Source organism: Microtus oregoni, unplaced genomic scaffold (genome assembly GCF_018167655.1).
Source record: "Microtus oregoni isolate MIOR12 unplaced genomic scaffold, Mior012 000058F_ref0000040, whole genome shotgun sequence".
NCBI classification, from domain to species: Eukaryota; Metazoa; Chordata; class Mammalia; order Rodentia; family Cricetidae; genus Microtus; species Microtus oregoni.
Window position 1 is genome coordinate 1925015 of NW_024543834.1, and position 143052 is coordinate 2068066.

General features: G+C 48.5%; 2 protein-coding genes across 4 annotated transcripts; one reads left to right on the forward strand and one right to left on the reverse strand.

Moving 5' to 3' along the window:
* Positions 1-21540: 21540 nt before the first annotated feature.
* LOC121438914 (protein GREB1) lies at positions 21541-89756 on the forward strand. 3 transcript variants are annotated; one of them, XM_041639415.1, is made up of 32 exons: positions 21541-21697; positions 25866-25985; positions 27658-27834; positions 36208-36390; positions 37517-37660; positions 39766-39894; positions 43468-43581; positions 43935-44078; positions 46489-46674; positions 50088-50438; positions 51635-51763; positions 52495-52623; positions 53350-53547; positions 54652-54832; positions 56438-56633; positions 57806-57942; positions 59232-59571; positions 60657-60772; positions 62467-62663; positions 63567-63671; positions 64696-65321; positions 69030-69132; positions 70855-71013; positions 72353-72495; positions 76200-76361; positions 78555-78759; positions 79455-79629; positions 80544-80762; positions 83270-83405; positions 86331-86531; positions 87485-87623; positions 88693-89756. In XM_041639415.1, exons 1-32 carry the CDS (start codon positions 21541-21543, stop codon positions 88854-88856), a joined length of 5865 nt encoding a protein of 1954 aa, XP_041495349.1. In that variant the 3' UTR covers positions 88857-89756. The 3 variants fall into 3 exon arrangements, with proteins under 3 accessions (XP_041495349.1, XP_041495350.1, XP_041495351.1); XM_041639416.1 differs by having other exon boundaries at positions 63582-63671; XM_041639417.1 differs by having other exon boundaries at positions 53434-53547.
* An 8659-nt stretch (positions 89757-98415) lies between these two features.
* LOC121438907 (neurotensin receptor type 2-like) lies at positions 98416-106139 on the reverse strand. Its single transcript, XM_041639407.1, is given in 5 exon segments — positions 98416-98750; positions 98752-98920; positions 100521-100611; positions 102122-102395; positions 105499-106139. Coding segments are annotated over 5 exon segments (1374 nt in total). The 5' UTR covers positions 106123-106139; the 3' UTR covers positions 98416-98534.
* Positions 106140-143052: the final 36913 nt, after the last annotated feature.

Genomic DNA, 143052 nt, shown 5'->3' on the forward strand with positions numbered 1-143052 from the left:
CGCCCCCAAAGGACAGAGAGCCGAAAAGTATAAGAGTGAAATAAACAACAACCAACAGCAGGGCCCTGAGTCTTCTGTGCCACAATCATCTCCCGTGACTGTGTATTCATTTTATAAAAAACTGTGAACGCGACCAGAGAGATTGCCCAGTGGTTAGAGCACTGGCTGCTCTTTCAGAGGACCAGGGTTTGGTTCCCAGCACCCGCATGGAGACTTACAGTCACCTATGATTCCAGTTCCAGGGGCTCTAATGCTTTCCTCTGCACTCTGCATGCATGAAGCATGCATGTGGTGCACATACATACATACATGTAGGCAAAATACACAAATAGAAAAAAATTAAAAAATTCATGTGATCATATGCATAAGCAAAACAAGTAGAGTTAGAGAACACAGATTAGAAAGAAAAAAAACATGCCTGTAATCTTGCTTCCCTAAACACCCCTGTTCACATCTTATTGTATTTCCTTCCAGCTTTTCTGTATCTCAATGGAGGAGAAAGCATGGTAGTACTTGGAAGCGGGAACATCAGGTGTTTAAGGTCAATTTTGCCACATGGTGAGTTTGAGGCCAGCCTGGGCTAATGAGACATGTGTCTAAAAACAAATAAATAAATACAATTTTATAAAGCGCTAAAGACGTGAATGCCGTGGCTTCCCTCCCGAAGTGTGTGCTCTCCGCTATGACTATTTCATGCATTTGAATGCACCCCCTTAAATGCGGAGAAGCCAGCTTTGGTAATGAGCTAACACTAGCAAGAATAACGTGGAAAATGTTAATTGTTATTATTATTTTGTGGGAAGTTTTGGCAAGGATCTGATATTCAGGGTTATTAATTCTTTTCCTATTTTTTCTCCCCTTATAGCCTGCCTCTAGGAGAACCTTCTCAGAAATACTCATGGTACTTGTGTGTGTCCCTTGTTGGGTGGGGGGTAAGATCTCTTGCAAGTAATTCTGTTAGTAAGAGAAAAGAAATTTAACGAGGCAGTGTTGGTGCATGTCTTTATTTCCAGCACTCAGGAGACCGGGGCAGGCAGATCTCTGAGTTCGAGGCCAGCCTCGTCTACACAGTGAGTTCCAGGACAGCCAGGACTGTTACACAGAGAAACCCTGTCTCAAAAACCTTAAAGAAAAAACAAGAAAGAAAGAATTAAAGAAAGAACAAAAAAAGAAAAAAAAGGAAGAAAATTCTGTTATTTAAGAAGTGTGTCCGTGTCCCTGAAAATTACAGTCATGGTCAACTGTAGCCAGAAACACAGAAGTGTTCATGGTTTCCTTGACTGGGACCTGCATCTCAAGGGCAGAGTTCCTAACGTTATTGCTTTGAGCAAAAGCCGCGGAATACTTATCTCTTCATAAGCTTTTAGTTTTTGTTGGAAGATCCACCACAAACTGTATGGCGGGGGATGAAGGTGGGGTGGGGGGTGGGGGTGGGGGTGTCGCAGGAAACAACAACAAAACAAAGCTGTGGCAGCTGGGTCATTCTGACCTAGAACGGCCAGGAATGCTTCTAAGCTTCTAATTGCAGCGGCTTGCAGTGATGAGTTGATTCAGCCAGCCCTTGCTCCCTCGGTGGTGAGAGTTCCTAATCCGACTCCATTGTTTCACAGCCAGGGATACATGCCAGAACCTGTCTGGATCTGTAAGAGGAGGCAGTCAGTCCACCTTCTCGGCAGTGAGTTGTGAGCCTGCTTTCCATGTGAGTTGGTGCAGAGGGTGTCCTGCGTAGCGAGCTGGAGAGCTGGTGGGAGAAGGGTGTGGCTTAGTCATCTCAGGACACACAGCTTCCTCCCAGGTGGCCTTTGCTGAGCATCTATGACACGCCAGGCTTTGTCGAAGGCTCCTTAGGGTCTTGCTCTCTTTCAGAACTTTGCAACTCACCGATCTTCTAAGGGTGTTTTAGGGCTCATGTTGACGAGGAGATGATGAAGATTCTGGGAGCTGTCACTTATCCCCATTATATAGCCGGTACCCCTAAATGTTTGAACAAGTGATTGAGAAATGAATTCCAATGCCAGGGGAAGAAAAAGACTGACTGAAATGGACCCAAAGAATGGGTCCCAACAATTGCAAGGTTTCCTAAACTCCCAATGATCCACCCCTCCCACACTCAGTTCTCAAGTTCTAGGTTCAAAGGAGATGGGGTGGAGGATTCAATAGGTGAGCAGGCCAGTAACACAAGACAGATGAGGAAATGTGTTTGTGGCCCATGGAGAGATTTATAATTTTCCTTTTAAACAAGTGGCCAGGGACTGGAGAGATGGCTCAGTGGTCAAGAGCAATGACTTCTCTTGCTGAAGACCCCAGTTTGATTCCCAGCACCCATATAGTGGCTCACAAGTATCTGTACCTACAGTTCCAGGGGATCCAACCCCTTCTTCTGGCCTCCATGGGCACCAGGCAGATGTACAGAGTGCACAGACACACATGTAGGCAAAATGCTCACACACTTTATAAAATGAATAAACCTTTCAGGAAAGGACAAACACTGACGGCAACCACTACTAAGTACGTCATCTTACTTAATCCCTGTAGAGGCACCCAAGAGAGAATCGCTCACTCCATGTTCTGCCAAGGAGGCTGGAGGTCAGAGAGGCACTGGGTCTGCCATGGGTCACAAGGTATCAGCGGGGGAGGAGGCTGGGATTGGAACCCAAGCACAGATGTTCCAAAGCTTCACTGGAGACTCTACTTTCCTGTAAACCAATGCTGGAGACGGTTTTTCACGGCGAGGTTTGACTTTATTTTGTATTCAGTGGAGGAAAGAGACCAAATGACATGGAGTGTCAGAACTTTCTTTTGTAGAACCTAATCTCCAAGTGTTGGTCCTACCCCAAGAAGAGATTCAGAGGGCCAAGCAGATGGGGAAAGTTTCTGGGTTAGATTTGTGTGTGGGGGGTGGAATGCGTATGGAGACATTTTTAAAACCAACCCCAGCATGCTCTGCATTTTGATCCATTCCTTGCTCTTCACATAGACACTTAAATCAGAAACCTAAGTTATTTTTTTGTTTGTTTTTTTCTGAGGGTTTCGTGTCTTTCAGGCTGGCTTTGAACTCACTCTGTAGCATCAAAGATGACCCTGAACTTCTCACCTTCCTGCCTCTACCTCTAGGGTACTGGGATTATAGGCACATAAGCATATTTGGTTTATATGTGCTGGGGCTTGTGCCCAGGGCATTGTGCATGCCAGGAGAGCAAGAATGCAGATATACTTCCTTATGCTGAGAGAGGGGTAAAAAGAATACAGATATATAGTCATTTGTGCTATAATACAACGTGTGTGTTCATCGGGATGGTGTTAAAGACCCAGTGCTCAAACACTTTAAAAAGTGGTACACTTTAAAAAGAGATAAAATCCTAATAAAAAGGTCACATGTCTTACACATGTGCAAATAGTTCAGAAATATATATACCCTGCAATAAATACAGAATGATAACCTTGAAGGGCACAGGTACTTCGTACTGGCTGGAGTACCTGGTGGGTACTGAAGTGTGTGGATGCGTGCATGGTTTTTCTGTGTTCCTATGTAGCCCAATCCAGCCAGATGCCATTTAGATCCACTTGCCTTAGTATGTCTTGGAGGGGACACCACACCTAAGCATACACACATGCAACTTGAGAGGTGCTCCCTTTGCTCCAAACATGTCAATATGGTCTTGCAAATCAGAAGTTCTGGAGCAATCATGGCAGCAGGCCTGACTGTGTGGGGGACACTGAATAAGACCTAAAAGTCTTGCTGACCTTGAGTGTGAAAAGTGGAGGACTTTGTCCCCCGCCTCTCCCGTGTGCTACCTTGTCTACACTGAGTTCTCCCACAGGGTCCCAGATGAGCTGTCCCACCTCTTCTGGGTCCCTCCGAAAATATTTCTGGCAGTCCTTTGATGCAAGGGTTGTGTAGGAAGCAGAATCTGACCCCTGATCCCTCTGAAGACTAACTGTAAGTTTTGTTACAGTTGTAAATTCTTGCTGTGTCCTGGGTTTTCTGATTCCACAGAGTCTCTGGGCGTTTCTTTTGTGTTTCTTTCCCTCAGAGTGCTGGGCAACTGTTGTAGTTATTAGTGGTTAGCAACGAGGGCAGTTGCTTTGGGGACCCAGGACAGAATCTGCTAGTATTTGGGAGGCCTTTGGGGGTGGGTTTGTTCCCAGGGGTTGCCTGGATTGGCCAGATGACCCTGCTGAGCGTTTGTGGTGGTGGTGGGGGGGATGTAGTTTCCTGGAAGTTTGGCATGTGGCCTTAGTTTAGGAGTGGGTTCCAGATACCTGGTAGATTGTTTTAGAGAGTCCCACTCCTGAAAGCCCACTTGCTGCAGGCAGGCTGGGGTACCTCAGTGTGCTTCACCCACTGAAGCAAAATGTGAACTCCCTGGCTTCTGGAAGTTCAGTAAACCTGAAATTCTCTCACTATCTGTCTGTTTTCCTTAAAATTTATGGCTCAAAGTAACTCCACCCATTTAAACCTTAAAAACAAACATAATTATATACATATATATACACATACATATATACATACACATACATATACATATAAGCATACACACACACATATATATATGTATATATATATATATATTTTTTTTTTTTTTCTTGGCATGGTGGTCCATGACTCTGTGAGTTCTACATAGTAAGTTCCAGGCCAGTCAGGGCTGCTGAGTGAGATCCTGTCTCAAAAAGAATTTATTGTAATTCATCAGTGTGTGTGTGTGTGTGTGTGTGTGTGTGTGTGTGTTGGAGGGCTTTGCACATATGCAGCAGCCACATGAAAAGTCAGCAGGCAATTTGCAGAACCTACCATGTGGGACCCGGGGATTGAACTCAGGTCATGAGGCCTGGCAGCAATCGCCTTTACCTCCTGAGCTATCCTGTAGGCACCAAAACTAGAATTTTTAAAAAAGTGATGATTTCAGGTCAGGAGTGGTGTGTGTGGAGGTAGAAATTTGTTGTCGTGATAAGTTTCTATTTGTCCATCTCTTCCAGTTCGCTGCATTTCTGGAGAAAAAAGGACGCCTCTCTCTGCTTTTGGATCCTGGCGCGTTGCCCATAGGATGTCAGTGGATCGAGTTATATATAAATGAAAGGTAAACAATGCATTCGTGGATTAAAATGCATTGAATGAGGTCTTGGTGCTTTTATCCTAGACATTCTGAAATTCGTGAACTCAAGGGAAGCGGCCAAACACAGTTGAACTAGAAGGGAAAATTAGGGCCCTAATTATATGTTTCCCCACGAAAGGCTGCATCAGGTTTGGGGTACACCGTTTACTTTGTCTTCTTAACTTCCTGGCTGTGTCCAATAAATTTGTAGGCTTTCAATAGTTTGCCTAAGTGTGGGTCTTTGAAGTGTTCATCTGTTTTGCTGTAACTCTGAGCTCCTTATCCTCCCTTTCTCCTTTCCCTTCTCCTTCTCTTTCTTTCCTAATGAAAGGGCAGTCATTTCAAGTAAGTTCCTCCGAGTATCCTCCAAATACCCTTTGTTGTGGGAGGCTGTAGCTCAGGGGCCAAGGACTTACACATGTCTATGTATATATATATATACATATTTTCCCCCAAGACAGGGCTTCTCTGTTTAACAGTCCTGGCCATCTTAGGACATTCTTTCTTTGTAGATCAGGTTGACCTTGAACTCACAGAGATCCACCTGCCTCTGACTTCTGAGTTCTGGGATTAAAAGCATACACCACCACCACTCAGTGCACAGATATTTTTTTTAATATTTTTTATGGTTTATTTAACTTTATTTTATTTGCATTGGTGTGAAGGTGTCAGATCCTCTGCAACTGGATCTTCAGACAGTTGTGAGCTGCCATGTGGGTGCTGGGAATTGAACCCGGGTCCCCTGGAAGAGCAATCAGTACTCTTAACCACTGAGCCAGCCCTCCAGCCCCGCACAGATATTTTTTATTTTCCCAGACAGACGTGTGATGGCATGGATGGACACATCTATACTCTGTTCTCTTGCAGATCCCTCCATGTTAGGGGAGACAGCCAAGCATACAGACTGATTGTTCTGAGAAATCGGTGTAATCGTGCAGCCTACACTGGGAGCAATAGGGCTGTGAAGGATGAAGGGAGCTAGGAGGATTCTGTTCAGGGCTGGAAGCAGGTTCACCACACTGTGGAAGAGATGCTTGGCTGGGTATTGAAGAATCAATAGGAGTTCGTGTCATGAGTAGTGAGGAAAGGGCTTTACAGCAGAGGGGAACACACAGCTAGGCGGGTGTGTGTGTGCACGCGCGCGCGTGCGTGAGCGTGTCTCCCATCTTCAGGCAGCATCTGATGGATGCTGGGAGGTGGTAGCTCCCAAAGCGATCTGGAAACCGCTCAGGGACACGTTTTGCGAAACTCAAGGCGTATTTACTTGTTGATGGCGGTTATCACAGTCTCTGGAGCATTTTGTTGAATAAACAGAGACTTCCTCCCTGTCTCTGGAAGGTCATCACTTCCAGTCTTGGTGGTTAGGAGGGAAAAACAAGAGCTGATGTGGTCGCAGCTGGTGTGACGGCTGTGCCTGTGACCTTAGTGTTCTGTTTATGTTGAAGGGGCTTTTCTGGGCAGGACAGCACATGCCACAGAGAAGGGAGGGACCGAGATTTAAAGCCGGAGGACAAGCCACACCACACTCTCAGCAACACTGCCTGATGGGGAGGGGAAGGCTCTCTCTTGCCATCCTCCTGCAGGAGACCCCCCCCCCCCCAGTCCCCTGAACCATGCCTGTCACAGGTCTATTTGACAGTGAGGGAAAAGCACAGCTATCTCAAAGTCCCATCATTCAGACCTAAAGAAGACAAAACCTGCTTTGCTAAGTTTTTTCTTAAACTTAGACCAGTTTAAAAAGTTAACAGATTGGGGTGAACGTGAGAGACACCTGAAGGCGCTTGAGGCGGCTGCAGTGCGGTTTCCGTCAGTCCCTTTCTGATTGTTGCATATTCACAGGCAGAGCGCCTAGCCACGACCGACCGCTGTGGCTGTGACCCTGTGGTGTCCCCTGTGTTACTATGCCAGGAACTGCTGCAGGTACTCCGTGCACAGGGACTTACTGAATCCACGTAGTCCCCTCCAAAAGGGCGGGTTTTTTCATTCTGCTTTCCAGATTTGGGAAACTGAGGTGTAATGGTGACTTGCTCACGGTTGAACATCGAGTAAGGAAGGGTAGAAACCCAGCCCTGGACCTGGAGCACATGGCATACAAACTGATGGTTAATTGTGCCGGTGTTACAGTGAGCAGAACATATTTTAGTGTGTGTCTAAACACATACATAATAATTGAAAGCATACACTATACAGCTATGGAAATTTTACATCATATATAATCTATATCTATATATATAGATTATATATGCAAACATATTATATATAATATATATTATATCTATCTGTGACCCATGCGTGTGTAGATGCTCACCAAGGTCAAAAGAGGGCTTTGGATTCCCTGGAACTATGGCAGTTGAAAGCTACTGTGTGGTCTTGAGAATTGAACCTGGGTCCTCTGTAAGAGCAGCAAGTGCTATTAACCACTAATCCACCTCTCCAGTCCCACAGTAGCAGTGTTAAATCTTTTTTGTTTCCCTCTCTCCCTTCTTCTCTCCTTTCCTCCCTCTCTCCTTTCCTTCCTTGCATTCTTGTATGGGGACTGAACTCGTGGCTTTTAGGCAAGCTCTCCATCCTCAGCCTGTAAATCATTCTCTTGCTGAATGTTACAGCCTAAGAGGGTCTGTGTTATTTGAAATGCCTTCGTGTGTAGCTTTCATCATATGTGGGTGTTGTAGGTTACCTTATGTATTCCTCCTCCTTGTACGTTTCTTTAGCTACCACTTTTCACAATTACCAACAGTGCTCTGACAGAAAGGCCACAGGTGCATCCTGTATGTGATGATCCTTCTCCATCCTCCCCTGAAGAAGAGCCAAAGCCCCAGGAAGTTACTTCAGGGTTCCTGAACATTGTCAATCTGGACCACCAGGGGGCGCTGATCCCCAGTCGCCAGAGAGTGTGTGACTGTGGTCTGGACCCCACCTTTCCTAGGAGCCGCTGCTTAGGCAGGGGTGGGGGTAATGGGGGTATAAAGGTGGGTGGTGGGTGCCTTAATTCCATCCTGTGGTGCCTGGTACTTTTGGGAGTGACACTCAGAAACATCTAGGAACTGTTTTTCCTGACTTGAGCAATAACAAGAATAATTCTACCCTTTAGACTTTGTCATAGAGGTAAGTGGTGTTGAAATTCTCAAGTTGTATTCAAGTAAGTCACCATCATAGGGAAATAAAGATTAAAATTATCTACCGCAAATAGAGTTGTCTCTCACTTCCCTTCTTCCCTATTTTAGTTAGGATTTGCTCGAGAGTGCTGAATTCATAAAAGAAATATATAGAATGTATAGAGGGCTCTGGATTCCAGCTGGGGTTTTGTCAAAGATTTGTATTGCAGTAGAAACAAATGCTGCAAACGACAGAGTTGAAATCTGCCCTTAGGGCCAGGAGGTGGCTCACTGGATAAAGGCACTTACAGTACAAGCCTGGCGACCTGAGCTCGGATGTGAAACCTATGTGGTTTGTCTCCAGACCGCCACACATATGTGCACATGTATACAGCCACGCCTGCACAAAATTAAATAAAAATAAAATCTATGCCTCTCGCGGATCTCAAGGGAGCTCCAGGTGCAGGCGTGTTCAGGAGGTGGTGACTTTGAGGGACACGGGTTGCCTCTGGTTCACACCGGGCTGTGTGCACTGCACTGTCCGCTCACTGCCTCGCACAGCGCAGCTCGGGTCACCACCCTTTGCTTTCCGCACAAGCGTGCTTGGTTTTGTACTCCCAAGTACAGAAACTTCCACATTGTTGAAAAAGGACCAGTTGGACCGCCTGCGGGTAGAAAGCAGCGTTGTTATGTACCTGCGGGAGAGCACTGTGACCCGTGAGCTCTTCAGTTCTGAGAACGTTGACCCAGCGGGAGCGGGGCAGATGGAGCTCCTGGAACAGCCACTGCCAATTCTCTTTTCTTTTCTGTGGGGAGGGGTGGCAGCCGTGGTGTGGTTGCGGATACTAGTTCCGATACCATCCAGCATCAGGGCTCTGGAGCTGTGGTGTCAGGTCGACACCCCCCCTCCTCCCCCCAGGCTCCCTGCTGTGCACCAGGGTGGAACTGAGCCGCCCCACACCCTCCGGTCCTGCATCCTGTTCTCTAACGCAGATCAAAGGCGTGGGTTGAGGGAGGCAGGGAGCCACTGAGAGCTTCCCGCCCTTATGGGGATTTGCAACCTGCCCTTAGCTTGTTGGTTTAGGGGCTGCCTGCCTTGACCAGCTTTCTGTAAGGTATGGTGGATTGGACTTTGGGGTTGAAGAGGTCTGGTCGCCTTTGCTTATTTATGACAGTATTGGCTGGGATAGCTTATTAGCTGCAGAATATTAGCCTTTTGTAAGATGCAAGATCTATAACCAAAGGGAAGCTCACTTAATTATGTCCTTGGTGCTGTTTGCTGTGGTACCTAAGGAGGACGTAGGTGATATGTTTCGCACAAGGTGGTTACAAAAGCCACAGTTGCTGCTATTACAAAGGGCAGACTAAGGAAGCTTCAGAAACTTCTCTTTGGAGTCTACTTTGCTGACTCTGGAGAGGGGGCTTCCCAAGTGACATCTCCTCCGACTTTGTGCTTCTAGCCAGAGCCAGAAAGCAAAGCAGACCTCTTTGTCATTCTTTTGGAGAGCACTCGAAGATCTCCAAATAATCACCCCGAACCTTCTGAGAACAGACGTCTGCAGAAGGTGCAGCGAGGCAGGGGAGTTTCCTCACAGGCTGGGCAGGCTCAGGGGATGAGGGGCGTGTAGCTTGGTCACCAGCTACCTTCCCAGTCCCCCACCTTCATTCCTCCACAACACCTGTGGAGTTCATAGTTCCTGCAAGACAGATCAGGGAATCTCCATTCGAATGCCTGCGTTTCCTGCCTGGGAGCCACCAAAGAGTTTATGGGATGCAATTCTGCGGTTTAGTGCTTTTATTGCCATACCATATATTCAGGGCTTGCTACTGCTCTCGTGTGGGAGCCACCAAGCCTGGGGGGATGCCTGGGAGGGAAGAGCATGTCATATTCAGAAGGCATCGCTTTGTTCTGTCCTGTTCTAAATTCTGGGCTCAGAGAGTTCTTATTCCCGAGCCTGACGGTTTGAGTTTGACCCACCAGACCCACATGGTAGAAGGAGCAAACCAATTTCTGTGTTGCATAAGCAGGCATGTGAGTATGTATGTGTTCACAGACATGCTTGCCCATGTTCACAAACTTCAGGCTCATTGGACACAGACCGTCCTATCAGTGTGTATAGGATTGTTCTACTGAGAATTTGTTCAAAAGTTGGAAGGTAGAGTCAGAGTTCATGCTAGCTAGTGTAGGGCGATGTAGTGAGACTTTGGGTGGCTTGTGGGCCCTGTGGCTGCCTCTGTCACTCTCATCTATGGTCCTGGAAGGTAGACCCAGATTCTGGGGGATATGTCTCCAGAAAGAGCTAGAACTTAGAGGGAGGCCCGAGGAGTGCTCAGGCTGCATTCAGAACAGACAGGGCAGGTGGAAGGTTGAGAGGAGGGGCCAGTGTGGAGCCGTGCTTTCTTCTCAAGATGTGGGGAGATGAGACAGTGGTGGGGGTGATGGGACCGGGCCCCTTGAAGCCCCGTGAAGGGAGCTTTGCAGGCTCGGGTGAGGACCTGAGGGGTCGGAAAGGCCTGGTTTGTTGGCACTCACGCCAGCCTTGTGCTGCTTCTGAGATTTTCTGCATGCGGAGACCACTGCTGGCTTCTCACTGTTTTCAGAGATGGAAGCCAGCCGGGCCTCCCCACCGCCTTACCCAGGGTGAAGTCTTCATGCTCTCCACACTCCTCTCCATTTCTCTATGCCACCTCACTAGGCTTCCCTGACTTCCTCTGTGGCTCCACGGGGCTCAGTATGAAGGCTGGAGCTGTGCCAGGAGGCCTTGCCAGGCTAAGCCTAGATAGAACTTTCTGCTCCCTTTCCCTTTCTCTTGAAGGTGGCTTCTGCCCACCCCTTCCAGAGGCAGCACACACCGACAACTGACTGCCTGTACTGCCTACACAATGGAGGGATGTTTCAGGGCAGAATTGCGACCTGTCCATGTTTTCTTAGCTCGAGGTGGGAATGAGATACTTCTGCCATGCAGTAGGCTTAGACCATGGAAGCACTGGACTCTTGAGTCAAACTGTGATCTTGGGGGAGGGCATCAGATCTCATTGCAGATGGCTGTGAGCCACCTGGTAGCTGGGAATTGAACTCAGGACCTCTGGAAGAGCAGCCAGTGTTCTTAACCGCTGACCCATCTCTCTAGCCCAGGCTTTGAGACTCTTGAAGTCAGTTGTACTATCTCTAGGAGCCTGGGGTGGTCTGGGTGGTGCAGAAAGGACCCTTCTCCTTAGGAAACTATTTCAGGCTCAGAGGGAGAGGGGGACAGAAGTGAGGGGATGGGGACAGGAAACATTTTGCTGCTTTCTGCAGCTGTTTGTTGGGGAGCTGGTAGACATGGATAGGTCTCTGTGGTTTTTGGGAGAATAAACTCAGGTCCGTGTGGAGATGCAGGCAGTTTACTGGGGTGGGGGAGCAGTGTCAACTTCTGGCTGAGGCCTTAGCTTAGGGAAGGAACAGTGGCCGAGCAAGCTGTGCTCTGGCGGGAGAAATGACAGGTACACAGCTTGATCCCTGTTTCTCATAGGAAAATTCCTCTCGGCTACAACTGGAGCCAAGAGCAGGAAGGTCTTTAGTAAATACCCGAGGGAGAAAAGCCAGCTGGAAGACATTTTAGATTGTAACGGGGGAGAGAGGAGGACCCTGGGGACCCAAATTATAACCCCAACTGTGCTTATCTGTCGTGGGCTGCTTCTGAGCATTGTTAGACAATCTCACACTCCATCCTCCAGGCCTCACTGTCTGCCCCCTTCGCTCCTGCCGCCTTTGAGTGGCTGGTGTCTAGTAGCCCAGTACCCTGGGACATAAAAAGAACAAATACAAGTATCTATTCATGTGTGTGTCTACAGCATATTTACTGACTCATATAGTTAACACACGGGCTAAAGTGTCATTTTATAGTTAGACTATAAAACATACATTTTATGCTCTAAAATTTTATACTGTAAAATGGTGATCTGGCTCAGTTGGTAAAGCGCTTGCTATGGAAGTGTGAAGACCTGAGTTTGGATGCCCGGGACCCACTTAAAAAGCTGGGTGCTATGCCACCCTCTGTCATCCTGGCACTGAGGAGGCAGAGACAAGAGAATCTCTGTAGCTCAATAGTCTGCTGGTCTTGCTGAATTGTTGGGCTTCAGATTGGGGGAGAGACCCTGATTCAAAACAAAGATGGAGCGTGAGAGAGGAAGACACTCAACACCGAGTGCTGGCCTCTGCAGTTGTACTCAAGGCATGCATTGCATATCCAATTTGGATATGCTAGAAAGTGATGGATGTGACTAAATAAGATGGTTAAACTGATTTTATGTGTTTGTGCATCTTTTGTCGTCGTGATGGATAGGTTCTGCGCTGAGGACCATGTGTGCTCTCTCTGGAGGTTCCAGCAGCAGAGTAGGGCCTTATTCTCTGAATAGTTGCAGGATTTTCTTGTCACTCAATGAAGAGGTTGCTCACCCAGGGGCTACCTAGCTTTGTTGTGCATGCTTGCTTAGGTTCTTTAGACCAGTGTCCTAGCAGGTGTACCCCACCTTTTGACATAGTGACATGATATTGTCATCTACAGAGTTTGTGCTGCAGAACCACACTGAGTTCTAGAAAAGACAACAAACGTCTCACAGTGGTTTAAGTAAGTCTACAGTCTGTTCTGGGTCACATCCGTAGCTCTCACTGGTTGCACATAGCCCACGGGCTGCGGATTTTAACACTAGAAGTTGGATGGAATGTCATAGCCTTCTATGAAATCGGGCGGTGTCGTGTCACTACTAGAAAAGGTCCTAGAAGGAAATGGTTGTGCATAGATTTAGCCACGAACACGAAGGTGCCTGAAACGCTTCTGGTCTCCATTTAAACTAGTGAGGGTTCATTTTCCCAGAGGAGACATGTGATGGCGTGCATGTGCAGGCAGAGACCGGCTTGAGAGAGTTCATTTTGCTCCTTCCACCATATTGGGTTCCAGGGAGCAGATTCAGATCATCAGGCTTAGTGGCAAACACTTTGACCTGCTGAGCCCTCTTGCTGGCCCAAGGAACCATTTCTTACTTGCGGGTGGGGATTTACCTCTTTATTTCCATAGGATCCCTTGTACCACAGCGTTTCACTTGTCCAGACCATCTTTTCATTTTTACTGCAGAGTATGAGCATTTAGCTTTCTTATATATCCCGTAGCAATTATTCATCAACACACACCCTGAACACACACACACACACACACACACACACACACACACACACACACGTATCCAACACCCTATCAAATATATACGCATCAACATGTATACATATACTTGAATTCACGCATCCAATACACAGTGACACGCACATATCCAGACAGACTACCAGACTCACACATGTACAAAGCAGGTGCTCACTCCTCCCTTTCCTTCACCTTGTAAACTGGGTGAGTCCATACTTCCCACAGACCTGTGGTCTGTGAAAACCAACACTTCCATCTGTTCATCGCCTTTCCCTGCAAGTACTGTTTCTTGTCTAGACTTTAAATTCTTGTGAATCCTAGTCTCATATTTTGGTAGAGCTGGAAAAACTTCCATTGAGATGTAATACATCACACAGTCCAGCCTGTCACCTTGGGACATCCTTTCCAGAGCCCTGTTGTCCCCTGCTGCCACACGACTCTATTTCTGTTGTTGTTGGCGCCTGTGAGCCCCTTTACTGTCGCATGGTTGGGTTTCCTTTTTGGAGGTTCCGTGTGGCACATTTGCTTGTGACCTCCAATTTCTAGTAGCTTCTAGAAGGCTTGAACTTCTAAAAATGTATTCTCGCTTCTTTTCTTTGGAACTTGAGTTTGATTGGGTATAAAAGTCTAGGTAGGAAAGTTCCCGTGGAATTCCAGGGAATTCTGTTATTATTTCAAGTGTCCAGTGTTACTGCTGGGACATCAGAGCCGTAATGGTCTCTTCACATCTAGACCATGACTCTTTTTCTCATTGGCAATCTCCTAATATTTCGTGGTCATACACCTCGGTTTGTATCTTTTTTATTTTATCATGCTGGGTACTCCTAAGGTCCTTTCAATCTAGAATCTTCTAGGTGATTCCTTGAGGGCCATCCCTCTCTCTTTCCTCTGCTCCTCCTCCTGAAACTCCTAGGGAGCTCACAGATTAGTGTCAAATTTTCTTCCTTTTTCCTCCCCACCTCAAAGAGCATCATCTAGCATGTCAACAGGATAAAGACACTAAAAGAAAACACGCAAGTATTTTCCTTTGGTATTGGCATCTGCCAGAACCTTTCTCAAAGGTCTTGGTCATCTTTTTTGAAGTGTGTGTCTGGTGGGGGGGGGGTGGCATGGAGGTTGATTAAGTGTATGAATATTCTTAGTGACTTTATGAAATGTTTTATAGTAACTGTGGCCAGGTGTACTTCTTTTTCCTCTCATCTTGGAAAAAATATGACAGGACAATGACATGGTGAATTTAATGTTATTATTGTTTCAGTATGTAATAATTAAATAATTTAAATGTTCTTATCTTTTCTATTCCTTGATTCCTTCCTTCCTTCCTTCCTTCCTTCTTTTTTTTTCTTTTGTTTTTGTTTTTTTTTTTGGACAAATAGCTCTGGCTGTTTGGAAATCTCTCTGTAGACCAGGGTGGCGTTGAATTCACTACTTCTACCTTCTGAGTGCTCGGATTAAAGGCATGTGCCACCATTGCCTGTCCCTGTCCTTTGATTTCTTAGCTTCAACTTTGTTTTAAGGCTCTTCTTTTAGAGCTTGGATTTCCATACTTAAGCAATCTAGAAGAGTTCACTCCTGGTTTCTGCATATACATGTTTCGCAGCATTCTCCTCTTGTGTTAAGTATAGTGTTCCCTCGAGAATGCTAACTGTGGGGGATTTACTCTTTCTGACGTTTTCTTCTTTGTCCTTTGGCTGTTACTTTTGTCTTGAGCTTTGAGGATAAAGGATTTCTCAACAGCCTTTGTGATGGCCTGCCCATTTCTCTCTCTCTCCATCTCATCTAGACTGCTGTATCGTTTATCATTTACCATGTGGGATCTGAAATTCAAATTCGTTAAACACGCGAATGCTCCAATTTAGCTAGAAATGAACGGCCCTGCTGCAGGTACTCTGCCAAGCATTTCCAGACACTACTGCTTTTATACTGGTTAGTGACTGATCTGCTCGTCCAAGCCTTCACTTTCGAGCTGAGCTTGTGAGGCAAGGTCTTTGCTTTGTCCCAGCTGATGAGGATAGTGTTCTGATGTGACTGCTACCCTGCCTGACAGAGTTTCCGGCTGGGAGGGCCTTTTGACGCCTCCATGAGGCACTGAGCAGAGATTATAAATTGCATTTATTTACTGTGTGTGTGCACACATGTGTATATGCACATATATGTGCCTGTGTGCATGTATGTACCATGGTACTCACATGGGCAGAGGACAACTTGTGGGAGTTGGTTCTCTCCTTCCACCATGTGACTCAAGTCATCAGGTTTACAGACAGTGCCTTTTCCCACTGAGCCATCTGGCCTGCCCCATTGAGCAGTTTTTAATGCTAGTGTTTGATTTTGAGGTAGGCTCTTTGGTCTGAACCTTTGGTTCTCACGGTCAAGTGGAGGATTCTGACAAGGTCCACATGCTTTCCTCAGGCCACCCCAACCCTTCCTCAGCTGGCAGGGGAGACATCATGGCCATGATCTGTCTATAAGGAAAGTGTCCACACAGCTAGATTGTGGTCCAGTAGAGAAAACAAAAAAGGCCCTGACATTCAGTGACACCCTTCATGTTGCTCTTCCAGTTTTATCTACCAGGGTGTCCTCATTACTGTGATGTCAACAGCGCCTGCAGATAGGAGTGGTGTACATTTTCTCTATTGCTATCCGCTTGTAGATAGGAAAACTTCAGTATTTGCCTAGGGTTGTAAGATAAAGTTTTCTTTCTTTTTAATTTATTTTATTTTATGTGGGTGGGTATTTTGCCTGCAGGTATGTCTGTGCACCACATGGGTGCCTGAGGCTAGAAGAGGGTATTAGATCCCCTAGAACTGGAATGATAGACGGTCCTGAGCTGCCTTGTGGGCGCTAGAGATCAAACCCGGGTCCCCTAGAAGAGCGGCCAGTGCTCCTAACCACTGAGTCATCCCCGTCTTTTTTCCTTTTTTCTAAATATTTATTTCTATTTATTATTATCATTGGTGTGTGTTTGTATGATGTACATGTGCATGCATATGTGTGTGCAGTGACATGGGTATGGAATTCTCTCTTCCACCTTGGAGTTTGGGGAGTGAACTTAAGTCTTCAGGCTTGTCTGGTAAGCACTTTCACCTGGGGATCATCTTGCCATTCCAGCCCTTTAAAATGAAGAATTTATATAATATATATATATATATATATATATATATATATATATATATATATAAATATATATTTATAAAGGTCAAATAGGATCTAGGGACTAACTGGCATTTCACTTAGAAGATGCACAAATGTTGGTTTTTTGAGACAGGGCTTCTCTGTGTATCCATGCTGTACTGGAACTCGTTCTATGGACCAGGCTGGTGGTGAACTCAGCACTATTTATAAATGTCTTTAAAATCTTGTGCACAGGAAAATCTAGCAGGACAAACGTCAACAGAAACCGTGTCTCAGCAATGGGATGCAGGAACTCTTTCATCCCAGTGAACATTCACTACAGTTTAAACTTTCTGTGGCATTTTATGTACTTTAAAAAGCAGAATTAAAATGTAACATTGAGCAGTTGTGTCCCTAGCATAAGAACGAAAGCTATGAATTCGCAAAAAACCATTATCAATCAATCAATCAATCTATCTATCTATTTATTTATTTATTGAGCAAAGTTCCACTATGTAGCCCTGGCTGTCCTGGAGTTCACTGTGTAGGCCAGGTTGACCTTGAACTCACAGAGATCCACCTGCCTCTGCCTCCTGAAGTGCTAGGGTTTAAAGCTTAAGTCACTGGCACCTGATCCAAAATTTTAAAAATATACATATTTTTTATAGTTACACACATATATGTATGAACACACACATATATGTATATGATACTCCTTGATCAAATTCCGTTATCTTCTCTAAACTTCTCCTCTCCCTAAAGTCTTTCTTCTTCCCAAGTTCTCTCCTACTTTTGTGTGTGTGTGTGTGTGTGTGTGTGTGTGTGTGTGTGTGTGTGTGCGAGAGAGAGAGAGAGAGAGAGAGAGAGAGAGAGAGAGTGGCTCACTGCATGAAATCATGGTTGTCTGCATAAACATGGGTGTGGGGTTATTTGCTGAGTGGGGGCAGTGTACCAGTGATTACATCACTGTAGAATGTGACTTAAGTGACCGACCTTAGTCTTCGACTCCATTAGACCTCTGAAAAGCAGTGGAATTTGCTGTCTTGCTTGAGAACATGTCCTTATGTGTGTGTGTGTGCACATGCCGTGTATACATAGACATTAGAGGACAACTCACGGGAGCTGGTTTTCTCTTTCCACCACGTGGGTCCTGGGACTAGTTCGAGTGGCTTAGTGGCTATCCTCGTTACCCACTGGGCTATCTTGCTGGCCCCCTGAGAACATTTTTATGTTTGTCATGTAGTAAAAGCAGCTGATTGGTTTTACTTCCACACCATTGATCAGATGGATCCATTATTTATGAGCCACGAATCCAGATGTTTTGTGCTTGAATTAGTTTGATGTGCTTGATGAGAACCATTATTCTGGTCGGAATTGAATGCCACAAATGTTGCTGTTTGCCTTGCTCTCCAGTGTCCCGTGTCTCTGCTAAACATGCAGAGGTTTGTGTTGTTCTAGCAATAAGCGTCGCCGTGTAAGGACAATGTGACGCTTCGGTTTATGCATGCCTGTCTTGAAGTTTGTTATCAAGTTATGTCCTTCATTCAGAGGAGCTTCCTTTCTATGTTAAAGACTTAGAACAAAGCAAAAATTAATTTTAGAAAAAATTTTAATATGCCCGTTTAATATATACGTTCAAACATGTATGACATATCTATTGATTATATTCACCCTATCTCCCCCTCCCAAGGCTGCAATTTCTTGAATGTAAGAACTCTCCTTAGCTGGTGCCCTTTTCCCTCCCATTTCTATTCTTTCGACAAGGGCTCCAGCAGGCTTTGCGCCTCCAGTGTTAATTCATAGCCAGTAAAATAAGCAATGGAATGCCCATCCCCAGGCTACCATTCCTTGGGAGTAGGGAAAAAGCCTGGAGGCTGGAGCATGGCCCCTGAGGAAGATCTATCTTCTCTTCCCTTTGGCTGGTCTTCTCACCCTAGGTATCAATCGGCCTGGGCTGCTGAGTTTCTGAGCTCTGGGTGCCAGTCTGGCGCCCCCCCCCCCCCCCAGGCAAATGGATAGGGTTGTGGGCAGGTATGGGTTGCAAGGCTTTGAGTCCGTGTGCTACTAGGAAGCTCCCCCTGTGTGCTTGACACTGTTCAGACAAGGATGCTGCACAAGCAGGAGGCGTTGGGGATGTTATTGATGGTGGCAGCTTAGGTGGGCCGCCTTGACTTGAGAACTACATCAGCCCCCCTCCCCCAAGGATGAACCAATCTTCTCATGAATATCTCAAAGTCTGAGACAGGTAAAAATGTAACGACAACAAACCAAAGCAGCTGGTGGACAGGAGGCCAAGACCCCGTCAGCCGTCTTTCGGGGTGTCAGTTTCTGACCTCTCCACTCCGGAGCACTTTCCCTTTGTTGGGGTGTGGTCATTTCCTTGGCTGCAGCAAGCTGGGGAGGGGCCTGTGGGCGGTAATTATTGCGGCAGGCAGGAAGTGGTTAATAGGTTCCTTTGACTGAGCTGGAAGAGGAGGGTTGTTGCCCCCTGCAATAAAGGCGGGGAAAACCACACACAACACCATTCATTTCCCTCTCAGGTGGGCACTGGGACTTCTTCAATCCCATAGTGACGTCTTAGAGGCTTATCTGCCACCACGGAGCAAGGAACAAGAGAATGTACTGCGTATGTCTTAAGACCAAAAATAAGGGTCAGATTTTGCTGAGCTGTGGTGCCGAAGTTCCAACTATTGTGTGTGTGTGTTTATAGAGGTAAGCCAGGAACTGCTCTCCACAGCTGCGCTCTTGCTCCTGGCATCCGGTGTTATTCTGTGGGTTCTAAATGATTTTCAAGTTTCACAGTATATGAGACAAGAAACACTCCAGGACATACATACAAGAAAGGAATGACTTGACCTTTTCTTTACATCCCTCAAACATGTGCAGTCTCTTCTGTGTGCAGTATTCATGTAAACTCCTCAGGCGACGGTCAGAAAGAGACCTTTAAGATGGCTAAAAAGTAGAGCGTCTAAAGACTAGCCTTGATTAGAATTTAGTTAGCAGTGTAAGACACCTCCCCCAACCATTTTGATTATTTAGAAATTAAACACTCTTTGATAAGCATTGGAGCAAAGACAGAGGGAACCAAAACGGAGGACATAAGCTGTCCAGGAAAAAAAATGAGAAGCTGGACTTAGTGGTGCCTGCCTGTCATCCCAGCCATCAGGAAGGGGAGGCAAGGGGATAGAGAGTTCAAGGTCATCCTTGGTTGCATAGCAAGCTTGAGGGGAGCCTGGGCTACTCGAGACCTTGTATCTGTGTGTGTGTGTGTGTGTGTGTGTGTGTGTGTGTGTGTGTTTGTGTGTATTGAAAGGGAGGGAGGGAGAAGAGATTGGCTGACTGAATTTATGGTTAATTTACATGCCAAAGCAAAGACATGGCCAAAGGACAGTGTGGTCTTACATGTCCCTATTGTTGAAGTCACATGAGCAAGTAATTATTTTAGAGGAATCGGGAGGAATGCGACAGATGAAATGGAAGGAACTGGGAAGAAGAACTATAAACCCAAAGCTAACATTATTGCAAGAGCCAAGGAATAGAAACCATCAGGATTGTGTTGGGCATTGAATGCTTGCTCTTGGAAAGGACCAATGAGAGAAATTTAACTCTGAGCAAAAAGCAGAGAACTGTATGGGCAAGCACCTGGGTTTCCAACCAGCGAGATGCCGTGCAAGTATTGAAGTGATTTTAAAAGCCTGTGGAAGAGGGCTGAGGGACGTGTGTGTGTCAAGGGAAGTAATTATGATTGTAACTGTGGATACAGTCTTCGTCCTTCCCACCCAAAGTTCTGAAGGGAATTTAGTTTGCAAAAAGAGATCAAAATATCACAGTGGCAGGGCTGGTCCAGGAGTCAGTGATAGAATTCTTAGCTGTCGAGAGGCTGTGAGTTTGATCCTTAAGACAGCAAACAAAACCCAAACGAATCCCAATGGCAGCCCTGCTGTTTCATGACATGGTGTATTTGGATCCTAGAGTTACTGTGCTAAGTGGAAGAAGCTGTGGGCAGAAGGTTTTCTGTCTGGTGCTTCCATTCATACAGCAGATAGAACAAGGAAATCTGCAGCGACAGAAAAGATACTCATTATTGCAGGGTTTGGAGTGACAGCCTAAAGACTTCTCTCTGGGGATGATGGACATGCCAGGCCAGTCATGCCACAGTTGCACAAAAATGGTGACTACTAAAAACCTATGAGTTGTCTACTTCACTGTGCAAATTAGTTATTAAGTTGTTATCGATAAAATGAGGATGATTGTCGTGGCGTGGGATGCTGGGGTTGTTGTGTGTTACTTATATGACAGAGACTTTTAATAAGCTAAAGTATAGTCTAAAGCAGCAGTTCTCAGCCTTGCTAGTGCTGCTAATGCCCTAAACAGTTCCTCATGTTGTGGGGACCTCCAACCGTACAATTATTTCATTGCTACTTCATACCTGTGATTTTGCTACTGTTATGAATCACAGTGTAAATATATCTGTGTTTTCCGATGGTTTTAGGCAGCCCTGGGGGAAGGTCATTGGACCCCAAAGGGGTTGCAGTGCACAGGTTGAGAATCCTTAGGAACCCTTTGGACTCTAAAGGGAGCATTTTAACATCCCGCCTTTTACCAGGAGCAGACGCGATGGAATCTGCTAACCCTGCCTTTGGGTGTGTGTGCCTCCTCTAATCCTAAAGCCTGGGCTTGTGCTCTGATGCTGTCCTATGTGGATGGCCATTTGTGGAAAAGGTTATGTCATTTACCCGGGACCCGAGGAAGCAGGATCCCATCTCTGGGAAAATCAGGAAAGCCTGAGAAGCTCTTTCTGGTGGAATATTTGTCAAGGCAGGCGGTGGGCTCTGTGAGTGCAGAATCAATGGGGGTTGTTACTTATATAACTTCCTGTAATTGCCTGGCAGTAGCTGCGGAGAGCCGCCCTCTCCTGTCTGGGGCTGAGTGGAGGCTGCAACCCTTTTCTTCTCGCTGCTCCATTTACCTCCACGTCGGGCTTTGTGTGGAGGCAGCCCTTCTCGGAAGAACTGAGATGCCATTTTAACCAGAAGCCTCCGTCCTCTTCTTTGTGCTGTGGAGATGGGCAATTCCTATGCTGGACAGCTAAAGAGTACGCGGTTTGAAGAGGTCCTCCACAACTCCATCGAGGCTTCCCTGCGCTCCAATACCCTGGTGCCCCGGCCCATCTTCTCCCAGCTGTATTTGGAGGCTGAGCAGCAGCTGTCCTCCTTAGAAGGTAAGAGCCACGCCGTTCTTCATGTCGGTGCATGTGTGTTTGATTATGAGCAGCGTAAGCCTGGCGTTCTTTCTCTCTGTCTCTCTTTTTTCTCCATTCAGGAAATCTAGAGTCTATCAAAGAGGAATGCAAGTTGCACACAGATTTTTATTTGTTTAAAAGTAAGTTCAGGCCAGAGAATACAACAAAAAATACTAATCTCGGACTCGTAGGAGGCGGGGAGAGTGTGGTGTGCTAGACCCTCCTGAAATTGTTATTTGTGCTCTGATTTGATGGCATTTGAGCTTTGGTGAGAAAGGGTTTTTAATATGTTTGGCCCTCAGCTGTGTATTTCCTCTTCTTTTCCACCTGTGAGTCACGGTCTTATCTTTGCAAAATAGTTGAGAGGTTGAGTCTCTGTGTGGCAACAGGTGCAAGAACCCTCTAGAAACTTAAAAAAAAAATAAAGAGTAAGCTTTATGAATTTTGCATGTACCAAAAGTTAAAATACAGGTATGAGGATGACCTGGGAATTTCCTTTATCTGAAAGATAAAGTGTTTGAGTGTAAATGGTTAAGAGCACTGACTGCTCTTCCAGATGACCCGGGTTCGATTCCCAGCACCCACATGGCAGCTCACAGCTGTAACTTCAGGATCCAATACTCACACACAGACATACATGCAAGGGAAACACCAGTGCACAGAAAATAAAGATAAACAAGTAAAAAGTGTGCAAGTGTATGTTTTCATGTCAAGTAAGTCTGCCGCAATCTTCAGGATGGAACTGTTTTAGAATTTTTCTTTTGTTTGTAAGTTCATGCTTTTTGCTTAAAATTGCACACAAACATCAGTAGTTTCTGAAGTAGGAAAGGTCTCGTTTTTAATTTAAAAAACAAAACAAAACAAATGGTTGAACAAGAAAGAAAAAAATGTCCACCAGGTTTGCACTGCATTTGGCTCCTTGGGCTGTGTGTGGTGCCTACCTAGTGTCTGGAAGCCTGCAAGCCCTTATTTTGCGGAGTGGATAGTGTGAGTCATTCTGGCTTCCTTAGTAAATTAACCTTGCCAATGGCACAGATGAAGGCCTAGCCAATCTGGGTCTAGGTCTAAGAGAAACTAGATTTGCCCAGCACTATCAATTAGGAAAACATGAAATTCTCTGATAGTTATTAAGAGAGTGCCAATATTTTCTGGCGTTGTGCCAGTGTAACTTCTCCAGGAGACAAGAAGTTATTAGAGACTCTTTAACGGGTCCCAGTTTTGACCAGCCAAAAGACTTCCGTGAACTAGGCATTTCAGGGTCATCCTTAATTGATTCCTGGGTCGACAAGCCTTGCCAATGATAATTTAAAACCAGCAGTCATGATGATAATTTAGAATACTCGAGTAATGCCCTAAAATCTACGGTCTGCTTATTTGCCAACGCTGAAGCCTGCGGTGATTTGGAGATGTATTTTCAGCACTGGCTGTATGCTCTGGACTAGGACAAGCCGAGGTGGGAATAGGAGTGGGGAGGTGGGGGTGGAGGAGGGGGGAATGAGAGCACAGCTGCTCACACGGGAACTGAGAACAGCAGAAACTCCTTGGGGGCTCCCCAGTTGCCTTCTCCCACTGTTGAGGATCTCCCTAGGCTGCCCACCTTCTAGTTGGGAGGTCACATTTTCTCGGGGTCTCCTTGACTGGATGGACACTTGGTATTTCCCAATGATCCCCACCTGACCCCAGCCCTGCCTTTGCTGGCCCAGACCCAGGAATTCTGTGTGCTTGTGTATGCTTTAACTCTGAGCTTTATCTCTGTCCCCAGAGAGAGAGTGGCTCAGGAATTTGATTCCTCCGGGTTCTGAGTGTTCCACGCTCCTTGCCAGCTGACGGTGGGACTGCTCAGCCTTTGAGTTCCTGTGCCAACTTGGCCCAGCCCCTCGCACTTCTCCTTTCTTCTCAGCAAACAATCCAGAACCATCTCCTGGATTTTGTTTGTCCAGTGCAGAAGTCAGCCTGAGGGGTCAGTGGGAGAGGGAGACCTTTGGGTTTGTTAAATGTCACCATAAACCAAGCACTAAGCTCGGGCTATATCTTCTGCTTCATAAACCTTGGAGCAGGCAGGCATTTGGGGGCCCCATTTTGTTTTGTCTGTCTGTCGGGGTCTCTTATCTGATGGCAGGCCTTCCTCAGATAATACCATTGTTGATGATGCTTATGACCAGGGTGCTGGGACACTAAACTCCCGGGGATCTGGTAACTTTTTATGTATTTGTGGGGGTAATTTAGCAGGGACCTTATTATAGCTTTGTTCTTTGAATTGGGGCTCTTACCCACTACCCACGTTAGGGAAAATCCTTTTGCACAGTATTGACATTTTAAGAGAAAGACCAATAAAACAGATGGCTGCATCAGCTGTAGGGATCATAAATTTACTATTTAAACAGAATGCCGGTAAATTCCTATAGTCCTACCTGCTCAGAATGCCTGTGAGGTGTGTCTCATGGCAAGAGAAGTGACTTGCTTGTAAACACCAGAGTGAATAGCCTCATGTGCCTGCTGTCAGGGGCACAATGGGGGTCCTTCAATTTGTGGTTTTTATTACTGTGCTAACTCCTCAACCCTGATGGTTTTGTCTAAGGCCACTTTAAGACTCTAACCCTGCCAGGAGATCTCCGTAAACACGTCTGTTTAGTCTGCTCAGAGGGCTTCTGCTGGCTGAGGAGTCCATCAAAGTCCGGAAAGCCTGCCACAGGCCTTTGACCTTTAACCCTGCCTTCAGTTTGAGCCCTTTGAGGCATAAGACCCTCTTCTCTTGTTTCTTTCTAAGTGTGTCGGAATGTCTGTCTGTTGGGCTCCGCAGAATGACGCACAGCCTGGTCCCCTTGAACTCAGGGCCGATCCGCGGCTCCAGCTCTGCAGAAGTTTGTTTTAGCTGTTGGGGATCTTGCAGGAATGTCCAGTCCAAGGCCAGTGTCGGTGCCGTTCTCTGGGTTCCGGCAGAGCTAGATCAGAGCCCCATGTGGACTGTGCCATCTGCTCTGGTGCTGGTGCCTGGAGTCTGGCGGGGCTCTGAGACCTGCTCGAGGGGCCAAATTGTGCCTACCTTAAGCCCAGGAAGGCACCAAGGGGCTGAGCTGCTGGGCTCATTTCTTCCACCCTGGGTGTTCATCTTGTGTTATCTTTCCATGATTTTCCTGCCACTTGGTATTTGTCTTCTGCACCCACAAGGTCCAGGGCACCAAGGAGGGTTGAGAGTTGTAAGTTCCTCCTCAAGATCTTGGCCCCAGTCAGGTTATGGTCCCAGTAGCTTGTACAGTTAAATCACAGGTAGAAAACTGGATGCCACTTGGAAGTGCCACATTTTCTAGAACATCACAGCTCGCAGCAACCTAGGGCTTACCTTGTAACCAACTCATTTTGCACAGAGACGTTAACTGACTGCCCTGTGGCCACACAGGTAGCAGCAATCTAAGTACTGAAACTTGGCTTGCTAGAGTTGGAGTGTGCACATACGTGTGTATGTGTGTGTGTGTGCTTGTGTGTTTGTATTTCCAGCAATGAATATATGCATTCTTTGGATGAACACTAATGTATAGCTCAGCATCTCCCTTATGCAAAATTGAGGCAGTGCATGCTACTTTAGTTTGCCAGAACACCAGGGGCCCCTGCAGGCTCACAGGGGCTGTTGAACCACCGTGGGTCAGTGACCAACCCCCCTCCCAACCCCAGGTTTCTTATTTGTAATAGGAACGTCGTGTTTCAATGTCTCACAGAAATGCTTTTGGAATGCTTACTGTGTCGTGTTCGGTCCTTGTCTAGATACTGTATCCACAACAACCCCCCCCCCCCCCCCCCCGCCACACACCTGGGCAGACCTAGGCAGCTGCTGTGGCTAGGAGAGAAGTGAACTTGTGCCAGAGTTTGTGTGCGCCTTGGGGAGGAGTCACCGTCCCTGAGAGACCTTCGGCATTTCCGTCCAGTACAGAAGGATCAGAATGCCCAACTTCCGAGTGTCCCTAAGGACCAATGAGCGACAGAGCAGAGAGTTCATCCTAGAGGGATGCAGGGCTCCTTTGTTTGATGAGTTCCCCAGGCCCCGGACCTCGATGAGCTTATAGCTCCAGGTAGAGGGAAAGGCTCTGGAGGAGACTCCCCAGGCACCACTGCAGCTTCCTTACAAACCAACCCTCTTCTCTCCCATGCCCAGGTGGTGGACGAGCGGACAACGAGGAAGAAGAGGATGAGGGAGAAGGGGGCTTAGAACCCAGTAGTCCCTCGAATGCCTACCAGCTGCCCCCTCCTCCTGAAGGCTGTTGCACCACAGATGGTAAGAGACTGAACCCCCACTCAGGACCTGCAGCTCGGTTGTAACCCTCCTTGTCCCCTGAGATGTGAACTGGGCCTGTGTCCACACACAGGCTACAGGAGGCTGAGAGTCAGCCACTCGGCCACTCCAGGCAGCCTCATCAGTAAGAATGGCATGGGGTCCGATAGTCATTGTTTTGGGTCCATTGTTTGGAAATCAGAATTTATTTTCCTTATTCGAGTTGACTATGCTATTTACTTGATTTGGGATGGGTTAGGAATGACCTTTTATGCCTGTCGATTCTTGTCTGTGAAGCGAAGGTATCTGCATTGTCTGGGAATCGGAGCAGTTTGTGGTGACAAGGAGCAGAGGCAAGGCATGCTGGGTACAGCAACGTCTCAGCACAGTCGTGCATCTGAGGAGGCCTGTGGGTTCACATTTTGGACCCTGTTACGACCAGTCCATCACTACCATAGTAATCAGCCATTAATTTATTGAACCTGTGTTCTGGAAGTTCAGAGATTAGAGATGAGAACTTGTGGGCGCTATCTGGGGAGACAGATGCTTTGTGTCCCCTTTATGGGTGGTAAGCTTGACAGCACGGGAGCTGAGGGCAACTCCAAAGGCAGGCAAGGTTTCAGAGATGCTCCCTGGAGAAGTGAGTCCTTCCTCTGGGTTTTAGAGGATTGGGAGGTCTTAGATAGGAGGCTATCAAGGTTTAGGGAGGCCTGGAAACCGCAGAGGAAGCAGTGTTGCAAAGGCTTATGGGGTGAGATGCATATTGGGGGAGCTGCAGGTGGCTGAACAGGACATTCATGCAGGGCTTGCGAGTAGTGACAGCATGAGACTGGAAGACGATCAGGGTCGTTGCCAATGCCATCTGCACTCTGAGGCCTGAACTTGACCTCTGCCCTTGACCCCGAGTGCCAGCCGATGTTACTGGGACAAAGAAGTCAGTACAGCTGTGAGACAGTCCCCAGAGGGGGATGGATGGTGAGAATGGTGAAGGGTGGCAGGGTCCCACGGTTGGCTCCTGGGATGCAGTGTGGATCTTGCCTCTCTCTCTTGGTTGACAGTGCAGAAAGCCTGGGATCTTAGCTCATCTCTAGCTCGAACAGCAGTTCTCAACCTGGGGGTCAAAATGACTTTTCATCGGGGTTACCTAAGACCATTGGGAAAACACAGATATTTATATTAGCAAAATTACAGTTATGGGGTAGCAGTGAAAATAATTTAATCGCTGAGGAGAGTTAAAGGTTTGCAGTGTCAGGGAGATTGAGAGCCACGAGCTAGAACAAGACTGTGAAGAAAGCCTCATGAACCCCGGCCATTTCCCTCTAGTTTCCCTTTTCTCCGATACTTCTGGGGACTTATTTTCCACATAGGAAATACATTTAAAAGTTTACAATACAAAGGTCCAAAGGGTGTAGATGGACCTCAAGTTCCCACAGGGGAAGCTGAGGAGGCCCTGCTCTGGCCCTCCTTCTGAAGGTAGCCATTCTGCAGCCCCATAAAGCATAGTATGTAAAAGATGAGACAACCCTTAACCTCTGATGATTTTGTCTCGTCTCAGATGTAGTTAACATCAAACTCTAACCCAGAGGTAAGGTGGTGTTTGGTGCTCCTGTAACCCCCAGGCCCTTGGTTTTGGGATGTTTCAGGACAGTGTGTGAGCCCTGTCTACCCTTTCTAGGCTTCTGCCAGGCTGGGAAGGATCTTCGTCTTGTCTCCATTTCCCAAGAACCCATCGAGGTCCCTGCAGGCTTTCTCCTCGTTGGGGCCAAGTCTCCCAGCCTGCCCGACCACCTCCTGGTGTGTGCAGTGGACAAGAGGTTCTTGCCCGATGACAATGGCCACAATGCCCTGCTTGGTGAGTTCTCGCTTACATTCCTTTGTGGCTATCTGCTTGGTAGTGGGGCCAGACAAGGAGACCTTAGCTGCTGGAGACAGACTGCTTTAATGTTTGATGTCCTACACCTGTTTGTTTGTTGTATGTTTCTTTATGGAATGGAAGAAAAAATGGGAATTATTTAAAAATATGACTGGTTGGGATGAGGGAGATGTTGGGTTGGTAAAGTGTTATCATGTACCAAGTTTGATCTTTAGCAGCCATGCAAAATTTCAGGTATGATGGCCGTGTTTATCGTAATCCCACTTCCTGGGCAGACAGTTGACCTGAGTTATCAAGCCCAAGGATATTTCAAAAAAACAGCTTAGGAATGACAGCTGTGGTTGACTGCTGGCCTTCAGACACACACACACACACACACACACACACACACACACACACACACTCACATGCCTACACATATAAATTTTTAAAAAAATGACTGGTTGCTTCCCTCTAGAAAGCTCACCACTTAATATTGTTATTGTTTTTCTTTTTCTTTCTTTTCTTTTTCTTTCTTCTTCTTTTTTTTAGTAGTTTGCTATTCAAACCTTTGTTTGCCTGTTGGGATGAGAAAGGGCTTGTAAACCCTGGGCCAGGTACTTTCAGAAACTAGCAGGCAGGGGACAGGAGAGTGAGGCTATGTGTGTGTGTGTGTGTGTGTGTGTGTGTGTGTGTGTGTCTGCCTGTCTGTCTGTCCCTGCTACAGGGTGGTCACATCTGAGGGATTGCCAGACCTTCTAGACGTCTTCTGCTTTGATTTACTGCTCCCCCTGGAGAGGTGGTGTCTGTCACAATTTTGTAGGGGAGCTTAGACTTGTTCATGAACTTGTTTTAAGTCCTGAGAATAAAGAAGACATCAGGGGTCCAAGTTCACGCCTTTCAGTCTCCAAGTTCTCCTCTTACACACTGTGCTTTTGCGGTGATCAGGTATCAGTCAGGGTCGCTTTCCCTCCTGGCTGTGGGAACCTGCCCACTGTCTTTCGCGTCATCGCTGGCCTGCTAAGATCCTGATGACTCATTGTGACGTTGAGGCCGTGCCTGACCTTCTCTCACTCAGAAGACATTATTATGGTCTTACTGTGTACCACACTCCCTTCCTGTGTGGCAACATCAAGGAAGAGGCCAGCTAGGATGGAGAGGCCAGAAGTCTGAATAGGGTTGATTTGTTGTTTACGCACAAACCGCCATGTGGCCTCTCATACCCCCTCCATTCATGCAGCAGAGAGGGATTTGAATACATGCTATGACTTTGGGCAGTTTGTTTTTGGATTTAGCCAGTTACCTCTTTGGAGAACTGGGTAGCGGATGACTTGGCAGTGATCCATTTCCATGTGGAGTCTTGCCACTGTACAAGAGAGGATTCCTGGTCCAAACTCGTCTGTATTCTCCATGGGTTTCAGTCCTTTAAATATCCAGTTTTGTTCCCTTATGTCCCAGAACTGGGTGGGAAAACTCACTGCAGAGGAAGGGCTTCAGGGACTGGGATGGGAAAGAGTGGGAATCGGGAAGAAAAGGAATTATTCCTGTTCCCAGACTGTGTGTGTGTGTGTGTGTGTGTGTGTTGGGGGCAGGGGTCACACTGTGTGTAAACTATCAGAGAAGGCAGATGAATGCTCCCAGGAGGGGGCAGCATGTCTTGGGGGAAGTGGTTCCTAAGGCAGGTCTGCACACTTATTGAGATCTGCTCTTTAAGAATAATCCTGGAAAATTAGCCAAGAAGGCAGCCGAAGCCCTACAGCTGTGCTGAGCTTTCTCCCTGGGTTCATGGGGTTTGCTCACTGGGTGTATGTAGTACCCGTATTAACTGTGGTGCCTCATGCAGCTGTCTTTTGATCTGTGGGTGGGGTGGGATGAGATGGGATGGGACGAGAGAGGGGGGCTTGTCTGAATTCCACCCCTTTGTGACTATAAGGGAATTGGTGGAGCAGTAAATCAGGGAGGTTCTGCCTCTTGAGCCCCGGAGACAGGAATCTCCCAGCTCTTTCTGCTCCAATTCTTTAGAGTCTGGCCCCTCCTAGAGTGCCCAGGAAGGAACGTTGTTAATTGCTGGCAGAAAGCCCTCCAGAACGAGGAACAAGGGCTGCCTGGAAATAGCCTGTGCTTTCTCTTTTGAACGAAAGTTTATGCTCTCAGCTTGGACACTTAACACTGTTTAGGTTTTCCTGCTATTAACCCGGGTGGCTGCCTAGGACAAGGTGGTCTCCTCAGCTCCTGCAGTAACCAGATTCAGCCTAATTTAGTGATCCATAAAACTGGACCTGTGGCTCATCCCCTGGGGAAGCAGAGCCTTTAGGAATATTGTTCTAGCAACTTTGAAGCTGTTTTGGGGATTTTGTCTGCGAAAATGGGAAGGTTACAGCTGTAGGCGTGTTCTTCAGCTTTGGGTGCGGTTGCCAATCATTAATCTAAGTTGGTCAGTCCCTTAGCCATCAGAGAAGAATAGGTCTCTCTTCCTAGCATTCTCATTTCTTAGGAGAAAATGAGCTTGTGGTTTAGCTGGCAGGCAAGTTATCTACACATTGATGGAATGTGTAAGGTCAAGGTGAAGGCTGGTGTTTAGGTACACCTGGAAGTCACAGACAAACAGACAAACAGCTTGGTCTGTGGGGCCTGTGGGGTCTGTAGCATCAATAGAAAATAACCACACCAGCAAATCTTATACCTCATCTTATGGGGGCACTGCACCCTCAGAAAGTGACCAGGGTGTTACCACGGACCGTTGGTGATGGGAGAGTGTTTTAGTGGCAGCCAGGTTCTGACAAGTTAGTAAAAATATTCTAGCTGGAAAATAGTAATAACGGTGGTCAATGAGACACACAAATAGTAAATCTTATTTACTGAAGGCTCATGTGCCTGGAACTATCCCAGAGAGGTTGAAATAACAAATGAAGTAGAGACACCGTAACCTACCGTTCATAGGTGACATTCAGAGGGTCCCCCACGCAGCAGCTAGGAGTACTTTAACCCAGGTGATGTAGTACTGGTTTAGGGAACCATGGTATGGACACTCGGAGAGATGTGTGAAGGTGGCCCCATGCTGTGTGACTCCTCTCTTTTCTCCCTGCCAGGCTGATCTGGAATCAAATTCCACCTGCCACGTGCTTCTTCTGAAATTATTTCCACATGTATCTGTCTCTATAAGACAAGGACAATTTTTTGGAAAGCCAGTGTCATTATCCTATCTAAAAAGTTTAAGCAGTCTTTAATATTGTTACGTACTCGGCAGTGAGTTCAGACTTCACTATTTTTTTAAAGTTGGTTTATTAAATTCAAGACCCAATCCAAGTTCTCTTAAAGTGCTTGGCCGATTCATTTCTTCTCTTTTGCATTTTTAATATGTATGTATGTTTCTAGACATAGTCTCATGTATTCCAGATTGGCTTCAAACATACTACATAGCCTCCACAGCCGATGACCTTGAACTTCTGGTCCTCCTCTCCCATTGCCCCGTAGCTGGGATACAGGTGCGCAGCCCTATGCCTGGTTTTAATGTAAGGTTGGGCTCAAACCCAATGCTTCATACACAGCGAGCAGAGACTTCACCTTGTGAGGTACAGCCTCAGCTCTTGCCTTTTGACAATGATGTGTCCCTTTGTTTTCAACCCTTCCAAGATATACTTTTAAGAAATATTGGTGGTGTCATGAATGGGCAAATAGGGGCTGCAGAGAAGGCTCCGTAATTAAGAGAGCTTGCTGTTCTTCCAGAGGACCTGAGTTCAGTTCCTAGTACCCACTGCAGGGTCAGGAGATGCAGTATCCTCTAATGGTCTGTGTGGGTACCTGAACACATAAGACACCCCCCCTACACATACATGTATGCATACACATAAACAAAAACAAGAAATAAATCTTCAAAAGGTAAGGCAGTTATTGTGTTTTAGGAAACTTTCTTGGGGGTGCCACGTATAACTGATTTTTATCAAAGAGGAAACCAAGGCAGGCGTGAGTTTTGAGCTGAATACAGGACTTAAGATAACTGTGATGTTCTGACAGGAACTTCAGCCCTCCACATTGTACCCCGATAGGCCTGTGTCTCATCTGGTGTCCAACTGACTCAGCTTCGCATGAATCTTCCACCCAAGTAGGGTGTTTCTGCACAGGGCTGAGATTTGTCTCGAACTTCGAGGAGGAACTCAGAAATTGTTGCCCCCGCCTTTGCTGTCAGAGGTGTTCACATCCACAAACAGGAATGTGACAATGGATGCGAGGTTTGCGGCTGCTCATAGCCCCCCTCCCCCCACCGTGGGGCTATCCAAGAGCTCTTCTTGGATGGTGGTTCATTAGGAAAAGTCAGATGTTATGGCTTCCAGCCCATTCGTGAGGGTTGGGAGATGGAGTCCCTCTCTCTGCAAAGGAAGGAATCCCGGAAACAAGTCTAGACATCCCCTCCCCGCCCTGCCTCCCCTCCCCCCAGAGTTATAACACTGTGTGCTTAGACACCACCCACCACGTCCAAAGGAACACATGGTGAGAGCTTCCAGGAAGAATCATGTCACTTTAGACCTGGAAGGCAATTATGGCTTTTATTTCTGTCTTCTGTGACTGGGCAAGCCAGAGCAGAGAACAGAACAGAGACCAGAAGAGAACAGAACCCAGGACAGTTACTTCTTATCTCTTGCCACCTGCACTCTCCTCTCTCCCACTTAGTCCAAAAGGAAGGAGAGAGGACACCATGCTCTGAGTCTGGGACGGTTAGATAACTAGGAGACACCTTAACCCTGTAGTGTCCCCGTGGGAAGGTTTTGTGCAGATGATTGACACATCAGAGTGAGGAAAGCGAGGCTCAGTACCTCCCAACACCCCAGGCCATGGTGCCTTGATCCCCTCACCTGCAAGCTGGAGACTTTACAGATTGTTGTACAGGGTTCATGGGATTCAAATGGGGCGGTGGGCATTGGTAACATGAAAGGCTTTGCACACACAACTTACCGTGCTGCGGCTGTGCAACAAGTATTAGCTCCCATCACGTTTGCAGACAGTGAAGATGAAGCTCAGAGACAAGTCATAGCCTGCCTGATAGACACGCGTCAGGACCTGACCCCAGTCCTGCTGACTCTGGGTTCTTGTTTACTTGCTGCCGGAGAGGTGGTCAGGGGCCACTTGCCCATAGGAGGGCATGCTTCATTCACACGGTGGCCTGCAAGTGCAGTATCCATGCGGGCATGTGATCCTTACATAGATGGTCCTCTAGTTGCCACAGTAGATCCAAGGGGGTGATTCTGGGGTGCTGAGTTGGTTAGAGGAGGGATTATTTGTGCTGACCACTTTTGGTGGTGTGGTAGCTGAAGAACCGTCCCTTCCTTTCTGGCCTCTGTGCCCAGCAGGAGTCTGAATCATGAGTCCAGAGATCTCATTTTCTGATGAGTTTGTTGTTTTTTAGACTTCTAAGTCCTGAGGTCAATTCCCAAAATGAATGAATGGCTCCATGTTGTAATCTTTCTTGAAAGTGTCTGTTGCCCTTTAAGGAATTTCCTGAAGTTTTAGGATGACATCATCTGCACCAACTAGGTCCTGTGCTCTCACCCTGGCTTCTTTGCTCATCCCCCAGCTGCCTCTCCTGACAGCTATGTCCCCCTTGGAACAGCTGTGTCCTCAGCTGGAAGGTTTTACTATTGCAAGGGACCAGTCTGCCTGCTGGACCCATCTGTCCACTATGCGACTAGGCCAGGAGTCACCAGAGACTGCTCCGCAGGGCTGTAGCCACTTCCCTGCTGGGCATGGTTGCTGACCCCATGACCTTGAAGTTCCTATGCCTTGCTCAGCATCTTTTCTCTACTCAGGCTTAGAATTTCTTTCAGGAACCCCAGACATTTTTGTCGTGTTGTATTCTTAGGTGCCAGTGGGCTGTGTGTGTTCCTAGGTTGGAGGCCAGTGAAGAAGTAGAAGTGTTTATTATTAATTAATCGGTTAATCATCCTTCTCTTTCTTACCCTCTTGGCCATGGAATCACATGGTGCTCTCAGTCAGACACATATGTGTACACAGATACAGCCCGACATGTATGCAGTCACACCAGAGCGTGGCCATTTGGGAGGACAAGGCATGCATCTGCCTGACGCTGAGCAGTTCCCAGGACTCAGAGAAAGTTGCACGTAGGAGCCTGGGGAAGTGTCCATCCCCAATCTCCCCTCTTGAGACTAGGATCTGAGTAATGAGGAAGGGCTGGACCTGGGTATGGGGGTTGTGGAGAAGAAACTGAGGCAGGGGCAGGGCAGGGGTAGTTGGAGTAGGTGGGTTAAGAGGCACCTCTTTTCAGTGAGGAGAAGATGAAGCTAGGGATGGATGGAAGATTCCACAGCCTTTGGTGCCTGTGGGTTCTGAACTTCATTCTTGGGTTGCGGTTAAATCCCACTCTTTGTGTCTCTGTTTCTGCGGATTGCACAAGAACGCTCTGCTTCCCACCGTGACCGTGGGGTCAGTTAAGCAGAGTGAGTGCCCTGTACACTTGACAATGAACGGTACAACGTCCTGGTACTGTGTGCACATCGGCTTCCCCAAGTCCCACTCAGCATCACCCATGTCCATGCTGCCTTACTTGTTCACACCGTTGTGGCCTGGGTACCTGTTCACACCAGTGTGGTATGAGTACCTGTTCACACTGGTGTGGCATGAGTACCTGTTCACACCGGTGTGGCCTGGGTACCTGTTCACACTGGTGTGGCCTGGGTACCTGTTCACACCAGTGTGGCATGAGTACCTGTTCACACTGGTGTGGCCTGAGTTGGTTCTGAATGCCTATGTCACCTGTGCCTATCGCATCCCAGCCAAAGTCTTTCCTTGTTTCTAAGGCCTTTTATAGAATATTAAAATGCTCAAGACATGTGCAGATTGGAGATTTTGAGCAGTGTGGAGTCTTCTCTGGGGTAATGTCTTTAACTTTCAAGTCACCTACTGGACTTCTTCCGAATATGAGCCAGAATTCCCAGGGACAGCCTGTGTATGAGCAGTGCTTATGCAGAGACATGTGGCTTTTATGGCCTCACACCAAATGAGCCCTTCAGGCAGAGGGCTCAATAAAGGAAGTGAATGTGGCTCTGCCTCAGGACCTCCCTTGACCCAGGACGTTGGACTCCTAGGAACCAGGCCTGCTATTGGCAGAGCAAGGTTGTCGTGGGATGGCTGACACTCAGGAGCAGTGGTCAGGTGGAGAGGCCACCTTGTTAGGTCTCTCTTGTACTAACCAAGGCCTGTGGCTGGTTCCGTTGGAGGGGCTTTGTGTTTTGTAGAGACCCCCCCAAATGCACGCTCTGCGTGTCCATGGCTCATACGAGGAGCTTTCTCATCCCCTCTCAGATGGCTATCTAGAGCTGCAAACTGGCAGAGAGGCCTGTCTAGCCTATCGCAGCAGGAGGATGCTCTGCCCTGATACAGCCATGTTTTTGAATGGCATCTCCACTCTGCTGGCTGCTAAACTTTGGGTCTCACTCCCAGGGTCCCCACTATGCATCTGGTATTTTTTGATCTGCCTGACTGGCTGAGCTGGCCTTTAAAGTGAGCTCCACGCATGGCTCTTTATCTGTTGCTTCTCAGCACTGGGTTTTATTATGACATTTTCCTGGATGCTTGTGTTTGTGTTTCGCTCATGTTTGCCCAAGCCACCCTTCCTAGTCCCCTTCCTATCCCCCTCATTAGTTACCTTCCTCCTCTGAATGTTACCTTTTTATTATATATCCAAAGCAATGTATATAATGTGTATAAATATATATATCATATATTTCACATATACTTATAAAGATCCTGATTTGAATATCATAAAAATATTTAATATTTATCTTTCTTTCCCCATTATCCTCGCTTATTCCTCTCTCCACCTCTTTTGAAGCCCCATGTATACATACATATATATATATATATATATATATATATATACCCACCCACCACACATACACACACATATATGTTTAAAATACAGGCTCTGCATATGAGAGAAAAACAGTATTGCTTGTCTTTCTGAGTCTGTCTGGCTTGTTTCACTTAACATAATGATCTCTAACTCCATTTTTTCCCCCTCAAATGATACAATTGTGTTCTTCATTGTGGCTGAATAAAATTCCACTGTGCGTGTGTGTTTGTAGACTACATTCATGTACATGGAATTTTTAACACACACACACTGCCCCAAGAGGGTGAAATCTCCCACACTTGGCCAGACTCACATCTGTGGCTCAGTCCCTCTGTTCCCGTTTCAGTGAAGGCAGTCTTGACTCCTCAGCCTGATTACCATGCCGATGGCAGTCTCTGGGTGACTGCTGGTATGGGGGTGCAAACGTCAGAGTCCTGATGAACTGTGGCTGTTGGAAGGGAAGTTGAAAGGGAAGCAGAGAGGCTCATGGCTTGCTCCCTCCTGCCCAGGTTTCTCTGGGAACTGTGTTGGCTGTGGGAAGAAAGGCTTCTGCTACTTCACCGAATTCTCCAACCACATCAACCTGAAGCTGAGCACACAGCCCAAGAAACAGAAGCACCTCAAGTACTATCTGGTCCGGAATGCACAGGGGGCACTGACCAAAGGACCGTTGATTTGCTGGAAAGGCTCAGGTGAGGGGGGGGGGCGGGCTTGAATCTGGAGGGGTGGGAGTGGGGAGCTGGGAGTGCACCCCCAGTGAGCATTGTAGGGCTAGGAGGGGAGGGGTCAGGGACTTCTGTACAGTGGTACAGGCTGTAGCAGGAGAGCAAGCCCTTGGCTCTGAAGATGAAGCTGACCTTCCCTGTGGGTCCAGTTCTCTATCCTGCTCACAGGCTAGAGCCGCTGCTGGGAAAGGACTTATATATAAAAGAGGATGGTGTAGGAGAGGAGGGAGATGCTGAGTGGTCCTGTGTCTTGGGGGATTACCATCACCTCATGTCTCCTTGGATGTTAAGCACAGGGCTCAGATTGCATAAAGTGTCTTTCTTTCTTTCTTTCTTTCTTTCTTTCTTTCTTTCCTTCTTGTTTGTTGTTTTTTTTTCTTCGAGACAGGGTTTCTCTGTAGCTTTGGAGCCTGTCCTGGAACTAGCTCTTGTAGATCACAGAGTTGTAGAATTCACAGAGATCCTCCTGCCTCTGCCTCCCAAGTGTTGGGATTAAAGGCATGTTCCACCACCGCCTGGCTAAAGAGTATTTCTTGTTCCCCCCACTGGACACTCTTATTCTGTCTGCGGATAGAGTCACCCTTTGGCAGGGAACCGTTTATGGAACAAGGCACCTCTGCCCTGTAACACACTGAAACAGATTAGCATGGCACTGACATTCTTTATAGACTCATGTGCCCCACGGTTCTGTAGACAATTCCACTCTAGGAAGTCATTCTGTAGTCACTGGGTAAGGGCCAAGTAGATTTCATTACTACGCTCTTCTTTCTTCTTCTTCCTTTTCTTCCTGGTCACCATCATATCCTCCTCCTCCTTCTCTTCCTCCTCCTCCTCCTCCTCATCATCATCATTTCTTCCTCCTTCTCCTCCTCCTTCTCCTCCTTTCTCTATTTTCTCCTCCTTCTCCTTCTTCTTCTTTGGTTTTTTGAGAGTGGTTTTTTGGTGTAGCACTGGCTGTCTTAGAACCAGCTCTTGTAGACCAGGCCTCGAACTCACAGAGATCTACCAGCTTCTGCCTCCCGAGTGCTGGGATTAAAGGCGTGTGCTGCCACTACCACCACCAAACTTCATGTGTCCTTCTTGCCTCTGTTAGAGTTCAGAAGCCGGCAGAACTCCACCAACACCTGTCCCAGTTCTCTGTTTCCACCGCTGGAGAGTTCGGGGTCTCTGGCTGCCTTCCCCAGTGATCCTGTTCCTGGGACAAACCCCAACATCCCAATGGGAGCTCAACAGGCAGGTGAGACTACTGAGTGGTGTCCCAGGTGCTAAAGCCAGGCCCCTGGAGTTGGCATTCTTCAAAATATATAAAGGTCACACTTTGAGTGTTGTTGCTCGATGCCATCTTGTAAGTTTTACTTGGTGTGTTGTTGTCCTAGGTCATTTTGAGTTTGTGAGTTTTAGCAAAGTGTACACATCGTCCTTCATTTGGAAAACTTGCCTGCTCTCCTATTGGATAAGGAATGTGATTTCCCCCAGTGTTGGGATCCTGCTTCAGAGTCATTCTACCCCCACTCCCACCCCCCAGTCACAGCACAGGGTTCAGGGGATGACAAGTATCAGGTCAACATTCCAAGGGGATTTCTAGGAGGGGTGGAGGTTAGATTCCTGTCCTTTATCCCATGTTGGGTGTGCCTACCCTGGGCATGTATCTTACTCACTAAAGCTTGCTGCGTCCTGTGAGCCAATGGGGTGTTTGGAAAATTGAAGTTCCATGGGGGCTGAGGCTTGCCCAGGACCTCACAGGGAGGAGTTGGGGGAGGCAAATTTGTATACCAGGTATTTCTCTTTCACATGCCTGGCCCTGAGCCACACAGACGAAGCCTGTAAGTGTGGTTGCTGTTGTCTGGAGACATCGGCCTTCCTGAGGACTCTGGAAGGCCATTGGTGGTTTTCATCCTTCCTGTCCAGAGAGTCAGTGTGGCACATTGCCCTGGCAGTGAAGCCAGTGTCCTGGGCTCTGCAGAGCCATCAATCACTCTCGCTGGGACACGCTGTCCTTCAGGGGCTCTAGGCTCCTTTTCACAAGCTGGCCTCTGTCCTCTCCCTCCAACAGTGTCCTGACTCTTCTCTTCCTTTGCCGCTGTGGACTGGGGACCCCGCTGTTTTGTGGCTAAGCACCCGGTGTAGACACCAGCGCTGCTATCCTTCGCCGAATGGTGCAATTCACTCAATTCCTGGAACTTAACTCTGTTTGCCCGTGTGTAGACCTGGGGTGTGGGGTGTCCTTTTCAGTCTAGTTCACAGGGTAAATAAGAATTAAATGAGGTTATAGTAACGGCAGCCCCTTAAGGGACTTGTTCCATGCCCTGGATGTCTGCCCACCTGCATCCTTCACACAGTGGCTCTGCCTCTTGCCGTCATGACTCCCATTTATGGAGGGGGCATTGAAATTTGGAGAGATACAGTATGTGTTTCAGGTCACATAACTTGTAAGTAATGGGACTGTGGTTCAGATACAGGCTGGACAGTCCCAGAATCACATTCCAACTGTCACACGGGCCACCGCTTTGACAGGGAAGTTTCATGAAAACCTTCCTACGATTCCAGCCAACGTAGGCCTCCTTATGGGACCAGAGTCCATGGTTGCCCCCAGAATTATTCTCAAGACTTAAGGAACCTGAACCCTATAAGTATCCCAGATTTTGTCATCAACCAACCTGCCAGGCTTCCCTGCAGTGTTTTGATATAAAACTGAATTCTAGAGGTGGAGGAAGGTAGGAAGCAAACAGAATCGACCATCTCAGATATGGGGCTGCAGGTTAGGAAATTCAGCCTCCCATGCACCCCAAACCTTCCCTTACCCACACTAGACCCTCTTGAGTGAAAACAGAAGGTTCATGGTATTTGTGTGCTCATGTTCATATGTATCTGTCTGTTCCCATGCTCATGTGTGAGCAGGAATATTTATATCTTTCTGAATGTGTGTACATGTATTTGTGTATATCGGCCCCTTGTACATTTGGGTATTTATTAAGTATGTTTCTGTGCACTTCTATGTCTATGCAGGGGGCATGAATATGTTCCTGTATGCGTACCTGTGCATATGTGTACAAGCATGTGAAATCAGGAATGAGTTTGCATTCATATGTGCACATTTATGTCCACATGGGAAAGAACGTGCACACGGGTGTACATGTTTCTAGATACATACATGCATGTGTGTGGGTTTAGGAGTATGTGCACAAATGTGCACATGTGAATGCTCATGTATCTTTGTCTGCATGTGGCAGAATCACCCTGTCAGAAACCTGCTTTCCTGATAGAACGCATCAGAGCTAGTTTATCTGCCTGGTTCCGGTGCAGCCTGTGTTCTGACCACTTTCCCATGCTTTCTGCTTTCAGGTCCGGCCTCTGATCACCCCTCAGTGACCACAGCAACAGGTCCCACTGTCTTCAATGGCAAAGACTCCCCCAAACAGCCACAGCTGGCTAAGAGTAGCCTGTCTGCCGTGCCTCGTCCCTCAGCCTTAGGTAGTGCTGCTGGTCCTGGAGGTGCTAGGGCCCTTCTTTACTCTGGACCTGGGCCAGAGGGGATATGGGTACAGGACTGGGGACATGGAGGCTCCAGAGTCTAATGTGTTGGTGAGCATCAGGGCGGATGTCACATGTCCTCAGATCTGTGACTGGGCCATGCTATGGGAGAGTCATGTGTGCTGAGGGGCAGAGAGGGTTTTGTGCTGGTGGCAGGTAGCCTCTCTTGATGCAGGTTTTGGGAAGATTGGGAGTGGTGTAGGAAGGTGGATGTTGGGACAGATAAATACGAATCCAGAGCCCAGCTCTGTTTTGTAAGGCAATGGATCTTGCAGCCTTTCAGCGGTCCCTCCTTGGGTATAGGTCTTGCAGCCTTTTTCAGTGGTCCCTTCTTGGGGGTAAGAATGGCTCTCTGAGGACAGGATGAGGATCCCCAACTGCTGTGCACATCTGCGAGCTCACTGGCTATTGGTATCCGTGTCAGCCCGCCACAGGAACTTGTCTGCCCATTTAACACCTGGAGGAGGTGATGGGGGGAGGGTGGCAGGCGTGATAATTGAGTTTTGGAGGGAGGGAGGGAGGGGCAAGGAGACTTGGGGATTGCATTCAAACTCCCAGTCTCATGCTCTCCTAAGAATGTTCTGGAAAGTCTCGTCTGCTCTCCTTCCCTTCCTGCCTTGTCACCCGGCCCCCATGCCCCATGCCCACCTAAACTGGAACCTAGGGTCTGAGACATTAAATTGGAAAGGTCCTTAGAGAATGTCCATCCTGGGGATGGAGTTGTAGCTCATGGATAGAGTGTGTTTTCCTGGGTTTTATTTTCAACATCGCGGAAGAGAGGCAGGTCCAGAAAGGCACCCTGGGCTGGAATACAACTCCATTGTAGCAGAAGGTTTCTCTGGCCCAAAGCCGTCGGCTGCAGAGCCATTTGCTGAAGGAGCAGCCCTCATGAATCTAAGACTCTCCAGTCTTGACTGGCTTTCATGTTCTGGAATTTTTATCATTCCTCAGCCTCCCCTCAAGACTCCCGCCTTCCTCCTGTGGCTGTTCCTTCTTCAGAACGGGTGCAGGGCAGCCACAAGGTTGAAGAGTGGCCCCTGGCCATAAGGACAGGAAGCCCCTTGCTGTCCATAGCTTCTTCCGTGAGCTTAGCTCTGTGGACATGTAGTCTTCACCTCATACAACAACACAGCAGATGCCCTCAGCCTGGGGCCCTGGGACCTTGGTTTTGGGCAGGTGGCCTACAGAGCGTTGGATTCAGGATTGGACTAGAACCTTCCAAGCCTACTTTGTGGAGGTGTGTGGGGAATGGAGATCTTTAAGCTTCCTCCTGGGATCTCAAAGGCCTTCTAGAATTTAGCTCGTTGACTGTCATTCTTCTTTTAACTGTTCACTTCCACGGGGGCTTCACCATGAAGTCCACACTCCACCCAGTCTCTCGGTGCTCACCCTGCCTGTTAGGTGACTTTCTAGAGCTCAACTCAGACCATCACTCTCCTCTCCCACATTGCTCCCCTCTCCCTCGGGGGGGGGGGTCCAGCCACCCACTCTAATCTTTAACTTTTGAAAGTCCCTTGCAGTCCCTAGCATCTGGCTGTGGTAGAACCCGGCAGAGGGAAGGACTGAGTCAGAGATGCTGGTTGACCTGGGTTGCCTCAGAGTTGAGCACAGGCATGTGTTAGAGCAACCAAGACTTCGCTGTCAGTGTTGGAAACTGCTTCCAACTAAGTTAGGCCTGCCACTAGCCGCTCTCAGTGAAACACTGCCTCTAGTGGAGGATGGGAAATAGGAGCTTTGTCTCAGATGAGGGGCTGGTGCTCCCAGATGGAGGGGACAGGTAGCTAAAAGTCCTGCAGACTCCTCAGAAAATGCCAGGTAGGGTTATCTCTGGAGACAGAAATAATTGGCTCACGCTGACATCAGTGACATCAGTGGCTGTTCCTGGTGATGTTTTGAGATCACTAACTGGCTTAGAGCCCGGTAGAGACGTTTCTGGTCTCAGTTCCTGCATCCTCAGTTCCAGCCCTACCCTCCTGTAGTTGGGGACCACACCCTAGAGGAACCGGGTTCTGTCTCTGAGAGCTCTTCCTCTGCTCCTGGGGCCAGTGTTAGACGAGCTGGTGTAGAGATGACAGTCCCCCCCTGCCTTTGAGGGCAAAGAAGCCTGCAGGTTTGAAAGCTCTCTGTAAAGTCAAGGACTTCATGTCTTTTTACCTCTGTGTCTGTTTGGATTTGGTTTTCTTCCACTTTGGTCAATCTAAGGGTAGGAAGTTATCTGAGGTTCCTTCCAGAAGACTCAACAGCAGTCATTCTCAAAGTGCTGCTGCTGTAGAATAACCGGGGCGCTCGTGACAAGGTGCATGCTCTTCCTGTCACTTCAGGGGCCCCGAGTGGTGGCTCTAGGCAGAGCCAGGTCTGTGTGTATTCTCTGCCTAGGCTGAGGGAGACATCACCCTCGGCCCTGAGGGCTCCAGTCTGTGGGTTCTCATCACCCAGAAGCCCCAGGTATCAGGAGGCCTCATTCCTCACATGCTGAGCTCCTTGAGGTCCTCGGAACAGGCTTGTGTTCAGACAGACAGGTTTTCATTTGCTTGTCTGTGTTTAAAGGCAGGCTCTCACTGTGTATCCCTGGCTGGTCTAAACTTGCTGTGTAGACCAGGCTAGCCTTGAGCTCGACAGAAATCTGCCTGTTTCTGCCTTCCAGGTGCTGGGATTAAAGGCTTGTACCTCCCCACTGCCGTCCCGCTTGGCTAGGTAGTTTTAGAAGTTGTTCAGACGTGTTTAAAGTACAACAGGGTTGAGATAGGACCTCTGGACAGCTGAACACTTGTGTCCAGAGTTTAAAGAAAATAGGCTAGCCAAGTCTTGGTACTAATTTATGAACAGTTTTCCGTCACAAGCCTGTTGACATCAGAGTGGGCAGGAATGACTCACAAGCAGCAGTGGGTCCAGCTTCTGCTCTTGATTTTTGATGAAATTAGCTTTCCAACTTGGGTGGGAGTGTGAAATTAGCTTTCCATTTGGGCGAGGGTGGGGTTGGAGGGCAGGAAGGGGTGTGCATGTGGATCAGTACTGCCTTCAAGTGGCAAAACTGTGCTGGTGCATTGAACCTTTGCTGGGCTGGTAATGCTGATACTGGCAGGAGAGGCAGTTTGCGGAGCCCGAACTCCTAAGTGTTTCATTTAAGTATTTTACATGCATCTCTCTTCCTCTGGTTACGCCACTTTCTCAGTAGATTTTTTTACTATTATTTTGACTGTTTTAACAACCAAGGAGCTCAGACCTAAAGAGATGTAGCTTAAACACAACTTTGGAGTGAAACATTTATAAAAATTGACAGGATGTCTCCTTCTGTCTAGATCCATAGAGCTGAAATTTTAAAAAAAAATTACCAAGGGTTGGGAGTTGTAGCTCAGTGGGAGGACATCTGCCTAACACGTACAAGGTCCTGGATTTGAGCCCCAGCTCTGTCAACGTCACAAAACAAAAAAGTTCTGCTCTCCAGATCATGGGAGAGTTTTATTGACACCAGTTCCCAATGGTGGCCTAACCCATGCTCTGAATATTGTCTAGGTATCTTGCCAAACTCTGGGCCCCCAAAAAAACGACACAAAGGTTGGTCCCCAGAGTCTAAATCAACCACGGATGGTGGCTTCCCTCAGAGTGGTGGCAACAGAACTAAGCAAGGTAAGTGGCTAGGGTCTTGCTCAAACCCCAGAGTTGGGTGCCTTGGCCTGCGAGTAGCATGTGTGCATGCGTGCATGTGTGCATGTGTGCACGCAGATGAGTGAGGAGGTTCTGGGCAGCCGACCCTGGCGTAGCAGAGAGACAAGCGACCTCTTTACCATGCTGTGGCCTGTGTCGAAAAAGACTATGTCTCTTGGTGGGGAGAGGTGGGGCTGGGTGAGCCCACAGTCTTATGAGTGGGGAGATGGGTCAGGCGGTAGTTTTTGTACATGTCGGGTTTTGGGATGTCGGGTTGGCTGGGGAAAGATCGCCCCTTTTTCTGTGTTTTACTGATGTGCTGGTTGTGTTCCTAGAAGGTACCTGCGTACCCTGTGTGCCACAGCCTGGCTTGGTGGGACCGGCTTCGGTCACCTTCCCAGTGGTGGCATCCGGTGAGCCAGTGTCTGTCCCGGACAACTTGCTGAAGATCTGCAAGGCCAAACCGGTGATATTTAAAGGCAAGTACAGCTGTGCCCACAGCTGGGCAGGCAGGGAAGCCTGCAAGGAATCCCACACCAAACTGTGACCTCGTCTCAGTCCAGCTCCAAAGGAATCCCCCTGAGCCAACTCAAGAGTTCTTCAGGGCAAGAGAGTGGGCCCAGTCTCTAGACTGCTGAGAATGGCAGAGCGTATCCGTTTGCCCCAGCAGACATGTCGCGACTCCATCCTCTGCTCCTTCCCTTCATTCTCTGTTTCACAGAACCCGGGCTTTAGTTACCCAGCTAGTGCAGAGCACCAAGGCCTGGTAGGGAATGGACAAAGCCCCCCATGGCTTGTTCCCTTTTCATCCAAAGCCATAACCTCTGACTTTGGGCCGAGACAGACATGGTCACTGCTACAGAAGCCTTGAGTAAGATTTGATTTGGTCTCCTCTGTGGTGGCTCGTGTGTGTTGCCTGGAGGTGCCTTGTGCCTCAACTGAAGAAATCCTTTGGCGGTAGCCAGAGACTTTTAAACGGGAAACTGTGTGCAGGGTAAGCTGGCAGTGCCTGAGGAGAGACGTGCTCAGGACCTTATAGATCCAGTTCCTTGATTGGCCATTTGGCATCCTGCTTGTGAGAAGAGAGGTCGGGGAGATGGCAGGAAAATGGCAGAAAAAGTACTGGCATGGTAGAAGGGCTTCAGGGCCCCATGGAAGAACCAAAGGTCAGATCTGCATCCTCTTTTCTGAAGCATGTGAGAAAGGCTGAGAATACAGAATTGGGACAGGTAGCAAGACTCGGAGGTGGACACCAGCATCCGCACTGACCAAGACCCTCACAGAGGGAACCCTGCACACCCGCATCTCACACTGAGCCATCCCAGAGGACAGGTCCTCTGCTCAGGTGTGCTCACTGCCCTACGCCCGCCACTCCCAGGCTTCCAGGTCCAGCCAGCGGCTCTGTAGCATGGCTGTCATCTGGTTCTCAGGGCAGCTCGCGGGGCCCCTTGCGTGACAAGCATGATATCCCTTACTTTAAGGTAACCGCATTGCCCCTTGTAAGCCAGCACATTTGTGGGCAGTGCTGTCTCCTTGTGGTCCCTGGTCCCCTACCCTAGCGTCTTGAGAGAAGTGAGCAGAGATGTGAACTCACAGGTCTGAATCTGGAGCTGCTGGTGGGACCAGCACGTGTCTTGGCAAATCGGTCCTACTCAAGTACGAGAAACAGTTTTTCTCAAGACCTGGCCCACGGAGCCCTACATGACGCCTATGCATAGCTACGCATGGGGAGATTTGGTGTCATTTTGGTGACAAAGGGAACATTCGTTCACATCATGCTCTCACCGTTTGGCATCTCCCCATTGTGCAAAGGCTTTGAGAAGGTCAAGTTCTTGCTTAGGGTCATGCAGCTAACGATGGTAAAGAGGGATCAGAACCTTGCTCAGGCCATCCTACCCCAGGACCTGCCGTCTGAAGGAGTCTAGGTCCACTCCAGCATTACTCAGTGCCGTTCGCTTTCTGGAGTCATTGGGTCTAGACACCGAGCTGTTTGGTTAACTCTGCTCACTATAGGACCTGGTGTGTGTGTGTGTGTGTGTGTGTGTGTGTGTGTGTGTGTGTGTGTATGTGTATGTGTGTGTGTGTGTATGTGTGTGTATGTGTGTGTATGTGTGTGTATGTGTGTGTGTATGTGTGTGTGTGTGTATGTGTGTAAGGCTTGGCCTTGGGGAAGACAAGGTCTGGTCAACAGTCCCCACTGCTGTGTGCACCTTGTCGTTTCAAGGACATTGCTGTTTGGTTTCGGGTAAACTTCTTTTGTTTGGCCTTGAACTTGATCAACTGCAAAATAAGGGACTGGACAAAATGAGCAAGGAAATGCCCTACCACCAGCTGGATATGAGTGATGACATTTTAATCCTAGGTCCCAGAAGGCAGAGCAGGTGTACTAGGTCATCAAGGACCATAGGAGGTCTGAGATTTCTCAGAAACGGGACCTAAGAACTCCCCTGGCTCTTAGGGGATCCAACAGTGGTACCCGACCCAGGCTGAGTACAAGGCATGAGTAATAAAACCCTAGATATTGGGGTTCAATCTGAAGGTCCGAAAAGCAAAACAGCCAGCCACTGATTCTTGCCTCTACCTCAGTCTGAAATGGCGATCCTGCCTCTAGGAGTCTCAGAATGATAGTGTGAGCGAGAGCTGTCTCCTCCCGTCTTATATTCCTCTCTAGGGCTGGGATTAAAGTCATACACCACTGCCACCTGATTTCTATGGCAAACTAGCGTGGTTACTGGAATTAAAGGTGTGCGTCACCACTGCCTGGTCTGTATGGCTGACCAGTGGAACTGTTTTACTCTCTGATCTTCAGGCAAGCTTTATTTATTAAAGTACAAATGAAATATCACTCCCTAAGACCAGTTGCCAAGCGGCTGCTTTCTTCTTCCCTAGGCCACGGGAACTTCCCCTACCTCTGCGGAAACCTGAATGATGTGGTCATCAGTCCCCTACTGTATACTTGCTACCAGAACTCCCAGTCGCTGTCCAGGGCCTACGAGCAGCACGGTGCCTCCACCATGCAGCCCATATCCGAGGAGACGCAACTGTTGCTGACCGTCTACTACCTCGTCCAGCTGGGTGAGCCTGGGTCCAGCTGTGTGCTAGGGATGGATCTTACCAGGAGGGCCAGCTAGACTAAGGAGGCCAGAGAGGGATCTGAAGACCAGGTTAGCCCTAACCTTTCCAGGGAGGGGGTCCACAAACAGTAGGGTGTAACCAATAGGGGTGATTCAGAGACCAGTCACTCACCTGCCCGTCTAAGTGCAAAAACGTGGGCCATATTCAGGCAACACACTGACCTTCATCTGCTGAGCCAGACCCAAAGGCACAGGTGATAAAGCCAACATTGTGCCCTCAGAGAGAGTCAGCTTAACCAGAGAAGAGAAGCAAGAGGCAGGAGAGAACTTAATGGGGTGTGGGCATGTGGGGTCCACTTAGGGACATCAAGAAAGTCCTCTGAGTAGAGACTTAACCGCCAGAAGGAACAGCCTTGGGAAGAGCTGAGAAGAGAGTACAGGTCGGGCTGGGTGTGGGAGGGAGCCCTGATTGGGGTATGGGTGGGTGGGAGCACAGTTGGGGAGGCTGACTGTGGGTAGGAGGGATCACGGTGAGCTGTGGGTGTGTGTGTAGCAAAAAAGTGAGCGGTGGGAAGTAGTGAAAAAATTGTTGGCTACTTCTAGTTGCGTTGCTCTCAAGGCCACCTGCCCTCTGGAGAGATAGCTCTTGAATCACACAGAGGCTGAGGCGAAAGGTAGAAATTTAGGGAATGTGAGCTTGAGGATAGTCTGTGTGGAAGTGTCCAGCCAGCTGTGACCCACTGTGAGCAGCTGTGGATGGGCAGTGAGGAGCTCAGGCTTGACCCTGGATACCCAGGTAGTCAGTGGGTGAGAAGGATCAGGACGGAACCAGTGAAGGTTGTGGAAGGCAGACCCAGCATCAGGTTTCTCTGAGGCTCCTTCCCAAGACCCATGTGAACCGATCGATTGGCACAGATCCACCCAGGATCCAGCCCCACCCTGTCTTTGTCACCTTCCTCCCCATCACAAACCTCTGGCCTCTTGGTCTCCAGGTCTGTGGGAAACGTGTACCAAACCACATCTCCTTGTTCCCTGGAGCTCACCGATGGTTTCTAGTCCTGCCCGATTAACATTTATCCCCAGGTCTGGTGGCTGCCAGCCTACCACTCCCACCTTCCCACTCTGCCCCAGTTGCTACTTCCTGTGCAGTGTTATCATGCCGGAGCATCGTGGACTTGTAGCTTCCATTTGAAGCGCTCTGGTCTAGGACATCCATGAACCTTGCCCCTTCTTGCCATTTGAGTTTTGACCCATACACTATCTCCTCAAAGGAACCTTGTTGCTACACCTGGGACAGCTCCCCACATCAGAGCTCCCTGGCCTGTATCTAGTTTCCTTTGTTTCTAGAGCAACGTCACTCCAGGAGCAACTACGGCTGCTGTGTCTCCATGAGCACCTCCTCCAGGTTGGGATGTGTGCTATAGGACCAAGAACATCAGTCTGTTGCTTTATGTGTGAGTGCAGCCTCTGCAGGGCCAGTTTGGTGCTCACTAAGGGTGTGTGTGTGTGTGTGTGTGTGTGTGTGTGTGTGTGTGTGTGTGTGATTAGGTTGATACAGAGGCCACTGAAGGAAACGGTGTCAAAGTCACAGACTTGAGCACCCATCAGTGTTGCTAGGGACACTGGTAATTGATTGTGGGTTGGCCATGTGGAAGGCTGGCTGCCTTGATGAAGGACAAAAGTCGTATAAAAGCAGGTCAGAGAGAATGGAGACCAGGATACAAATGTAGGAAGTCTAGCCCACCTCTAAGGGAGCTCTGCCTGGAGTGATGCTTTTAGAGAGATAAGGGCTCAAGGGAGAGTTCTTAGAGACAAGGGGTATAACAGCCAACCTGCCAATTCTAATTTGATCACACGCTTCAAATAACTAGCCATAATCTGGAGGCATCTAATAATAATAAAATAAACGGGGCTGATGGGTGGGCCAAGGAGATAAAGGTGCTTGCTTTCAAGCCTGAAGATGAGTTTGATACCTGGAAACTACATGGTTGAAAGAGAGACCTGACTCCTGCCTCTTGCATTTTGACCTGCTCCCATGTTCTACAGCACACACAAGAAATAAGTGGAAAAATAAGTGAAACTCTAAGCCCACCTAATCACACTCTGGCACAGCCCTAAGTGGCTGCTGCAAGCTACCTTTTACAGACTGGGGAGTTGTGATAGGCTTGGCCAACCTTTTGACATTTGTCACCCAGCATTGCCACCTAAAGAATTCATACTTGAGAACGGTGAATTCAGAGTTTTTCAAACGGCAAAAGTACCTTGGTGTTTTAAGAAAGTTTACGTTCGTGATGGGCTGAGCTCATAGCTGTCCTGTGGGCAGGGCAGCGAAGGTCCCATAGCTGGGGAAAGCCGGCTGGACGTCTGAGAACCCCCCCTCCAGCTCCTCAAAGGCAATGTTCAGCTAGAGCACCCAGATAATTTACAAAAGAAAATACACGGACTTTTGAAAGATGTCCGATCTCAGTAGTCGCTGAAGAGAGACACATGAGCAATGGAACACGTCATTTTTCTCAGTACACAAGAGATGGTACTCATTGATGCTAAGAGTGCTGGCTAGAACTGTCACACCCATCACGCTGGGGGAAAGCTGACTTTTGGGAATTCAAGCCCAGGCTTTCAATTCCCCTGATAAACACCACAGCCAAAACAACATGGGGGAAGAAAGGGTTTATTTCAGCTTATAGTTTCATGTTACAGGACAGGAACTGATGGAAAGGCCATGGAGGAGTGCTGCTTACTGGCTTGCTCAGTTGGCTTTCCTGCACCATCCAGGGTCACTTGCTTAGAGGTAGCACCACCCACGACGGGCAGAGTCTTCCCACATTAGCCATCAAGGAATCGCAAGCACGTTTGCCTGGCAGTCAGGGCCAGTCTGGGGGTCCTATTTTCTCAGTAGAGGTTTCTTCTTCCCAGAGGACTCTCGCTTGTGTCAAGTTGAAATAAAACTATCCAGCATGCCTAGGAAGTAACACAGTATACCTAAAGGCATGCACTTCAGATGTACCTACAGAGGAATTCCTTGAAGAAATACAGAAATCTGCAGTAGCAACCAGGATGACCAAATGCCACCCCCCAAGAGAATAATTTACACACCCATCGGTAGAGCTGTGCAGGGAGACCATAAGATATGGGAACCTGATTGTAGGGTTGATGGTAAAGAATCACGTTGAGTACCCACAATCCTAATGGTAGATGGAGAGAGAGTATTTTGTTTTTCTTTGTGGTTCTTTCGAGATGGCAGGTTGCTGGCTGACTTCATTTTATGTTCTCCTCTGTTCTCCAATCACTATTTCAGGCTGTGTGGTTTTAAGCATGCCCACGTCGTCTCAGCTGCCCATGGCATTGGTGGCAAGCTGCCCGTGCCCCTGACGAGCAGGCAATGATGTCATCTCTCGCCACCGTGTCTTGCAGCTGCTGATCAGGTGCCGCTGATGGAGGACCTGGAGCAGATCTTCCTGCGCTCCTGGCGTGAATCACATCTGACAGAGATCAGGCAGTACCAGCAGGCGCCTCCACAGCCCTTCCCACCAGCCCCCAACACTGCAGTCCCCGTGACTTCTGCACAGCTGCCCTGGCTGGCAGGACTGGCTGCCAGCTCTTGCAATGACAGCGTGCATGTCATTGAGTGCACTTACTCCCTGGCCGAGGGTCTCTCTGAAATGTTCCGGCTGCTCATCGAGGGTAAACTCTCTAAGACCAACTACGTGGTCATCATCTGTGCCTGCAGGAATGCCGCCATCGACTCCTGCATTGCCGTCACTGGTGAGTCCTGGCCAATGGGAAAGCCATGCTATGGATAGGTTACCCAGCCTCTCACCTTGGTGGCCCCCCTTTTGTTTTGGGGGCTTTATATTGCAGGACAGTTAGTACCTTAGCCCATGTTGGTGGCTTTAGAAGGGAGTCTTGGTCTCAGCTGCTCATCCCTGGAAACATGCGTAGTTACAGACATTCCGGCCGTCAGTAGCTAAGTTAGCAATGACCATTTGGCCTCTGGAGAGACTGGGCCCAGCTTTGCAGTCTGAATTGCCCTGTTTATACAAATTGGCTCTAAGAAATCCTCTCACATCTCCACCATTCTGGCCCCCAGTTATTTAGGGATCAGACTGAGATAAGAAACAATGATCCACTTTGTGGGTTAAAGTATTAAAATTTCCCGGAATGCCTACTGTGTGCGGCCATTGCTCCTGTGGCTGAGATTCAGGATGAAATGATGGTGGGAGTTTCCTTGGTAAAGTAAGCACCAAGCACACAGGCTCTGGGTGGCTTTTTTCTGTTTTGATTGAATTTATTTAGTTTTATGTGCATTGGTGTTTTGCCTGCATGTATGTCTGAGTGAGATGTCAGATCCCCTGGAACTGGAGTTGGAGACAGTTGTGAGCCATTGCCATGTGGGTGCTGGGAATTGAACCCAGGTCCTCTGGAAGAGCACCCAGTGGTCTTGACCATTGAGCTATCTCTGCCGCCCCTTTGTGGGAACCTTTAAGGTTCCCAAATGGTATATATTTTCAACCTGAAGTTTTTGTATGCCTTTTAATTAAAAGCACACCTTGTTCCTATGCAGCCTCTCAATGGCCACTTAAACCTAAACTTATTGTTCTTTATGAATTATTAATTATCTTTCTGAGTTTGAGTCTCACCATCTTTAATAAGCCCATTCCTCTGGATGTGTGTGTCTGGCACTGTTGCCTGTGTTCTGTGAGGCCAACACAGCTGTTAGCCACTGGGGACCAATGAGGATGGTAGGTCTGGATGGTAGGGGACTTGTCTGTGCCCCACAGCTGGCACAGGCAGAGGCAGGCCCCGGGGGGTTCTCTAAGTGCTTTTGACCATCTCAGTCCTTTGTTTTATTCCCCTCAGCCAGGATGTTGCAGGGGTAGGTCAGGCAGGAACCTTGTTGTCTAAGAACTCACAGTGATTATATACTGAGGACCCAGCGACGGTTACCTTTTGTCTTCCAGGGAAATACCAAGCCCGGATTCTCTCCGAAAGCCTCCTCAGCCCTGCGGAATACCAGAGAGAAGTCCACTATGAGCTGGTCACGGGCAAAGTGGACTCCCTGGGAGCCTTCTTTAGCAGCCTCTGCCCAGGTAAGCCCATGAGAGGCAGGTGCAAGTGTGCACACTGAGAAGAAGCACATTTGTGGGGCAGGGAGATTGCTGGGGTGCCCTCATGCCTGGGATGGGCTGCAGCCGAGCCTCTCTGCCGGAGCCCCCACTCCTGTGCACTGACGCCGCTCCTGCCTCCTTCCTATTGCAGCTTTTTGGCTGTCTGTCCGTCTTCCTGCTCTGGTTGTAGAGGTCCAGGGTCAGAGAAGAGTTTTGTGCTCTCTGTCTGTCAGTCAGTTGTCAGTCTGTCTGTATCTTTATTTTTGAGACCTAGGCCTCAGATGTGTAGCACACCCACCTCATCTTCTCAGGTGCTAGGATTACACTGGGCCCTAGCACACGGCTCTCCCTGTGTTTAGAACCCTTTTTTCCCCTCTCTCTGTGGTCTATTCAGCCACTCAGATTCCCTTCCTCTCTACAGCTTCTGGTCCCTCAGGACTCATTTAATGCACTCCAGAAAAGTTCTAGGGACCAATCTTTGCCTGAAAAGGCACAAAGTCCCTCCGCCTCTGACCTCAAGTAGTCTATTTTTGTTTTCTCCCACCACCCATGAAGCCATGGTAGGATCCCCCTCATGGATACGGTTCTGCATAGAAGCCCACGCCTTCTCCACACATTACTTCAGGCCAAGACCAGACACAGTAGCTGGTCCAGAGAGGTCTGCCGAATTTCTCTGAAATGCAAAACCCACTTCTGTTCTCTGTTTTGGGCAGAGGGTGACATTGACATTTTGCTGGACAAATTTCACCAGGAAAATCAAGGCCATGTCTCGTCCTCATTCACTGCTTCCTCTATCAAGAAAACAGCCGCGCTGGATGCCAGTGGGGTTCCCGTGTGCACAAGTGAGTGGCGGGGAGGGTCACAGACCTACACAGTGAGTGGCAGAGGGAGAGGATGTATTGGGCACCCTAGAGACAGAGGGAGTGGCTGCTGCATCGGGAAGGCTGGCTCCACTGTGCGTGGGTGTGCGCAGTGAGTGTAGGCTGGAGTGTGCGCAGGCGCGGACAGAGAGGCGCAAAGCGGGTGGTCAGACTCAGGTGTGTTCAGCACCTAAGGTGAAAACCTGCAGGGATGGGTCTGGAGTCTGCAGCATCTGTCCGGAAGTTGTGAGACTTTAAAGTTCCCGTGGTGCACCTAGAAGGCTTAAAATAGCCCTACTTGATGTGAGGTCGCCCACTCCTGACATTCCTTTCACGCCGATTTCTTTTCTCTCAGTGCACTGTTGTAGTAGCTCATTCAGAGGAGGGTTTAAGGAGCTGTGACCATTTCTCTCCTGAAATGGGTTCTCATGGAGCACGGTGCCCCTTCCCAACTCTAGCGTCGGCAGGCAGAGTTTACCACTACTTTTGTTGCCCGAGTGCTTGCTTCAGACTTTTGAGGAAGGAGGAGGCCCGTGAGACTGCTCCAGGGTCTGGCAGAGAGCGTGCACGCCCTTGATGACTATGAGTGCCTCTCTTCTCTATATGGCTGTGTGTGCTAGGCCTCCCTTCCTGTGAGTCTCTCTAGCTGAGGGTGGTAGCTGCCTGCTTGCTGTGCTCATCGGGGATCCCTCGGGGCTCTGGCTGCAGGTTACCGTCTGGAGCCACGGGGCATCCGGCCCTTTCAGCTGGCGGTGGCACAGAAGCTCCTCTCGCACGTATGCTCAATCGCAGATTCCAGCACCCAAAATCTGGACTTGGGGTCCTTCGAGAAGGTGGACTTTCTCATTTGCATTCCACCATCAGAAGTGACCTATCAGCAGACCGTGTTCCATGTCTGGCATTCAGGTAGGGGGGCCTTTCAAGGAGGAGGTGTGAGGTCTGAGGGAGGAGCTTTGAGGCCCAGGGGTGAAGCTTTGAGGCATGGGGGAGGAGGTGTGAGGCCTGAGGAAGGATCTTTAAAGCCTGGAGGAGGAGCTTTGGGTTCAGGGGAGGAGCTTTGAGGCTGAGGGGAGGAGCTTTAAAGCTTTGGGTTCAGGGGCGGAGCTTTGAAGCCCAAGGGAAGAGCATTGCTCTATCCATTTGGTTGTCTTAGTCACTGTTCTGTTGCTGTGAAGAGATGCCACAACCATGGCAACTCTCACAAAGAAAACATTTAATTGGGGTGGCCTACAGTTTCAGAGGTTTAGTCCATTATCATCATGGTGGGAAGCATGGCGGCATGCAGGCAGACATGGTGCTGGGGAAAGGAGCTGAGAGTGGAGGAGCTACATCTTGATCCTGCAGGCAACAGGAAGTGGTTTGAGACCCTGGGTGTGGCTTCAGCATAGAGGAGACCTCAAAACCTTTCCCCCACAGTGACACATTTTCTCTAACGAGGCCACACCTACTCTAACAAGGCTGCACTTCCTAATAGTACTGCTCCCTGTTATCTTTTGGGGGTCAATTACACTCAAACTACCACTCACAAGAATGTTGTTGCCATACTTCGCTGTGTGGTAGATGGAGCAAGTATCATTGCCGTCCATTTATTAGAGACCATAAAATATGTCCAAAGGCAGTGATTTTTTCTCAAGACTAAAGATAGAACCAGTTGGCCTTTTGCTCTTTCTGTGACTGGCTGCTGTTAATGGGCATTCATATAGCGTATCTTACCTCCTCAGTGGCCTGACATCGGGCCTGTGACTTGAACCTGAGATGGTTTTGTTAGGAGCTTGGGCCTTTCCCATCTCTTAATCTTGCCTCTTTGAGAGCTGCTGATTTAGGTGCTCGCTTGCTGGCACCCCTATGTGGGGACACTATACGCACAGGTAGACCTTTGCTCAGCTCTCTGGGCCCATGTTATCTCCACTGCATGTGTTCCTGCTGCTGCTCTCTCCAATCAGGGCTGGCCCAAGTTGTGTTGGTGGTGAGTGAACCCAGGAGCTCCTGAGGTGTTCTGCTGTGTTGCAGGGGTTCTGCTGGAGCTGGGCCTGGAAAAAGAGCCTGTGACCAAGCAGAGGGCGGAGCAGCACGTTCTGAAACTAGACACGGAGGCCCAGGCAAGATTTAAGGCCTTTCTGCAAAACTCCTTCCAGAACCCACACACGCTCTTTGTCCTCATCCACGACCACGCCCACTGGGATCTAGTGAGGTCAGGCCTCCTGGTCTGTGACGGTGACTTGTTTCTCCTTGGGGATGAGGGCGCCAGTCTTGAGCAAGTCCTGGGAGTTGGTGTTTATGAGCAGAGGCTGTGGGCAGTTTTCAGTATCGTAGGGCGTGGCATCTCTGAGGTCCCTCGGTACAATCTCTAAGAGGTGAGGGCTGGGTGCCACAGAAAGGGGGAGCATCGGGTGCAGTGGGGAGCCAGATTGGAGGTGTTGGTGGGAGAACCAGGCTTGGAGCCATGACTCCTGAGTACAGAGTGAGGCTGTTGGGTGAAGCCCCCTCTGCTGGAACTCTGTCCTGCTCAGGACCATGAGTGATGGCTGGGTTGGCCCCTCCTGAAGGACAGGACTTTGAATCTCACCCTAGATGTGTGTGAGGTTGGTCACTTGGAGATTGCTGGGAGCAATCCCTCCAGAGGTTGGCCTTAGAGCTGACCAGCTAGATGCTGCCTCTGGTGGAGGTGAGAAAGTTTGTTCCTGGACCAGGTCAGAGAACGAGACTTTGATTGGCACCGACTGTAGCTGTTTAAGCTTGCCAGGACCAGAACGGGTTTACAAATATAGAGTCTGCACATGGGTTTGGAGTTACGGAGCATCCCGCAATGGTAGAAGCCGTTTTCTTTTGGTTCTTCATTTTGTCTCAGGTAGCTGCCTGGCAACTAGAAGATGAAGCACTGATTAGATTTAGGAGAGTGCCAGCCATTATCTTACAAAGAAAATGTGGGCTGGGCCTGGCTGCTAAAACCCCAAGATCCAGAATGGTTCTCATTCCTTTAATGTTGTCTTCTGAACAAATGTAGAATTTGCTCTTTTATATTATCTTTGTTTTTTTATTATTTATTTATTTATTAAAGATTTCTGTCTCCTCCCCGCCACCGCCTCCCATTTCCTTCCCCCTCCCCTTATATTATCTTTGAATCATCTCTAGTCAGTAGGACTTCATTTGATCTTGTAGGTTTTGTTATTATTATTACTACTACTACTATTATTTAATTTGAGGCGAGGCCTGGTCTCATGTAGCCTAAGCTGCCCTGAACGTAGTATATCACCAAGGATGCTGCATTTCCTATCATCCTACCTCCACTTGCCAAGTGCTGAGGTCCCAAGTGTGCACCACCATACCCTGTTTTATGTGGTGCTGAGAATTGAAATCAGGGCTCTGTGCATGCTGGGCAAGCAAGCCAACACCCTCTGCCAAGTTAGGAGGACATGAGGAGGCTCATCTGGCCCCCGAGTCTCCTTCCTTCCTCATTCACATCCCCATCAGTTTTTTTGTTTTTTTGGTTTTTTGGCTGAGAATAAGATTGGGTATGAATCATTGTTCTAGAGTAGACACACGGTGTCACGCAAGGAATCCACCGTAGTTTCTTTCCTGATAGTTTTCCTGTGTGTACTGAACGCTAATTGAGCCCCTGGCAGATCCCAGCTCTTATCGCCTCTTGTTTTTCTAGCCATGGACAGGGCTATAAGCTTCAATTATAGGTGAAATTGGGGAACCAAGTTAGACGCTTAATCAGGTGCCTTACCCTTGTAAGATCATCATACAGAGTTAGTGATTCCGTTTAACGTTACTCTTCTCTTCTCTCTCTCAGCAGTGCTGTTCATAACATCTATTCTCAAAGTGACCCCTCTGTGGGATTAGTGGACAGATTGCTCAACTGCAGGGAGGTGAAAGAAGCGCCCAACATCGTGACCCTTCACGTGACCTCTTTCCCGTACGCACTACAGACCCAGCACACCCTCATCAGCCCCTACAATGAGATCCACTGGCCCGTCTCCTATAGTAACGTGAGTGATGCTGGGCCGCAGTCTAACCTGTCTGCTTAGATTCTGAGATGCTGAGCTGTCAAAGGTCCTGTCCAGCTGGGAATGAGTGGGCTCCAGATCCTTGGATGTTTGGTTTGGCCTGGGGTTAGGTTTCTTGGCTTTTTGGAAAAATATCGGAAGCCTATCCCTGGGTGGTCCCATCTTAAATGTATAGGCAATATAGTTGGTTTGATATCTTCCCGGGGAACTGAAGTCCTGGGTCTCAGAAAAACATTCTGAGTGATTGTCCTCCTGACACCAGATGAAGATGCTGAAGATGGAGCCCTGGGATGGGTAGAGGTTTGGGCTCCCCATGGATGGCTTGGTGTGCAGCCACATTCAAAGCATCTTCAGACCGAACTCACCCCCTCCCCCGGGAGATTTGTTTCAGACACCACCTGTCCTCATTTATGAAAGTAGAACCCCCACAGATCTGGTGATTTGAGAATTCTGCACGGCTGGGTTCCAGCTGGGTAGGAATAAGCACCCTAGCATTCTGTATGTCTTCAGAATGCTTCAGCCATCCCAGGAGCTTCTAAGAATATGGATGTCTGGCTTCCATCCCATGACATCAGAATCAATATATCTGTGGTATTTACCATGGGCCCTACTCTGAGTGCTCTATAGCCATGAATTTATGCAAAAGGACCAGAGGATGTTCTGATTTACATATGGAAAAATGAGAAGATGAGGGTGAGCCAGTTGCATAGGACCACTCTTGAGGGGCTGACCCCGGGACAGGCTCCCCTTAGCCCTGGTGTTTAGCCACTTCGCTATTTGAGAGCAGAGCTCACACCTTTACATTTTGGACAACCTCTCCTGGCTTTGCTCAGCTCAGGTTGAAGGAGTTTCTGCACTAATTTGGAAATCATTTTATGTGGATCTAAGATTCATTTGATGAGTTTGAGTTTATCCCTTCATCGCCCCCAACCGTGAAGGTCTTGGGGCCAAATGAATGGGAAGCTTGACTAGTGGGAACACGCCATCTTTGTTATTTGCTCTAGGCCCAGAATGAGGACTGGAAAGTACCACCCACAGAACCACAGGATCAACACTGTTCAAAATGCCAGTCACACAGTCCAGAGGCCTGGCCTGAGACCCCTAACCTGCCCTGTGAATGTGACATCTGAGTGACCGATGCTCTTGTGTTTTAGGGTGTGGACCTGTATCATGAAAATAAGAAATACTTTGGGCTCTCTGAGTTTATTGACTCCACCCTGTCAGGGCACAGCCTCCCCTTGCTCCGATATGACAGCTCCTTTGAGGCCATGGTCACTGCCTTAGGAAAAAGGTATGTTTCTCCTCAAAGTTACTAGACACACTTGGTTGCATCAAGTGTAAGTGGAAAGTGGGAGTCTTTGAATGTTCCAGGGAGCTCCAGGAAGGGTATTCACTTCCCTCCTTCCCTGGGTGTCTCAGTCCCTCCATCTTCTGCATTTGAAGCACCTTGGGTTAGTGGCACTTCTGTCACACGGCTTCTTGAGAACACTGTAAACGTCACCTGCGATGTCTGTTTCATTCCTGTTGACCTGGACTTTTATTCTGGGATACAGTTAAGTCACCAAGAAGCAGTTAAAGACTTCTGGGTCTTTGCTTTAAGCTTTTTAGACAGCTGAAGAATGGTAGTTCATCTCATGCTCCATACCTCATCGCCCACAAGTAAAGCAAAGCCCTTGAAAGGTTTTGACAATACGCCACAATTTGCGGCGTTTCCAAGTGGATTGTGAGGATAGTGACTATTTTAACCACGTGTGAGCTTCAGCAAGGAAAGTGTTTGTGGTGCACACGTAAGGGCCTGAGTTTGGATCCCCAGCACCCACGTAAAACGCCTGGAAGATCAGTGCGCCCTTGTACTTCTACTAGTGTGGGGAAGTACAAGAAAATCGTCACTGAGATCTGCTGCCTAACCAATCTGGCCTATCGGGGAGTTCTAGGTTTAAGGAGAGGCCCTGTGGCAGAGAAGTCCGGGTAGTGTGAGGGAGCTGGCTCCATCATAGCTACAATCAAGAAGCAGAGAGAGAGGGGAAGAAGAAGATGGAGGAGGAGGATAAGGAGGAGGAGGAGGAGGAGGAGGAAGAGAGGAGGGGGGGAAATGCTGCTTTCCCCTTTTTAACTGAATCTGCAACTCAAGCCTGTGGGTTGGTGCCACCCCCATTCAGGATGCCTCTTTTCTCTCACCTAAACCTTTGTGAAAACATGCTCATAGACAAGCACGCTCATAGACATATGGAGGGCTGTATCTCTGGGATGACTTTAAATCTTGTTGAGTTGATAATGAAGATTGACCATCACTCCTGGCTTCTGGGATGAAGTGCCTGAGCTAATGACAAACTAGGTAGGCATGTCTCTCATGCCTCGTACTGGAAAGTGCACAGGTCATAGCAGCTACAACAAGCCTATGCTTTTGTCTCCCTCCCAACTGGGCAAAACCAAGGCATTTGTGTATTGGTTTCAGAAGTCCCCAGCAGCTAACCCTTACAGGTTTCCATCACGTCTGTAACTTGGGAGTTGCCTGTGTCTTGGGTGGCAAGCATGGCCGGTCCTGGGGTCATGGGCATGGTCTCTTTGTGTTCCTTGTAGGTTCCCCCGCCTGCACAGCGCGGTGATCAGGACCTTTGTTCTTGTACAGCACTATGCAGCCGCCATGATGGCTGTGAGCGGCCTCCCGCAGATGAAGAACCATACTTCAGTGGAGACGCTGGAGATCACCCAGAACCTCCTCAACTCTCCAAAGCAATGCCCCTGTGGCCACGGGCTCATGGTCCTGCTGCGCGTTCCCTGTTCGCCCCTGGCAGCTGTGGCCTATGAGCGGCTGGCCCATGTGCGGGCACGGTTGGCTCTGGAGGAACACTTTGAGATCATCCTGGGCCACCCCAGCTCCAGCATCACTGTGGGCAAGCACTTTGTAAAGCAGCTCAAGGTAGGTTTTGTGCTCGGGGGCAGAGGGCTATCCACCAAAGGATGGCAAGAGGGGGTGTGGCAACAGGCCTTTGGCACCTGCCCTTCCCACCCCTCTACCTCCTCTGCTGCTTTCCTACGTCCCTGTGTCCCCCAGCACAGCCTGCAGTACCAGTCCTCTGATAGGAAGCATGTGCTTTCTTTCTCTTCCTAAGGCACCTTTCTCTTCCTTTGCTTTAGCTGATGCTTATTCTCTGATAATTCAGCTCAACTACTTTCCCTTTTAGGAGAGGCATCGTATTCCATACTTGGAGGCCTCTATTCCTGTCCCAGTGGTAAAGAAGGGATATATCTAGGTCCCTCAAAGCTGAGTACCCTTGTAGGCTCTTATTAAGATATACAGGTGACAGAAAATGTAAAAGGGGCAGAGAAAATTGATTGAAAGAATAAGTGGAAAGCCTAGAGGAAGGACATAGTATCACTGAAGAAACCAGGGAGAGATGTCAGGGAAGCTGGAGCCACCCACTGTCTTCAAGAGTATCAGCCACAGGGTATCCTCACACACCCGTCCCCTGCTGTGGGAGATAGACAGGAACAGAACAGCCGAGGGCACAGTGACTCAAGACATGCTTATATGCAGAATAAAATCCTTCCCTTGTATTACAAGATGGGTTGTGAGGGCCGCCAACTAGTGGACAGACCTCAGGATGTTCTAGAGCCAGGATGGTTAGGAAGTGGCCAGTGTTAAGTATGGATTGCACATTGCATGTCTAGTTAGTATGTCTTTTATACTGTTTATTGTGTATGTGCATGTACACATGTCGCGGAATGCATGTAGAGGCCAGAAGATAACTTTTGAGAGTTGCTTCTTCCCTTCCACTGAGTGGGTTCTGGGGATTGAACTCAGGTCCTAAGACTCGGTGGCTTTTACAACTGAGCCGTCTCACTAGCGCCAGTTAGTGCATTTAATCCACAGTGTGGTGCCGTTGGGTCCTCTCAGACAGGAAAAACCTGAGCTTCGCTGAAGCTCGGTAACAGCCCCAGGAAGTAGCAACCCTGAGAGTCAGGCCTCACTTCTGCAGCTTGCCTTCCTTCTCCCATCTGCAGATGTGGCAGAAGATCGAGGATGCGGAATGGAGGCCCCAGACCTACTTGGAGTTAGAGGGCTTGCCCTGTATCCTCATTTTCAGTGGGATGGACCCTCATGGGGAGTCGCTGCCACGGTAAGTTGGGAATCAGAGCCCCTGAGGTCCTGAGGGATGGGGAGGGGAGGAGGACACCCCAGCCCCAGGTGTCCTAGTCGGCATGGATGCTATATTTGGGCTGGTTTTCCAGGGTGAGGTATCTGAGGTGTGAGCAGTATTAGCCATTTCTCAGAGGATACCATTGTGTGGGGGTAGAGGTTTGGAAAATCTGCAGTTCAGACTGAGGGGAAATGAACTCAGCTGGGGAGGTGTCTCTGTTGAAGACAGTGCCATGTAGGATGATGACCAGAGCTGGAGCCAGTGTCACTGGTACCTGGACCATTGTGGGATCTGGTGTAGGAGGGGCTCATGATGCCATTCAGAGGGAGTAGGTTGTTAATTACAAAGAGTAGATGCCACCTTTCTCAGTTACTGTTCTATTGCTGCCAAGAGACACTATGACCAAAGCAACATATAGAAGAAAGCGATTAATTAGGGGCATGCTTACACTTTCAGAGAGCTAACCCTTGATGGCCATGTGGGAAGTGTGGCAACAGGCAGGCAGGCATGGCGCTGAGCAGTAGCTGAGAGCTTTATCTGATCTGTAAGTTGGAGGCAGAGAGTGAGTGAGACTGAGCCTGGCCCAATCCCCAGTGACACATCTCCTCCAGTGAGCCACACCTCCTGATCTTTCTTAAAGAGTCCACCACTGGGAAAGAAACCTTTAAGTGTATGAGCCTCAGGGCGCCGTATTAAACCACCACATTTCCCTACCTGTGTGTTTCTGCAGTCACCACAGACACATGTCCATTGAGTGACTCCCTGGGATCTTTAGCTACACACAGGCACTTGGGATGGAAAGTCACTTGCCCTCCTACAAGGCGTGACTACACAGAAGTGACTGAGTCCACTGCTGTCATGTTCCAAGCTTCCTTCACAACACGGGGCACATTAAGTGTGGATCGCTCAACTGAATATCTAGTTAGCAATTCAGTCTACAACAGTACCTGTAGGTACTTAGGAATATTCAGCCTTATTTTTTTTTACTGAGACAGTTTCCTCTGTGTAGCCCTGGTTGTCCTGGAACTCGCTCTGTAGACCAGGCTGTCCTCGAACACATAGAGATCCACCTGTCTCTGCTTCCCGAGCACTGGGATTAAAGGCATACGCCATCACTGCCTGGCTCAGCCTCATCTTTTTTTTTTTTTAATTATTTATTTATTATGTATACAATATTCTTCCTGCAAGCCAGAAGAGGGCACCAGACCTCATTACAGATGGTTGTGAGCCACCATGTGGTTGCTGGGAATTGAACTCAGGACCCTTGGAAGAGCAGGCAATGCTCTTAACCACTGAGCCATCTCTCCAGCCCCTCAGCCTCATCTTTTAAATGGGAAAAAATCCCAGAGCCTCTAAGAAGCTACACACCTCGTCAGTTTCCAGCCCTGGGAAACAGCGATGCTGAGGTTCAGCTCTCACTTTCACCCAATCTGAAAATGTGTAGTATCCCGATTACATGCCCCACGGGAGTAGATCCCTGGTAGGTGCCCTCAGAGACATAGCACAAACCTGACTTTGGTGCTCTGCGTTCGCAGTGGGGTTCTCCATGCATCTGAGGCCCGTGGGCTACGGTCTCACGAGGAAGGCAGGTGTGGCACCATGGCTCTGTCCGCTAGCAATAGAGCCTCCTGGCGGAAGGCATGCGACAGATGAAAACCTTCTGTTCTCCCCAGGTCTCTGAGATACTGTGACCTGCGTCTAATCAATTCCTCCTGCCTGGTGAGGACAGCCCTGGAACAGGAACTGGGCCTAGCTGCCTACTTTGTGAGCAATGATGTCTCCTTGGAAAAGGGGGCCAAGAACGAGGTCTTGGAGAGTGATGGGGAGAAGTTAAGCAGTACGGATGAAGATGAGGAGGCAGGGGTGGAAGGTGAGGGGGCTGACTGCACCTCTGTTCTGTCCTCTCACCCTCCTGGACTATCCTTTAAATGTCAACCACTCAGATTCTGCCTTTCTTTCCTTCTCTGTCATTCTGGTGTGGGGAGATGGGAATTCCTGTAGGTTCTTCTAAGATCTAGAATTCTTAAAGAATAGGAAGGAAATGGTGATGTCTTAGGGTTCAAGTTTATGGTTTTGTTTTCAGTGCAGGTAGATTCACTCCCTGGTCCCCTTTGTTGGAAATCCGCTCACCCGGTATTAAACTGAACATCAGTGAAGTTTATGAGGCCAGGCCAGCACCATTTGTAGACTCCAAGAGTCTGATGCCATATTTTTAATATGACACACAAATAAGAGCAATGTCTGGCTGTGGTCCATAGTACAACAGGAAAGTAGAAACTAATAATATATATATGCCGTCCATTGGGGGGTAGAGAGGGTAAAGAGAGAATTCCTCTTATTTCTCTGTCTACTGACTGGGTAACACAAGGCAAGAGTGCCATAGCCTGGTTGCAGCTTATCCTGTGAGGTAGCAAGGCCTGCTCACCAGGATCTTCTGTGTGGCAGCTAATTTTAGCATGACTTTGACCATGGCATTAAATGTTGTTTGTCTATGGTATGGCTAGACTCACTGGCCTGTCCTGACCCATCCCATTCTAGTCTCCTAATTCCTTTGTGAGCTTATTCTAGTTAGGGAGGTCTGTGCATGCACGTGTGCATGTGTGTGTGTGCGTGTGTGTGCGTGCGTGTGTGTGCGTGCGTGTAAGGTACAGGACTTAAATGGCAGCAGGTGGATGAAGGATCGAGAGAAGAAACAGGCAAAGAGGCGTGATGTCTTCACGACTTCTGAATGCCGGCTGTGAGGTCAGGGATGGTGATTCCTCTGTGTCCTCAGGGTGTTTTGATGCAGGCTCTACCTCAGAGAAGAGGAGCCCCGTGAAGAGGGAGCGCTCCCACTCCCATGACTCAGCATCGTCCTCCCTCTCTTCCAAAGCATCTGGTGAGTACACACTTGGGACAACACACACGGGGCTGCCTCCCAGTTCAGAAACTGGGAAGAACATCCAGGGCCGTGCTGATCCTGGGCTTCTGGTCAGGACCCAGGGCCATGCTGTTCCTGACTTCTGGTCAGGACATGGAGAACAGACCCACAAGAATAGCCTAGAACTGAAGTTGACATCTGAGACCTTGAAGCCAGGATAGGACTTTCAGGTCCAGCTGTTGCTACTGGGAGGAGAGGACTAGTCTACCCCTGGCTGCAGTGTAGGTCATAGTGCCCTGGCATGTGGTGGTGCCACTTTTGATGACCCTTCATGGACCTCTGCCTGAGGAGAGCAGGAGTCTTGACCAGATAAGTGAAACTAGGAGGGTTCATGGGAGAAGCAATATCAAGAGCCCATGATGCCTGTACCCAGGAGGAGAGACTGTGAAAAAGTCTCCTGTGGGCACCAACCCCAAGGGGGCCTTGGTCTCTGGGCTCTGCCAAGACCCCATGGCCAGAAAATAGCATTACCTGTCTTAAAGTGTGCATCAAACTGGGCATTCATTATAATCTGGGAGTTGGAAGTCCTTCACCCGTCTCACACGTAGGATAGATTTAGGACAGTTGTTCACCAAAGGTTCCAGAGAACCTTGGTGGAAATTGTGTTCCTGGGAAGGGAATAGTCCAGGTTGAGAAGCTCAAGGGAATACAAGCTTGTGTGGGATTCTGTGCAGCCTCGCTGAGCTTGTGGTCACGTGTGTGGAGAGCTCAGGGCCCATCAGGAAATTGGGTTTACAACCCAGGAGTGAGAGCAGGCCCTGTGGGTGTGGTCTACCCCACAGATACACATGCCCTTTTAGCATCAGCCTGGCACTCTGTGACTGAAGGAAGGTCTGGTTTGTGGAGGAGAGATTGGCCAAATGTATGCCTACCAACTTTGCCTTAAACTGTCCCAGCATTCCTGGGGCAGGTACAGGAGCAGCTGTGAATCTGTGCCTGGTTGTTCCCAGGGCACGTCTGACTATATTCCCCTCTCTTGCAGGCTCAGTGCTCTATGGTGAGTCCCTGGCTCAGCTCTCAGGACCTCCACTGGGAGAGCCTGCCAGGTCACCTCTACCCTGTGGCCCTGCAGAAGAGGGCAGGACCCCTGGGGAGATACCACGGCTCCGAGTAAGTCAGGGACCTACGGTTGTCAGCAGACACAGCCCTGGGCTGGCCCCACAACCCGATTCCAGCCTCAGGACTGGCCAGAGGAGCCTGCAGGTGCCAGCCGCCCCATCCTCCCAGCTGTCCTCCTCCTCGGGCTCATCGTCCACGTGTGCCGTGCCCACTGCCAATGTACTAGTCCTCCAGGCCTCGCAGTGCTCCATGGCCAAGGCCTGCCGGCAGCCACCCATCGTCTTCCTGCCCAAGCTTGTGTACGACATGCTCATATCCACAGACAGCAGCGGCCTGCCCAAGTCTGCCTCCCTCCTGCCTTCCCCTTCTGTCATGTGGACCAGCTCCTTCCGGCCCCTGCTCAGCAAGATGATGACGTCAACTGAACAGTCCCTCTACTACCGGCAGTGGACAGTACCCAGGCCTAGCCACATGGACTATGGCAACCGAGCTGAGGGCCGTGTGGACAGCTTCCACCCCCGCAGGCTGCTGCTCAGTGGGCCACCTCAGGTGAGTGCCATGCCTGCTGCCCCTGGACGGGCCAGGCTTCCAGAGTCGCCTTTGGTTTTGCTACCCAAATGTCTGCTTGTTCACTTTGTGCTCCTTCTATGGGTGGCCTCACTTCCTTTCTGTCAGCGCGATAGGATACCCTGACAGAGGGTTTGGTTTTGCTCAGCATTCCAGGTTGTAGTTCATCATAGCAGGGAAGTCAAAATGGCAAGAGCGTCAAGGCAGCGAGTCCTATCCCACCCACAGTCACGAGCATAGACATGTGTGCACGCGTGCCTAGTGCTCGGCTCGATGTCGCCACTCTTCAGCAATTCAGGACCCAGACCCAGGGAATCATGACGCCCTCTTCAGGCTGTGCCTTCCAGTATCAAATAACATACTTAGGGCTGGGCAGTGGTGGCACACACCTTTAATCCCAGTACTCGGGAGGCAGAGGCAGGTGAATCCCTGTAACATGAGGGCCAGGCTCGTTGGGGTTTCTGTCCCTCCCAGTCCCTCAGCCATTTAGTCCCAGAGAAAAACACACAGCGACCTCCATAAGTTATAAAACTTATTGGCCCATTAGCTCAGGCTTCTTGTTAACTCTTGTAGCTTATATTAACCCATTGTTCTTATCTACATTAGCCACATGGCTCGGTACCTTTCTTAGCCAGGCAGATTATATCTTGCTTCTCCAGAGTCTGGGCAGGAGTGGGAGGAATGGGCTTCCTCTTTTCCAGCATTCTCCTGTTCTCATTGCCCCGCTTCTACTTCCTGTCTAGTTGACCTGCCTATACTTCCTGCCTGGCCAATCAGCGTTTTACTAAAATACATGATTGACAGAATACAGACAATTCTCCTGCACCAAATCTCTGTGAGTTCGAGGCCAGCCTGATCTACAAGAGCTAGTTCTAGGACAGCTAGGACTGTTACACAGGGAAACTCTGTCTCAAAAAACTTTAAAAAAAGAAATACATAGGATAATCCCTCACAGGTGCAGACACAGGCCAACCTGATCTAGACAACCTTCATTAAGACTCTCTTCCCAACCAAGTGTGATGGCGCACACTTTTAATCCCAGCACTGGGAAGCAGAGGCAGTAGCTCGATCTGATTCGTGAGTTCAAGGTCAGCCTGGTCTACATAGTGAGTTCCAGGACAATCAGGGCTACCACCTAGTGAGACTTTGTCTTCAACAACAACAGCAAAAGACTCTTCCCAGTGTAGTGTCAAGTTGACAGCTAAAATTAGCCATCACAGTGAAGACTCTTTCTGATGACCCGGAGTAGGCAGGTGGATGTGAAGGGTGGTTTCGTCTTCCATCCCTTGCTAGGTTCCTAGTTTTCTTTTCTATGTGTGCGGAGTATAGGGATGGCGTCTGGATAGGAATGTCTTGTAATTTCAGGCAGAGTCCTACCTTCACCCTTGTGGACAGTCTTTGAATATTTCTTCAATGGGAAACGAAGTGACAGTTTGCATTGGAGAGTTTTGGTGGACAGTTAATGGGGCTCAGGGGGCTTTGTTTCCTGGATTCCGCTCATTCTCAGCTCACCATGTATCCAGCCTAGACCACTTTTCTTGACAAATCCACAAGGATCAGAACTGGGAGATGAGTCAGTTGGTGAGGTGTTCACTGTGTAAACACAATGTTCATGCCTTCAGCACCCACTGAAAAGCTGGGTGTGGCCTACACACTTATCCCAGTGCAAGGGAGACACAAACAGGAGGCTCCCTGGAGCTCACTGGCCAGCTAGGAGAGCTGCATTAGTGAGCTCCCGGTTCAGTAAGAGACTGTGTTAAAAAAAATAAGATGGGGGGGAGTTGGAGGAGGGGCCGCTTGTTGGTTCCCAGCTGCCTGGCTAGCTTAGACCCTAAATGATCACACAGAAACTGTATTAGTTAAATCACTGCTTGGCCCATTAGATCTAGCTTCTTATTGGTTAACTCTTACATTTTAATTTGACCCATTTCTATTAATCTGTGTATCGCCACGTGACTGTGACTTACTGGTTAAAGTTCCAGCGTCTGTCTCTGGCACGGCTGCATGGTGTTTCTGACTCTGTCCTTCTTTCTCCTAGCATTCAGTTCTGTCATCCCCGCCTACCTAAGTTCTGCCCTGCTATAGGTCCAAAGCAGTTTCTTTATTCATTAATGGTAATCACAGCATATAGAGGGAAATCCCACATCAGGGGGGCAATTGAGGAAGACCTCAATATTGACCTCTTGTCTTCATGCACGCTTGCACACTCACACATACACAGACACACTCACACACAGAACCCCAAGGGTCTGGGTGTCGCCTGTGGTGGGCATGGGAGGAGGAGGGTGGCATGTTCTTTACAACTGGTTAAAGACTGAGAGGAGACCCGGGGTCCAAGTGCCTGGAACCACATTTTGTTCAAATGTCTCCTGATTTGATCTTGCCTGTGTAGAGGTGTAGGTGCTTAGAGAATTGCCTTGCTCCCAGGAGAGCACAGTGACGGCTCTGTATGTCTCATGATCATGTATCATGTTCTGTCTTCCCACAAGCAAGCTCATCTCCAGGGATCCATCCTGAGAAATGTAAATGCACAAAATGCATGTAAGATCACTCGTGGTAGTATTGTTTATAATGATGGAAAATGACCCAGAATGAAAGTCCCCTGGCTAACTGTTTAGCTGACTACACACATATGGGGATAAACGTATCCTAGAATTCAGCCACAAACATTTTAAGAGGTCTCTTTGTTTCGCCAATGAGATTTCTTTAAGAAACCTAACTTGTAATCAACATGACCCCCCACATAATGTCATATTAATTAGCAAAGAAACCATTGTATGTGTGAGTATGTCTTGAGGGATCTTGGAAAGGCTAGCTCCTAACACACTGTCTTTAGCGGGGAGGCAGGATCAGTGGCAGTCTACTTTCTTCTCAATCTGTATTTTTTCCCTCATTGTCGAAAATGACTATACATTACTTTTTCTAATTTAAAAGAATCATAAAAATGCAGTTGGAGTGGTGGATCTCTTGGCATCGTCATACAAGCATAAGGACCTGAGTTCGGTGCCCCAGCACCCACATAAAAATCCAAGCATGGGGTTTCCTACTTGTAATCACAGTACTGGGGAGATGGAGACAGGAGGGTGCCTGGGCCAGCATCGCTCAATTAGCAAGTTCTAGGTCAATGAAGAGACTCTACATCAAAAAACAAGGTGGGTGGGGGATGAAGAATGGCGCCCAAGGTTGACCTCTGTGCCTTTACATACACACGCACACACACACACACACACACACACACACACATATGCATACATTAACACACATAAATGTTTTCTAAGAGCCCCCACATGTCCGCACTCACACAGAGCTGGATCTTACAGCCGTAGCGCTTTTACTCATTTAATAGATGAGAAACAGGGTACTGGATTATTAATAAAATAAACACATTGCAATGTGTCCATGGATCATTGGTCCTTTTTCAGTAATTCTATTTTAAATTTGTGTGTGTATGCTCATATATGTGTGTATATTTGTGTATGTATGTGCTCATACATGTGAGTGTATGTATGTTTGTGCATGTATGTTCATGTATATACATGCACGTGTGTGTATGTATTCATTCATGTATTGTATGCTTGTGCTTGCTTGTGTGAGTATGGGTATGTTTGTGTGTGTGTATGTTCATGTATATGTTTGTGTGAGCACACACACCCTTCCTGCCCCTGGGCTCTGATTCCAGTGTCTTCACAGATAGGGAAGACGGGCGCCTACCTGCAGTTCCTTAGTATCTTATCCAGGATGCTGATTCGACTGACAGAAGTGGATGTTTACGATGAAGAAGAGATCAATACCAGTGAGTTGTGTTTTGTGAGCCCTGGGCTTGGGCAAGTACTCACCAACCTTTGTCAGTGGCCTGGTGACTCTATCTCTCCCTTTCAGGATGGGCTCTCAGGTTCACAGTTTGACTTGTCCCAAGGGCCTTTTCTTTCTTGTTGTCTGTTTTCCTCAATGATACAGCCAAGATCTTCATAGGGATAGAGTTGCTAACGCGAAAGCAATTCATGCCTATTGAGTACTTTCTGTGCGTCAAGTACTGTGATAGATACCATTCCCATTTGATCTTCAGTACAGCCCTGTGAGCTGGGATATCAGCCTCTCATGTGGGAAGCCCAGCTGGACAGCACCAAAGCAGGAACTGAGCAGCATTGGCCTGTGGCCTGGAGAATGTGGAGTTCTTCATCAGGGAAGGTCCCCCACAACTCAGGCAACTAAATACCTAGGACAGCATCTGGGGGGTGGAGAAGAATTATATTCAACTGGGAGAAGGAGGTATCTGGGTTTGCTGTTTACTGGATAGATTTGTTTGGAGTAAGGCATGTGTCTCTCTGCGTATGCCCTGTGCTAACTGTAAAGCCTACTCTGTTTCCTCCTCACATCCTGCCCAGCAGTTCATGGTCTTGGCCTGGTGAGTGAATCTGTGCCCTTGTGTAAGGGGAATTGACTGCCATGCAGAGGTCACCAGCTACCTACTCTGGCATCAGAGCAACTCCTGCGAGCACTTTCCGAGGTTGAACTTGATCAAGAGAAGCTTTGAACCCAAGACTCCCATCCAGCCCTCTGCTGTTCCGTGGCCTTGTGGTTTCTGTGGTTTCCTCACAGCAGGAGCTTGAATCTCTGTCATCTTGCTTTCTTGGATAGATCAGTGATAAAGACAGGATTTGAATGCACTTTGTCAAATCTGAAAGGCCAAATTCTAACTATTCTATGGGTTCAGGTTTTTTTATTTTTTTCTTGCAAAGCAGGAATAACTTCTGTATCACAAGATATGGAATTCCTATTAAAGCTCTAGTAAGCTCTGCTCTCCTTCCTCCTTGGATACATGTCCACTGCCTGGATATAGGATATAGACTTAAATAAGCATCTATAACTTTCTCTATATTACACATATTGACCATCATACATGATATCAATATATCATGCAATTGGAGTTGGGTGCACTAGAATTTTTGACTGGCTGTTCAGGCAGTGAAACTTGATGAGCAACAGAAGGCTATACCTAGCTTAGTGTCAGAGGCTGCTGGCAAGTATAAGATGTGATTTATGCTGTGAGTGTCACTGACCTCTGCAGTACTCTTTAGTGTGAAGCGACAGCAGCTGAGTTACTATGGCTGGGGTGACTTAGATGATAGAATAAGGAAGAAACCTACACAGGCACCACAAGGACAAGGAGCTGGAGCTGTGCATGAAGTAGGTGTTGCTGGAAGGCAGCGTGAGCTCAGGGCTTAGGACTCTGGAGGGTTGGAAGCCAGTATGCAAGGGCAGAGAGCAGACCTGTGTCTACAGGACACAGAGCGAAGGCTGTTCACTTGGGTGGGGACAAATCTCAGTGCATGACCTCGTTCTGTTTGAGCCATCCTGAAGTATGACTATGTCAGCGGCTTTCTAGATACAGTAGGGATCCCCAGGAAGCCATAGATGAACGGTGATTCAGCTCCATGCACCATCCTTGGGCACAGTTAAAGAGCACATCCTCACATCTGTTTCTCATGCATCCATTTTTCTACCAATCCCATAGGCCTCCCAGAGGAATCGGATTGGCATTACCTCCAGCTCACTGACCCCTGGCCAGACCTAGAGCTCTTCAAGAAGATGCCTTTTGATTACATCATTCATGACCCGAAGTATGAAGATGCCAGTCTGATTTGTTCACATCACCAGAGCATCAAGAGTGAAGGTCAGGGACTGGGGCGACAGCTCATTCCATAACATGCTTGCTGTCCACACATGAAGACCTGAGCTTACATCCTCAGCATCCATGTAAAAAGATGAGCATAGGAATACACATCTGTAGGTGGGGGAATCCGTAGAGACAGGTGGATCTCAGGGGCTTGCTGACCAGCCAGTATAGCCAATCGATGAGCTCCAGATTCAGCCAAGAACTTATCTCAAAATATAAAATGGAAAAAAAAAAAAAAAAGCTCTTGAGGAAGACATCTGGTCGACCTCTAGTTTCCAAATGTACCCTTGTGGGTATGTGGATACATAGCGCGCTCTCTCTCTCTCTCTCTCTCTCTCTCACACACACACACACACACACACACACACACACACACACACACGTACATGAGGGAGGGCAGACTTTGCCAGTGAAGTAAGATGTCTTACTTCACTCTTGCTCAAAGTACATAGGCTCAGTTGCATCTTATGTATTAATAAATGTCAGCTGGGTTGGGATGCATCCTGTTAGGGTTGCTCTTTGGTAGTAAGTGAGTGATTTGCCAGAACCTGGTTTAGCACTGAGACTGCCCCTTGCCAGTAGAAGGAAAGAACTACCACAAAGCCCATAGACTTATGGGCAGGTTCTGTTGAAGGCTTGGTTAATGGAAGGATTTCTATTTATGAATTTGTCCCCAAATGGGTGCATATGTTCCTTTGTCCTCAGCCTCTTTTTTTCTCCCCAGGGACGCTGACTTCTGTGGTCTGTGAGGACAGCCTCAATCAACCCTGCTGGCAGTGACCTGTGGGACTATTAGTGTAGCCTGAGAAAATTTGATAAATGTCATGTTAGGGCAAACAGTTTACCTATAACCCGAGTGTGGTAGTGTGCATCTGTAATCCCAGCACGTTGTAGACTGGGGCAGGAGGATCTAGAGTTGGGGGTTAGCCTGGCTTACGTAGTGAGACCTTGTCTCCAAAGAGATAAAAGGTACTTGCTGGCCTGATTCCCTGTCATTGATGGGGGGGGGGGGGTCCCTTTCCATAGATAGCCCTAATGAAGGACCAGTGTTACAGTCTTACTCCTACCAGGTTCCTTGAAGAAACTGGGTACCATACATGCTGTTAATTTATTTCCTAGTCATGGAAACCTTCCCTCAAAGTGTTTATGAAGCGTTTTTAGGTCCACAGGTATGATGCCATGCAGTCCGTGTTCTCCCCTATTAGAATCCCCATTGAGATGCTGACCTCCTATGACCAGGGCCTAGGGACACGAGAAACAATCTTCAGGGCTGGTACATTTGGGTGGGGTGTCTGCTCTGGGCTGAGGCCGCTTAACTCATGGAATATCTTTGCAGACAGAGGGACTTCCCGGAAGCCGGAGGACCTGTATGTGCGGCGTCAGACAGCACGTATGAGACTATCCAAGTATGCAGCATACAACACATATCACCACTGTGAGCAGTGCCACCAGTACATGGGCTTCCACCCCCACTACCAGGTAGGCTTCAGGCACTGGCTGGCTCTCTGGCTGCTCCCAGCAGCTCCTGCTGGTGCCACATCACAGCCCATGTGTCTGTTTCCCTGTGGCCCCTCGATAATGTTCTAGGGTAGGAGAAGAGAGTTCCAAAAGCCCTTGTTTCATGGGTTGCATGTCTGCCAGGCGGCCCTCATAGGTTATGACATATTGTTGACTCTACAGAACAGTCCCTGTGGTCATCCAGATATTAGTGGCTAAGACTAAGGGTGTCATTCCTATCTTCAGGCTCTAGAGAATTCAAAAGTTACTTCAATGCGAGGGACACTCGCTGAGCGCTTACTAGAAGGACCTGAGAATGCAGATGCAAATAAACCTTGTTTCCATCCTTAGGGTTCATGATATGGAAGGGAAGTGAGCAAGATTTCAGAACAGCTTGAGGCAGGAAGGAGAATGATATGGTTGTGGCACAGAAATCAGATAGATACGGAAGGAGTCTGAATTATTGGGCACCCACTGCATGCCAGCCTCTTACTCATGTCTCTCTTATGTACCAGCTCTTCCTGTTATGAATGAAGAGATGGATTAAACTCCCTGGCCATGGCTCTGGCTGTCTCAGGCTGGCTGATCATCAGGGCACTGTGTTACAAACTACACCTGTAGTTCATTCAGGGTTCCCCTGCTGGAAAAGCATCCTATCTAGGCTCTTGGTGGATTCCCACAGGAGCCTTGTCATCGTCAGCTTACAAATGAGCATCGGTTGAGCATCCCTCATTGGGACATCCGAAGTCATCACTAACACGACGCTCAACACAGTTTTCAGAGCCTTTGGGATTTGAGACTGTGAATGCCCAGCTAGAAAAGTCCTTAGAAATGTCACAAGGTCTGAAAAAAGAATCCTAAATCTGTAGAATCCTTGGAGTCAAGCATTTCAGATCCGGGATAATCGACCTTTGCAATTCAGGTAGAGAAGGGACTTTTGAAGGGTCAGTAGGAATTTGCTGAGGAACCAAAACCAGCGAAAGGAATAGCATGTCCCAAAGGGGGAGTGCAGAGTCTGGGGATGAGAACTGATCTCGGTTGACTGTGGCCAGAACACAGAATGGAAGATGTGGGTGTCCGGAAGAGGCAGCAGCAGGGTGGGTGGAGAGAGGGTCACAGAAGGCCCTGGGCACCCAGAAGCAGGTGGGCTTCTTCAGAGAACTTGATAGGAAAGGTTCCAGTGTGGATGGGCTCCCCCAGCTACGTAGCTATTAATAGACACGTAGACTCTAGTAGTTTAGATTTAAGAGTTTCATCTTAATTCAGACCCAAGCAGGGAGGCAGGAGGACTTGGAGGGCTGGAGTGGACGGGAACCAGGCACATCTGCTCATGACAGGGAACTGAAGGCTGTGGTCCTGCTGGAAATGCCCAAGACAAGGACTTGATTGGCCTTTGTCTTGTTTATGAAGGGAAATGGCATCCAGCGACTTTAATATAGACTGGCCTTTGGCTTGTCCGTCCCAGGCATAGCAGCTGCCGTTTGTAGCACTTTTCTATAGATGACATTGGAAAGTATTTTAACTAGGTCAAAATAGTAAACACTACTCCTGCCCCATAAATTAAGGCCAATTTCTCTACCCTGAACATGGGGGTTTTGTTTCAAGAATTCAAAACAAAACAAAAAGTAAACTATTTCCTTTTTGTTTTTTTAAAATAAGTCCTGACATATCACTGGCTTTTATTTTATATTTTTTCACCACCAGGATATAGTTTATTATGACAGGAAGGGTTTATATTTTCTTTACATTGACTGCTGTAGCATCTATTACATGCTAAACTGTTGAAGGCATTCAAAATTGTAACCATGTATTCCAAAACGATCCTCTAAACTTGTTATCTAGCATGTTTCCAACTTAATATATTGGGAATCTTCCTACCTAAATATACTATAGTTTTCTAGAAAACAAATGTCTACATTTCTCTAAATGTAGAAAATTCACAAAATGACAAAATATAAAACCAATTTCTCCATGTTTGTATGCTCATTGACAACTAGACTGTCACATGCCTGTGGCAAAACTGTTTTCTTGACTTTTGAAATGGGATGGACTGGAAAGGACTCATGAGTTGTAAGCACTACTCAGAACCTTAGCTTCCAACAGTGGACTGTTACTCTATACAGGAGAAACAGTGTTTCTCCTTCTCTTCATTAGTGGAAGCCCAGAGCACATGAGGCAGGAAGCAGAAACTTCTGGGTTTAGGTGATGGGGATGCTCCAGGCCTGTGTTCATGAGGTGCACAGATCTGGGGATAGTCAAATAAGAGCATGCTTGGGGCAAGGGGACCTGGATCCTGTCTGGTGAGGGATGCAGGAGCACCAGCCGGCTGCTGGCATCTGATTCTGGCCCCAAAAGAAACTCTGCTCCTCCTCTCCTTTTACCTCGCTAGAGTCCTCTTTTATTATTATTTTAAATTCATCTTCTCATGACTACCTTTACTGCCTAGCCCCGCAGGTCTAATCCCCTTGCTTTCCAGAAGGCTCTATGGCTCGGGCAGAGCCCTAGCAGGAACAGAAGGAAGCGTGTGCTGGTGTGGCAGCTGCTACCTCCCTCTGCAGCTCCTGTGTAGCTCAGATGAGGGCAGGAAAGGCAGAGCTCAGCAGGATCCGAGAGGCCACCTAACCAGGAACAGAGCTAGGACTAGGGGTCACTCCCGGAAAGGAGGACACACAAACATGCGTGTAGGAGGACACACAGACAGTCACGTGGGGTAGGAGGACAGTGAGGTTAGCCTAGGGGACGGGAGTGAACCTGTGACCTCTGGATCCATACAGACCTCTGTGTCCATAGTATCCATGCCTCCTAGCAATGCCATCCTCCCCAGGATTGTTAGTGAGAACACAAAGGGGACAGAATGGCACCTAACACAAGGCTGAGTGTATTACGACATTCAAGGTTGTGTGGCTATTATTGTTCTGCTGTATGCCAGCTCTCATGACACCTGCAACAGAAAATGCCCTCTTAGAATGAAAACTAAAAACTGGGCTTCATAGCACAGGCTTATCCTAGTGACGGAAGTGACCAAGGCAGGAGAATCCCAAGTTCAAGGCCTACCAGGACAACTTAGACACTAACTCAAAAAGCTGAAGATGGCTTAGGGATGTAGTTTAGTGGTAACTATTTGTCTAATAGGTGTGAGACCTAGGTTTAATACACAGTAGTTTAAAAGAAGGATCTGGGGTGCACTGACCAATCAGCAGCTTGCTAACTTTGCAAATTCCAGGCCAATGAAAGAGCTTGTCTCAAAAATAAGTGTAGACAGTGCTGGAAGAAAGACACCCAAGGCTGTCCTATGGTCTCGCGTGTGTGCGCATGCGTGCGTATACCCCCCCCCCCCCACACACACACCATGAGATCTTCATGAATGCCTTGTTTTCTGACCCAGGATGGCCTCTAGGTCAAATCTCAGGGCAGAAAGGCTTAGTAATAGAAGCTACAGGACTGGGTAAGCACGATTGGGATTCAGGATGAAGCTAGCTCTAGCCCCGTGAGGGTGGCCTTGGTTGTGCTCACCCAACAGCCAGATCTGAGCACCTTAGGATCTCTGCTGTGATACTCTTACACTGTCGGGCAGGGGTGGGTGTGAGCTGGGTGTCATCATGGCCAGGCGGGGCCCGGGTTCTTTGGGGACGTAAGTCGGCCATCGGACTCTGATGATAAGCTCTGTCCTTTCCCTCACACCCCAGCTCTATGAGTCCACCCTGCACGCCTTTGCCTTCTCTTACTCCATGCTAGGAGAGGAGATCCAACTCCACTTCATCATCCCCAAGTCCAAGGAGCACCACTTTGTGTTCAGCCAACCTGGAGGTCAACTGGAGAGCATGCGTTTGCCCCTCGTCACAGACAAGGTACTGCCTGTGGATCCCTGAGTTGGGGGTGTAGACACATAGGAGCCCGGCTAGTCAAGGGTGTTTGGAGCAGGTTATACAAACACAATGGTGACTGAACCTGAAGGACGCTGGTGAAGGTGTGGGCTTGGAAGTCACTTACACTGGGGTCTTGTTGTAGCGCTTGTTAATTATGCCAGTTGTCCCTTAACAGTGCTGAGCCCCACTTTCCTTACTTGCAAGGGTGGGCAGTAACAGTTCATTTTAAAAAGCATTCTGATGGGCTGGAGATGGGGCCCAGTTGTTAGAGTTCTTGCCTAACACACACAAAGCCCTGGATTCCCCAGCACCGCACGAACTGAGTGTGGTGACTTGTTCTCTGATCCTGACACTGGGGGGAAGTAGAGGTAGGAAGATCAGGGATTTCAAGGCTGTGTAGGCATTCAAGTCCAGCCTGGGCTATATGAGATCTCATGACAGCAACAGCCACAACTTTTGCTGTAAGCGTCACTTAGAATAATCAACACGAGGTAACTGCAGCACCTGGAACACACCACACACCCGTGAAATGTTCACTCCCCCCCCCCACTTGTTAATGCTCTGTCATGGAATGTTTGGCTAGGCTGAGGTAGGAGAAATAGGAGAAAGATCCCAAGACTCCTTTAGGTCCTGTCCCCAATGTCCACAAAGACTAACTCGTAGTCAGTGTGTTTTCTGTCTTGTCTTCTGTCTACATGCCATTTGGGGGAGACTGATCCCCAGTATCTCACCATTTCTCCTCTTGTCCTCACTGTCTCTCCCCTTATAGATGACCCATATAGGGTTCCTTACTTCCATGTCTACCTGACAGCCTCAGGGTTGACTGGATGTGATTTACCAGCCCTCATCAGCAGACAGGAGTGGATGACATTGCTCCTCCTCCTTGGGAGCACCAGCTGTCAGTCAAGCTGGACTCGGCCTTGCTTACCTAGCAGTCTGTTGACAATGAAGCAGATCTCTGTACAGCACCAGAGAGGTCTCAGTTACTTAGATGCCTGGGGACCCTGGAATCTGGTGGTGTCGTGGCCCTTTTGTAGGTGTACCAGGAGAGGTTGTTCATACTCAGTTCACTTTCCCAGCCTCCCAATGATAGCCCACAAACATTGGTTGTGTATGTAGTGGGTGCTTTGAGGAATTCATAGGCAACACAAGCCCCAGCTCAGTCACAGGTTCTCATCAAGCAAAGAACCAAAGGAAGAGTTATGGGCGTGAGGCATTACCACTTACAAATACTGATATCTAGGCTATGTAGGATGTCCATGACCAGAGTGAAGGGAGTGACTGGACATACAGGAATAACATCTGCCAAGACCAGATTCCAGTATGTGAGAGTGATGGATTTGTGTAGGTGGAAGTTTCAGTCCCAGCCAGTCCACAGCCATTCAGTTTCAAAGAAACACACACAAGCTTATATTAATTATAAACTGTTTGGCCTATTAGCTCAGGCTTATTATTAACTAGCTCTTTCAACTTTAACCCGTAATTCTTGTCTATGTTTAGCCACATGGCTTGGTACCTTTTCTCAGTGAGGCATTCGCATCTTGCTTCCTCTACATCTGCCTTTCCTCTTCCCTGAATTCTCTTTGTCTGGTTGCCCTGCCTATACTTCCTGCCTGGCTACTGGCCAATCTGTATTTTATCAAATTGTTATGTGACAAATATTTACAGTGTACAAGAGCATTATTTCCCAGATTCCAGTATGAGACGGTGATGGATTTGGTTAGTTGGTGGATGCCGATTAGGTTATTGCATAACACCCAGGCTTCTCATTCCAAGGCCTGATGATAAGTGGCACTTTGATGGATGCTGCTCTGAATTTGATCAAGCTCACTCTTGTGTCTGGGTTAGCTGTCATTGGCTTATAGTAGCCAGCCAGAGGGCATATGTCTAGAGTGGCCTCACAGAGCTCTACTTCTCTGCCTTGTAAAGCCCTGAGCACCATCAGGCTAGCCCAGACTTAATTGTGGGCACATTCTGAAAGGGTACACTCTGCAAGGCCATGCTCTGAAGGGGGACAGCATCATTTCCCCCACATCTTACTGGCTATGGCTAATCACAGTGCTCTCTCTAAGGTCAGAAACGACGGTATCTTTCCACGGAAGATGTAAGATGGGGCAAAGATTCCTTATGCCTTCATTTACGTATGCCCTCCCTCACTGTCCCACTACTTTGCAGAACCACGAACACATCAAGAGCCCAACCTTCACTCCGACGACGGGCCGCCATGAGCATGGACTCTTTAATCTGTACCATGCGATGGATGGGGCTAACCATCTGCATGTGCTGGTGGTCAAGGAGTACGAAATGGCCATTTATAAGAAATACTGGCCCAATCACATCATGCTTGTACTCCCAAGCATCTTCAACAGTGCTGGAGTTGGTAGGTGACTTTGACATATATGACCAGGTATGCTTTTTGTGAATGAAGACTCAGGAGAATGCTTTACAAAAGGAAAGCACTGAACGGTTGACATTACATTCTTTGCTTGAGGAATGGAAAAAGCTGCTCTGATGTGTTTGATTGTGTGTGTGCACTTGCTAGTGAACATGCATGTGTGGAGGTCAGAGGACAACCTTGGGGTCATTTCCCCAAAGGAGTCCACCTTGGTTTTTGAAACTAGGTCTCTTGTTGCCTAGGACACAATGGTTTGACAAAGTTGGTTGGGTGTGTGTGCCCCAGATATCTGTTGGTCTCTGTCTTCCCAGTGCTGGAATTATACACACAGACCACTATACCCAGCTTTATAAAATCCGTGGATCCTGGGGCTCAAATACAGGTCTTTGTGCTTGCAAGACAAGTTCTTTACCAACTGAGATATCTTCTAGCCCGTGTTAGGATTTTCTTATAAATAACCCTTAAACAATTGTTTGATTATTTATTTAACTTATTTTCTCAGCTGTTAAAAAAAGAATACATGTATGTATAAACTATAGAGGGGTCTTTCCTTGCTGGTGGTCAGTGGTCATTGGAGGGGGGATATGTAGTATTGGTTCCGGTGTGTCTGGTGTGGGCTCTCTGTCTTGGCCGTGAGGATGCAAGATTGAACACTGAGTCAGGTCACTTGGCCACCACAGGGGCTGCCCACTTCCTGATCAAAGAGCTGTGCTACCACAACCTAGAGCTGGAGAGGAACCGGCAGGAGGAGCTGGGGGTCAAGCCCCAGGACATCTGGCCATTCATTGTCATTTCTGATGATTCCTGTGTGATGTGGAACGTGGCCGATGTGGACTGTGCAGGAGAACGGAGCAGGTGAGGTGGTCTGGGTGAACCATGCCGGACAGTGATGGGCAGTCCCCTCTCAGCCTGGAGGACCATAGTGTGCCTCTCATGACAGAAAGCCAGGGTTGTGGATGTAGCAGAAGTGGACCCATTGTCCAAGTCCTGATTCTTTTGATTTAAAAAAAATCATTAATGAGATATATGATACAGAATGCAAAGACTGGGAAGGTGGCTCAGCGGTGAGGAATACTTGGCTGCAGAATCGTGAGGATGGAATTCAGATCCTAGAACACACATAACAAGACCCATTTAGCAAATGTCTTTAACTCCTCCTCTAAGGGCTCATATGCTTCCACGCATGCACACGTATATGCATGCAAACACATACAGACACATACATACATGCACATGTACATAAAATCTTTAAAAATGAAAAAGACATATATACTTAGTGTGATACATACATACATACAAAATCAAAGTATAACATGTATACAATTTTTTTCACACATCAAACATACCCATTAGCTGACCCCCTCCCACTGCCATCAATAAATGGACATTGTTCATCTCCCAAGATGCTCCTTGTGTTGGCTCTAGCCCTGATCCTCCCAGAACCCTTCCCTCTTGGCATTAATTTTTGCTCATGTCTTTAGGCATGCAGCTAAAACTTTGGGGGTTCTAGGTTTCTCATTTTGAAGGGTGTCAATCTCCAGGTTAGCGTTCATTGTAGAGATGGACCACACCATTGTCTGTATGTAGGCTCCATACGTGGGACATAATTATATTCTGCACCTCAAAGTCAGAATAAATATGAAGTATGTTTCAGGATGCCCGCTGCCTTGTGATTGGATAGCTCTAGGTTCCATATCAGACCTGTCCAGCACACCCCACGCAGTTAGGAAGCCATGCAGTAGCTGACTTGGCATCTCTCCTCCAAACAGGGAGTTTTCCTGGTCTGAGAGGAATGTCTCTCTGAAGTATGTCATGCAGCACATTGAGGCCTCCCCCAACATCACACACTATGCACTAATCGGCATGAGGAAGTGGACCAGCAAGACAAGGGGCCGAGAGGTGCAAGAGCCTTTCTCCCGATGTCACGTGCACGACTTCATCATCCTCAATGTGGATTTGACCCAGAATGTGCAGTACAACCAGAACCGGTGAGCACTGGGTCCTGGGTGGGAGCTGGCCTCAGTACCCATAGCCCTGAGCCCTGTACAGGATGCACATTCTCCTCTGTTCTACCTGCGCTGTGGCCAAAAACAATGCAACAGAAGCAACTTGAGGGATGAAAGGCTTATTTGACGGGGAATTTGACAGTTAAGTCCAGCGGGAGGGGAAGGCATGGTGGCAGGGGTGTGAGGCAGCCAGTCACATCTCCATTGTCAGGCCACTCAGAGAGATGAATGAAGATGCTCAGCTCCCTTTCTCCTTTGTGCGTAGTATGGTACCCCAGCCCACGAATGGTGCTGCCCACATACAGGGTGGATCCTCCCATCCCAATGAACCCACTCTAGAAATTCCCCCAGAGACACACCCGTGTTGATTCTAAAGCCTGTCAGATTGACAGTCAGTATTACTCCCCACAGCTGCAGAAGCAGCGGCTCTGCCCACAGCACTGGGGGTCCTAGTGTGCCATATAATTGTCCCGAATTCTGATGGAATCATTCAACTCCACCCCTTCACGGATGCCTTCCCTAGTGAGCTACCTTGTGCTGGGTGTTCCCTCCCTTTAGGCTTCCTCGACAAATAAGTCACATTTTAGTCATGTTACCCTCTGTCTTAGTCACTGCTCTGGTGCTGTGAAGAGACACCATGGCCACAGCCACTCTCTTAAAGGTAAACGTTTCATTGGGCCTGGCTTACAGTTTCAGAGGTGTGGTCCATTATCAACATGGCAGTCCATGGCAGCATGCGGGCTGACCTGGCGCTGGAGGGGTTGTTGGGAGTTCTATATCTAGATCCTCAGGCAGGAGAGAGAGAGAGAGAGAGAGAGAGAGAGAGAGAGAGAGAGAGAGAGACTGGGCCTGGCTTGAACATTTGAAACCCTAAAGCTTAAGCTCCAGTGACACACTTCCTCCAACAAGGCCACACCCACTCCAACAAGGCCACACCTCCTAATCCCTCTCAGGTTGTGCTACTCCCTAGTGACCAAGCATTCAAATCCTTGAGCCTATGGGGGGCATTCTTATGCAAACCACCACACCATCAAAGAAAACTGTAGAGTGATTTGAATGAGTTGCTTTCCAACCACAGAAGTCTGTGGCCACTTGGGGGTGTGAGGTTGGAAGCCAGGTTGGCTTCCTGCTGGAGCCCAGAGTCCCCCATTTACTTGCCCTGCAGAACAGGCAATGATTTCTCTCTGAACCTATTTGCCTTAGCTATAAAAGAATACCCAATATTTTTTACACTCTGGGCTGTGGCTGTTTCTTTTTTTTAACAGTTTAGTGGAGGCCCTGGGAACGTAGCTTGCCTAGCACATTTGAAGGCCTGGATTTGGTCCCCAGCAGCACATAAATTATATACGTCCCTAGCCCTTGGGAGGTGAAGGCAGGAGGACCAGAAATTTGAGGTCATCCTTGGTACATAGTAAATTCAAAGTGAGCCTGGGTTTCATGAGACCCTGTCTCAAAAAACAACAAACAAATCAACGTACAGCAGAATTGCATCTGTGTGGTATCCCTCTATGGTGTCTGCACTCACATCCAAGTCCCTGTGTAGCTGGTGTTCCGGGCACACACAGCCTTTCTGGGTCCAGTGCTACTATTTCTTGCCTTCCACTTTGCCTCTCATTCCCCACCAGAATGAGACTTTGAGGCAGGAGTGAGGTCCAGTTCAGCCTCATGGCAGTGTAGGGGGTGCAGGGACAAGTTCATTTTTCTTGCTGGGAAGAATCGAAAGGTGGTAAAGCACCATCCCTGGGAATCCTGAAGAATCCTGGAGCACCATTATATAATACTAGGGAAATCAGTGCTCCCTCCTTGCGGTTCTTAGTCTCATTCATACAAAGTGTTTAAGAGCAGATGCAACTGGAGGCTCAGGGACAGTGACCAGACTCAGATGGATGCTGAGGCCAGTTAGAGTTTCAAAGGAAGACCCATGGCAGGCTAGCTGTAAAACTCAGAGGATGGAGAAGAGCTGGTATGAAGGCTGCCACCTGGAGGCAGGCAGCCACACTGCAGGCAACAAAGAGCCAAAGGGTGTGTTAGGTAGTTTAAAAGTGTGTGTGTGTGTGTGTGTGTGTGTGTGTGTGTGTGTGGCGCGCGCACACACACACACACACACACACACACACCATACTTACTTAGGCCCTGGCCTGGCCAGCATCCAAAAGAGAAGAACAGAAGCAAGAGGAATAGTTTTGCCTTTCTGAAACATGACTCAAAAAAGCAGGCAGACCCAGCTGAATCTCACAGTAGCTCATAGGGACTGAATTAGGGGCCTGGAATACTGGGAGGGAGAAGAACATTTTCTCAACATGAACCCACCTTCCTTGGGGTGGTCTCCTCAGCAGATCAGAACACCCCTCTCCCCCAATTAACTCTAAACGGAGGAGACGAGGGCATGTCTCCACCTAGTGGTAGATCCATTTGTAGCCCCCTAATGAGTATCTGGGGGCCCGGGAAATGTGCCCAGTCAGACCCACTCCTCCTTTGACTCCGTGCAGGTTTACGTGTGATGATGTAGACTTCAACCTTCGCGTGCACAGCGCAGGCCTGCTGCTCTGCCGGTTCAACCGCTTCAGCGTCATGAAGAAGCAGATCGCGGTGGGCGGGCACAGGTCCTTCCACATCACATCCAAGGTGAGTGTGGCAGCACTGACAGTAGGTGCTCAGGCCACACCCAGGTGGCCCTGGTACCAAAGCTGAAAGCGGGAGCCTGGGGATGGAGGGTGGCGCCTCGCCTTTTAAGGGAGTCAGAGGATTGGACACTTGGTGCCAAGACCTGGGGACCAGTCTCTACTGTTTGACATTAAATGGCACCCAGGGAGTTGCTGCTTAGTGCAGGATCACCAAGCAAACCATTCTTGTGCACTTCTTCGCTCCCCATCCAGGCGGGGTGCAGGGTTCTAGGTTTGTCTTCACACCATCAGATAGCACTTGGCTGAAGAACTGTTGGCGTCATGCACAAGGCTAGCCAGCTTCGTGGCCATGTTTGTCTGCCCATGAGCTGGGGTCTAGTGGAACAGATGTGACTCTACTCTAACTGAGCAGACCCATCCATTTAAGCAAAAGCAAATCAGATATTCTCCAGACGGCCAGATAGGCTGGCCAACCCCTGCCTGAAGGTCCCTCTGATTCTCGTTTACCTCTTGGATCTTGTCCTGATGTGTGACATCAGGATGTCCTTTCCTGGTGTCTGTCTTTTCCTAGTCTCCACCAGCTCCTTGCAGATGACCTAACCTGAGCTGGAGCACTCCTGGATCCCACACCAGTTCCACACAGCCATCCCACAGGCAAGGTCAAAGCTTTCTTAGTGAACCAAAGCCCAGCTCAGAGTAGCAGGCCTTCCAACGGTGAGACCTGCTCAACCCAAGAACTTGAGAACCAATGACTAAGACACTGCGATGTTTTAAAAAAATGGAGTGTTGATGTTGGGACCACCAAGATCTTCCTACCAAAGATCCTGATGTGCCTTTTAATTCACTTTTATGTCCCCATTGTCATTTTTAAGTTCTTGGGTTGAATTTTCTTTCTCGCGCATCTATGTATGCATGTATGTATACGTGTATGTATGCGTGTGTGTGTGAGAGAGTGTGGTGTGTGTTTGTTTGTGGTGTATGTGTGAGTGTGGTGTGTGTTTGTGTGGTGTATGTATGTGTGCGTGTATGCCACAGTGCACATACACAGGTTACGTGAAGTTAGTTCTCTCCTTCCTTCACGTGGGTCTTAGGATTAAACTCAAGTCCTCAGACTTGGCAAGTGCCCTCGCTCACTGACCCAGCCCTAGCACTTACTTGTTTTTTAAAATTTTCATCCCAGCTTGAACACAATCTTAATTGCACTTTGGTTAAACATGTTTTTTTTTTTTTTAACTTTTCATGTGAGCGAAATCGCTCACTTCTATTTATTTCGTTAGATATAAACCAGCATTTGGTCTTTGGTCCCTTTTCCCGCAGACATGTGGACTTGCAGAGGAAGACAGACTTAGGGCAGCCCCCCACTGTTAGAAGCACCACGGAGCCGCAGGAGATGTTGCAGGGTGACCCAGCGTAACAGCTGGGTGGCGAGGAGTCCATGGGTGCCCCCGAGGAGGAAGCCTCAAGAACCAGGAAGAGTGGCAGGAAATAGATGGAAACTTCTGTGACTGGCCGTAGGAAACTTCTAGACTTTGCTGTTACGACTGATAAGAAGCCAAAGTCCTGAGAACCATACAGTCAAACTTAGCTCAAATAACAACCCCGTTTCCATGACACCAGTTCATAGATTAGCTAGATTTATGTCCCCAAAGGGAGAATGACTATTGGAACAGCTAAGGGAAAAAGATTTCTTTTGTCTTCCAGGTGGATTTTGGTCCACGAAGGTGGGGTGGGTGGCAGAGTGGAGGACTCAGCCTATGGTGGCAGGACCGTGTGATGGAGCTCTGTATGGGGTAGTGAACCATGATGTAGACATCAGGGGAGCGAGGGGCCGGGCTGGAACAGCCCTTAAAGGCCCACCCCCAGGACCTACTCCCATCAGCTAGCTTCTACTTCCTGAAGGTTCCACAGCCTCCCCAAATACCACCACCAGGCAGGGAACAAGTCCTCAAGACACGAGCTAATGAAGCTTGGGTATTTCAGAGTGAAGCCGTAGCAGAGCGCTCATGATTTCCAGCAGAGGTTCTGATTTCAGATTCATTTCAATTACTGAGCAGCCTCTGGCTGCAGCAAGGGAACCGTGCTGTGGTAGAGCATGGGGCCTTGTGGGTGAAGGCTAGACAGTAAAGTGGAAGAGCTGTGGGAGAGGATGCAAAAGGATTTGGGGGTCAGGGAGGAGCTGGCAACTTCTAGATCAGTGGTTCTCAACCTTCCTAACACGGTGACTCTTTAATACAGTTCTTCTTGCTGTGGTGACCCCCAACCATAAAAGTATTTTCATTGCTACTTTGTGACTGTAATCTTGCTACTGTTGTGAAGTGTAATGTAAATATTTTTGGAGAAAGAGGTTTGCCAGGGGGGTCGTGACCCACAGGCTGAGAACCAATGCTCTAGATACTCTAGTTGCTTTTATAGCTCAGGCTCTGTGGGAGAGTTTCCAAGACCTGCGTGTGCTTTTATTTTCTTTGGATAAATTTTCTCCATGGAATGATCAATGTGTACAAATCAATGTGATCTCATTAGTCAGTTTTCACAGGCTTTCTTTGGTGGTGTGTGTGTGTGTGTGCATGCTTGCACACTCACATGCATGTAAATGTGTGTTTGCATGCTTGCACATGCGTTGGCATGCATGCGAAGCCAGACATTGGAGGTGGCTGTTGGATCTCTTGTACTATTTCTCTCCACCTTACCCGTTGAGAGGCTGTCTGTCACTGAACCCAGAACTCATTAGTCGGCTGGACTGGTTGGCCAGTGAGCTACAGGGATGCAGCCTGACCTTCCCTCTCCCAGCCCTGGGGTTACAGATACACGTGACCATGTCTGGCGTTCACATGGGTGCCAGGGTTCTGAGCTCAAGGCATCACGCGTGTGCTGCTGTATTTTACCCGAGACAACTGAGAGGCCTGAGGCCTGTCCCTCTTCCTGGCAGGTATCTGACAGCTCTGCGGCCATTGTGCCATCCCAGTACATCTGTGCCCCAGACAGTAAGCACACGTTCCTGGCGGCTCCTGCTCAGCTCCTACTGGAGAAGTTCCTCCAGTACCACAGCCACCGCTTCTTCCCGCTGTCCCTGAAGAACCACAGCCACCCCGTGTTGTCTGTGGACTGCTACCTTAACCTAGGACCTCAGGTAACTTGGCTTGGCTTGATCTTGAATCATAATTACAGCATCTCTCAGGTATCTATGGAGATCGGTCGGCGGCTTCGTGGGTACTGGGAGTTCACATGCGCTCATGTCCCTTGTGTTAGCATTGCTCATATAACCCTCCTATACACTTGGATTTACCTCTAGGTGGCTTATACCCATTGCAGTGTAGATGCTATGTACATAACCGTACTACCTTGCACACTCAATACAGACTCAGTTCTCCAGATATTTTAGACCTGTGGTTGACAGCATCTGTGGGTATGTATGTGTTGACTGGGGTTTCTGTCCCACTAGGTCCCACAGCCAGTTAGTCTCAAATAAACACACAGAGGTCTACATTAATTATAAACTGATTGGCCTAGTAGCTCAGGCTTCTTATTAATTAATTCTTACATCTTATATTACCCATAATTCTCGTCTGTGTTAGCCACGTGGCTTGGTACCTTTTTCGGCAAGGCAGTCACATCTTGCATCTTCTGTAGCTGGGTCACGACTGCAGACTGAGCTTTCCTCTTCCCAGAATTCTCGTTGCCCTGTCTCTACTTCCTGCCTGGCTACTGGCCAATCAGCGTTTTATTAAAATTAATACAAGTGACAGGACAAAAGATCATTGTCCCACGGCATGGATGGAACCTGTAGATACTGAGGCCGGGCTGTGCTCACCCTTTACCTCAGATGCTTATCCATACTTGACCTCTGCCAAAACCAAGGCAGAGGGCACCGTGTTAGTTTGTCAAGGCTTTACTGATTTTCAAATCAACTTACGAATTGGAACAAACCTCCTAGAATTGACTTTTTTAAAGGCGATATCATAACTAACTCTTCCCCAAACTCCACCTTGAGTTTGCCCCAGCACGTGCTATGTGCTGGCTGTTAGTTCCAAGTGTGACTGAGTACTTCCTGGAAGGTGACCCTCCTGGCTCCTTCTTTTCCAGATTTCTGTTTGTTATGTGAGTTCCAGGCCCCACTCCCTAAACATCAGCTGCTCTGGCGTGGCGTTCAGTGGGCTCCTGCTGTACCTCTGTGACTCCTTCGTGGGGGCCAGCTTCTTGAAGAAGTTCCATTTTCTGAAAGGTAATGCTTCTATCCCGGACCTCGGCCACTGTCACCCTGCGTCTCCGATGATAGGACATTGGCCTCAACTCTCAGAGTAGCAGAAAGCTGGGACTGAATTCCCAGGGACTGTTCAGTAGAGAAAAGACCCCCCTGTCTTTTTCATGAATAGCAGGCGTTTCTCATTTCTCTGTTTCTCATCCTTCTCAGTCCTTTATGTTGGTTCCCGGGGCCCCTTAAAGGCTTCTGTGCGGTACAAAGCACCATGTCCTCCATTGCCTCCAGTCTTTCTCCTTTTCTTGTTAGTAGCTGAATCTGGAAACACCCTGTAAACAGGCACTTGTCTGCCTATGGCTCCAGGCCTGCTCTAGTTCCTTGCTGGCGTTGCCTGTACCTTGCCTGTTTTCCTTGCTCTCAATCATTTAATTAGCAAAAATAGGGCCAAACCTCTTACCTCGGGAACAGTGTTTAACAGCCTTGTTTAGCTTGCGGTCTGGGGGCCCCAATGTGCCCCAGGTTAGCTAAGTATGGTAAACTTACTTAAAACATCCAGGCCCAAATGATGACCGAACACAGGTAGAGAGGGAGGAGAAAAGACTGTGAACAGAGCCTGGCAGATGGGTGATTTGCTGCAGGCTGGGCGCTATGCAAATGGAGAATTTCTATGGCGGGGCATGTGGCAAAGGTGCGAGCTGCCCAGGGCCCACCTGAGTGAGAAACGGTTGACCTGAGATAAGTAGTGGCCTGAGAGCCCAGGGCTGGAGCTGAGATGGTTTGACCTGGCGAAAAGCCGCCATCTCTGCTCGCCTTCATCCCTGTTCTGTTCATCTTCTCTGCCCGCTACACTGTCTTCCCAGCAAGCCTGCCTAATCCCTACCATTGTCTATGATGTTGAGATTAGGAATCACTTAGACAGGAGCGGAGGCCATAGGGCTCCTGGCTCTTCCACCCAGCCACTTGGTTATTGCGAGTGGGATCCCAGAGGCCACGGGGTGCTTGGCACTTCCACCCAGCCATTGGCTACTGTGAGTGGGTACTTTGGAAGGACTCAACCCCTTTCTCTTCATGCCTCTGTCGTTGCTCTCTCAAGGAGCCACCTTGTGTGTGATCTGCCAAGACCGGAACTCACTCCGCCAGACCGTAGTCCGCCTGGAGTTGGAGGATGAATGGCAGTTCCGGCTGCGGGATGAGTTCCAGACAGCCAACGCCAAGGAAGACAGGCCGCTCTTTTTCCTCACTGGACGACACATCTGAGGGGGCGGGGCTGGAAGAGCTCCTGAGAGTGTGGGGTCGTCAGGACCCACCTGCCACTGAGGCTGGTGAAGGTTTCAGACCAAAGGCTGTGTGAAGTCGGTCATGCAGAGGCCCTTGTGACACATGTCACAATGTCCCGTGGCAGATAATGACTTAAAGCTACAGCCACGAGTCCTTGATGGCAAGAAAACGGAAGACTGGGCCAGTCCACATGCCCTGGGCTGTCTTGAAGTTCGTTTTATGAAGAATGAAATTTGAACTCTACTGTCGCTCATATGCTTCCACGGACAAGCCTGACCTGCTCTAGAGAAGCCTGGGTCGTCTTGTCACAGTGCCTGTGACTATGATTTCACATAGTAGGTTTCCCACAACTCCCTCCAGAGCAATATTCCAAAGGAACGTTTTAACTGTAAAGGCTGGAGACTAGACAAAGGTGTGGATCATTTTAATAAGAATTATTTAACCACCTCCAAGTTTTCTTTGCAGAAGCTAGCCCAAAGGCATCCAGTTTAATATGATAAAATGAATTGCTTTAATTTAGAAAAAAATGGAACTCTTAAAATAATACAGGGTAAATACCCTACCTCTTAGAAAGGGCAAAGTGGAAAAGAAGTTTTCTTACAAGCCAAAGGACTTTAGGGAGGGAATTAGGATTGTCGCAGTGGACTGAGGATTTGCCTTCCAAAGGAAAGAGGAACAAATTGCTTACATGATAAAAAAAAATAATGAAAACCAAAGTTATGTACAAGACAGTGAAGATGGCTCAGCGGTGTAAGTGTGCTTGCTGTGCAGTCGTGAGGACTGGAGCTAGGAGCCCAGCACATAGATTGCAAGCCACGTGTTCTGCAAATGCCTGTAATTCCAGCTCCGAGGGACCCAGTGCTCTCCTCTGACTTCTGTGTGTGCTCAGGCCTGTGTGCATGCGCGCACATACACACACACACACACACACACACACACACACACACACACAGAGAGAGAGAGAGAGAGAGAGAGAGAGAGAGAGAGAGAGAGAGAATCTTAAACCTCAACAAACCAGTAAGGACCAGATTTATAATTTTTCGAAGTTCACTTTTCAGTGAGACAGCCTGAGCTTTCTTATTCATCTTAGTTCATTTAGAGAGAGAGTCTCTAGCCTGCCCAGAGAAAGTGGGACTAGAGAGAAGCAAGCAAATGTGTGTTTCCCCTACTGGTGGGCGGTTAGATCAACGCATTAGGACGCCCCCGGCAGCCGGTCTCTATGTACGCTTTATATTACTCCCTGAATGACTGTTCTCATTTGAAAGATGAACATGCAAAGAGTGCAAGCTGTGACAAGAACCAGAAGCACAATTCAAACCGCTGTCCAGCTCCCTCTAGACAACAGTGCTTTAGGAGTGACCCACGGCTATCGGAAAACTGAGGTTGCTGAAAACGTACTCAAAACACAATCCTTGGGCCCATTAGAGGTGGACGGGCACTGTGCATGGTGACGGTCCAAGGAGAAACCTGTTCAAGTTGATGCCAAAGATTTACTGCCAACTTTTTCCCCCCATGGAAAAAAAATACACAAGTATAAAATATTTAGATCAATGTTTATAAAAGAATCACTTTGTGAATGTCATGATTCCTGATTTGGAACAAAACTGATGGTCTCTAGTTTACTTAGTTCGTCTCCTGTAAATAGCCAGCCCCTAAGCCATTCCCCCTGTTTTATTAGTTAATTTAAACTAACACTCTCGACTGCTCCAGTCTTATAAATAAAACATATAAGGCACTTCTGGTTTGTATGGTGGGATCAGATGGTGTTGTTTCAAGGAGACAGTTTAGCCAGTGTCTTCCTGGGACTGCCTGCTTCAGATCTCATAGCAAGACAGTATACTTTGGGAAAGAAAATATGAACTGTGCCACAGAGAGCTGGGGAGATGGAGTACTTGCCGTGCAAGCATGGGGACCCGAGTTCGGAACCCCAGGACTCAGGTAAAGCTGGGTGTGGGTGCACACATCCTTCAGGGACACGGGAGATGGGAACAGAGCCCCTGAAGCTCCTGGCTGACGTACATAGTAGGGACAATGGAAGACCCCGTCTCAAGGTGGAAGGTGAGGATTGACTGTGTTAGTTATTTCGCCTTTGCTATGATAGAAAACTAAGCACAAAGCAAATGAGAGCAGGAGTTTGAACCCTGGAGGGGGAGTTGAACAACCCTTCACAGGGGTCCAGTATCAGATAACCTCAATATCGGATATTTACATTATGATTTATGACAGAAAAATTACAGTTATGAAGTAGCAACAAAAATAATTTTATGGTTGGGGGGTCACCACAACGTGAGGGGCTGTACTGGAGGGCCACAGCGTGAAGAAGGTTGAGAGCCACTGAATCAGAGAAAAGAGAACTGCAGAAATTAACACCATTAATGCCAGAGAGTGGGAGGAGAGGGAAGCTGTGTGGGGATGTGTAGAGTGAGCCGGATCTCACGGAGCAACTTTAAACAAGGTTAAAACCAGAAAAAAAGTGAGATGACAATGTTTACCCAAAGCATAAAACTCAACTACAGGTCTCGGGAATAAAACTATGTGCCTCTGTTGGCGATTACCGGGAGTAACAATGACCACAATGCCTTGCAGACCTGGGGACACTGCTACGAGCTAGATACAGCAGGAAATGTCAGAAATACAAATCGCTGATGATACCTAGTGACAGTTGTGGAGAAAACTGATTTTCCTTTTTCCAGCCTGACAGAGCAGCTGGGCTCCTGGTGTAGAGAGAGTAGAAAATGCTAAGCTATATGTAGCGTCTCCTCCTCTGCAAATACCGTAAACTAGGTTAGGGCTCTGACAGTGGGGAAGAGAAAATCAGGAGGCAGGGAGAAACTAAAGGTGGTGTTCATAGCATGCCCATCAGGGAGAGGAAACATTGGAAGCTGGGGCTCTCTAATCCACAGGACCTGTCCCTGAAGTCTGATTGACACAGGTCATCTCTTGGAGATGGAACATTCTTAGTGAAAAGCTTGCTCTTGTTTTTCCTGCTTACTGCAGCTTAGTGTTTGCCTTTAGACAATGCTTCTGAAACCTGTGTGAGACTCCAGGATGTGGCTGTGTTAGGAGGGAGGCCCCAAGAAATGGAAGGAGCCAGGACCATAAACAGCCATCTTCCTCCTCTTGATGGTGTTCTATGACAAGAACCTATAACCCAGGACACTCCCACCCTGACCCCCACCCCCAGCCTGGGTTAAACTTCAGAGATCTCAGAATTCACTTGCTGTTTGGACAGAGCCCAATTGTTGGGCCACAGTTTCTGTGGTCTCACAGATTCAATTCTGATTGTTTGCTCCCATATCAAGCGTCTCGCAAAGTCGAGAAACTTGGTGTGTTACCTGCTCTGCTTGTTGCTGTAGAAAAGACCCAACAGAAGCCACTTAAGGAAGGCAGGGTTTACAGGGCTCATGGTTTAAAGGTGTGGGCTATCATGGAGAAGGCGTGGTGGCAGATGCATGAGGCGGTTGGTCACATGACATTTGCAGTCAGGAACCAGAGAGAGATGAATGACAATGCTCAGCCAGCTCCTCTCTTTCCTTTCAGTACGGAACCCCAGCCCCTAGAATCTGTCATTCACATTTAGGGTGGATAGTCTGGCCTCGCCTAATCCAGTGTAGGATCCTCCTCGCAGATGCGCCTAGAATTTGACAATGTTAACCGTGTGATTCTAGCTCCTACCAGGTTGGTAGTGTCGACCATCCCACTTAGCAAGATGGCAGCCCTGGCCGTTTCTGTCATGGGTCCACCGGCTGCGGCTCACTGACAGTCCTTAGCCTTTCACACTCAAGGAGGTAGTTTATAACCATAGCTCCCCAGCTGTGGAACTGTGGAGGCCGTGGAGCCTGCCTCCCAGGGAAGCTGCCCACCTTCACATTGTTTCTGTAGAATTACCTTCACAGTTCTGGTGAGGCCAGACCCGTCACCGTCCTCCTTCCGCGTTCTCAAGTGCTCCTGGCTGTTGATAATCTTCTCTGTTACACTTCCTGCCTCGCCTGTCTCCTTTCTCTCGAAAGACTCAATGCCGGTTTTAATGTCCTTAATATGACCTCATGTTTCCTTGGCAATTGGAGTACTTTTTAAAATTTCTTGAGTTTTTTCCCCAGACATCTGTCTTGCCAGTGTCTGTCTATTTGCTTGTTTTGGACTCCTTGAGGCAAGAGAGATGAGCCCCATGTTTGGGACCTGCCGATTTTATGTGCCAGGTAAATGACGTGTGTTCATTTCCACATATCTAACGGAATACCTAGTTATTACTTTCCATTTATATAACACGTTCCCACTCTGTTCTAAGTTCTTGGCAAATCTTAACTTCTCCTCCTGCATAGAAAAAGTCACACAAGGAGGCACAGTATAGGTCAGTTTTGCACCCCAGCTCGGACTTGATCTGTCCACATCTGTCTGGCTCTCAGCCTTGCATCCCAGCCTTGATCTCTGTCCACATCTGTCTGGCTCTCAGTCTTACACCGCAGCCCGGACTTGATCTGTCCACAGCTGTCTGGCTCTCAGCCTTGCACCCCAGCCTTGATCTCTGTCCACATCTGTCTGGCTCTCAGTCTTGCACCTCAGCCTGGACTTGATCTCTGTCCACATCTGTCTGCCTCTCTCTGCCCTGGGCTTTCCTTAGAGTTGGTTCATCTTTCAATCGCCTTTCCAGGATTATCCAGAACGTGGAGAACAACTTTAATCCCAGCACTCTGGTGGCAGAGGCAGGCAGATCTCTGAGTTTGAGGCCAGCCTGCTCTACACAATAAGTTCCAGGACAGCTAGAGCTACACAGAGAAAACCTGTCTCAAAATAATAATAATAATAATAATGCTTGTATGGAATTTTGTGATTTTTTTTGTAAAAGGAAGTTTCATGTATTCAGTAATGCCCCTTCTTGTGTTTCACAGATTTTCCTATAATTTCTCATATTAAAATGCTCAGAAAGGCTGAGGATGTAGCTCTGATGGTTTCGCTTGCCCAGCATGCACAAGTCCCTGGCTTTATTCCCCAGTGCTGCAAAAATAAGTAAACAAGCAAACAAACAAACATTTCAGTAGATCAGGCACAGAAAGACAAGCACCACTATGTTCTGTCATTCGTGGAAGCCAAAGAAAGTCATCCAGAATGTGAAGAAGTCATGTCCAGATGCTGGAAAAAATGAGAGTGGGGAAGGCAGAAAGGAGAGGGGTCGATGTTGCCCCCCAACTCATGGAGGATGGCTGTAACAAATACAATCACATAAAGTGCCATTATAAAGATCTAGAACAGAGAAGCCCGAAGTCTAAAAACAAACAGTGATGGAGGGGAATGCTAATTAGCCCAAACTGACCAGTGTATGCTGTATAAATGGTTGAAATATCACAGCAGGGGCTGGAGAGACACCCCAGTGGTTAGGAGCACATGCTGCTCTTCTGGAGGACCCAGGTTTAACACTGCATGGCTAGTCATAACTGTTTATTGCTCCCATTCCAGGAGATGATGCCCTCTTCTGGAATCCTTGGGTACTGCACTCACATGGTGTGCATATAACTCTCACACATAGGAAAAGAATCGTTGTACCGAACTCCATTAATCTGTGTCATTATTATTATTATTAATAAAAATACAGGTCATTTTAAAACTTCCTACCAAGTCCCTGCTCTTCTCACTCAGAAAATCCTGTGGTTTCTTATTATCACTACTGTTCTTCCATGCCTCCCAGGTCTTGTTTCTCTATTTTCCTCTCCTCTTCCAGAAGAGCTTCCAAGTGTATCAGCGAACCATGACTCCATGTCCTTGCTGTATGTTCCTCCATCATCATCTTGCTTCCAAGATCTTTTGGTCCCAACTTCTTCCTTTGTAATGCTTCACTTCCGGTGTGGAGGCACCTTGCTTCCTTGTGAAGTATGAAAGCCATGTCACCAACAACTGATCACAGTCACCTTCGGGAGTGTGTCCCAGCCCCATGTGCAGCATGCTCTGCACCCTTCCCCAGGCTTCTGTGCCCGGGGTCATTCTCTGGAGTCATAGATTAAAGAAAAGTCTGACCAGTTCAGTTTCTCTAATTGGCAAAGCTTCCCCTTGACTTTGCTCTTTGTCCATTTGGGAGACTACCTCTTTCCCAGGGGCAGGGCTGGTTGCTACATACTGCTCCTGGTCTCTTTTCTAGGCAGGATTGAAATCTGCTCTTTTGGGTTATTATTCCTACCAGCTTCTCTCTGAACTCTCCTAAAGAAGGAACAAACAAGGGGGCAGAGGTGCCACGAGAAAATCTCCCATCTACATTCTAGCACCAAGAATCCCAATAGCCCCAACTTCTGATTTTTGTTTGTTTTGGTTTAGAGATAGGGTTTCGCTATGTAGCTCTAGTCAGCCTTGAATTTACTAGGTTGTTCAGGCTGACCATGAATTTACAGTAATCCCCCTGCCTATGCCTCTGGGAGTTGGAATTATATGTACCATCATGCCTATGTAATAAGATGCTGGGGACCAAACCCAGGCTTCCTGCATGCTGGGTAAAGCACTCTACGAACTGAACCCCTCCACTTGTTCTGAACTGGAAGACTTAGTTTGCTATATCAGTAACGGAGCATGTGCCAACTATTTGCTAAAAAATCTTTAGTAGCTGTGGAGTTAGTGAGGTTCTAAGGTTTTTAGTCTCCACCACATGGTTTTTCCTGATATCTTGAGTTCTTCACATTCTACCGACATTCTGATAGGAGAGGTGGTGTTATAGACTCTTGGCCACATGTCATTTTGTACAGAAGCCACACTCAACACAACCAACTGTTATATGTCCAATTTCTTCACTTAGGGAGCACTCCAAGATCCAGAAGAATCCTTGCCAGGATACGCAGCTGGTTGAGACCCTTAATTATCCTAAGCCAGGATAAGTTATCCTCGGGTTCAAATCTAACCAGTTAGAATACCCTTAAACCCCTATGTAATGCTCCATCACAAACACAAACTTCACCATGACCTGAGTTCAACTCACCTGGGGTCACCAGGGCCTGGTGCTTATATGCTTGATGGGTCTTCATGAGTAAGTGACATGGTGACCCAGAATTCTCTACCTTAGTGGTTCTCAACATTCCTAAGGCTGCAACCCTTTAATATAGTCAGTCCCTCACGTTGTGGTGACCCTCAGCCATAAAATTATTTTCGTTGCTACTTCCTAACTGTAATTTTGCTACTGTTATGAATTGTAATGTAAGCACTTGATATGCAGGATATCTGCAACCCTGTGAAAGGATCATTTGATTTCCCCAAAGGGGTCATGACCCACCAGTTGAGGACCACTGCTCTAGCTCCTGACTTTAGAGCTTCATTCTCTGTTTCTCGTCATCTGGGCTCGCACAGGCCTTTCTGATACGTGTGGTCCCTAAAGAGAAAGGCTACCCAAATGCTTTCATCAGTGTAGAGAATATCATGATGAGAGATGAGAGATACTGGAGACTTGGAGTTTGTAAGAGTAGGTAAGTTGGGGTTCTTACAGAATCATGTCTTGGGGTGTGTAGAGCAACGACAAAAACCAGGATCCTTGGACTCAGCTCCCCAGGACATGTGTTAGCCAAAGAGTAAATCCCAAGGTCAGCAAACACCACTGAGTCTCGGCTAACCATTATGCCATCCTATTAATGCAGCAGTACTCTGAAGTAGATGTCATTGGGACCATTTTAACAAAGAGACTAAGTGACCTAAGACTGCACTGCTGTTAGGTGAGGAAAGAGTAGACCTTCGAGCAGAGTAACATCCCTGTCAACATTTGGCAGCTTCCCATCTTAACCTACTCCCGCCACTTCACAGAGTGGAAGGTACTGTCGGCTTCTCGCTCTGTACTGGATAAATGTATTGGTCCCATATCTTTTCACTGGAAGCCCACTTGGGCTGCATATTGGACATGAGTCTATAACAAACACGAGTTGGTACCAAACCCACTGGATTTTACACCTGGGGTTCCGAGTTTATTAATCTCTTTTCATTCAGAAATTTACACTGAAAACATTCGACCTGTCTTCAGCTTCTACAGACAGCTTTTATTTGAGGGAGGACCATGAACCAAGGCGGCCTCCAGCAACAACTGATCTCATTTCTTTTTCAATCTGCTTGTCTGGGCAGATGTCCCAGAGCAGAAAAGATTAGCATCTTAATGGGCAAAGCAGTTGGAAAGGCTTTTGTGCCCAGGGAAGAAACAAGGATCCTGTGAGTGAATTTGTTATTCCCCAAATACACTGCCCCAGTTTCTCTCTTTCTTCATTAAACTCTGGCAAGCTCTTGTATTCTTTCTGGGGACTGGGGTCATGCTTGTGCCTGTCCCTGTTCAACAGTAACCTTTATCCAGAGGTGCAGGCCTGCCTGCCCTCCCAGGTGGGGGTTTTTGTGATCTTCAAAAGAGGTATTGGACCCCGCAACGACTTTTTGGTCCTAACCCTCAACATCTCAGGATTCTGGCCTCATTTGGAAATAGATCCTTACTATGTAAACTGGTTAAGATTACACTAGAGCAGCCCTTTCACAGGGGTCACCTAAGACTGTCAGAAGACACAGATATTTACAGTATGATTCACAACAATAACAAAATTACAGCTACGAAGTAGCAATGAAAATAATTTTATGGTTGGGGGTCACCACAACATGAGGAACTGTATTAATTGGTTTGAGCATTAGGAAGGTTGAGAACCACTGTCCTAGAGTGAAGGTAGCCCTAAGTGGCATGCCCCCTGAGGAACACAAGCATGCCCAGATCATGGGACAAGGAGGTCTAGGCGGGAGTGAGAGATCTTCAAGCACAGAATATTTAGGATTGTCTGCCAGAAACTGAAGCAAGATGAGGTGGGGTGGGGGGGCTGGTCTAGTTTGCGCCAAAGCTACACAGAGAAACCTTGTCTTGAGAAAAAGAGAAAGAAATCCTAAAACAAATACCATAATTCATGCTTTTTAAACACGCATGGGTGTGGTAGTGGCATACACTTAGAATCCTAGTGCCAGGGAGACAGCGACAGGACACTTGGACTCTGTTCGGCTAGTCTAACATGTTTGGTGAATTCAAGTCCTGGAAGAGACTGTGTCTCAAAAACAAGGTGGATGTTTGTGGTGGTTTGAATGAAAATGGCATTATTTGAAAGGATTAGGACATATGACCTTGTTGGAGGAAGTGTGTCACTGGGGGGTGGGTTTTGAGGTTTCAAATGCTCGAGTCAGGCCCAGCGTCACTCTCTTCCTGCTGCCTGATGATCCAGATGTAGAACTCTCAGCTACCTCTCCAGCACCATGTCTGCCTGCATGCCACCATGCTTCCCATCATGATGATAATGGACTAAACCTCTGAACTGTAAGCCAGCCCCAATTAAATGCTGTCCTTTGTAAGAGTTGCCATGATCATGGTGTCTCTTCACAGCAATAGAAACCCTAAGACAATGGTTGATCTCTGGCCTCTACATACATGAGCACATGGACACACAAGACCACATAAGATACACAAACATGAATGTGCATACACATGTGTGTTCACACGCACACGCCGACACACACGCACACATATATACATACAGAGAGAGAGAGAAAAAAAAAGTTTAGCACCAGCTAAATTTATTGAGTATTGGCTATGTACCAGGCCTGGCACTGGACACCTTCATCACTAGGCAACGGTTCCTATTTAACTCGGTAGCACAGGTGGGAAGCTGAGGGTAGTGGGTGTTATGTGGCTTGCCTGCAGTAGGCACTGCTCAATGACTGAGCTGGGTCAGGAGGTCCACCTGGATTGTTAGTGATGGCGTGGCATGTCTGATGAGCATGTCCCAGGCAGTCATTGTTATTCTCTTCATACTTGTATTTCACCCAGGCTGGGGTTTCTTGGCGATCCCCAAAGCCGGAAACTGTATGTACTAGGGGGTGACTCTGGGGCTTCTTGGTGTAAGGGCACCAGGGAACGCTGTTCACCACACGGAGAGCTGAGGGATTCCAGGAAGAGCTTCCTGAAGGAGGAAGACACAGCGTTGTAGAGAACCGGGGTCACTGCCGAGCTGACATAGAAGAGCGTGTTGGTCGCCATGTGGAAGTAGTGATAGAAATTGTAGAGTGTGCTGGAAGGGAAACCCAGGAGTTTAGAGACTGTGACATCATCACAGTGCCTGCGAGTCCTGCTGTCGAGTTCCTGTCCCCTCCATAGTGCCGGGTCAGCAAGGAAGGTCTTTCTGCTGATGTGTACTGATTTGTACTCAGTGCGGAGAGTACAAATTCCTATCGCAGCCATTCCCTGGGGCAGTTCAGCCAGGCTCTGTGGTGATAATCCCTGCTTATAATTATTGACCACCTATGTGGCAGATGGCTCCCCTGAGGACAGAGGCTATCCGCCCAGGTCAGTGAGATGCTGGGAACCCTGCACTTCGTGGTATGGTCAAGGAGATGTGGCTTTACTCACAAGGGAAGTTTTTGGTTAGTTTTTCAGAAGTTGTGCTCCCTGTGGCAGAACTCCTCGGCAGTGGTAAGAGCTTGGCATATGCTCCTTGTGATGTTTGAATGTAATCGGCCCTCCTAGGCTCATAGGGATTAGCACTATTAGGACCTGTGGGTTTGTTGCAATAGACATGTCCTTGTTGGCCTGCGGGGGGGGGGGGGTCTCATATCTGCTCAGGCCACACCTAGTACCCCAGTTCACTTCCTGTCACCTGCAGATAAAGATGAAGCTCTCTTTATCTTTACTACTCTCAGCTCCTTTCCCAGCACCATGTCTACCTGCACACCACCATGCCTCCAAACACAATGATAACGAACTAAACTTCTGAACTGTAAGCCAGCCCCAATTAAGTGTTTTTCTTTATAAGAGTCGCCATGGTCCTGGTGTCTTCATAGCAACAGAAACCGTAACTTAGGGCTTTGTGGTTGCTAGGCAATAACTCTACCAGCTGAGCTGTATTTCTAACCCATGATTTTTCTCTTCTTTAACTTTAATAAAAGAGGATTCACATCCTATTCTCCACACAGTTTTTATTAGATCACGAAACTATGTTGTGTCTTTCTCTTTCTCCTTGTAATAACATGGCCTTTACCTCCCTTCCTGGGCTGGAAGCATTGGTCTGTTCTGGTGTCAAGATGCTTATAGCCCAACTATCCATGAAGCCTGTCATACCCATGGCCTTACCAGGTCAGGGATGTTTTCAGAGGGTACCCTGATCCCGACAGGCATGACATAAGCCTCTTACTCCAGTCCTTGGGAGACTGAGGCAGGAGGATTATTGTGCTTGGCTACTAAGAGAATACTAGGTCAGTTGAGATATTAGAGCAAGACTTGGTCTGAAGACAAATGAACAGTGCTGGAGAGATGGCGCAGCAGTTAACAGCACTGACTGCTCTTCCAGAGGACCCGGGTTCAGTTCCCAGCACCCACATGGCAACTCACAAGTGTTTGTAACTCCAGTTCCAGGGTATCCAATGCCCTTACACAGATATATATGCAGGCGAAAACACCAGTGCACATGAAATAAAGTTATTTAAAAACAAACAGAAGACCCCCACAATGCCTTGTTCCCCACCTCCAGATGGAAGATTTTGAGAACCTGAGCAGGACCAAATAATAGACTATAGGTCAGAAATCCTGAAACCTTAGCAGCTGAGGATCCATTGCCCGGCTCCAGCCCGCCCAACAGTCCCTGCTCAGTGACCAGACAGCCTCAGTCCACTTACTCAGTCCACCCGTCATCAGGGATGTAGCAGTACATGAGCCTGCGGACATGGTACGGCAGCCAGCAGATGACATACACAGCCACAATGGCTCCTGCAGGACAGTGGAAGAGAGAGAGGGGACATAGCAGACAGAAAGTAAACACGTTCTCAGTTACATCATCGTCCAGGGAGGAAGGTGCCCAAGGTGACAACAGCAATTCCCATGACCTCTTCCTGGAGCCAAAGGATGGGAAGAGAACTTTAAGTTACTGGATATGAACTTGCCCTGTCCTTGGACACAACATGCTTCCAGAATCTTCCATTGACTGCTGGAATACACTCCCAACTCAGAGCGAGATAGTCCCACCTGCGTGCCTGGGCAACATGCTGCAAATGCCTTTTGTACCCTGCAAAGCTCGTCCCGGAACTCCTCCTTCTGGCTGGACGGATGGTGGTACCATCATCAGGCCAGAGACCAGAACATTCTTAGTTTTTTATCCTTCCTCACTTTGCTTTCAATGGGCTCTTTCCCAGCAACTGTTCACTCTCTCTCTTCCTTGTCTCCATTATTGCCACCTGTGAAAGTCCTCCCCACTGGACTCTGACAACTTTTCCTCCTCCTCTCATGAGCAGCCACCCAGGTATAACCCAGTGTGGGCCCCCCCGCAGCAACAGCCAGCAGCAGCAGCAGCAGTAGTGGCGGCACTGACTAGTATCCTGGTCCAAATACAGAATCGTCGTCACCCCACTTAAGACCTCGTTGGTTGGAAACTCCTGGCTGGGCCCTACGCTCTGGCTTTTTGCAATGTCCCATATCATTGCCATACACTCTGAAGTTTGGGAGCATTATTTAGTCCATACGCTAAGGAAATGTGAAAGGAACAGATCTGCTAGACATTGGCTCTTGGAACTTCCGCCCAGCAGCTGTAGACTGAAGCCTGATGCATACTGGAACACACTCCCAGCTTAGGGCTAGCTATTCCCAGCCGGCTGACTTTGTGCCAATCATCACCTCACTGTGCACTCAGCTCTTAACATCTTTTCCCACGAGACTGTGATGTTGCAGAGAGCACAGGCCCATCTCATCGGATCCTTCCAGAATTCAGCTAGGGCCCAGATTTCAACTAGGGCATGATGGTTGCACGGAGAGATCCTGTTTTCCGGTGCCTTTTAAAATGTCCCTTACAAGGCCAGATTGTTCCCGATCCTTACCAAAGGCAGGCAAGTAAACAGATGTGTTAGAGAGGAAATGGGGTTTGGGGACCCAGCCAGTCTGAGCGTCCACAATCGCCAGACTGAAGTCCTCCACTGGAGCTCCGCCTGGTCTTGTCACACACACCCACTTTCTGAGACAGAGCCAGGTCTCTGCCTGTGTCCTGGGTAAGCTACTCCCTGGACAGATCTGTACTTTCATTTAGAACTCCACTTCTTTCTTTTAATGACCCCAATGTGTTTGTGAGGGAATGCTATGGATGAACATCCAGCTCCTCCGAGGAACAGGGCAAAGGAGACCTAGAGAAGGAAAATAGCTTGCCGAGCTCATCCCGCCAGGGACTAATAGTGGCAGCCCTGATTCCCCAGGCTCCTCTCCTTCAGGGGAGTGTTGTGATGGAGTACTTAACTGAGAACCTGGGCGCTGTGCTGGAGGCTGCGGATCTGGCTGGTATCCTTGTGTCTCAGCAGGCTGGCTTGGACCCCCAGGGATAGGGTCTTTCTCCATGCGATGACACCCAGGAGGCCTTCCTCACTCAAGAGCTCCAGGCGGCTGGGGATTGAGTTGACTGGGGCAGAGGCTGATGGTACCTGGGAGTAGAGGGCCATCAAGTGGTTGACAGTGACCCCGTTCAGGAAGGCGGTGAGTGCCAAGGGAAGCACAAAGGACACCAGCACATTCACCTGTGAAGGTAATGCCAAGCGTCACGGGGGCAGTGCCTGCGGCTCTGGCCATCAGGTTGGCTCCAAACTCAGAATCTGCATCAGCAGAAGTGGGGACAGAAAGGCCTGGAAGGTAAAGCTAAGGAAAGGCTCAGAACTGTGCCGCTACAGTACAAGCCCAAGGCCACAGAGAACCCATCTTCCCTGTGGATAGGAGGCAGAAACTAATTACATCATTAGATGCTCGACCTCCTCAGTCACTGTCTTCAGGCCTCTGAGTGCCCCAGCCTACTCCGCAGTCTTTCTGTTCGAACAGGATCTTCAAATGGCTCCCATTGGCTGGTTACCTTTATTTTAAAACCACAGTCCACAAGCGAGGCCGTGGCAGTGCAACCTTTAATCCCAGCATTCGGGAGAAAGAGGCAGGTGAATCTCTGTGAGTTCGAGGTCAGCCCGCTCTCAGAACAAGTTCCAGGAAAGCCAGGGCTATAAAGAAAAACCCTGTCTCGAAAAACATATAAACAAAAAAGTAACATTTCATGGGCTGGAGAGTTCAGTGGTTCATAACACTTGCTGCTCTGGCAGAGGACCAGAGTTCTGTTCCCAACATCCATGTTGGGCAGGTCACAACAACCTGCAATTCTGGCTTGAGGAAATCGGATGTCTTCTTCTGGCCTCTGCAGGCACCTGCACTCATTGTGAACAAACCCTTACACCCAGACATAGACATATGATTAAAAAATAAAGGGAATCCATTTTAAAAATCACAGTCCATGATCACAGTCTTGGAGGTTGGCACACAGAAGGCTGTGGCAAGCGGAGGTTCAGTTTGTCCAGAAAGAGCAGCTGCAGTGACACACAGAGCCATGCGACAAAACCGAATCCATGCGGGGCGGGGCACCATGGGGGCTCAAAGCGAAGTGGCCTGTGGGTCCTCCACCCGTCAACCATATGTTTATGGGGAGATTTCATGAGGCATGGGTGGGGAACAAAGGCTGCACAGTGGTCCAGGCTGGATGCTTCGGTGAGAAGGAAAACTGGAGAACAGCCCTCTAGAGCATAAGTGGGGACAGAAAGTTGGGGGGACACGGGCTGAGGACCTGCTGTGCTGTATCCCTACACTTCCACAGGGTCACATTTAATGATCTCATGATACTGGCGCCATGATTTTGGCATTCAGGCAAACTCGGGCATGTGAATACTGCCCATGGACAGGCAAACATCCCTTTTTGAATTAGGACCAAAGCAGGGACAAAGAACAGAAGAAGGTCCTCCTGGGAGCCAGCACGCCCTTCATTCTGACTCAGGGTGCCATTGCTCCCTGCCATTCTTGTCCCGCATCCTTCTGTAGGCTGAAGTTTCTTCTTGTGTCTGCATGGCTTGCAGCAGCATCTTGAGCAGAACCCTTCAGCTTCCCTCCATCCCTTACCTCCCCTATAGTGGCTGAACTCAGTGCTAGAAATGACACGATGTTTTAAATGCCAAACTTTTAAAAGCAAATCCATTCTAAGCAGACCATTATCGGCATTTGCTTCTCTTTTCTCCTGGAGGGAAATTTGGACCTGATAGGGATAAAGCAGCCCCATAGAACACAGTTTAACATGGGCACAATTTAACAATTGGCCCCTCTTATGCTTCCTCCCCATCCCTCTTGGGTGAAAAGGAAGGTCACATGTGTCCTCTCTCCCTACCCACCAGACCCAGCTGACACACACAGGGTGGTGAAGGGGAACAGAGGGAACCTTATGTCAAGCCTGCAACATTGTACTGAGGCAGGAGAATAGGGTGGGAGAGAGAGAGAGAGAAACCAATAACAGAGAAAGGCAAATGATCCTTACCAATGGATACATGTAAGAGACAAAGCATGCAATAGAAAAATTCATGAATTGCAAATGTGGAAGAAGGCAGGTGCTATGCATTTGACCCATAAAAGGTTGCCACCACTCCACTCTCCTGGTTGAGGGACCTTGAGCTTCTAACCCTTCTCCCCTGCCCTATGTCCACTCCAATCTTGGAAGTGCTTCCCCCCCGCATAAACCTGCAAGTGTGCCCCTGGTCCAACTCATTGTTCTGGGACACAAGGACCTGAACATCTCAGCAGTTCCCCCAAGATTACAGTCTACACCTGGCCAGCAATGCAGTGCAGAGGGACGATGGTCCAGCTGTCTGTGCAGCCCTCGAATCTCGTATGTGTCCTGATTCACTGGCTGGCATCCTCTGCATGCTCTTGGGCAGTGAAGGGGTGCTGGCCACACTGTGTTTGGTCCTTTGGATGTCTGGGAAGGATGCTGGAGTGTCTACGTTACTGTCTCTCACTACACCAGTGTGTCTGGGAAGGATGCTGGAGTGGCTGCATTACTGTCTCTCACTACACCAGTGTCTGGGAAGGACGCTGGAGTGACTGCTTTGGTGTCTCTCACTACACCAGTGTCTGGGAAGGATGCTGAAGTGGCTGCGTTGGTGGCTCTCACTACATCAGTGTGTGTTCCACTCAGGCTCATTTGGACAGTGAAGGGAAATCTCAGAGGGCCCTGGGTTACAAGGACCACTGGACCAAGTACTTGGGAAGGTAAGACTTGCTTTCAAAAAAAGCACTGCAAATCCCTGGGAGTGGATCACAGACTAGGGGAGGGGGCAGGAGAGGAGAGGTCTTGGGAGCCTTCCCCTTTCAGACAGAGGCAAAAATATTGCTCACTTCTGGGGTTAAGAAGGGTTGGGGAGGGAGGGAGCAAAGAAAGACTTATTGAACTAAATGCCAGAGAGAGAGGGGCCAGGCAGAACTAGGGAAAATAGCAGTGCAAGGTGCAAGGGCAGGGCAGGGGGAGATGCTCACGGGACAGGAAGGGGCAGGAAGTGAGGCCAGAAACCCCATCAGCTCCCAGAAGACAGGAACAGAAAAAACGCCTCCCTCCTCGATTTCTGAGAGGCCCACTCCAGAGCTACATGGTTTGGAGTGGAATAGGTGCAGAGTCTAATGGGACAAAAAATGTGCATTTCACGGGCTCACTTTATGGTTCCTTGAAAAAAAAAGTGTGTGTGTGTGTGTGTGTGTGTGTGTGTGTGTGTAGGACAGAGGACAACTTTAGGGAGTAGGTTCTCCCCTTCAAATGTGGGTCCCCCTTACCTGGATGAAGACCTGAAGTGTGGCGCGGCTCACCATTACCGTGCACACACGCGAGGCGGGCTCGGGCTCCCCATTGGCCCCCTCCACTTCGTGCTTCTGTCCCATGATCACCGCCATGGGCAGGGCAAGGCCCAGGGAGGCGACCCAAACCAGGGACAGCAGGCGGCGGGTGCGGCGCGGAGTGAGCAGGCGGCGGGCACGCAGCGGCTGGCACACAGCCAGGCAGCGCTCTGCGCTCAGGCTGGCTACGCTCAGTACCGTGGCATAGGCGCACAGCTCCCGCACGAAGTAGTAGCCACGACAGCCCAGATCTCCGAAGACCCAGGGGTAGTGGGACCACACAAAGTTGTAGAGTTCCATGGGAACGCTGACCAGTAGCAGCAACAGCGCAGACAGCGCCAGGCTGAGCACGTGGTAGCGCAGGCGTCCGGGGCGACCCGCCCGTGCCTTCAGCACCACGTGCACGGACAGCGCATTGCCCGCAGTGCCCAGCGCGAAGATGAGCGAGTAGAGCGCTGTGAACAATACCTTCGCCCAGAGGCGCGTGTCCACGCCCAGCCGTGCGTCCAGGCTCAACCCTGCGCTGGGGCTGGGCCTTGGGGGCCGCGGGCTGCTGGTCTCCATCACTGTCTCGCGGTGGCCTGGGCTCCCTCCCTCTCACTGCCCAGAGCCTGGGCTAGCTGCCCGGTGAACCTCCTTCCTGGGAACCTCCAGAGCTGGGAGGACACGCCCCTGAAGGGAGTTCCAGAGTAGCAATAGACCTGAAACCCTCTTCCACTCGGCATGTGTTGATGGAAAAAGGGGGTTCTTTGTGGGGGTATGCCTGGATAGCATCACTGATCAGCTGGGTGACTCATGGGCAAGTTTTTAAACCCCTCTGTGCCCTTTCCCATTTTCAATTTTAAAATACCACCGTGATGCAGAATTTCTCCGCGGATTAAAAAGAATGGCTCGGCACACAGATGTCCAAGCTACGGTACAAACAGACAGACAGAGAGACATGGAATTTGAGCTTTGTACCTCTCTCTGTTGTCATCACTGTGCGCAGTCAGAAAGAGACCAGGGAAGGCTTGGCCAGGCTCTGGCAACTTTGCCAACCTAATAAGGTGGCCGGTGCCCAGACCCTCCCGGTCTCATACTGTCCCACTCCTTGAGGATCTCACTTCAATGTGTGCTAAGCCTGTTTAAAAACATTTTACTGTGCTCATTTTTAAGCCTGTGAAGAAAAGAGAACTTTGGAGTTGGAAGGCTTTCTAGAGGCCTCGCATCTCCTGGGAACAGAATTAGATCAACACCCTGGCCTCCTGATGTTTTTCGTTTGTTGGGTTTTTTTTCTACCACAGGTTTTATGGCCCAGTGACAATCAGTGCAGTCTTCCTCTGGATATACGACCATAGCCACGATGAAACTGAGATAATACAAATTTACTTTTCATTCTGCTCCTACACGGGAATGCTTTTGAGACTGGGAAAGAGACAAGGAACGATCCCATGGCTTTAGTTAAGAAATGATAGGAGCCACCAGCATATGCGGCCTGACTTCTGAGTGTGTGGTCTGTCATCTTTTTGGGGATCCCTGCTTAAGAGCCGAGTTAGTGCTCCTGTTGACATCTTGAAATTCTTTGAAATTTTGGAGTAAAGGGTTCTCTTAACTTTCTCGGCCCTTGGCCCTGCAAAGGACAGGCCTCCTTCTCACTGAAAATCAGAGCAGCCCACAGGAAGGAAACTGAGCAAAATGGGCCAGGCTGCCTGTCAATGCTTGATGGGTTCTGTGGCTGGAGAACTAACAAACAAGAATTCACGTTTGTCAGGGTTCACATGGCCATGTTTCACACATTTTAAAAAGTTATTTATTTTTTTGTTTCATTTTGTTTTAGAAGAAAGGTTTTCAGCCTGGTGTAGTGTTGAACTCACCTTCAATCCCAACCCTTGGGAGGCAGAGACAGGTGGATCTCTGTGAGTTCGAGGTCAGCCCAGTATGCAGAGCGAGTTACAGATGGTTGTTAGCTACCTCACTATTTCTCTGAGGTACTTTGCCACAGGGATGCAAGGCTAACCTACACAATCCCGTAGGTTTGTCACTGACGACTGCCATCCACAGAAGCACTGGTGTGGGATTCCAGTGCCCTACCCAGTGTGTTGCGAGTTCAGAACTCACTCTGTCCTGAGTGCAAAAAGCTGAACGCGCTGAAAAAGCAATGACCGTTCTTAGGACAGTCAAAGAAACCAGGTCAAGGGTCAAATCACCACCGACATCACAGAGATGGGTAAGCAGACACAGAGAAGGACAACGTTCCAGGCCAGAAACCCAAACCAACCCTTCCTCCTTTAAGTTGCTCCCATCAGGTACAGTATCATGGCAACAATGAAAGTAACAAATACCTTAGATTTGCTCAGTACAAACACAAGCGCATCTTGATAGGTTACTTATTGTTAATGTCTATATTAAACAAAACGAACATGGCTTAACCCATCGAAGCTGCCAACTAATTACACTTCTGCGACGAGGACCGTCCTAGTGACTCAGATCAAACACTACATATAATCGTCACCCATGAAATACTTCTGAATTTCGAAATAGGCTTTGAAAACTTTGTGTGTCAGTTTGCTGTTTTACGATGTTGAATGGGGATTAAGTCTGGACCTCATCCCGAAAGGCTGCTGTGGCGGTTATGATGTGAGGCCTAAATAGCAGACAACCCCTGGAGACGATATGTGTAAGAAGAGCGTGTGGCTCCCTGAATGGCCTCAGTTTTGCCAGCTCCAAGCTCTGACCACAAGGGTCAGAAGGAGAAAAGCATTCTGGGATGGAGGAGAGGCCTTGGCCATGGTGTTAGGAAGAAAGCGTGAGAAGGGTGAAGTCACGTCAGCAAAGGATCTGAGAGCTTGCGGGCAGCTTGCAGATGTGAATGAGGCTGCCAAGAGAAGGGTGGCATCCTGTGGGCTCCTGACAGCTGGGATCTGCAAGGACGTCTCTTCAGGTCCTGGCCCGATCACTGAGGGAATGGGGGGGGGGGATCTTTCGTGTGCTATTATAAAACGTTAGAGCCTCCAGCAACTGATGATGTCAAAAATAAGCCTGAGCTTTTTAGGGCTGAGGACAGAGAGCCTGTCCTGAGGGGTCCCAGTGCTGGTGGGATAGTGAGACAGAGTCTAGCCAATAACAGCCCTCCTTGGCACATTCTAACTGTCAAATAAGGGACACTCTTGCCCAATGAGCGTGAGGACTCGAGTTTAATCTCTAACACCCATGTGAGGAAGCGAAGTGCCATAATATACACTTGCAATCCCAGGGCTATGGAGCTAAGAGGGTCCCTGAAGGCTTCCAGCTAGCTGGTCCGGCCCACTTGGTGAGCTTCAGGCACTGAGAGACCCTGTCTCTGCAAAAATGGGGGATGGTGTCTGAGGAAAGACACTAGACTGGCTTCCACACATGTGTGTACATGTGTACCCTATAGACATGTGCCCACATAAACCTGCGCATGCACGCTGTTTCTGCATCTCTGCCATGGAGTCCCTAATGCCAAAGTTGCTGTGGAGAAAAAGAATTGTCTTATTTCTATTTTCCAGAGGTTACAATGTACAAGGATCACAATAAGACCTTTCTGACGTGGCCTCAAGTCTCCCCAAAATCTCTAGAAAGAATTTTTTTTTTTTTTTGCAGGATCCCATTAAGTTGCCGGACTGGCCTTGAGCTCACCGCAGCTCAGGTTGGTTTTGAACTAGTGATCTTCTTGCCACGGTCTCTCCATTACAGGTACATGTGTGGGAGGGGCTGTTTTGATCCTCGTTTTCCCAGATGGGGAAAAGAAGGCTGTTGGAGGTGGAGTGAGTCCCCCTAGGTCCTGGCAGCTTCTAGGGGCAGCGTTCAAGAGCTGGCCTGCTTCCAGCTGTGGCTTCCCCCATCCCATGCTGAACTTCTGCTGAACTGAACCCAAGCTTCGAGCTCACCCACGGTCACTTCCCCGTCCTTGGCATCATGTCCAACCAGTGCGTGTTCCCAGCTGTCTGACCCAGCAGCAAGACACATGTCACTGAGCACTTTGTCTCTCCTAGCATGCTGCCAGCGTGTGTGAAAACTCATGGGCTAGGCTTGGCACACCAGGACAGTGGCCAAGACGCAGCCCACTTTGCCTTCCTTACAGTGCAGTGTCTGTGGACACGTATGCTACATGCGTGATGGGGTGCTTCCATCAGGCCAGCGCTGAACCTGACAGATACAGCGCCACACAGTCTTATCACCTGTCACTCATAGGGTTCTTAAAATATCTTGACAGGGCGAGTTAAAAATAGTAAGGGCCTTGGTGACCCAGGCTGGTGGAAGTGTCCCGGGACATTGACATTTTCTCTATTGCACTTAAGATCCTCTCAGGGCATTCGGATGTGGGCCCTAGTCCGTGTCAGAGTGGGGGGTGCCTGTTCTGAGCTGTGCCCACTCATCCTCCCCAGAGTAAGGAAGGCCGGGGGTGTCCCCGCTGAGTGGCTGAGTGGTTCGTGTCAGAGCTCAGTGGGTGAGCACCAACCTGACCTTACAGATGCAGTCACTGCAGAGCCAGCCCTGTCTCTGAACTCGCCTGTCCTGCTTCGCCACTGAGGCAGCTCTTCCAGCTTGTTTTCTGTGTGGGATCTTACAGGGACGCTATGTGAATCATGCACAGTCGTGTGCAAGACCAGGGAGCAGAGCAAAAGGGGAGGGGGTAAAGCACAGGGGAAACTGAGGCAGGCTGCAGTTTCTGCTACTCACTGTCCTTTGCTGACTCTTTTTCTGTCTTTTTTCTTTTTCTTTTCTTTCTTTCCTTTTTTTGTTTTTTTTTTCTTTGTTTGCTATTTCAAGTCAGGTGTCTCTGTGTAGTAGCCCTGGCTGAACTCAGTTTGTAGACCAGGCTGGCCTTGAACTCACAGAGTTCCTTCCTCTTGTCTCTGCCTCCTGAAGTGTTGGGATTAAAGGTGTGTCTTTTGTCTTTTTATTAGCATATTTTAATTGCACACGATAGTAGATTTCATTATGATACTTTTATACATGTGTGTCATTCACCTGGGTTGTATTCACCTCAGTTATACTCGTCATCCCTCCCAGTGACTCCCTCCTTTTGCCATTGACTCTCCCTTCTGTTTTCCTACTACTCAATAAGTTTTGTTGGGATTGTTTGCAGGAGCATGGGTGGGGGTTGTTTCCTGGAGCATGGATACCTTGCTATGAATACACCATTGAAGAAATTATCTCCCTCTTCCCCAGCAACCAATAACTGCCTATCAATCCTGGGAGCGGGGGGCGGGGGAGCCTCGTGAGCTCTTCCCCATGCCACCACTTCCTCCTGTGTTTACATTTCTTCTGCCCCTTTATCTATGTTGTCTCAGGAGTCTTAGCAAGGTTGATACAGTTGTCCTGCTTATGGCTGGGCTTTCTTGTTCACTCCTTCTTACCGTTCTGACCAGTTATGAGTCTCTGCATTGACCACTGCCCACTGCAAAGAGAAGCGTCTCTGTCCAAACCTGTGTGTAAATGTAATTATTTAGAAGGAATAGCTTTTAATGCCAGGGTCTATGGCCTCCCCTGCCGTGGGCTTTTGACTAGACTTACAGGACCAGATGTGAATTCCTTCCTGTGTAGTGGGCTTCAAATCCTATCAGACAGAAATTGATTACCTCCACAACAGCCATGGCATTACACACCACTGCACATCTTGCCTGACCAGTCAGAAGTGTTGCATGCAGAGTCCCCAGCTAAGGAAGACAGTTTGATAGCATTCCCCACCCCCAGCAGCCTGTATGACACTGTCCTCACTATGAGGGCGAGTTAGCAGTGGGGAGGCGTCCTGCTCAGATCCAGCTTTGTGTCTCTATGTCTTTTGACGTGGCATGTGGTGGCCGCGGCATAGCCATCTTGCCAGCAATAGCATCTAGCTCAGCTGAGCAACCAATCCTTCTGACTTGCTCCTCTCCGTTTTCCCTCAATGCACTCAGGGACAATATTCTGAAGCCCTATCCTTGACTCTGCTCTATTGGTGCCCTGTCTCCCATGTGGCCTCTCACCCCAGCCATGCCCAGAATCAGTCTTGCTAAGCCTCCCTCCTGGCAACTTCAGGCCACCTGAGCCCAACAGAATCCAGGATGTGTGGGAATTTAAGAATCAGCTTAAGGGCTCTGTCCCTTAAGTCACCTGATCTACTCTGTAACTTCCCACTTCTTGACTCAAGGCCAGCTCTTGAAGCTTCTCCTTCCTGGGTGCAACAATGTATACTTGGTAGGAAATCATAGCCTCCATGCTCAGCATAGTTCCCACGGTGTCTAAGACCGTTGCAAGCCCGGATGCCTGGAACTGAGGAGCACAGTGGTAACGAAGGGTGCAGGAACCCAACTCAGTGTGCCGCATAGCCACGCGGGAAACGCAGCCCCGTGGCGGACCCCCTCTCTCTTGGCTTTAACAAGCCCATGACAGTGCAACCCAGAGAGCAACTTCTCTCGGATTTGGTGGAAAACCTGTAGAATACGAATGCATGGAACACTGCCACTGTGCTGTGTAATCTTCTGTGTATATGGTGTGAGTGTGTGTGTGTGTGCATGTGTGTGAGAATGCTGGTGCATGCAGGCTATAGCATGGAGGTGAGAGGCCAACCAATTGCTTGGGTTAGTCCTCACCTTCTGCCTCGCTGAGAAAGTCTCTCGTTTTGCCTATGTGTCTCAGGCTAGCTGCCAACAAGACCCTGAGATTCTCCTGTTCCTTGCCTCCCATTTCTTGTAGGTATACCACGAGGATTACAGATGGCATCAACTTCTCATGGGCCCTAGGGATTCACACTCAGGTTCTTGTGCTGGCTGGTTCTATGCCAACTGAACACAAGCGAAAGTCATCTGAGAGGAGGGAACCTCAGTTAAGAAAATGCTTCAACAAACCAAGTTGTAGGCAAGCCTGTAGGGCATTTTCTTGTTTAGTGATTGATGGGAGAGGGTCCAGCCCATGGTGGGTGGTGCCATCCCTGGACTGGTGGTCCTGGGTTCTAAAAGAAAGCTGTCTGAGCAAGCATGGGGAGCAGGCCAGTAAGCGACACTCCTGCACGGCCTCTGCATCAGCTCCTGCCTCCGGGTTCTTTTCCTCCTCAACTTGCTTTTGGTCATGGTATTTTATCAGAGCAATAGAAACTTACTAAGATACACAGCAAGCAATTTTATTCACCGAGTTGTCTCCCTGACCGTGAACTTCAGTCTCTTGTAAGCGCCATTGGCTGCACTCAGTTAGGAAGGGGCCTGAGGGATGGCCTCTCTGCCAGCACTTCCTCTCATCAGATTCCTCTGGGAATCCCATGTGGGTTTCAATCCACATTGAAGTTTCAATGAGGTTTCAATCCTCTGTCTTAGGACTTGTCAGCTTTGGAAGTTGCTCCGTCTCGTTCTTACTCCTGAGCTAAGTCTCACTGGCAGGAGTGGACGTGGTGGATCTGAAGTGCCCTGATATGCCAGCTGGCCCTCCTCTGTTGCCTCACACAAACTGGTCAGAAACTGGCATTTTCTGCTATCTTTGCATCCTGGCTGTTGTGTTTGTCAGCCAGTCCCCAGGTGGGAAAGGATTTGCAATTCAACACCCTGCTCTTTGCTGGGGCCTTGTGACTTGGCCCAGGCTCAGTAAAGGGAAGCAGTTTTGCCTACTCCGGTGTCACCAGGCCCAGCCTCCAGCTCCTGAGCAGGTGTCCCTGAGGGTCATTTCTCTCCAGACGCTGCAGGGTCTAGCCATGGCAGAGCAAGAACAGATCTGCAGCTCCAAGTGGGAGCCGCCCCAGGACAAGAGCTCCGTGGATTCGGCATGGTCATGGGTAAGGCTGCATGTGGTTGCTGGTAGAACCAACCTCTGCTTCCAAGCTCAGCAGTGCATTGCTGTGTCTAGAGGATCCTTTTGGGAGGGTCTCCCTTCACAGTATCCAGCCAAGTGCCCTGCAAGCTCCCACCCCAGGGCTCTCATGGAGGCTTCTCTATAAGCTGTTGGCGGTGACTCAGGGCTTAACACCTGGTTTCTTTGCCCTGGATGGAGAATGCTCGGGGTATGCTTTGACCATGGGTCTTCTCAGGTCCCTGCCTCATCAGGGAGGAAGGTAGAAGCAGGAGAATGACTTGCGTCTGGCCTGGTCATTTACAGCACCGTATTTGACGTGGTCTCCTAGGACTCTGAAGCTCTCGGTTCTTCTGGCTTGCCTGTTTCAGACCTCATTCAAAGTCCAGGAAAAGGGGAGGTTGTTCAGATGTGGTATGTTCACTGAAGACGCCAAAGCCCAAAGTGGGGGGCTGAGATCACCCCAAGTAGCAGCATTGAGTATTGAGGATAGGACTGGGGCTAAAATTCAGGCCTCACTGTTCCTGAAAAGGCCAGTAGGTTTGGGTACAGGTTATACCCCTGACCCAGGTGATGCCCCCGGACACCCCCATGCTACTATGTTGGGACCCTGAATACAGGGACTGGACCAGCAGCAGGGAGGGCTCTGAGAGCACAGAGCATGTGCTATTCTGCATCCTCAGGGAGATGCCTCCTGGATGCTGGTGGTGCACAGCACCTGGCACCCGACAGTTCATTCTCAGGGCGGGTGGTCCACGAGGGGATACCGTGGAGGGATAGGCTGCAGGGCAGAGGGTCCACGAGGGGATGCCGTGGAGGGATAGGCTGCAGGGCAGAGGGTCCACGAGGGGATGCCATGGAGGGATAGGATGCAGGGCAGTGATGAGAGCCCATGTGGGGGTGGTTCTGGATTCTGCTCCTAGTCTGTCCCCATTCGTCACTCAGCTCCACAGGCAGATATTCCCTGAAAGGACCCATGCTTGTGAAAGTGTTATTGCAGGCCTAGCCCTGGGCACAGGAGTGACATGACCCGTTGAGAATGCCCCTCTGGTGAATCACAGTCACAGTCTGATTAAGTGAGCTGTTCTGGGGTTAGTCGGGGATTAAAGTAGCTTTTTTTCCACCTTTAAGTCCAGAACGTCACTTAAATGTATCACCCATCCTCACCTGTATGAGTTGAGATGTAAATTCCTCTTCCTTTGTGCGCGGTGCTGGATGCCCACCAGACGCATTGGTGTCCACCATGTTGACTCTCTGATGTCCTGAGGTACAGGCTTCACTATCATGTGTTGACTGAGGCCAGCCTAGGTAGCAGGCATCTAAGGAGGCTGACGGTGAATCTGGGACTGGTGTAGACTCTGTCTGTCCCCCCAAGGCCATGCTCATTGGCTCTGTAACCTGGGGAAGCTCTGATTGGATATCTGCGTTCTGCTTGTGTGTGTGTGTGTGTGTGTGTGTGTGTGTGTGTGTGTGTGTGTGTGCGTGTGTGTGTGTGTGGTGTAGGTGGCACACATGTGTAGTTAGGTAGGTGTGTGAGGTGTGGGTGGCACATGTGTTAGGTAGGTTTGCGTGTGAGATGGGGTGGCACACACATGTAGTTAGGTATGTGTGTGTGTGTCTGTGTGTGTGTATGTGAGGTGGGAGTGACACATGTGTGGTTAGGTATGTGTGTGTGTGTTTAGGTCAGAGGTCAACCTCAGGCGTTATTCCTCAGGTGTCATCCACCTGGTTGTTTTCAGACAGGGCGTCCCTTTGGTCTGAGACTAACCGTGTAGGCTAGGCTGACCAACCAACAAGCCCTGTTCTCCATGCCTCTGCTTCCGCAATTGTGTTTACAGCATGTGCCGCCACATGTAGGATTTTTCACGTGGGTTTCACATTGACTGTGTTTTTTTCCCAACTGCGCCAACCCCTACAGACCCCTTTATTCTGCCACTTTCCCCACTGTCCCATGGGCTAGATAAATGCTCATTCACTGAAGAAAATGAACAGGTGGAGGCTGTCCTCTGTCCCACCATAGTCTGGCTTCTCTTGTTTGTTCTCAGAGCAAGAGAGGCTGTGGGGAGGCGGGGACAGTGAGGGGTGACAGAGTCCATCCTCCTGCTATTGGCTCCCTACAGGGGGTGGTGGACTCTAAGGTCGAGTTTTCTAGGGCCTTGGGACCATGGCTCAGACCTCTGTCTTCTGGAAGAATCTGACCTGCTGTACCCTAGTGTTCTGGACTACCTAACCAGCAGGCCCAGTGAAATCAATGTCTCTCTCTGATGGTGGGACATCAGGTCCTGGGATAAGGGAGTGCCCAGGGTCTTGGCTTTAGTAATGTAGAGGAACTGGGACCAAGTCCAGAAACTGAAGCAGAAGCCTAAACGGATTGATGAGACCAAGAGCGCTTGTGCAAGGCTTCCGAAGATCTGGTGAGCACACAGGAGAAACAGGGAGCTGCAGCTGCTCTGGCCGGGGGCCCAGGCTCAGCTGTCTGGCTTCTGGGAAGAGTTAAAGCAACTCAGCCACCATGGGGCTGGGAAAAGGGCAGCTGGCAGTGGCACAAGCCCTGGAGGCACCTGCTCGGTTGGCACCACCCACCTGCAGCTCTGGCTACAGACATTCATGGAGTTTCTGGACTGGCCTGGGTTTCAGTTCTGATTCCTGAGTACGGGCAGAGCCCAGCAGGGTGGGGAGATGCGAAGCCTGGTCACTAAAGGAGGTCAGGCCAACTGTGGGTGGGCGGGCGGCAGCCTGCCAGCCAGAGTTCTTGAGGCACAGTTCAGGAGGGATTGTGCCTGCCCAGGGGGCCGGGAAGGCGCCTGTGAGAAGCTGGCTTAAGAGCCAGGCAGAGGAGGGGTAGGATTTCAATAGACAGCCAACAGGGATGGAACCCACTGGGCTGGGAGGTGAGTTTGAGCATAGGCAAACGCTTGCAAGTACAGAGTGTTCCCCATCCAAGTAGTCTGCTCTCAGGGATTTTTTCCCCCTCCTAGTTGGGACGTGCACTGTGACATTCATTTTGGCCAGGCACTCAGCCTCTGAAAGACAGCAAGCAGTCAGGGGCCAAATATGAGACCCAAAAGGTCAAGGTACAGGAGCCAGAAGGTCCAGGATCATAAGCCAGCTCTGGCATGTTCAGGCTTAGCTTGCTAGAGTCTCAGGGTCCCCATCTGTAAAACGATGCTTCTATTATCTGATGATAGAAGACTCATGAGAATTCCGTAGACAGCCATCATCCTTAACACCAGCACTAAACCTGGGTGGGGTGGCCTGGGGCTACGGGCTGTAAATGTAATAGAGACAATCAAATTTCGAACTGGGGGCTGGAGAGGTTAAAAGCACTTGTTGCTCTTGCAGGGGACCAGGTTCAGTTCCCAGCACCCACACGGTGATTTACAACCACCCATCGTTACTCCAGTTCCATGGCATCCGATGTTCCCTTCTGAACTCCTTGGTCGTCAAGCATGCGCGTGATGCACACATAACCATGCAAGTCAAGTCCTCACAGATAACATAAATGAAGAAATCTAAACTTTAATTTTGTTTCAGGGCTGAGCATGTAGCTCATGTTGTTGGTAGAATATTTACCTAGCATATACAAAGCCCTGGGTTCGATCCCAAGTATTGCATAAAACAAAGCATAGTGGTGGTATATGTTACGTAATCCCAGTGCTGGGGAGGTAGAGAGGAGAAGGATCAAGAGTTGAAGGCCATTGACTACACAGTTAGCTGAAGGTCGAGCTGTGATACATTAAACTCTCTCTCTCTCTCTCTCTCTCTCTCTCTCTCTCGTGTGTGTGTATAAACACACACATATAATTTTATGTTATAAACTATATAAAATTATATTTATAAATTATATATTATATAATAACATTCGCCTAGATGTTGGGTCTATAGAACACTCTCAGTAGGACATACACACATGGAGCCGTGTCTCTTTGTCATCTACCCTGAGTGCAGGCTTCATCCAGACAGGACCTATAGTTGGCCCCAGCCACTCCTTGGCTCTGTCATCACCTTGCATCCTAGCCACGCCTTGACTGAACCTTGTCCTTTTCTTCAGAGGTATTCGCTGTGTGTCCAGGGAGGTGACCCTCCAGGACCCCGGTCTCAGCTTGCTTCTTCAGATCCTATAGATTCAGCGGGACAGGATTGCAGAAAGTCTACATAGCATGCCTGCCTCTAGGGTGTTGCCTCCACCTCCCAGATAGCGGGACAGGGACTAGGCTTTCTTGGGTTGCTTTCTTCAAGTATCTCTGGGACTCAGAAACAGGGTCTGAGTCTCCACAGAGCTGTGCAGGCTGAGTGCTTCTCCCCTGATCTGAGAGCTTTTGCCGTTGGGCGGGTGTGGTTGGGGGAGGGTCAGAGAGAAAAACTACAGGAAGCTGTGCAGAGAGGTGGGAAGGGGGGGGGGGGTCTGGTGATAGTCTTTTACAAAGGTTCCTGCTCAGGCATCTAGGGCCCACACTGGCCAGTATCAGGTGAGCATGAGAGTCTTGAGCGCCCCCTGCACGCGGCACCCTGACATTGCACGCAGAAAAAAAAGTTCCCACACTTCCTAATGCTATGCCCACCCCATTAACGCAATTCCTCACGCTGTGGTGTGCCCCAACCATGAGATTATTGTCGTTGCCACCTCATAACTGTAATTTTGCTACTGTTATGACTCATAATGTAAATATCTGTGTTTCCCAATGGTCTTCGGTGACTCCTGTAAAAGGGTCATTTGACCCCTGAAGGGGTCAGGACCCACAGGTTGAGAACCACTGGTCTAGAGAGCATACAGTATACCCAGGCTTTGGAACTCACAGTCCCTGAATTGAAATTTCAGCTCTGCTGTTTATAAACCAAGCTACCATCCTTTATACAACTACTTTTAGGTTCTCAGGGTCTCAGGATTTTTGGTCTTTATAACTGGGGTGCGGTCGTGCAGGCCTATAATCTCAGCACTTGGGAAGCTGGAGTAGAAGGATCAAAAGCTTAAGGCCAGTTTAGGCTACATACAGAGGTCTTGTCTCAAGAGCAAACCAAAACAAAACAGAGAGCACGGGGCTTAGGGATCTGCTATTCTAGCCAAGGGCGCACGAGGGGAGGCTGGTGAAGAGTCTTATTGTTACTAAGACATTTTTTGAAGTTATGGAAATTTTTTTCTCATGGAAAATGTATCAGGATGAGTTGGGCGGGGAGTATGAATAGGTGGAAGAGTTCCACAAGACCTGTAAAGTGTATGAACTTCAGGTGGGTACCTGGTTCGTGCTGGTCTGCATGGCGACCCTGGGTCCCTGCCAGTCGCTGGTGCTTCAGCCTCCAGTGACAAGAACAATGCTGATTCAGCAGGTGCATCTGCTGAACCAACAGCCAAATGTTGATGTCGCTTCATATCTTTTAAAAGGACCGGAGTGACTCAGTTGTGTGGTTGTGCCATGGTTTTTAGCATTGCACCATTAAAGAAGAAAATAAGACAGAGTTGTGTCATGTGTGTGTTGGTGTGATGCTGCCTACTGAGCTTTCTTGAGGAAAGTCAATGCTTATTATGAGAGAATGCGCTTCGCATCCTGGGAGACTGGTGTGGGTTGAATAAGAAGCGTCCCACACACATTTATGTATTAAATGCTCAGTCTTTGGCTTGAGGACTGTCCTGGCTGGTTTTACGTCAACTTGACCCAAGCTAGCATCATCAGAGAGGAGGGAACCTCAGTTCAGAAAATGCCTCCACAGGCTTGGGTTGTAGGTAAGCCTGTAGGACATTTTTTTATTTAGTGATTGATGTTGTTGGGCTCAGCCTACTGTGGGTGGCACCATCCCTGGGCTGCTGGTCCTGGATTCTATAAGAAAGCAAGCCAGGAGAAGCAGGCCAGTAAGCAGCACCCTCCATGGCCTCTGCATCGGCTTCTGCCTCCAGGTTCCTGCCCTGCTTGAGTTCCTGTTCTGACTTCCTTCAGTGATGGTCTATGGTGTGGAAGTGTAAACAGATCAACCCTTTCTTCCCCAACTTGCTTTTGGTCATGGTGTTCCATCCTGGCAATAGAAGCCCTGACTAGGACAGGGTTGTTCTGGAAACCTAAGGAGACAGGGCCTTCCTGGAGGAAGTGAGGGACGGTATTGTGCATTTGAAGGTCGTAACTGGTCCCAGGTCTTTTCCTTGCTCTCTGCTTCCTGTTAGCTATAAGGAAATGACATCCTCCGCCACTTGTTCCCTCTGCCATGATATGATGTTCTGCCCAAGTGTAAGGAGCCAAGCGACCACGGGCTGAACCCTCTGAAAGCATGAGACAACATAAAGAATTCCTCCTTTTATGTTGTTCTGTCTCAGGGGTGAGAAAAGTAACAAATCTAGAGACTGTAAAATCCCTTTCCTTCATGAAATTATCTCATTAGATGGATCCTCCCTTTCTTCCTCCTCCATCCTTCTTTAATATTAAAAGTGGATAATTTCATGTCTGCCTGAAGCAAAACTAACAGACGCTTGTCTTTCATTAGGAGGGCCAGGGAGGGCGATGGCTCAGCTGGCGAAGTGCCAGCTCAAGCATGAGGTCCTGAGTGCGGATCCTCCAGGAGCTTTCATATGGCACACAGGAAGCAGGGGCAGGCAGATTCTTTGAGTTCTAGCACGGGTTGGCTTACATAGTCAGTTCCAGGCCAGGCAAGGCTACATAGTGAGATCCTGTGTCACAAAAGAAAGAAAAACAGAACAAAACAAAAATACCAGAAACCCAAATAAACCAAGAGCCAGAAAGTCCAGCATGGCAGTGTGTGACTATAATCCCAGCGCTCAGATCAATGGAGTTTGCTGGTCAGGCAGCCCAGCTGAATCAGCGAGCTCCAGGGTCAGTGAGAGAACTTGTGTCCAAAATATAAGGTGGGGAGTGACTGAGGAAATCGCTCTTCTAGGTACAAACACCTGCACACAAATACACATTCAACAAATAAGGAAGTAAGTAAATATGTCAGACACGTGTCTAAGTGCTGGAGATGGACCCATCTTGCCTGGCCCCACTGTGGAACTCTTAAACAGGTCTAGAGCAAAATATGAAATATGGCAGAAATGATCCCTGACGTGAAAGCTCATGCAGCAAACCTAGGGACTGAGGACCACCAGACTCTGAATTTCTTGTAAACAACTGTTTTCCTGTGCTCTGAGTGGCCTGCAGCTGCTTTGAGCACAAGACCCTGATGGCGGGGAAGTGGGTTCTGATGAGTCTGCAGCTGAAAGATCCCAAGAGCTGGGGCGTGCGTGCGTGCGTGGCCAGAGCCCTACATAAGCTGCCCCTGCCCATAATAAAGTGGGCATTCTTGGCATTCTTGTCTCAAGGATGTCCCCATGGATCCGTCTGTCTGTCTCTGTGATTTTAAATTTTCAGCCTATATTGTGTGTAAAACAACCCCCCATGCCCTCCAGGTGCTTACATTCCAGTGAGGAAGGAAGAAATACACAAACAGTTGAGTAAGTACAAGGTCAGGTAAGGCGAAGGCTTAGAGAGAAAAGGAAGCAGAGGGGCGTGGCGGGATCATAAAGGACCACAGAGGAGCCTGGTATGGGTCCTTCTGTCTGTCCACTTGTTTGCTTTGTTTGCTTATCAGGTGGCAGCTGGCTACGCGCGCTTTTACCAAAAAGATCACGGTAGAGCTGCCGTTGAGTTTCTAGAGTTGTGTGCTGTGGCATACTGACCGAGGGGCCGGAAGGGCTGAGAGCCAAATGATGTTTGTGCCACCAGACAAGATGCTCAGGCCAGGTGTCTCCCAGGGAACTCATCCCTTCTCCCATGAAGGGTGGCCAGCAGCAACCAATGGCAAGTGAATTAATACATAAAACATCTCCAGCTAACAAAAGGAGGATTTTATCCAACTTCTTAAACGAATTCTCTTCATCTGAGAATGAGGTGGTTTAAATTTCACAGAAGTTAAAAAATGGCCTGGGTGGGAGAGGGGGACCTGGCTAACTGGTGCTTTTACCTGGTTTGACCTGAGCAGAAATTGAGGTTATTAATAGCCATCTGATAGACACTTTGCAGTGGACAGTGGGGTGCCATGAGATCAAGTGTCTAGCCTCTCTCCAGTTAGACATGCCCGTGGTGTCAACACACAGAGAGAAAGAGAGTGAGTCAGTGCCAGGCCAAGCAGTCAGCCTGGAAATGAGCATTTTGCAAACAGGAGTCACTCTTGGGTTTTTGATAATCCAAAGTGCTTTAAAGTGGTGTGTCTAGGTGTGAAACTACACCGGTTCCGTTCCGCGCTCTACTTGCTACATGCTATGGGAACTAGGCTGAAAATTTAAAAACATAGGCAGAGACAGAAACAGATAGAGGGGTTCATGGGGACATCCTTAAGACAAGAATGCCCACTTTATTGTGCTCAGGGGCAGCTTATTTAGGGCTCTGGCCACGCCCCAGCTCTCAGGATCTTTCAGCTGCAGACTCAGCAGAACCCACTCCCCCGCCATCAGGGTCTTGTGCTCAGAGCAGCTGCAGGCCACTCAGGGCACAGGAAAACAAGTTGTTTACAAGAAATTCAGGGTTTGGTGGCCCTCAGTCCCCAACGTCTAGGTTTATAGTCGTTCGCTGTGTAAGCTTTCACATCAGGGATCATTTCTGCCATTTTCCATACTTTGCTCTAGTCCTGTTTAAGAGTTTCATAGTGGGGCCAGGCAAGATGGCTTCATGCATCAAGGTGCGGGCTGTCAGGTGTGATGATCTGTGTTTGTTTCCCAGGGGCTTACATGGTGGAAGGAGAGACCTACTCTTGAAAGTTGTCTTCTGACCTCAGCCCCCAGCATACATCCATCATGGAGCTGTAATAAAAATGTTAAAAAAAAGAAAAACAATAATCCCACAGTGAGCTTCCGGTCAGACAGCTCACACAGAGGACCTGAGAGAGGTTTAATAGGAGGATGTTTCTGGGGTGGTCACCTGTGTCCAAAGACCCTGCTGGCTCCTCCACAGATGCTGTTCCCTGCTTCTCTCTGCACGCGCGGATGGGGCCTGACTTTCAGGGACTCTAGTTCTCCAGCCTGAATTAGAGACGTGATGTCGCTGAGGTGATGGTAACTTTCCATCTGATTCTAGCTTGAGTCTTCTTCGGGGTGATGGCTAGAGGGGGGTGCGCATGTGAGAAGAAGCAGGAGAGTGACTTCTTCAGGGATCCCATCTCCAGAAACTTCCAGGTGGAAGGAGAATTGAGGGGACAATGGAGTCGCGAGTGTTGACTATGGCTGGGGCCATCATCTAGATTTCAACTCAGAGCTGGACATTGTCATCCGGCCTCATGGGTGCCTTCTGCTCATGCCAGCCCTGGACAATCAGGATTGCTCACAGAACTGCCAGATGAATCTCAGTGTCTAAGGTGAGCCCCAGGCACCCCTGTTTTCTTGCAGCTCTTGTAGGGACCCCTGAACAGGGTTGAAAATGTTCATTTAATCACACCAGAGTTCCTGAGATCTGTAATATCAGAATTATATTTTGTGTGATTTGCTGATGCTTCCCAGAATCAGTGGTGTGTGTGTGTGTGTGTGTGTGTGTGTGTGTGTTAAAGAGAGAGAGACAGAGACAGGGAAACAGACAGATACACACAGAGACAGAGTAAGAGGGAGGGAGGGAGGGAGGGAGGGTGGGGTAAATTGACTATGGGGGCCAGTGGGATGGACCAGCAGACGAGGTTCCCTATCGCCAGGCTGACGATCTCAGTTCAGTCTCTGGGCCTCAGGTGGAGAGAACAGGCTCCTGAAAGTCACCCTCTGTTCTCCCATGTGTACTGTGCACACGCACATACCCACAAGTAAATGGAAAAGTCTCATAAAATACGTTTAGTTTAACTTTTGATTTATTGTTTCATGTGGATAGGTGTTTTGCCTGCATGTTTGTCTGTGTACCAAGTGTGTACTTGGTGCCCGTGGAGGCCCAAAGAAAGCACTGAATCTGCTGCAGCTGGAGTCACAGAAAGGGGGCCTGTGAATCAACCACATTCAATTTTTTATATTTACTTTTTTGAATACTATGTATTTGTGTGGGGGGATTCATGTGTCACAGCACTCATGCGGAAGTCAGGGGTTGAACTCAGGTCGTCAGAATTGGCAGCAAGCACCTTCACCCGCTAAGCCATCTTGTTGGCCCTCTCTCTACATGTCTGATCTGTCTTTGGTGTCTGCAAACACCCTGTTTAAGCCTATCTCTTTTTTATCTGTGATGTCATAGATGTTTCGTATATTTACATGCCAGGGGGTTGAGATGATCTGAAGAACTAATTCATGACATCGTCTTGGCCACATGCTTTCTCTCCTAGCCCAGCATCACTAAAATGTTTAAGGAGAGACGTAAGACTAGTTACATGGGTGCCATTTGAAGCCTCCCTCTGAGCTAATCCCCTTTCCTGGAGATGGTGGTTTGTTCAGCTGTACTCAGTATATAAACCCCAGCCCCTCCACTACCTTGTTTGGCTTCATAAAAGGTTTCATCATATGCCTTCCTGGGGCCCGTTTGTCCATGTGTATGCAAAGCACGCGTGCCTTCGGGTACCAGCGTGTGTCTGTACTTTTCTGTCTGACACTCCGTGTGTCCTCGGGTACCAGCGTGTGTCTGTACTCTCTGTCTGACACTCCGCGTGTCCTCGGGTACCAGCGTGTGTCTGTACTTCTCTGACACTCCAGTCGACCACGGGAAATGAAAGCTCTTCTTCAGCGCATCTCCTCCCTGTGGATTCTGGTGACCGCCGCCCTCTCACAGGGAGTTAATGTCCCTTGTTTTCCAGTGCTAAGAACGGCTCCCGGGAAGGCATCTAGGATACGACCTGTACCCTGACTCCTGGGTAGTCAAAATGAATACTGATGTGTTCAAGGCAAAAACAAACAAAACCATGTGTGCTGTGCTACATTCCTGGTGGAGTAAGCATTTTGACTTTCCGTGCAAGAGCTGCTCCAAACCCTGGTGCCGTTTCCTCCTCCTTGCTGTGGCTCTGGCGCTTTCTTTGTGGTGTTGGCAAGTCATTCTGCTCCCAAGTGGCCTCATCTGCAAGTTCAGTTACTGTGGGGACTAAGGAGAGCAGTGAGTGACTCTCCAATGGCAGAGCCTGGGAGGGCTTTGACAAGACCCTGCATTGCTGTCGGTGTAGATCTGAGCCCAGTGTTTCCAGGCTCTGGGCCTCTTCCTCTTCCTGAAAGAGCTGAACATAAGGGATCCCACATTTGTAAAAGGAACAAGATAATTTCATTTGAGGAGAAGCAATAGCGCAGCTGATAGAGGGATCCCTTACCAAGATTGACAGTGGGCTACATGACTGTGGAGTGAGGAAGGGCGGGTTAGCAAGTGGAATAGTGGGTGGATCCCTATTATGAATGGTCAGATGTTCATTTTCCCACTGTGCATGTTTCTTCCCATAAGGCATATAATTTTAATCATGCCCAGCCCAATTATGCATATGCATAAGATAGTTTAAAATGGACATAGTTTTGCCTTACTGCATATGCATCCCCAAACCAGTTCAGGCCGGATTGGCCCTTCTGTTCTTCGTACCTGGATGCACTGGGAATACAGTTGAATAGCAACTATCTAAATTTGATTGTTATAGGGCCAGAGGAATATACTATTGTTTACGGGTGTGGATGGAGAAGCCAAGGGAGTTCTGAGGTTGCTAGGCTCGTTGTTTGGAGAGGGGCATGTGTGCACAGTAGTGCAGGTGAAGGAATTAGGTTGCCAAGTGCATTGTAAGGTGTGTGGGACCCAAACCAAATAGGGCTGCAGATTGAAGTATCTTCTAGGTTTTGCTGCCTCTCTCGGGCTCATCTGCTTGCTAAATGTAGCTGATGAGAAGGGGTTGGGAATGCACAATGCTAGCAAATCCTTCAACTGAGTCTGGTGGAAGAACAACAGGGTTAGACTTTGTGCCATCAGCTTTGTGAGGCGCTCAGCAAACAGTGCTTAGAGCTTCGTAAGTGCCCTTCAAATGCTTCCTCCGCGATCCCCTGCTCGTATTTCCCCTCTCTACTCCTTCCAAGGGACATGGGTCTCTAGGGCTTCCTGGACTGGATCGCAGAGGACGGTAGGACAAGACCTGGTCAGGCTCCTTTTCTACAGATGTCTTCCTTTGGTAAAAGTCATCAAAAAATGAGACCTGGCTCAAATGCCTTTTGTTAAATTCCAAGCTACGGAGACGAACACAAGGCTGACCCTCCGCTGAGATCTTAAGAATATAGCGCAGTCTTAGAGTAGCTGAAGTCAGGATGCTATATTATTTGGGGTTATTTGGGGGCAGGGATCAGCCTTTCCCAGGTACATCAATCACAGAAACTTTGTCTAATCTGGGTCAGCATGGATTACAAGGAATTTCCGTGTGGTGAGGGTGGATACTTTGTGCACACTAGGTGGCGCTGGAGAGTTGGAGACAAGCCTCACAGCTGGGTCGGGACGGAAGTCCTGTGAGTAAACCCAGCATTTGGGAGGTGAATGTTGGAGGACCAGGAGTTCAAAGTTACCCTTGGCTACATAGGGAGTTTGCGACCAGCCTAGGCTACACAAGATTGTGTCCAGGTAAAGGTGTCATTGTCCAAGATGTCTCATCAGGGTCATCATAGCAAAGTCCGGTTTTGTTCATAGTCATTTTGGCATAGAATTTTAGGGCTCAAAATTGAAACTGAGTAGGTTTTCGCAGGTCGTGGAAAATAAGATTGCTCTGAATGGATGAAGAAATCAAGGTGCGGTAGAGCAAAGTGCTCAGATGCTCCGCAACTATTATGTGATCTTCCTGGGGATGGGTACAGGGTTTGAAGAGACCTCTGATTCTGTGTGGCTGCCACATCTGGGAAGTTCCGCTTTCCCTGGCTCTTGAGAGCTGAACTCAGTTCTAGTAGCCTCTCTGTCCTCGGCCATATCTTGGCGTCCTCTGATCTTCTGCAGCATTGTGTGGTGCAGTTGTTGTAGGAAGACCACTTGTTAGTTCCCGACTGCTCAGCCCCAAAATAATCACTCAGACACCATATTATTTGCAATACTGTTTGGCCAATAGCTTAAGTGTATTTCTGACTAACTCTTACATCTTAATTTAACCCCTTTCTAGTAATCTGCATTATCACCACGAGGCTGTGACTTGCCAGGTAAAGTTCAGTCCGGCTCCTGCGGGGCTACATGGCTTCTCCCTGACTCTGCCTTCCTTCTCACAGCATTCAGTTTAGTTTCCCCGCCTAGTTTAGTTCTACTCTACCCTATCACAGGCCCAAGACAGTTTCTTTAGTAACCAATGGTATTCACAGCATATAGAGGGGAATCGCACATCACACAGTGGCTTTCTTTCTCCAGCCTTGGTGTTCTGGGGACACAGTGTGCCCTCAATTCTAAGACAGGGCATGGTTCTCAGTTTCCAAGGTTCATCAGTTTCAAGCTCAAGCACTGCGGGTAGGACTGGCAGAGCTTTTGAAATTCTGTTATTTAAAATATGTAAACAGTTTTCCATATGCACCCAAGGTATGGAAGAAACAGCCAATTACTTTTTCAGCACCTGCGGATTTATTTATGATAGTCTACATGAGGCATTATGGGATTTGCGATCATGATGATTAATCACTCTTATCATCATTATTGTGATAGTGGGGTTTGAACCTACGGCCTCACACATGCTTGGCAAGCACTCAACCACTAGACTACATCTCAAGGCCCAGGTCGGGATCGTAGCACTGTGGTCCAAGGCAATCACCAGGCTGTGCTTTACTGGACTCCGTCCAGGGAAGTTTATCCAGAGCTGTTAAGTGTCAGCTCCTCTGCTAGAAACGTCCAGACAATTCTACCCACACAGCACAAACCAGACTATAAACTGGCCTCCCTGGGGCTACCATTCTGGGCAGCCCATAAGCAATGAAACCAAACTTTCTGTGATGGGCCTTGTGGGTAAAGCAGAGGACAGGGACCTGGGGTCCTGAGCAGGGAGGGCAGATGGCGGTGATGGTCCCTCAGGGGACGATGGCATTGGAGCAAAGGCTTGAAGGGTACAGAGGAGCTGATGCTGAATCTGGGGACAGGTGCTCCCTATAGAGGAGTTTCTAGGGCCCAGCAGGGATGGACAGGAGACCTGTTGTATTTTGTATTGTATGGGACATTGTACTGTTTATTGCAGAAAGGTGACCGCATGTATGGACCACTAACCGCTTAGCAGGCGCATACTACTAGTGGCTTGTTCCAGGGGGCTACAGAAGAGGGCTGGCTACGTTGACACTGATGAACACCAACCATGTTGACCATTCTGATGTTTCTTATATTTATTTTGGGTGTAGGTGGTACATGCATGACATGTATGTGCCTTGGCACGTGTGTGTGGCAGTCAACTTAAGAGAGTTGAATTTCTTCTTCCACCACGTGGGTCATAGGGATTGTGCCTAAGATCATCAGGAGTGTATACCTGGTGAACCATCTCACTCATCCTACATTCAACGTTTTTACAAGTCCCTGAGTCCAGATCTCTAGGAAACAAGGGAGCCACAGTTATTATGCACTTCAGGGGTGAGATTGGCCACCTGACTGAGAGGGTAGGACTGAACTCTGGACAGACAGATGGACAAACTACCTTTGTTTCCACCCCTCCAAAGCCTGCTGGCTGGAGAGGAGATGGAAGGCAGAATTAAGGATTTTCGCCTTCCACCTTCTTGACTAGCCAGCTCTCTAAATAGAGCACAGCTTAGAGATTCAGGTATTTCTCGCTCATTGTTCCGGTCACATAAGCACCAACCAACTCACAGTCCTTAATGTGGAGCACCGAGAGAGACGAGGAACAGTAGCAGAGCGGCCCTGGAGTGAGAAGGTGTTCCTCCCGGGTGTCGTCCTCCCCCCCCCCCCGCCGCCCCGTTATGTTCTCAGCTCCTCCTCACCACTGTGTGTCTCTGTTCCACTCCTTGCCTACACCACATATGTGGTGTCTGAGGTCTTAACACTGATCAAGCCTGGGAATAACTGTTATCTCCGTCATCATTGCCGAGGAATTAGAGGCACATGCTGTGGCTTGCCTTTGGGGACACAGAGACAATGGCACCATTTTTTTTTCTAAAGCCGGAGACATTTAAATTATGACTCAGTCAGAGTGGTCTGCATCTTTATGTTGGCCGTAAAGAGAGCATAGTGATTGGAGGTGCTGATAAAGAGCTGGCTTCATTGCTACTGTCTAGAGCAGTAACTCTCAACCTGTGGGTGATATTGCATTATGACTCAAAACTAGCTAACAAAAATACAGTTATGAAATGGCAGCAAAAATAGCTTTATGGTTGGCAGTCAGCACAGCATGAAGACTTGTCATACAAGGTTGCAGCGTTAGGAAGGTTGAGAACCACTGCTGTACAGCATCTCTGGGGGATGGGAGCCTGGGTGGAGGCTGAGCTGGCCTTGGGAAAGGTCGCTTTGATTCTGTAGGTTGTGAGATGCAAGAGGGGAAAAAAAAAAACACAAACAAAACAGAGTGATGGCTTGGGTGGCTCTACTGGTCCCCAAAGTCCTCACCAGTGTGTGTCACCTCACCTGGGTGTCCTTCGTCCTCATCCCAGCTTTTTCCTCCCTGTCTCATCGGGCTGGGTAACATGCCCTCCCTCACCCCACTCAGAGGGAAATGAGTTCAGCAATGGGTTGTTGTCCTCTCCTGAGGACAGCTCTCAGAGGAAGGGAGACAGGCCTGAACGGTCACACACCTGGGCTTTGGATGACTTCCCAGGACAGTGGTGGCTGTGGGGTGTTGCTCCATGCAGCACTGACTGTGCCATTATTGTCTCCCAGGATAAGCAACCACTTTCAAGTTACAGTACTGCCCAGGTACTGGCTTTTCTGGGGTGTGGGAAACTGTTTTCTCAGGTAGTTTATCCTCATGTGGAGTAAGACCTAGCCAAGACTGTGGGGGCCTCTTGGCGGCTGGCTGCCTTGGCAGGGACCCAGCTGACTGCAGATGACCTTATTTATGCTTGGTAACGTCACCACGTCTGTCCCGGGAGGCTAGACTTTCAGAGGACTGGATGTTCTCGAGGCCAAAGGGCTTTCTCCATGTTGTTCATTTAAAACTTCTCTCCTGATCATGGCTGCTAGAACCGGCTGCCATGTACCTACCTCTTCTAAGAAATACAAGAACAGTCCTGGTTCCGTGGGGACAGCGTCTAGGCACTGATGTCATCAGAAACCGTGATTTCTTCACAGCAGGGGCTACTGTTTAATAGATAAACTTTGCTTTTGAGTTGACGGCTTAGAGTCAGATGTCACAGTTGTCACACAGCCACACAGCCGTGCTGTGACTATTGACTGCATTGTTCCCTCTCATCCCACAAACCACACCGTGTCCTTTAGCAGCCTGCAGTTCCGGGCTGGCCTCCCAAAGAGGAGCAAACCTGCTCAGCTGGAATCTGCTGTGCTCTGAATAAGGTCAAGGCTTTGCATTTTGTGGGCAGAAGGCTTGCGGCAAAATCTAAAATACCCACGATCAGGGTCAGGTGCCATGTGTCAGCTCTTTTCTGAAGTTCCTACTCTTACGGATCTCTCCTGTTATGAGGCCAAGTCCACAGGTCCCTCATCTGATCGCAAATTGCTGCATTATTTCAGTCCCAAGGAAACAGAATCAACCCAGATGCCCATCGGCAACAATTGATAATGAACTGTGGTACAGAAATACATTGTTTTTGTTTGCTTGTTTGCTTGAGACAGGGTCTTAGAAAACTACAGTAACTCTTGCTGTCCTGGAACTCACTGTGTAGATCAGGCTGGCTTCAAACTTAGAGGTCCGCCTGCCTCTGTCTCCCGAGGGCTGGGATTAAAAGCGTGTGCCACTGGCTTGCAGGGGAATTTTAGTCTCCCATAAATAAAAGCAAAATTGGGAAATTTACAGGTTAAAAAAAATGGATCGAACTGGAAAAACAAACACTACATGTTCTCTCTCATGTGCATCCTAGCTTCTGATTTTCATGTATGTGGATGTATGTGGGATGAGTGTGGGTAGCAGCTGGGAGACTTTAAGAGAGGTTAGTGGGAGGGTAATGGAACATGTATATGAAAGTAAGAAGAAGAAATATTAGGGGAGAGAGGCACAGCCAGGTTCAAGTCAGAGGGACAAGAGAAGTGGGGGGGGGGGGGACTAAGTATATTATAAAAATACCACAGGGAAAGTGTTGGAGACCAGCTTACCAGGTTAGGGGAGTGGGGATCAGAAAATAAGTTAAGAATATGAAGACGGGAGTGAAAATAATAAAACAGAAACATAGGATAGTATCAGGAGGGAGTTCCAGTGAATACTGAAATCTCCTGCATTTGATTTTCCATACACTTTTATACCCCAATACGAAAGGGGGAAGAAGGCAACCAAAGACTTTTTCTTTTCTTTTCTTTTTTTTTTTTTTAAAAAAAAAAACATGTTACAAAGGACAACTCGGACAGTTGATTGCTTCAACACTTTGAGACATCAAGTCATTAGCATTCTGTTGCTTAGGCAGTGAAGTCGCCCTAGACCACATATCCTGAAGGCAGCCAGATTAAGCCTCCAAATACAAAAGAAAAAGCAGAAGTATGCTTGAATATTCTAACCATTAGTCAGGGTGGAGTGGATCTAGCTGTCTGGGCCATCTTAATGTCAGAAGAACCAAGTAACCACATCCTGGGGTCTGGTTGTTGTCCACAATTCTGAGCAACCTCAAACTCTCTGACCATCAGACGAGGTGGAAATAGGCTCACCTTTTTTTGGTCTGCACAGGAAACTTGTTACTTTATATGCCAGCTAAAAATACAACTTAAAACTTAAGAAGATGTAAACTTTGTATCTCCCTGCAGCCCTGACTCACGTGCAATCTCTCCTGGGGATTATTTCTTGCTGAGGACGAATCCTTGTGTTGAAAGAAATACCTTACGAGTTGATCTCAGCTCCACAGGGGCAAGCTAGTGAGGTGTACTTAACGGGTTGTGTGGATTTCAGCTTTCTAAGAACTCCCATGGCTTTGCCTCAGGGTGGACAGGTGCTGTGTCCTGAGGGGTGTAGAGTCCATGTGGCACGTGGGAGCAAGGCGGTAGCAGAGGGAGTGAGGTCCGATCTTCCCACCCCTTCCTGATGGCTGCAAGGTTAGGAGGCTGTCTTTCCCACTCTTCAAGTCTGTGACATGTGAACATGTAGCATCACACATGTGATATCATCAACACCACACATGCTGGGACGGTCTAAGTAAGTCTTCCATGCCTTCTGGCCACAAGCATAGTGATGTCACCCTCCTTCTCTATCCTTCGTGCTCATGAGTCAAGGGTCACCAGGTGATTGTAGCATGTACCCCGCTCTAAAGAACAAGGCATATGAGGCTGGGGGCTGCCTTCGGTGAGCTCCCAGACTAGTGTGGGGCCGGGCAGGGTAGGGAACAGCGGCATCCACCTGCAGGAGCTGTGTTAAAAATAAGATGAGAACTGAAGATGAATCTAGCTGGACCAGCTGGTGTGGCCTGGGGAAATGACTCAACTTTGCCGAAACTGTTTCATTGAAACAAAAACAAAGCCAGGCTGTGGTGGCCCAGGCCTTTAACCCCAGAACTCGGGAGGCAGAAACAGGCATATCTCTGTGAGTTCGAGGCCAGCCTGGTCTACAAGAGCTAGTTCCAGGACAGGTACCAAAGCTACAGAAAAACGTTGTCTTGAAGCCCCTCCTCCCCCCACAAAAAAAAAAAAAAAACAAAACCAAAAACTCAAACAAAAGCAAACAGAAAGGCCATAATGATAATACCCTCCTTGTTTAGAGAATTCAATGGGTTTAATAGAAAAACATGGTGTGGAACCTGGCTAGTCTAGGAGGAGGAGTTTCTGTTCCTGTCATGGTCTGCCTTGGTGCACAGGTTAGAAGAAATCCCTGCAGGTGCAGGCCAATGGACTCCATGTGTGGGCTCACTTCAGTGCCAGGATCAATCTCCATCATACACATTCACCTGAAGCCACAAACACACTCTTACTCAGGTGTGACCTTGGTTTGCGTGGTGATGTCCTCTTCCTCTGTTCTACTGCTACCCACCCCACGGGCCTCAGCACGGGCCTCTCAGGAGATGGAATCTGAGAGAATAAGGACTTTGTGACAAGACAGACCTAGTTTAGTCTGCAGTGTCTGAACTTGGTCAGGCCCCATAAAAGCTGCTTGCGTGCTGACTTCTTCATTCCTAAATGGATGAGCCCCTAGGGTGAGGCTACATCCCTGGTACAGAATGAGAATCATGACTGACAGTCACGATGAGGATTGTGAACTGTAGCTCATCTTTCTTTCCCACCCTTCCAGATGGCTGCTCTGTGGCTATGCTGGGATCACACTGTCACTACGGTAGACAAAACATGTCTTTGGTGCCCTGAGTCCTTCTGTCTGTTCCTAGTTCTTCTTTCTGAGTGGTCAAATTCCTTCTCTTTCTCTCGATTCATTCTCCACTGGCTTTGAACTCCTGGGTCCTCACTTCTCCCAGCATCAAGACTATCCTGCTATGTTTGTTGACTTTTCTCTTCTTCCCACGTCTTCCTTGACTATCTGGTCCTCCTGGACCTGGATCATCTTCCCTCCTCTTCTCTACCTTTCTCAAAAAAAAAAAAAAAAAAAAAAAAACCTCATTCTTCCTCCATGACACACAACACAGCATGCCAGATTGCAGATTCCAGCTTCTGCACTTCCTCCTTGTGTACTACGAGATAGCCAAGCAGCTCGTCTCCATCCTCATAAAGATTGCCCCATCGTGATCTCATCGCTTACCACAGCTGGTGCCCAGGACGTGTGTGAGTGGACTTGACTAACCCGGTCTCCAGTCCCTCAGCTCTGACTGCCTCAAGCTCTTGAGCTTGTTCCCAGCACATGGCCCAGGTGGCCCATAAGGAGGACTGTCATCCTAAAGAGTTACTGCTCTGCCCTCTTGCTATTGTGTATGTGGTTCACACTGTATTTCTACTGGATGGTGCTAGTCTATACTCCCAAGAAAATGTAAAATAATGACAGCCAAACAACAAAGGCCGGATAGTTGTCAAATTCAAACAGCATACTAGTTTCTGAACTAAGTCCCCTAACTCTGTTGTCATTTAACTCTTGTATGGACTGTGTCTTCATCTCTCTTACACTAAAGAAAAGAATGTGTGTGATGGGCTAGGGTTGCGCTCTGCTGATCAAACGCTAGTCTGTGTCATTTCTGGGGGAATCCAGGGCTGGCGTGTCTGTCGTGGCCAGCAGAGGCCTGTTTGCCTAGGCTGTTGCCCATGCTGTCTTGCTAAACTAGCCTGTGCACTGTCTGGTTATCAGAACACCAATGTCACCATGCCTGTCTCTGTTGTAATAGGTCACTTGTTTATTTCCTGGCTGCCCTGGGGCTCAGACCTGAAATAATCACACAGAAACTATATTATTCAAAACACTGCTTGGCCCATTAGCTCTAGCTTCTTATAGGCTAATTCCTACATCTTAATTTAACCCATTTCTAATAATCGGTGAATCGCCATGTGGCTGTGGCTTACTGGGTAAAGTTCTGTCTGGCTCCGGCAGGGCTCCGTGGCTTCTCTCTGATTCTGCTTCTTTTCTCTCAGCATTCAGTTTAGATTTCCCTGCCTAGCTTTACTCTACCCTATCACAGGCCTAAGACAGTTTCTTTATTAACCAATGGTATTCACAGCACACAGAGGGGAATCCCACATCACCTCCTCTTTCCTGTGAAAATAAAAAAGGAAGGTTTTAACTTTAACATAGTAAAATTACATATAACAAAACAGGTATCAAGCAAGAATTATAGTTACAATATTTATATCTACTTTATCTTTTATCATAACTAAGGAAAACTATAAGTATAAATTCTTCAACTCCATCAAAGACTCCAGAAGGATATAATGTTACCTAAGTAAACAGGAAGCACATTGTAAGCAACTTCCAAACTCTATAAATGACAGAGACATCTCGCTACCTGGACAGTCACCCAAAGTTCTTCTGTACCGTTGGGGCCTCCATCTTCAGCCTATAGGCCCATAGTATCTGGCAGACTTTTCCATGAAGCAGGAAATTTCAAAAACAGTTCCACCTATATTGGCAGTTTGTCAGTCACTTTCTTCTATGTCCTGCAGAATGTCTAGCAGACTCTTTCATGAAGCAAGAACCCGGAAGGTTCATCTCACCTTTAGGCAAGTTCAGCAGTCATTTCTCTGTGCGTCCTGCTTGTCCAGTTAAGCAGTCCAGGCAAGAGCAGTTTCTTGCCCAAACAGCTAGCAGACTCCATCAGGAGCCACTTTGATGCCCATCTTCCTCTTGAAGTAGATTGGAGCTGCCAGGAGCAGATGTGTCTCACTGTCATGAAAAGTCCTAAGTTCTTAAAATATTTTAAATACCCTGTCTGCTGGTAAAAGGGACAGGCATGCGGTTGGAGGCCCAAGGACATGAGAGCCTAGAGAAGCAGCATTTGGATGGAGCAAAGGTTCTGACTTGGTTTGCTTGTGAAAGACTTCCTCCCAGACAGGGCTAGTCCTGGAAGTACGTCAGGGCAGCAACATGTAAGAGGACAGGAGAGCTGAGGATGAAGCCCAGCAGTGGTACATGGGTCTAGCATGGACGAGACCCTGCCTTCTGTCCCTAGTGCCTTAAAACCCAAAAACCTTTCAAATAGATTGAAACACGTGACATAAAAGATTTTTGCAGAGCATGGTGGACATGCATGTGAACCTAGCACTTTGGAGGCTGAAGCAGGAGAATTACTACAAGTTTCAAGACAACTGGGTTGGGTAGCAAAATCCTATCTCAAAGAACCCCAAAATAGAGACATTTAAAGAAGGCATTGCTCAAGTTGCCACTTGTAGTCTCAAGAGAGACAAACCTTGCCCTCCTTGGCATGGCCTGACTAGGAAGGGACCGTGTGCAATAAGAACCTGGCAAAGACTGTATGGGTGGCTAGGAGGAAGACTGCATTGAACGTCCCTTTCCCTCCTTTCCCTTCTGCCTCTCTGTCCCCCACCTCTGGCATCTCTCTCTCTCTAGTATCTTTCTTTGTATGCCCCTGTTTACCTCTCTTTCCCCCTGGTTCTCCACCTCTGTCTCTCTAATCCTGGTTCTCTATCTCTACTCCTGTCTTTTCATGACTATTCTTCTGTCTCTCGGATTCTCTATCTCTATTTCTGTCTCTTTTTAATCTCTGTCTGTCTGTCTGTCTGTCTGTCTCTGTCTATCCCTACTGCTCCATCTCTCTAGATTTGTGTCTGCCATCTCTGTCCTTATCTTTCAGGCTTTCTCTGTCTCCTCAGCACCACCCACCCCATTTCACCATGCCACAGACATTTCTTCCTGATAACTGTTCATTCTGACTACATTTCTGTGACCCACCATGGAACTGATGTTCCCTAAAGCCGACTCAAGTGCTGTGAAAAACCCTCCGGGAACGTCTCCCTGCTGGGAGATGGGAGTAGGGGTGGCTCTGAGCCAACACTCTTGGGCTTGTCTCCAGGCTTGGGGGCCAGGGCTTCAGGGAGGCCAAGGAGACTGGGATAGCTGTCTGCCAACTCTGGATCCTAGACTTGGCCAGTTTCCCAGGCAACCTGACCCCACAGAGAAGCGTCTGCGTGTGCAAACACGTGGATTCTGTGTGGTGCTTTTCGTAAATAGCCAGGAGGGATTGATTTCACTCAGGAGAGAGTGTCATTTTGTTGTAAACACCACACACACACACACACACACACACACACACACAGTGGGGAGTGGGGAGAGAGCAACCACACAAAGGACGAAACTGTCCATACAGACAAGACAGATATTCTTGCTCAGAGAGGCACAGTTGCTCTTCCAGGTATATGCATGCAGCTGCACAGAGAGGCACCCAGTGCCTTCCTGCTCCTGGGCACGTGCTCTATTCTGTCTGTTTACTCTTCTGGAACATGCTGCTCCCAAACTTCCTGGCTTGCCTATGGGGAAGGCTCTGTTGTTTTGCGAAGTGGACATGGTGTGCCGGGCAGACTTGTTTTTTAAACAGCTCTGTTCTGCCTATGGGTTAGTGCTGTTCTCAGCCTTGCTCACAAACACTTCTTTTCCCTTTTTCTTTTTGTGCTGAGTGGTGGTTAACTGTGGAGAGTCAGAACTGGTCCCAGTGTGGAGAATAAGTGACTGCTGAATGTCATCCCTAAATGGGACAACCATATCACCTCCTCCAAGGCTTGGGGACCGTGTAGAAGGGGCAGAAATAATGTAAGCGAAGCCAGTGACAAGGCTAGGAGCTAATGACCTGAATTTGTTTCCTGATGCTCCCATAATGAAAGGACAGAGCTGAGGCCCGCAAGGTCCCTGCTGACCGACCCCCACACGCTGTTGAAGAGGAGCACCCATACACACACCTGAATAAATGTTTTTTAAAAAATGTAAGAACTGAGCTGGGCATGGTAGTGTCTGCTTTTAATCCCAGCCTTTGGAAGGCAGGCAGATCTCTGTGAGTTCAAGGTCAGCCTGCCCTATGTGGTGAGACTCCAACAGGAAGTAGGTGGGAAGTGGTGTGGAAGGCTGACTTTAGGACAAGAGAGGCCATTGCAGTCTTAAATTCATAGCAACTGGTTTAACCTTCACGAGACTGGGCCCGTGGACATCTTGTTATGAAGGGGGAGGGGTGACACACTCAGCCCCACCTCTCACGGAGCGTTTCTAGGCAAGCAATGGTTGCTGGGAAGGAGGGATGTTTTCTTCAATTGTGTAGTCCTAAGAAGGTGTCCATGTTCCTGTAATCAAACCCCTATCGGTGTTCCTGCAAACCCTAATGGAACTCATCGGGTCATTTAAAAAGAAGGCGAGAAGGTAGAAGGAAGACCAGGCAGGAAGAGAACGAGAGTCCGTGGGGTGGGAGGGGAACAAGAGAGAGGAAGGAGCTGCTGGCAATTAGGATCTGCGAGCACTGAAATGTCACAATGAGACTCATTGTGTATGATCAATTTCTCCTAAAGAAAACATTAAATATTTTTAACTGTTAATTAAATATAAAAGGCCCCAAATATTTTTTTTTTTTTAAAAAAAGGAGAAGAAAACTTACTAGCTTAAGTCACCACCTCATTAGGGGACATTTCAGGTCTGGAATGTGTGTGCAATTCAGCCAGAGGATTTATCTGCCCCTCCATGTTGCCTGGCTCAGTGGTGGTACCTGTCGGCTAGAAGAGCTGGTTTGGAGGAACTCATCTAAGCCTGTGGGAGGAGGGAGCCGGAAGGCCCAGCATAGTGGGGACTTTGGACTGGAGTCACACACAAGCCCCTGAGGGGTGGCACCCCAGATTAGAGTCCTTACCTAGTAGCCAGTAGCCAGCACTTTTTGAGAAAGAGCATTGCTGGAGGCAGAGGAGATGCCACGAGGACTCTCACAACCTGGCCTCTGAGGTTGTTGTGAGTCCTTAATGTTATTAAGTCAGTTACTCAAGTGGCTCAGATTTAAGGGGGGGACTGTAGATTCCCTACCTCAGTGCCAGGAGTCATAAAGAATTTGAGGATATTATTGTTAATCTAAAACATGTACACACATATGCATGCATGTACACACAGGTACATACACTCTGTCATACACACTTACACACATATTTACATACACTCATACACACAGTTCTTTCTCTCTCTCTTACACTCACACGTACATACATATACACACCAACACATTCTCATGTACACACAGTCTGCAGTGCTCATGGAAGCTCAAGTCTCCCTTCCTGGCCAGCACACTTTTGGGGTATCGGTAGGCTGGAAGCAGTAAGCCTTCGGATGACCCTGTTGTGGCAGAGCTAGGAGCTCATGGGCTCCCTGTAAGTGTCTATCCCAGGCCCTCACAAATCTCTGAACAGTGATTTCTGTGATGTGACTTAAACCTGTCATCTTTTGCACCCCTCACTAAATCTACGGACATTTGGTATCCCTGTTACGGAGTACCCACAAAGTCTGGAAGCACAGGTCACATGTTGCATACCCATTGGAGTCAGAGAATGCTGGAGCAGGTAGCTCCATCCCCCTCACTGTGCTCCAGGACATGGAGGCCAAGTCCTTGGTGAATCTGTTCTACATTCTTCTACCTGGGCCCTCCTTTCCAGCAAAGTTCGCTGGGTCTGTTCCGTGGGCCAGTTCTGTGTTCAGCCTGGCTTCCCACCTGCAGAAGGTCCTGCAGAAGCCACTCGGTTGTGTGAGCCTCGGGTGAGGCCTGGGGACCTCAGTTCATGTGGGCATGTAGCCATGAGGATATGACGAGGGGTAGAAGAAACTCCTGGACCCAAGGCAGAGGCACAGAGGGCTACAAATAGAGCTATTGAGGGAGCTGGACGTGTTCCCTTCCCCTTTGGGGAAGGCGTGAGAATAAGGTTGTTCCAGTCTTAGGCCCTCCTGCAGTCGTGAGTTTGGAATACAGATGGCATCCTGGTTTTGAAGTTGATGGCACCCTGGTTTTGAAGTTACTGGAACCTGAGACAAACCCTAGCTCCCTCACACACATCTGCTGGTTGTGTAACTTGGGCTAACTCTCTCGACTCTCTGGGCTCCACTCTCTGGGCTCTGAGTGTTGAGAAAATTATACCTCTGTTCTTCCATTCCGCAATACTTAATGACTATCTACCGTGGCCAGAGGCTTCGGGGAATTAGATGACAAGGACAGGCTATGTTCATGTTCTTATTGGAGAAGGCTGTCATTAGCTGAACACGTGTGCAAGCAAAAGTACACGTGCAAGCTGAGCTAAACGGCGTGGGGAACCACGCAGGTGCTCCACGAAGGAGCAGTCCTCTCTGAGGAAGTGGAGGAGGCCGAGGTCAGGACACACGTGGCAGTGTCTCGGCAGCTGAAGGGTGACTCAGGCAGGAGGAATGGTCCAGGTGAAGCACGGGACAAGTGCCGCATGTGGCAGTGAGAGGAGGAAGGAAGACAGAAGAAAGCTTGCTCCCCTTGACCTTCAAACGGGGAGATGTTTCTGGGGTGATTTAGTGTGCACCATGCCATGATAGCATCCTGTCAGCCCAGACCTCAATTTTTAACTGGAGACAAGGATCCGCCGTGGCATGATCAGACTCCCTCAAGACTACATATTATTGAGCATTATTAAGAAAACAAGAGGCCAGAGAGGTGGTTCATGAGTAAAAAGCATTTGCTACTCTTCCAGGGGAGCCTGATTTGGTTCTCAGTACCCACACGGCAGCCCACAACCACCTACAACTTCAATTCCAGGGACTCTAGTACCCTCTCCTGACCTCTGTGGGCACCGGGCACACACATAGTGTACTTACACACACACAGGCTAAACACTCATAATATACAAAATAAATCTTTAAAAAACTAAAAAAGGGGCAGAAGTGGTGGTGCCCTCAGGAGGCAGAGACAGGCAGATCTTGGTGAGTTCAAGGTCAGCCTGGTCCACAAAGCGAGTTCCAGGACAGTCAGAGGTGTTACACAGAGAAATCCTGTCTTGAAAATCAAAAAAACAAACAAACAAACCATTAAAAAAGGCTCAGACCCAACTGCCCTGTTTTATGTCCTTCTTGCATTCCCTCCTTTCTCCCTCTCCCTCCCTCCCTTTGACGCATGGTCCCGGGTAGCCCTGGATAGCTTCAAATTCTGTGTAGTTGAACTCCATATCCTCCTGGCTTTATCTCCCAAGTCCCACCTTGCTCTACTTTTATGCTTTTCTGGGAAAGCCCTGGAAGGCCAAAGGCTGGGGCGCTGCCCATCTGATCCCCATTCCACCATCTCACCACGTGACCCACGGAGCTTGTGGAATGACACACACTTCTGGCACCTTTGGTGTTTCTGTGTTTAGGCTTAAATGATAAAATCAAACCAACTCTCCATGGGAGGTGGCATTAGAGATACCACACCCCTGTTGGTAGAAGAATAGCTTTGGGGTTCGGCCCGAAATTTCACTTTTAATCAGGGATAAATGAACCCACTGTGAGTTTAAATTGCTGTCAGCTTTCTTGGTCAACCATGAGTGCAGGAAAGCTGGTCCAGCTGTCTTACTGAGAGACTGCTGTGCGCATGGCCGTGTCTGTGGCCCCCGAAGAATTTGAGTTAGCTGTTCTCCAACAGCTGAGTTCAAGTCGGATATCTTCTTTCTGCATCCGATGGAGATGGGGGTTCACCATGCCACAGGCAGAGGCCATTTCAAACTTGGATGTCATTAGATGCCATGGGGTTGTCACGAAGTGGGAGCAGGACGATCGGAAGAGCCATGGGAGCAGGAAGTTTGCTCCTGGAAATACCAGGGAAGCTACACCCATGAAATCTCACCAACATGGCTTCCTAAATAAGACCCAAACAATGAACTGTGTTGTAGATGTTTCAGTTGGGACTGGACACCACATTGTTTCTCGTTCTCTGCGTTTTGATTAATTATGGTTTTCTATGATAGTCTCTGTCTGTTCTATAAGAAGTTTCTCTGATTATGTGTGAGAACTACACTTACCTGCTGGTATCCTTCCTTTTGTCCCATGGAGCAATGTTGCCTGAGTCTTAACCTGGCTACATGTTGTGACTCACTTCTCTGCCTCCTGGACATCCTCCACACAGAGATCATTGACATGACCTCTCATCCCCTTATTTTTCTTGCTCTCTGGTCCAGAGATTTTTCTGTAGACAGGATGGGGAGCCCTGACGCCTTCTCCACACTGGACCTGGATGATTTTCCATCTGTCGGTTTACACAATAGTCTCCTGTAAGGGTCTCTTTTGAGAAACATGTTCTTAAAATGCTGAATACATGGCCTACAGAAGTCTGAATGCCTCTGGATCTTCCCCCTGGGGGCCTCCTGTCCCCTTCACTCCTAGACATGTGATGTAGGAAGGTCATCTGTCTATGTCTTACTTTCATTGGTTAATAAAGAAACTGCCTTGGCTTTTTGATAGGGCAGAACTTAGATAGGCGGAGTAAACAGAACAGAATGCTGGGAAGAAGGGAAGTGAGTCAGTCGCCATAAAGCTCTGGCCCAAGATGGACATAGGTTAGAATCTTCCCGGTAAGCCACCACCTCATGATACTATACAGATTAATAGAAATGGGTTTATCAATATGTGAGAGTTAGCCAATAAGGGGCTGGAGATAATGGGCCAGGCAGTGTTTAAATGAATACAGTTTCTGTGTAATTATTTTGGATAAAGCTAGCCAGGTGGTGGGAAGCAGCTAGCTGCTCCTCATCACTACAGACACACTGCAGGTTCTGCACTCACGTGACCCTCTTGGGACTTGGGCCTCCATTTCTTGAGTAGCCCACTTCCATGTTTGTAGAAGCCATGTCTTCTTGCTTCTCCCCAGGAGATACTCAGGCTTAGGAAGTATGTCAGATGGTGTCTTTTGCTCATGGTGTGGAGCCTTCTCCAGTCTGATTCTGGAGGAAGGTGGGAGCAGGCTTCCTGTTCTGTGTTGTCACCATTCCTGAGGTATCTTAGTTTCTTTTTCAGTTTCTGTGATAAAATACACAACAAATCTACTTGAGGGTCAAAGGGTTTATTTGGCTCACAATTCTGGGTTACAGCCTATCACTGTGGGGAAATTGAGGTAGCAGGAACATGAAGCAACTGGTCACATGACATCCTTAGTCATGAATGCATGCAACTGCTCAACTTACTCTTTCTACAACTACACAGTCGAGGGTCTCCTGCCTAGGGAATGGTCTCGCCTACAGTGGGAAGGTTTCCCACCTCAATTAAAGCAACCCACATAGTCCTCCCCCCACTGCCAACTGGATCTAGCCAGCCCCTCACTGAGATTCCCTTAGGAGCTGATTTGAGAATCTTCCAAGTTGGTAATTTACCATCACACTGGGCATCTCTTGAAGGTGACCTTGGTCAGACACATTCTTACTTTCCCCTAGTCCAAAGCAACTCACAGAGGAGAAGCCCATTTCACCCTTCTCTATGCTCCCAGAACCAAGCCAGGCACAGGACCCTAAAAGGCACTGCCAGGCATTCAACACCAAACGGTGCAGAATGTGCCCATTCACCAGCAGTTCACCAACAAATGTGGGTTAGAAAAGCCAGCCTGGCCAAAGTGGTAGCAAGATGGAAGGGGGCTTGACTATTAGAATTGTTATTAGTTGAATTCAAATTATGGGTTCTGACGGTTAGTATTGATCGTCAGTCTCTGTCAACTTGATGTAATCTAGAATCCCCTGGGATCTAAATGGATTTCTAAGCATGCCTGTGAGGGACTATCTTGATCAAGTGAAATAATACGGGAAGGCCCATTTTAACTGTGGGCAGAACCATTTCCTAGGCAGGGCATCCTGTCCCACATAAACCTGAGGAAGGAGCTGAGCCCTAGCCAGCATGCATGTATTCAGTACTCTCTGCTTTTGGAAGGTTGATACAAGGTGTCCAGTTGCTTCAAGCTCTTAGTGAGCTGTCTTCCCCACCAGGACTAACTTAAATTGTGCTCTGAAATAAACCCCTTCTCCCTTAGGTTGTTTGGTCTGGGAATTTTATCACTACCATGGGAAAGGAAACTAAGAAAGGCATGTTCTGAACAAAATTAGGATGCAATTAATTAAAGGCCCTGGACAGCTGGCATGTCCTTTAGAAAGCTGGGCTAACCTGGCATAGTGATATGCTCTGGGCGATGTTAATTGGGTCCTTTTCAGAGAAGACATGGTGTGGTCTCTTTTAACATGAACACACTGTACAATGGAATCAGGGAACTAGGTTTTGCCCTTTAGTCTCCCTGGACTCAGTTCACACAAGCCGGTAGGATCCCTTTAGAGGTGAACAAGCTAGCGACACACACCTATGAAACAGGTGTGGCTGCCCTGAGGCGCTCTGTCCTGACTTCTTATCCCATTGCTTCCTCCCTGCCCAACCTGTGGC

What these genes read in the sequence shown, in the direction of transcription:
- LOC121438914 (XM_041639415.1), top strand. Translation starts at nt 21,541, where the DNA reads ATGGGCAATTCCTATGCTGGACAGCTAAAGAGTACGCGGTTTGAAGAG. An exon ending in TGGCCACAATGCCCTGCTTG is followed by an intron (nt 27,835 to 36,207) that starts GTGAGTTCTCGC and finishes CCTCCTGCCCAG; the next exon opens with GTTTCTCTGGGAACTGTGTT. An exon ending in CTACTACCTCGTCCAGCTGG is followed by an intron (nt 46,675 to 50,087) that starts GTGAGCCTGGGT and finishes CGTGTCTTGCAG; the next exon opens with CTGCTGATCAGGTGCCGCTG.